We start from the raw sequence: 144179 nt of genomic DNA, 5'->3' as shown, positions 1-144179 counted from the left end.
AGTGCCTCACTGTAACCCAGAGGGATGAGTTGAAATAAATTTTTCTGGTAATAGGTATTATGCCACAAATGCTGCTGATTAAGCTTAACTTATATTGAACCCAGAATTTTCCTTTAAAACCCACTGGAAATTCCAGAGGGAACACAAGGCAAATTAGCCTTCCAGGTTGGCCTACAAACTAACATCATGACTGAATGTCTCTCTTTATTATAATGCTAAATGATCTAGTACAACTTAAAATAAACATATTTCTGGTTTGGTGTTGATGAAGAATGTGTTGACGTACATACAGTATAACATAAAAAAGGTTGAAAACGTTGTGGAGGATAGAACAGCTCGGCTCGGCTCAGCTCTGAATCATCTTCTGTTTCACTAGCAGGTCTGTGATCTCAGATATGGCGTTTCGCTCCAGTGACGACCTCAGCTTTCATCTTAAGGGCCAACCCATCACCTGTGGCTTCAGTTACCGTTATAGTGTCAGCTTCAAAAGAGCAAAGATGTGCTTCTCCATGTACAAAGATGGTTTTGAGAGGGAAATAAGGGCAGATGTTTTCGCACGATAAGCTGGTGGATCAATATCAGTTTAAGTTAAAATCACATTACTTGGGAATGTCACAATTCTTAGTATGATTTTACCTTTCAAAATATTCACGTCACTTATAGCTAAAATTTGACTAATATTGGGAAACTATCTATAAAACCTGAATATATATTGTTTTGATTAGTACATAAATGATAATGATGCTTCTACAGAGTGTTTATCATAGACCTGAATCACTAGTGATGTCAAATAAAATTTGAATTTACAATTTTCTTAATGCTGCTTGCTCGTGCAAAAACAACAACAACAACAACAAAAAAAAAAACATCACAATTCTGTATCAGAAATTATTTTCTATTTGGTTGCCAGCACATTGCTATGTGATTGCTTGTCATTACCCTTACTTAATTGAATTGTAGAAAGTTGGCTAATTTAATGTCTTTTTGCAAATTAATATCTTAATATACTAGTAGTTTTTAATCAACTTCATTAGGGAAGGTCATTAGGTCAACTCAACTCAATTTACTAAGGTTTATTTAATTCATTTTCCTATGTTGGACCAACATAATTTATTTTATTAATCATTAGTATACAGTATTCCAGGTGAGCAAGTGTAAAGACAGTAAAGTTGTTGCACTGTCAATTTAATAGCAACTGCTTGTAGAGCTGAGCAGCACTCAAATCAAGTATAACTTAAGGTGAAAGTCCTTCCTCAATCTAAGCACGAGCGCCATTTTTTATCTCAGTGGGATCCCCGAAATCTCCAGCATAACAGACAATCTTTTTAAATACCAATACAGCAGAACATCAAACATTAATAATATATTTCTAGTCGTATCTTGCTCAAAAATGCATAAAATTGCACAAAAACACTTTTGGAAATCCCATGCCCAGTTTCATCAATGCTACATCAACTCCACAAAAAGTATTCATGTAGTCCCAACTCAAAAGGATTAAGAAAACTTTCCTTTTATAAATTTAAATGGGTAGAACGCAATGAAATCAAGTTTTGACGAAATGTAATAGAATTGTGTTGCTTTAGTTCATTTTAATGACGATATCTTAGCATTGCCTTTTAGCATTTGCTATTTGAAAATCATAAGTTGTATGCACAAATGGTGCTTGGTTATGTGCCTAAGTTTAAAACTTCAGGTTAGGTGTTTGTTTGGAAGTATAGTAATGCTTGCTGTACTTAATCATTTAATTGATTTATTTTAGTGCATTGGTAATTAAATGGTATCCAGTTATCATGTTTTTTAATTGTTGAATTAATCTGAAAGACTTCTGTGGGTAAAATATGCAAATCTTGTATTTAGAAACAAAAGTGCAGTCTCTTTAATAATTACCTGCCTTTATCTTCATGACATTTTAATGGCCGTCTATTTAGTGTGCACCTTTTGCCTCTCATTAGCTATCCCTAAGGCTGTAAACAAACACAATTGCAGATGGAACACCCCCCAAATAACTGCTTCATTATGGGGGCAGTATAACGTTTTGTGTCTGAAGAATATCCTGTCATTGGGCGTATCAATTCTTCTCTTGTTTGGCCAGTCTTGAGCTATTGGAGTCTATTGTCCATCAAATGGTCAGTCACAGAGCTGAGCTTAGAGAAAGTTCCTCAGACTCATTAAATCAATCAAAGCCACTGTCAATGTGGCGTCCTCTCCGCTCGCTAGCCTGCAAAAGAGGACCACAGGGTCTTAACAGGGACAGATTAACCTGTGTTTGCACCAGACAACCTGTGAGTCTGACACATTATGCCTCAAAACACTGATCTGAGGTCAGATGTGATGTGCACTTCATCAAACTGAATTGTAATATACTAACTAAGGAAGATAAGTTAATATCTGCTTTTAAAATTAAAGAGTAGGTGGAGGTAGACAGGTAACTTCCTTGAATTGTGAGATCTGTTTGAGATACTGGCTCTATTTCAAAACCGAGTGAGCTGCCTACAGAGCGAGCATTTTTAGGGGTATTTATAACAAGAACTCTGTTCCAAAATGTAGGCAGGATAATTAAGCTACCTTCTAAGATATCTAATTTTGACCAATTATAAGGAAGCATTGCAGTATCCATTGTGAAGACAATCCCCAGTAAAAAATTATTAAAAAAATACATACAATTATAAATAGGTAATTTATGCATACGTAACATGTTCATTATCATTTTTTGTCACCATTTCTTAAATATGTATATTAAGTATCCTAATACGTTTTAGCACTTTTCACTTGTTCATTTTAAACAGTTTCAATCATTTAAATAGGTTAAATATTTTCCCCAGATGTATAAGGGAAAATGTACATGTTAGGCACTATGACTATAGTCACCATTTCTTTTATATAAATAAAACTCTCTCTATTTCATTTGTTATTTGTGAAAGCATAATAGTGGATTATTTTTTTCTTTTGATTTTGGAGCAGACGGCTATGCAAAAATTATAGCTGCTGTGGTCTCCCATTCACTGCTATACAAGTTATCCCTTACTTCCAGATTTAAACCCGGATGTGTGAAAAGGGTCCAAGTCGAGTATCCCGTGCGCTTCACGTGAGGGGTGCTACTTTTATGACGCACTGATTTGCTGCCTATGTAAAGCATTCAAAATTGGTAACTTATAAGGTTTTTTCTTTCTGTTAAGATGCTGCCTTGGAAGGCTGCTGCCTATGTAGGATATAGACAGCAAGGCAGCTTACTAGGTTTTGGGAAAGAGCCACTATCTGTGTCAGCCTGTTTAAATTTGTGAGAAAGAGCAAGAGAGAGAGACATAAGAGAAAAAGAGCAGACTAAAATTGAGAAATAGCTCGAGGTGTGATGTTATCTGATGTTAACTGAAGAATGACACCATAATGGAACAGCAAGGGTGTAATTATTCTCTTCTCTTTTCCTCTCCTCGGCTCTCCCTCGCTCCCTCCATCTCTCCTCCTCCATGCTCTGCCCTTTCTGACAAATGAAGATTAATGGCAGAGATAAGTGCTGGTTCCTGCTTGTCTCGGCTGCAGCTCCTCACAGATCCAGTATGTGAACAGGAATCCCCATTACAGATTAGTTCTCATTGCCATGATATAAATCCTGCTTCGGGTGCAAAGTTTATGATGTTTGATTATGAATATGAGTGTACTAAAACATTCATATGGATAAGGCATCAGCATCCTCTTGTCATATTTTATCTTTAAAGGTATAGAAAGTGTTTGTTTATGCTGCTGTGTAGAGATATGAGTGATAACTACTTCACCTAAAGGGATAGTACACCCAAAATTTTTTTTGATATCATCATTTACTCACCCTCATGTTGTTCCAAACCCATATGACTTTCTTCTGTGGAATGCAAAAGTTCTGTCTCAGTCACCATTCATGTTCACTGAATGTAAAAAAGATGCAATGAAAGTGAATGGTGACTGACTAACATTCCGCCTAACATCTTTTGGTTCCACATGTGGCAGAAAATTATGGGGATTTGGAACAACATTAGGGTTAGTAAATAATCAGAGAATGTTAATTTTTGGGTGAACCATCCCTATAGCTTAATTTAGGTTTGTTGAATAAATTAACTTGAAAAGATCAAGGAAAATGTGAAAATAATCAGGAGTTACAGAAATACTCAAACCAGCCCATCTGGCACCAACATTCATCCATGCGATTATCAAATTAGCCAGTTGCGTGACAGCAGTGCAGTGTATAAAATCATGCAAATACAGGTCAGGAGCTTCAGTTAATGCTCACATCAACCATCAGAATGGGGAAAAAATATGATCTCAGTGTTTTGGACCGTGGAATGATTGTTGGTGCCAATCGGACTGGTTTGAGTATTTCTGTAACAACTGTTTTCCTGGGATTTTCACACACAACAGTCTCTGGAATTTACTCCGATCAGGAGTTCTGTGGACGGAAATGCCTTGTTGAAGAGAGAGGTCAACAGAGAATGGCCAGACTGGTTTGAACTGACAAAGTCTACGGTAACTCAGATAACCGCTCTGTACAATTGTGGTGAGAAAAATATAATCTCTGAATGCTATTCTGAGATGTGGGTTGGTGCTGTTTTGGCAGCATGAGGGGGACCTACACAATGTTAGGCAGATGGTTTTAATGTTGTGGCTGATCGGCGCATATATATATATATATATATATATATATATATATACAGTATATATATATAATATACTGTATTCATATTTGTCTCCATAGTTTAAATAGTAGTTAAAAATGTCTCAATTCAGACATTCAAAAAATTTTCACCAGTTCCATAAATAAAACATTCAACAGAAATATAAAAGATAAAAAAAAAAGAAGGCTATTCCATGCACTAGCCTACCTCGCATACGCCATAATCACAATCATATTAATCATAATCAGTGTTGGGTAAGTTATCTCAAAATAGTAATCCACTAAAAATTACTAATTATTTCTCTAAAATTGTAATCAGATTACTTTGCTAATTATTTCGTTGAAAAAGTAATCACATTACTAATTTCTTTACTATCACTTTACTTTTCCACTCAACAAATTCAAAATAATGTCTATATTTCTGTCTTGTTAATTGTTACACTCAAGTCATACACTTAGCACCTCATATTTCTCCACAGTGACCCATCACAGGGCCATAATTCAAGTATTCTACATAAATAATATATTAGAAATAAGCAGGGGCGGTACTAGGGTCAGTGGACATTCGGGGCTTAGCCCAGATCTCTGTGGATATGGGGCCATCCTTTGATGAAATATCAGAATATAATACACTTTATAATAAAAATCTGAATACAACTATGATGTGTCATTTATATAGTAAACTAAAAAAGTCTCACCATCTTTTGTCTCAGATACGCTCGAAGATCAGAAATTGTATGCTTTTAACATCTATACTTTAAAACGTGATAAATAAAATAAAAAAAAAAAAAAAAACACTATTTGTCCCTTTCGGCTTTCCGTAGTTTGACACACATTGTGTACGGCTGTATACAGTTTTCATTGATTCGTCTGGTGCTTAAGTTAATTTACAAGAAAGCAGGTTGTAAACAAGCTAAATTGGTTCTAGAGATGAAAAATAATAGCTAGGTCTAAAGTTTATTGCATCGTGTCTTAATAAAGAGTTTTGCTTAACACGCAAAACAAGTCCTGGCTCTTGACTTTAAAGTTAGCAAATCCCTTGAATACATCTGTATATATTACTCCTTGTTTTCAGGGTTATATAGCTAAATATTTGGTACTTACTGCATCTGGATGGACCAACTCAACACAGTTTCCAAGACACACAGCCGCAATCGCATGCCGCAAACTCTCTTCTTTCATGCGCACACAAAAGCTGTGTCTCATTTCGAAGGCTGCACGCTAGGTAGGACGCGTCGTTTGAAGGCTGCAGTATATTGAACGTCCTACTTTAAACAAGCCTTGTTTAAACGAGATGGACTTCGTAGGACAAACGGAAACAGAACGTAACATGGCTGCTATGACAGCACGCCACTCTTTAACAAGAGCGAGCGCTTTGAGTGAGAGGAAAGTCCCTTTGGAAGGGAGTGTATGATGTAAATTTTAGGGGAGTTATAATGATGTAGAGAGAAAAGAAAATAGATTTTACAGGTGTACTTTTAGTATATAATACTTTATTTTAATTATATATTACTATAATTATACTTATTGTATACTCTGCACCCGTCTACTGAGGTACTTCAACTTGGGAATTAACATTACTTGCATTTGAACATCTTATTTACGGGCAAATTATTTATTTTTTTTAGTCAAATTATGTTAATTTCCGTTGAAGCAAAGAATTGTGGGTTGTGAGTGCCCACGAAGGATACACCTCATGCATCCTCCAAATTTCCATGAAAGAAGGTTGCATTCGAAGGCTGCATTCGGAGTGTCCTACTCGCTTTTCTGAAATAAGACAGCCTCGATGACATATGCAGCCGACAAATGCGACCTCCGGAGGACGCAGCCTTCGAAACGAGACACGGCCTATAGGCTATATGAGCGCTGTAAAGCAGCAGCCGACAAGACAGTTCATAGGTATTGAACTGAGTCTGTATTTGGTGTCGTCAATACCATAGAAAGACATGAATCATTCATTTATATACAGTAGGCCTATATTACCCTAACTTTAAAATGTAATGTTAAAATAATAAAATGTAATATGTTTTCAAATCAGCTTGATACCCAAGCACTGGTACTTATGGCATCACTACAAAAAGATGATCAAATCATTCGTGGCTTAAGCCCCGGTAGCCCAGCCCTGGAGCCGCCCATGGAAATAAGTATAAGTCTATAATGTACTTAAAAGCAATTAAAATAACTGAAAGTCAGTAACTGTAATCTGATAACAAGAATTTAAAATGTAATGCATTACACTACTTTTTTGACTAAAAGTAATTACACTACATTAAATAATTACTTTGTAATTGGATTACACCCAACACCGATCATAATCATGTCATGCAGTGATGACTAGAAAAGTTTTGAAAGTTCCAGTGGAGAGAGTTTTCTTCACTAGTTCAAGGAAAGGGTCTAATTAATTTATCTTCACCAAAGTCATACATAACTTGTTTCAAGTTGGATTGAAACGCTTATTAATTTAAATGATAATGGATTTACAGTACTGTGAAAAAGTCTTATGCATATACAGTAAGATGTTACACAAAAGCATTTGTCTTAAGATGGTTATTTATATCTTCAGCTTAAGTGTGTTAATAGGAAATATACATTTTAGACTCCCAAACATTCCTTGTTCAAATGGAATAGAATAGAAGAACAGGGAACCCTGCAACAAATGGCATGACCTCCACAGAGCCCCCCAATGAGCATCGAGTCAGTCTGGGATTACATAAAGAGACAGAAGCAATTGAGACAGACTAAATAGATAGAAGAACTGTGGCGAATTCTCCAAGAAGCTTGGAACATCCTATCTCCCAACAACCAAGAAAAATTGTGTCCAGGTGTATCTAGGAGAATTGGTGCTATTTAAAGGCAAAGGTGGTCAGACCAAATATTGATTTAGCTCTTTTTTTATGTTTACTGGTCTTTGTATGATATTAAGTGATAAATGAAAACTATTTATGTCATTATTTTTGAAGACATCCTCACTATGCAATATTTTTCACAAGTGCCTAAAACGTTCGCACAATACTGTATATTAGAATTAAAAAGGAATGTTGCCAACTATGAATCAGTTTTCAATGCAACCATAATCTAAAAACTATGTTTGAATTGCAAGAATTACACTATTTAAACAATTAAAAATTATTTCAGAAATGAAGACAGCAGCCACTCAAGTGATCTAGAGTCAGCTCTCCCCTTCTCACTAGTAATTAAGGTTTGAATTTGAGTTGGGAAAACTGATCCAAGACCAGCAGTTGCAAGCAGCATTATCCCAGAGTGGCAAATGGAATTCCCCATAGATACCTAAAGTATATTCCTCAATACATACATCATACCCATGGCCTCACACACACTCCACCAATGAACAGCACCAAAATGGTGTTCAGAAACTTGGCCCGTCCATTCACAGTGAGGTCATATGGAGAAAGTAGGATGGATACTTTTATTCCAAAACACCAGAAGAACTCATGATAAGAGTAAAATAAGGGAAAGTCCGCCTAACTTTGTGCTATTTCTGGCTGTGTGTAGCACCTGTAACTCTGCAGATCCTTCTGAAGGATCTTAACATTTAAAAGGAGCAGCTGAAGTAAAAGTTTTAACAGTCCCTGATTATTAAATCATGAATTCAGAATGTTTTGTTTATTTGCTACCTTTAGTTGGTTTGAGTGTGTGTGCGTGCGTGCGTGCGTGTGTGTGTGTGTGTGTGTGTGAGCTCTGTGATACAGGTTTATATTTTTAGAGGGGAATTGTGTTTCAGCATTACAGAGGGTCTTTTCCTAATCCTTTCACACCCTTCAAGTGACTTTGAGTTTAGGAGCCTGTGTGCTCAGAGAGACAGAGAGAGAGAGAAAGAAAGCTATAGAACAAAGGAAAGAAGATTTTCCTCCATTCCTGATATAATTCAAAAGTGTGTTTGCATACCAAATGCCCTCCTGAGAGATTCCCTTTGAAGTAGAGCATTTGAGAAGCATCACGTGTGAACGTCCACCTAATCCTCACAAAGATGCCCATATGTCACCTGATCTCTGATCAGTGTCATTTATGGGTCTTAATTATCTTTTCCCAACATTCTGCAACATTATATATATATATATATAGAGAGAGAGAGAGAGAGAGAGAGAGAGATTTTTTTTCTTTGATTTATTAAAAACAACTTGTGTTTAAAAAAAAGAAAATAAGAAAGTCAACTTGATCAATATTTACCCTGTTTTGCTTTCTTAATGTTAGTTCCTGGTGTTATCATGAAGGATTCATAATGCATGTCAGTCTAAAAACAATTTGTTTTGTCTTCATAATTAAACTATATTAACTTCCTCTTCCTCAGAAACAACTTTCCTTTGCCACGCAGGCTATCATATAATGTTATCCAGGCAAATGGCTTTTCAGGTGTGGCTCAGTTCTGATATGTAATGCCCACTTTTCATGTTCCAATCAATTCCAGATTGATAAAGTCCCTCTATATTTATTTTTTTTCTTATCCAATATCATGTTTTAATTGGAAATACGTCACATTACAGAAGTAAAATGTAAACGGCTTTTCACATTGACCATAAGACACATTGGAAACTTTACTGTGTCTCTAGTTCACTGAGATGCTTTAATCCTCGTATTCTGTTGAAACTGATTTTACTTTCTTAATTTTTGGTGTCTCAGATATCCCAGTGCTCTATGCGTAAAAATTATAATATTAATGTTGAAATAATCCTTGTTTTTAGCTGTTATTTCACCTTAAAATGTTTGGCATGCTCCCATAACCCAACAGATAGATATTTACATTTGTATATAATATCTACATATAATATATACCTATAAAACATATAATATCTTCATATTATTGAAGCTTAAACCCTCTTGTTCTCACAAAGTTTACATGCATTTTTCAGATATTGATTGTTATCCAATAATATTGCTTCTATTTGGGGTCAATTTGCCCCTCAAGAAAAAAAAGAAAAAGAAAACATCATAAAAGATCCAATAAAGCTAATCAAAATAAACAAGTGGCAGGATTGTGCTGCTACAGTGTGTATACAAAAATAAACTTAGCATGTTAAAATGTATTAAATACATTTATAATTTTTTTAAACACCTCAGATGGACTCCGAGACACCAAATTGAAATGTTGTATATATTCAGCTCTCATAACATAAGGAAAAGTCGTAAAGTTTACTGTAAACTTTTTACTTCAATGTAAAGTATGTATTTGACCTATTAAAACAGCCTGACAAAAAGTATAGAATAAAGATGATGCTGGAGTTGATGGGGGTGACAGCAGCTGATAGTTGTGTAAGATAGGTTACGTCAAAAAGTCTAATGTGGATGAGGTTATACATGTTGAATCAGGTTAAGTTCAGAGCTAGGCTGAGTTTGACTGCGGCGTCAGCTCAGATTTCTAATGATTTGGAGGAGGAGAGTTTAGTCAGAATTCCCTGAAATGCACTTTACATGTACAGTATTTGACTTTCTAAGAAGAGATATTATGTGCTATTATATTTCTAAGCGATCAGACTTTCTTAATAAAAGGAACAATTATCTGATACATCATTTATATGATTTTTAAGTTCTTGTAGAGAAGTTAAAAACAAATAAATGACATTTATAAAACATTATAAACATTTGGGAATGTTTTTCTTGAATACTGTTTTAAGTTCACCATACATGACTGTATTAATGTCATTCCATTTAATAAGAAAATATCAAACTAAGTTACATTTATTTTTGCCTGGTGGCAGTGTTATTATCGTTAACTAAAACAAAAACTAAATGAAAATATTTTCATTAACTGAAACAAATACAAAAACTGAAATGATTGGGGGAAAAAACTTAAACTAAACTAAAATATTTTTTCATAACTCCAAAACTAACTAAAATAACATAAATATGACACTGAATGTTTTTTAGGTTTTGATACACAGTAGGGTGAATATGGGCACAGTGGGACACTTTTGGATATGTTACATGTTGTGGCACTTTTAATTATGATCCAAATGCAACATTACCTGTCATCATACCTTTATACAAAGGGATGTCTCCTAGCTTAGTCAAAAACAAAAATAAAGAAATAGTCAATACTGGGAAGAAGAACCTCTGATGACCCCCTTTTGAACAAATACCAGATTTTTTTCTGGCAGTACTGGTAAAGTGGGACAGAGGAATATTGTTCCATAAATAAATAATTAAATAAATAAATGAATCTGTGCAGAAATAAACAAAACAAAAAATTAGTGACTGAGTACATCTGACAGCTTAATTGTCTGTTGTGATTGACCTTTGCCCTTTTGCTGAACTAATGCGAGTAAAACCTTGTATTGCACACAGAGGGCAGCAGTGAGCTGAATTTTTAGCAGAAATATAAACACACCCCTGGTGCTCCCTGCTGGCTGAAGCCCAGCACACGCCTTGGAAGTCTTATCTAATAATGACATCATAAATTCACCAAGCCCAGGGTCCAAAAGCTCAGCTCATGCTGTAAATTCTGGAAAATGACGTCACATTATGACTCACAATGACCTGTCAGCTCTTATTTCATAATTTATCCATGTAGTTTATTGATAGTTTAGATTTGATCAGTCAATTAATTTAATATTTCATGTTGTAGACCTTCCCAATTATTTCTAAAATACTTCAGAAACTTAAATAACACGCACACACACACACACACACACACACACACACACATATATATATATATATATATATATATACTGTAAACACACACACACACACACACACACACACACACATATATATATATATATATATATATATATATACTGTATACACACACACACACACACACACACACACACATATATATATATATATATATATACTGTAAACACACACACACACACACACACACACACATATATATATATATATATATATATATATATATATATATATATACTGTAAACACACACACACACACACACACACACACACATATATATATATATATATATATATATATATATACTGTATACACACACACACACACACACACACACACATTGGCATTCTAAAAGATTTATTATTGTAATAAATAATTAAGGCAATATTTACAAATTATTTGTAGCATGTACGAATTAACACAATTCAAATATATTTAACAGTTTATTATAAAAAACAGACATATATTTTCTGTTAATAAAAAAATTATGCATAAGCAGCAAGACTAAATATTTATGGCAAAAAAAGTCCAGAAGCATTAAGAGAAGGAACATGATATCTTAATAACCAGTTATGCATCATTTATATGATTTTAAGGTCTTATTAAAGACAGATAAATTATATTTATGAAGCATCTTTAAAAGAATTTGGAGCTTGTATATTCTCCACACAAGGTCTGCATGAGTGTCATTGCATTAGATAACAAAATATTTCACCAAGTAGTGTTTATCTTAAAGCAAAGCATTTCATTAAAAAAAAAAAAAAACAACTTTCTAAGGTTAAAGTTATAAAACAGTAGATATACTGTCCAAAATGAAGACAAAAATTCTTTGGACACTTTCTGGTCATCATATGTTAATGGAACATGTCCATCATGTAAACTTGAGGGGAAGTGACTTCATACATCCATTAAAAATAACCAGTTGTTTCAAAGTAAAAAAAAAAGAAAGTTCTAGCATTATTTGTTTGCAGCTGCCACTTGGTTTGATATTTCGTTATGTAATGCAATGACAGTCAGTGTGAGTTTAAGTGTCCAAATACTTTTTGGGGCCACTGAAACTACTACAACTCTGTGGCCATAGTTAAATTCTATTTCAGTTCAGATTATTGCTGCAAATCACTTTGCAGTTAATGTGGCAGTATCAAAATAATGAACTTAACTTGAAGTTGAGCAGGATTGGAATTGATGGCTGTGAGTTTGTGATGCAGTGTTAGAACATCATGATATCTTGCGGTGTATCCTCTGTGGGTTTCTCCTGCACTTTGCGGCGTGTCTGTGCGGTGTGGACGTACAGAAAGACCACCAGGATGGCGATCATGTTGGCGCAGATGTACGGTATCAGAAGGAAGAATCCCACCAGCAGTTCAGTCTTCTCTTGCCTTAACCTTACGTTTTCCGCTTTGGCAAACACAAGCGCCTGGAACATCTGAACCGGGTACACGTTCAGCACATACAGGATCAGTGCTAGGGTCGCCACACATGCTGGACATGGGAAGAGACAGATAGAGCAGGGGAGGGTACACAGTTCACTATGAAATAGATATATTATTGAAATAAAGAGGAGTGCAAAAGACCACACTGGAACTCTGACATTTTTTTTTTTTTTTTATTTAAATAGGGAAATAAACCAAGATTTTAGGATTTTTAAAAATGTAAATTTAAGGTTATTTAAGTTATGATGTAAAATAAAGAAGACGTGTAAGATATGTAAGATTCTGATCTATTTCTTGGTCAAATGTAAGCAAATTTGACCATGTTAACTCTTTTGTACAAAGCTTCATATTTCCTGGCTTTTATTGAAGCTCACAAGATGCTCTTTGGATCATCAGCAAATAGGGGACAGTTTTCTCAGAATTCATGTTAATTTTCAGTTGAACTTTTCACTCCAGTTTTTATGCTGATAATATCAGTTGTGATATTTGTTTTAAATGGCAACATATTGCTAAATATATTTTCAAAAGTGGTCTCAGACTTTTGGACTCCACCATATAATAGCAGAAGACTACAGTAAAATCTATGTGATTCAAATGTCTTATTATTGGGCTTTTCCACTGCACGGTACAGCTCGACTCGACTCGAATCTGCTCGCTTTTTTGGGGTTTTCCACTGTGGATAGTACCTGGTACCTGATACTTTTTTAGTACCACCTCGGTCATGGTTCCAAGCGAGCCGAGCCGATACTAAATGTGACGTCAAAACCCTGCAGATCACTGATTGGTCAAAGAGAATCGTCACTACCAGCGTCACTGGATATGGGACATCAACCCGCTAGTTTTAAAGTTAGCAACAGCGACAGCAATATCATTTGTTCACGCGACTTTCAAATTGTACAAAGAAATGGCTGTGTGCAAAACCACGGCGTGGTCAATAATCGAGGTGCAGACGTTCCTCTCGTTAGCGACTAATGAAATGACGCGAAACGAAAAAGTCTTTCAGGAAGTGTCTCAGCTGTTGGCCGCACACGGCTACCACCGGACTTACCAACAATGTAGGGAAAAGTTAAAAAAAACTTAAAAGTGACTACAGAACATCAAAGACCACAACAGCCGGAGTAGTTGAAACAGAAGAAAGTGGAAGTGGTTCGACCAAATGGATGCTATCTATGGCAATAGACTGGTGAGCAATGGGAGGGAGAGTGCCCTGGACTCGGCGTTGTTGGAGTTCACGATGAGGATAGTACGTTTTGTTACGTTAACTCTATATTCTGCTTGAAAGCTTCACTTTATTTAGTTGACCAGCTACTGGAAATCTTGCTTCTAAAACAACCAGGCCAATTTAACTGTTACACTTGTGTAAAATCACCATGCAACAACTGCTTAATGCAGCACAATGAGCTAGCAGCTAACAGCTAGCGGTGGTGTTATTGTTTATGGTCAGTAATGTTTGTGTCGCGTTTAAGATGATGTCACGGCAGTACAGGTGGCGCAACTGTGACGATCAGCCTATAATCCCACCCACGTTGAGTCGACACTAAAGCAAGCTCAGAAAAGTAAAGCGAGCAGAGTCGAGTCGAGTCGAACCGTAACGTGCAGTGGAAAAATGCCATTAGTTCCTGATGTGTGTGTGATTGTCAGGCTTATTATAGTTTTAAAAATGTTATTTTGTCAAATTATTATTATTATTGTTATTATTTTTCAATTTAGTTTAGTTTTCTTTGGTTTCCACTTTATAGTTTAGTTTTAGTTTTTTTCAGTGTTTTCTAATTTCATTTTATTTCTTATTCTAGTTTCAGGATTTTTAGCGGGTCAAAGTTATTGTATTACTGTAACATTTATTTATTTTGTTACATTTGATAATGGATTTCCATAAGGCCCAAAAAAATTTACTTGGGGAGGAGGAGGGTCCCCTGGTGTTTTCTGAAGGAATTTACAGACAGTAGATCCTCATTTTTACCTCTCAGTAATGGCAAGATATAACTCTTCTTTGATTTATGATTGTTGGTACACCTAAATTACTAACATAAAATCATCTTCAATCTTAGAACTAAACCATTGCTAGAGGTTAAGTAATATGCACATGGTTAATATGCAGGTTGTTTTGCCGGTATTTATCTAACACTACATGTTAGAAGTGGAAGTCGTCATAGTTAAATAAATGTGAATGGTGGTGAATGGGGGACCACAGCAAATAAAACATTTGCTTACCCCTTTGCCCCAACAGCAAAAGAAAAAATCAACGTTTGCACTTTCACAGCTTTGCAAAAGAAGGTAAAAATAGCGCTGGATAACAGCAGTAAGAAGAGAGAAAAAGGCCAAATTTTGGGTCGGTGTAAGGGGACCCCCCCAAGAGCTCTAACTCAATTTGAACACTGGTTAGGAAATGGGGTTAAGTTATGAAAATTTATTTTAGTTCAGTTTCATTTTTTTTCCAATTATGTTTTTATTTTTATTCAACAACGTTTCAATTTAGTTATTGTCATTGACAATTATAACACACGCGTGTGTGTGTGTGTGTGTGTGTGTGTGCATGTGTGCTCAGGTTTGGCTATATTTTTGCAAGGCCCAACCTCACAAGTTTATGATTTATCAAAAATGACCGCATTGACATAGTAAACCTCACTAGTAAAAAATGGCTCATTATTCAGCCTAATCATGTTTATCTTTAAATAATGTGCTTAAATTCCTGTGAAGGTCAGGTTTACGGTTAGGGGATAGAAAATATCACTTGCCAGCCATGAAATCAATGGAGTCTATCAATATAGCGAAACAAACGTGGGTGTGTGTGTATGCGTGTGTGTCTGTTTTCTTACCACTGAGTCCACTGCATGCGTACAGCCCTATTGGTCCCATATAGGTCTGATATGGATTACTGAAGCTGTTATACAGAGTGACAAGAATACTGCCTGCAGACCCCAAAAGAGCCACTACCAACAGGGCCACAACCAGACCATGCAGGATAATTGGAGCTCCACCTACTGATATGAGACGCTGAAACACTAAGAACCAGAGAGAGAGAGAGAGAGAGAGAGAGAGAGAGAGAGAGAGAGAGAATAGGCATGTATTGTGACAGATGAGTAAAAAGTGCACATTTGCATAACCCATGACAATTCCAGCAACATAATTTCTTGTGTGATTTTGACTGAATGGCAGCCCAAGTTCCTGAAAAAGGTCACCGTAAGTTGACCATTTTCAGCTTGTTAGCTATTTCAGTGGCTATTTCATTACCTTTTATTGTGCTTATTGGTGTTAATTTTGTATACGGTGTCCTCAAAATGTATTTGAACATTTAAGCAACACTTAAACATGTCTGACTGTCACTGCACAAGAAAACAAAATATCAAGCCATAAGTGGCATGTGCAAACAAATGCTGCTAGAGCTTTTCTCAGAAATAACTTCTCTTTTCTGAGCCATTTTTGCAATGACTTTTAATCAACTGATCTCAACAGGGATTTTAGTAGATACACTAAAATAAAAAAATATATTTATCAATTTAATTTTGTAAAACATTGCACAGTTCAATTTGATGGAATTTAATGAAATTGAATGCGTAAATCTTAAAAATAGGCTAAAATACGTTTTTGAGTGTATATGTTGTCAGTTCACCTTAAGTTCACACAGGTGTACTAGCAGAGTAACCACACATGGGAAAATCGATGTTGTTTCCAAGAGTTCCGGTACCCTAGGATCTGATTTTTGCATTGGCTCCAGCATGTTAACCTTCCCCTGTGGTGCGACCGGAATGTGTTGTGTGAGCTGGGTTTGGATCTCGTGTTAAAACCAGGAAGTGTGTTTGCATAATCAGTGACGAGCATGATGCAGAAGTTGCATTTTTCCTTTTCAACATTACTGTACATTTTTACTCCACTGATGGTTATGTTTAGGTTTGGGGTTTGGGATGGGGGGGTTCAGTTTTTAAAATACGCATTCCTCTTCACTGTGTTACAGCCTGTACAGCTGAAAACAACTCGTTTGACAACTCGCTTTTGGTGCCCCCCTGTGGACTTTAAACACGGAAAATGGAGCTCACACACACCCATAAGCCCAACAACGCTTACCACTTTGGCCACTGGTGGCAGTGTTTCGAATTTCGGTAAGCACAGACCGATTTTAGCTAAAGAAAAGTCAACCCACTGTTTTCAGTTTCACTGTGAGATCAGTCTGGTCATTCAATACATTATCTATGAACATGTGCCACTAACATTTGACAACCATAAAGTGTGCAAATGCCATTTGTTTTCCTTTTGAACAGTATATCTATTATTTGATCATTTAAAACAATATAACATTTTGCAGTGCAAACTTCATTTTCTGAAATATTTTGCATTTAAAATGTGCTCACGTTAGCTTTTTTCTTTCTTTCTTTTTTTACTGCCACTTGACAGAATACTGTATCTGTTGTTGTATCATTGCAAACAGACCATTTTTAGGGGGTAATGCCACTATTTTGTTTTCTAATGCAACGACATTCATACATTTTTAAGTGTGGCTTACGTATTTAAATCGTTTTTAGGGCCACTGTTTACATAATTCATTGAAATCTACAGTAAATCCAAAAATGCCTTTGACGTTTTAAACTTGAATTTAAATTATTGTAATTTGTCTGATATGATTCCTGAGAGACCACAGCATGAATTCACAGTTTAAGATGTAAAACTGCACAATCCAGCATGACAAAAATCGAAATGATTTTATCTGAAGCCAAACATATACAACTTACCTTGAACAGATTCTCCAAATTGATCAAACCTCGGGCAGGAATTTTTTTCCTCAGTGCCATTAAAAAGACGGATTTTGAGCTTGGCAGTCCCATTGAATAAATCACTTGTAATGGGTGAGCAGCTGAGAGTGGATTCAGCCCAATTTGTAGACATCCCATAACCCAAAACAGCCACACCGGCTGCACTTACAAATGCACTTGACAAGAAATGCAGTAGCTTTTCTGTGGACGGCATTGTCTCTGTATAACTGGGGGTTTTAGGTTCTTTGCTGTGAAGTTTTCCAAAATATTTTCCACACAAAATGATCTTCAGCTCGTCACACAGAACAACACATGTGATTCCAAATGTTTGCGGCTGGGAAAAGGAAGAACTTGCGATGGGGTGAAGGGTTGGTGGGTGGTAGAGTAATAAATGATGCTGATATAGGTTGCACTTTGTTACTGATCTAAAGCCAGTTTCAGTTGTACTCCTGTAAAGGCAAAGGTTTGTAGTTGGGTGGGGGAAACTGATCACAGATGAGCTCATATAATGACACTCATCACCAGGAGGGCAGTAAAGTCATAAAGCAATAATCTCTGCAGTCACGGACAGCTGCTCATGTTGTCATGGCATTTATATTAGAGTCCAAAATATCAAATGTGAACGACGTGTATTTGATCAGCAAGAAATCAACCAGTGACAGCAGAGAGCTCTGGTTTTACTGTTTGATAAAGTTAGGGAATAACATTTATGAGCTTTAGAGTAATTAATATGACAATACCAATTCTAATGTTCATATCTAAGTCCACATTTTACAACAATAGTAAAGTCATTAAAACTATGAAATATAAACTATGATGGGAATTATGTAGACACCAAAAATATTAAACAAATCAGTAACAATTTACAGTAAAGTTCTATTTGTTATCATTAGTTAGTGCATTAGGTACCATGAACTTATCAAAGGAATATTCCAGGTTCAATCCAAGTTAAGCTCAATCGACAGCATTTGTGGCATCATGTTGATTACCACAAAAATAATAAATAAAAAAATAAAAAAGAAGCAAACATCAAGGTTATGGTGAGGCACTTACAATGGAAGTGAATGGGGCCAATTTTTGGAAAGTTAAAACACAGAAATGTGAAGCTTATTATTTTATAAAAGCACTTACATGAATTCTTCTGTTAAAACTTCTGCATTATTTGATCTGTAAAATTGCTTAAATCGTCATTTTTACAGTCGTTTTAGGGTTTAAGTGTTTACAGCATTATGCCATCATGGCAGCGAAGCGGTAAAATTGGATATAACTTTACACAGACAATGTTAGCAAGCGATTTTATCAGACTAAAATCAAGTTAACATGCATATTGTACATGTACATCATGATGGCGCCCCGGATGGCTGCCTCGGTGTGGAGCGCTCCTATTGTTTTGTTGTTTTTGTTTGTTTGTCCTGTGTTTAGTAATCTTTTTCCAGTCAGAGACGAACTACTGAACATTCGACAGCTTATACCAGACAGTCTTTTTCCGGTTTTTGAATATTCAGACATTTTGCTAGACATTTTAGTTGGAGGCGCAGCTTTGTTGTTCAGGAGATGCAGGCGAGGAAGACGAGCCAGTGTGCTGGTCAAACTCCGTCTGCGGGGCTTTTGAACAACACTGCCGAGCATTCATCTAGTGAATCTCCGCTCTCTTCCTAACAAAAAGGACGAACAACATCTCCTCACCCGCACAAACAAGGACTTTTCAACCTCTGCTTCCTTGTGCTTCCTTGTGCTTCACAGACACCTGGCTGAGTGAAGCCATTCCGGACAGCGCGTTACATCTGCCGGGCTTTCAGCTGTTCAGAGCGGATCGCATCGCGGAGTTAATGGGGAAAACGAGAGGCGGTGGAACATGCTTTTACATCAATGAAAGTTGGTGTACAGATGTAACAACGTTAAAGAGGATGTGCTAAATTGGAAGCGATCTTTATTAACTGTAAGCTGTTCTACTTGCCGCGGGAGTTTTCCTAGTTTATTCTGGTGAGTGTGTATATCGCGCCAAACACGTGTTTGAATGCGGCGCTGCAACAGCTGGCTGATCAAATCAGACACAGAACAACAATACCCGGACTCAATTATTATTATTCTTGGGGATTTTAAAAAAGAAAATATCACACGTGAACTGCCCAAATACAAACAGCACATTACATGCCCCCACCAGAGATAGGAACATACTGGATCATTGCTACACAACAATAAAGGATGCATATCGCTCTGTCCCTAGAGCAGCTTTGGGACTCTCTGATCACTGTCTGGTTCATCTTCTTCCAACCTACAGGCAGAAATTAAAATCAACCAAGCCAGTAGTAAGGACTGTAAAGAGATGGACCAATGAAGCAGAGGGGGAACTACAAGCCTGCTTCGATTGCACAGATTGGAGTGTTTTTGAGGCTGCAGCCACAGACCTGGACGAGCTCACATATACTGTTACATCATATATCAGTTTATGTGAGGATATGTGCATTCCTACTAGGACTTATTTAAAGTTCAACAATGACAAACCGTGGTTTACAGCAGAGCACAGGCAGCTTCGTCAGGCCAAAGAGGATGCTTACAGGGATTGGGATAAAGTCTTGTACAATCAGGCCAGGAACACACTGAACAAGGAAATCAGAGTGGCTAAAAGAAGATACTCCGAGAAGCTGAAAAACAAGTTTTCACCTAACGACCCTGCATCAGTGTGGAGTGGCATGAAACAACTTACGAATTACAGGACTCCTGCCCCCAACCCTGTGGTGGACCAACAACTGGCTGACAACCTGAATGTGTTCTACTGCAGATTTGAAAGGCCCAATCTCACACCCCACACCCACTCTGACCTTCACTTCACACAAACACCAACACCTCCTGCAACCCCCCCTCCTCCCCCCTCCTGCTACTCAACCTGCACTTAAGATCTGTGAAGATGATGTGAGCCGCGTCTTTCGGAAATAAAAGACGAGGAAAGCTTCAGGCCCAGATGGCGTCTCACCAGCATGTCTTCGATCCTGTGCTAACCATCTGGCCCCCATCTTCACACAGATCTTCAATAGATCACTGGAGCAGTGTGAAGTCCCATGCTGCTTCAAACGCTCATTAAAAATCATTATTCCTGTCCTAAAGAAACCAAAAATCACAGGACTTAATGACTACAGACCTGTCACCCTGATGTCTGTGGTCATGAAATAATTTGAGAGACTGGTGTTGGCCCACCTGAAGAACATCACTGGACCCTTACTAGATCCCCTTCAATTTGCTTATCGAGCAAACAGGTCTGTGGATGATGCAGTCAACATGGGATTGCATCATATCCTACAACATCTGGACAGACCAGAGACATATGCAAGGATCCTTTTTGTGGACTTCAGTTCGGCTTTCAACACCATCATCCCAGCTATACTCCAGAATAAATTACACCAGCTCTCTGTTCCCACGTCTATCTGTCAGTGGATTACCAGCTTTCTGACAGACAGGCAGCAGCTTGTGAGACAGGGGAACTCACTTCCAGCACCTGTACAATCAGCACTGGTGTCCCCCAGGGATAGGGGCTCTCCCCACTACTCTTCTCCCTCTACACCAATGACTGCATCGCCAAGGGCCCCTCTGTCAAGCTCCTGAAGTTTGCAGATGACGCCACTGTCATCGGCCTCATCCGAGATGACGATGAGTCTGCATACAGAAGGGAGGTTGAACAGCTGGCTGTCTGGTGCAGTCAAAACAACCTTGAGCTGAACATGCTCAAAACGGTGGAGATGATTGTGGACTTTAGGAGGAACACCCCAACACTGACCCCCCTCACCATTCTAAACAGCACTGTGGCAGCAGTGGAGTCAATCAGGTTCCTGGGCACTACCATCTCACATGACCTGAAGTGGGAGACACACATTGACTCCATTGTGAAAAAGGCCCAGCAGAGGTTGTACTTCCTTCGACAGCTGAGGAAATTCAACCTGCCACAGGCACTGCTGATACAGTTTTACTCAGCGGTCACTGAGTCTGTCCTCTGCACTTCAATAACTGTCTGGTTTGGTTCAGCTACAAAATCAGACATCAGAAGACTACAAAGGACAGTTCGGAATGCTGAGAGGATTATTGGTTGCCCCTTGCCCCCCCCCCCCTTCAAAAATTATACACTTCCAGAGTGAGGAAAAAGGCTGGAAAAATCACTCTGGACCCCACTCACCCTGCCCATTACCTTTTTGAACTGTTGCCTTTTGGCTGACGCTTCAGAGCACTGATCACCAGAACCGTCAGGCACAGGAACAGTTTTTTCCCTCAGGCTATCCATGAACAGTTAAATTGCCCCATTGAGCAATAACTATGTGCAATACATAGTTTATTCTTTTTTTATATTTATCCAACACATCCAACCTCTTCTGCCATTTCATTCCTCTGAAAAAAAAAACAAAAAAAACATTTGCACTGTACATAACAGATTTGTATTTGCACTGTACATAACAGATAACAGATTTGTATTAGATTGCACTACGTATGTGTATGTGTGTATGTATGTATGTGTGTGTCTGTGTGTGTATGTACGTATGTGTATAACTATTTTTTATTTTTTATTATTATCTATGTCTTGCTGCTGTTTTTGTATTGTTGTACACTGGAAGCTCCTGACACCAAGACAAATTCCTTGTATGTGTAAGCATACTTGGCAATAAAGCTGATACTGATTCTGATTCTGATATTGTTTACTTTTGAAAAAGTGAGAATTTTAACATTTAAGGATTGCCCCCATTCACTTCCATTGTAAGTGCCTCACTGTAACCCAGATTTGAAAGAAAATGACGGACGAGTCGAAATAAATTTTTGTGGTAATCAATATTATGCCACAAATGCTTTCGATTGAGCTTAACTTGTACTGAACCCAGAATATTCCTGTATCAATATTTTTGTACAGCATTTATTAATCTTGTTTAATGCTAATTTAAGAAAATACAGTTGTTTATTGTTAGTTCATGTTAGCTCATGTTAACATATACAACTTTTAATTAAAACATTTTGGAATTTATTAAACAACATTAATAAGTGCTGTGAAAGTATTGTTCATTGATTGTTCTTGTTAAGTAATGTTGTTACCTAATGTTAACGAATAAAAAGTTATTGTAAAGTGTTACCAACAAATCAAATCTGTCTGATATTATTGCTTCTTCAAAGTATCTACCTTTTGTCAAAGTCAAAGTCTTCTTTATATGTCACACACGTACAGTATACACACAGGCATAGGCAGTGAAATTATTTTTCTGCAGGTCAGCTCCAGTTTAATAGAATTGTGCATAGAAATGTGTTCACAAAAAGAGAGCATTTAAAGAATAGATAAGACACACATACACACACACACATTTATATATATATATATATATATATATATATATATATACAGGTGCATCTCAATAAATTAGAATGTCTTGGAAAAGTTAATTTATTTCAGTAATTCAACTCAAATTGTGAAACTCGTGTATTAAATAAATTCAATGCACACAGACTGAACTAGTTTAAGTATTTGGTTCTTTTAATTGTGATGAGTTTGGCTCACATTTAACAAAAACCCACCAATTCACTATCTCAAAAAATTAGAATATGGTGACATGCCAATCAGCTAATCAACTCAAAACACCTGCAAAGGTTTCCTGAGCCTTCAAAATGGTCTCTCAGTTTGCTTCACTAGGCTACACAATCATGGGGAAGACTGCTGATCTGACAGTTGTCCAGAAGACAATCATTGACACCCTTCACAAGGAGGGTAAGCCACAAATATTCATTGCCAAAGAAGCTGGCTGTTCACAGAGTGCTGTATCCAAGCATGTTAACAGAAAGTTGAATGGAAGGAAAAAGTGTGGAAGAAAAAGATGCACAACCAACCGAGAGAACCGCAGCCTTGAGGATTGTCAAGCAAAATCGATTCAAGAATTTGGGTGAACTTCACATGGAATGGACTGAGGCTGGGGTCAAGGCATCAAGAGCCACCACACACAGACGTGTCAAGGAATTTGGCTACAGTTGTCGTATTCCTCTTGTTAAGCCACTCCTGAACCACAGGCAACATCAGAGGCGTCTTACCTGGGCTAAGGAGAAGAAGAACTGGACTGTTGCCCAGTGGTCCAAAGTCCTCTTTTCAGATGAGAGCAAGTTTTGTATTTCATTTGGAAACCAAGGTCCTAGAGTCTGGAGGAAGGGTGGAGAAGCTCATAGCCCAAGTTGCTTGAAGTCCAGTGTTAAGTTTCCACAGTCTGTGATGATTTGGGTTGCAATGTCATCTGCTGGTGTTGGTCCATTGTGTTTTTTGAAAACCAAAGTCACTGCACCCGTTTACCAAGACATTTTGGAGCACTTCATGCTTCCTTCTGCTGACCAGCTTTTTAAAGATGCTGATTTCATTTTCCAGCAGGATTTGGCACCTGCCCACACTGCCAAAAGCACCAAAAGTTGGTTAAATGACCATGGTGTTGGTGTGCTTGACTGGCCAGCAAACTCACCAGACCTGAAACCCATAGAGAATCTATGGGGTATTGTCAAGAGGAAAATGAGAAACAAGAAACCAAAAAATGCAGATGAGCTGAAGGCCACTGTCAAAGAAACCTGGGCTTCCATACCACCTCAGCAGTGCCACAAACTGATCACCTCCATGCCACGCTGAATTGAGGCAGTAATTAAAGCAAAAGGAGCCCCTACCAAGTACTGAGTACATATACAGTAAATGAACATACTTTCCAGAAGGCCAACAATTCACTAAAAATATTTTTTTTATTGGTCTTATGATGTATTCTAATTTTTTGAGATAGTGAATTGGTGGGTTTTTGTTAAATGTGAGCCAAACTCATCACAATTAAAAGAACCAAAGACTTAAACTACTTCAGTCTGTGTGCATTGAATTTATTTAATACACGAGTTTCACAATTTGAGTTGAATTACTGAAATAAATGAACTTTTCCACGACATTGTAATTTATTGAGATGCACCTGTATATATATATATATATATATATATATATATATATACACACACACATACTGTACATACAAACACAAATATACCCATATACAGTATATAGAGTACATATTCCTACACATACTGTGCATACATACTCACATGTATGTACATGCATGCTATAATATGTATTAAATAAATAACAATATACAGTAAGTAAACAACAGGCTCCAGCACTATCCGCGACCCTACATAGGACAAGTGGCTTTAGAAGATTGATGGATGGAATAAGTTAACAAATGTGCAAACGTTTTGGTGTTGAGTAGCAAAGTGTCATAGTGTATGAGGAAGTACTGTAAATGGTAGTGTTCAAAGTAGTACTGAGAATGCATTTGGTGTATATACAGTATGTATAGTCAGGAATATACGTAGATGCCATGGAGTTTTATGGGTTTCAGACGATGTTTAGTGCTGTCCCCTGGCAATTTCTTCATTAAGGATCCAAATTGCTTGAGGAAAGTAGCTCATCCTGAGTCTCTCTGTGCTGGCCTTGAGACTGCGGTAGTGCCGTCCTGTCCGAATTAGTGTGAATAGGTCATTATTGGGGTGACTGGGATCTTTAACTATTTTGATGGCCTCGGTCCTGCACTTTCTGATGCATATTTTCTCTAGTTTGGGAAGAGCACATCGGCTGATTCGCTCAGCTGTCATTAATACCACTCTCTGCAGGGATTCTCATTTCTGAAGGGTGCAAATGCCATACCAGGCAATAATACACCCCGACACGGTGTTCTGGGTGTGAAGGCCTAACCTCCTTAGGCATCTAGGTAGTAAAGGCGTTGGTGGGCTTTCTTGACTTGCTGGTTTATGTGTGATATCCATGTCAAATCCTCTGAGATAAAAACACCCATTTATTTGAAGTTGCTCACACTCTCCACGGGGGCCCTGTTGATCCTAAAAGGAGTGTTGCACCTCGTCTGTTTCTTAATGAGGTACACTATCAGCTTAGTTTTTCTGATGTTCAAAGGTAAGGAGTTTTCCTCACACCAGCGCATCAGATTCTCCACCTCTTCAGTGTAGGCCTTTTCGTTGTTGTCAGTGATTAGACCTACCACTGCTGTGTCGTCAGCAGACTTTATGATGTAGCTGGAGTTGAAAGTGACAACACGGTCTTGAGTGTACAAGAAGTACATAGGAGACTTAAGACACAGTCCTGAGGTGAAGCAATGTTCAAAGCGATGGACTCAGACATTCTGTTGCCCACTCTCACCACCTGGGGTTTCCCCGTCAGGAAGTCTAATACCCACTGAAAGAGAGGGGAGCTCATGCCCCAATCCTTGAGCTGATTTTTATGAATGTTTGCCATGTTGGATGCGATTCTGAATTTGTCAACAAAACCAATTTGAAGCATCAAAGCAGAAGTCTGTAGATCAAATGATTTTTAAGATCATGAGAAACAGTGTAGGTACATATACTGTATATACACCGATGAGCCAAAACATTATGGCCTAATATGCTGTTGGTCCTCCGTGTGCCGCCAAAAAGCGCCGACCTGCCGAGACATTAACTCTTCAAGGTGTCCTTTGGTATCTGGCACCAAGACATTAGCAGCAGATCCTTCAAGTCCTGTAAGTTGAGAGGTGGAGCCGCTGTGGATCGGACTTGTTGGTCTAGCACATCCCACAAATGCTTAATCAGTTTGAGATCTGGGTAATTTGGAGGCCAGGGCAACACCCTGATCTCTTCATTATGTTCCTCAAACCGTTCCTGAACAAGGTGTGCAGTGTCCTGCTGAAGAAGCCACTGGCATCAGGATATACCATTGCCACGTAGGGGTGTACATGGTCTGCAACAACGTCTAGGTAGGTGGAACTTGTCAAATTGACGTCCACATGAATGGCCGGACCCAGGTTTTCCCAGCAGAACATTGCCCAGAGCATCACACTATCTCCACCGGCTTATCATCCTCCCACAGTGCACCCTGGTGCCATCACTTCCCCAGGTAAATGGCACACACGTACACAGCCATCCACGTGAAGTAAAAAGAAAACGGGACCTTCTTCCATTGTAGGCGCTTTCAACGGTGGACAGGGGTCATCGTGGGCACTCTGACCGGTCTGCAGCTACACACCCCCATACCCAGCAGGGTGAGATGCACTGTGTGTTGTGACACATTCCTCTTGAACCATCATTAAAATTTTACATGCCACAGTAGACCTTCTGTCGGTTTGGACCAGATGGAATAGCCTTCATTGTTTGTGGATTGTGCCTCCTCTGACCACTGTCAATAGGTACTCACCACTGCTGACCGGAAGCACTCCACAAGCCTTGCCATTTCAGAGATGCTCTGACCCAGTCATCTGGTCATAACAATCTGTCCATTGTCAAAGTCGCTCAGGTCTTTACTTCTGCCCATTTCTCCTACATTCAAAACATTGACTTCAAGAACTGATTGTTTGCATACCATCTTATCTATCCAGACTTTGACATGTGGAGAGATTTAAGGATGTTAGGATATTTCCAACAGTATTCACTTCGCCTGAGATTGATCAAAATGTTTTGGCTCATCAGTGTATATATATATATATATATATATATATATATATATATATATATATATATATATATATATATAGACACATGTGGACAATTGAAAGGACATCTATAATTGGCTTCAAGACATCAGCAACCTCAACACAGGTCAAGATATGTTTTTAATAACATAAATGTTGGTGTGTATTTCCTGGATGCTATATTTAGATTTGCTTTCATGCTTTATAAGATGTCCAAAGTCCATTCTCCAGTGATAACATACAGTATCACCATTGAGATCACACACACACACACACATGTTGGTGCAGCTATCCTTGTGAGGACTCTCCATAGGCATAATGATTTTTATACTGTACAAACTATAGATTCTATCCCCTAATCTTACCCCTAAACCTAACCCTCATAAAAAACATTCTGCATTTTTACATTTTCAAAAAAAAAACATCATTTTAGTATGTTTTTTTTAAGCGATTTGAATTATGGGGACACTAGAAATGTCCTCATAAACCATATTTATAGCATAATACCCTTGTGATTACCAGTTTATAACCTAAAAAGAATTCCTGGTAAACCACCCAAACCCGCACGCACACACACACACACACACACACACACACACACACACACACAGATAATTATGAAACAGTATTGTAAAGTGTGACTAGATCAGACTGTGTGTGGATTGCAGATAGATATACAGGAGTATTTAAAATACTTCTGGAGCTACATGAATGACAAAACTCAAATCACCTAAACCGAATAAAAATTGAACAAAACATAAAATATAATAAACATATTTTTTATTATTATTTTTTTTAGCTGTCATTACACTTCTAAACAGCAGATTGTGCCTGTTGCTTTTCAATCAAACTGATGAGTTCAGTTGTGTTCTGATGTGAAAATTTTAATGTTAGAAATTAAATTATAGATTTTTAAGGATTTTCCTGCTGTTTGTTCTGTGAGTTATTTTGTAGTTCTTTGCTGACAACACTTTAATTGCATTTAATAATCAGGAAAAGTTCTGTTTAACCCCTTTGATGAACAGACGTTGTAAACTCATAGAAATAGAATAAGTGGATAAAATCGTAATTAGCATAAATTAGATAGTGTAGAAATGGGTGGTGCTGAGTGGCCCGAAAGTTGTCATTAATTGGTCTGTTGTGATGAGTCTAAATAATAATTCTTCTGTTTTAACTGTGTAGTTATTCAATGACCATTAAAGCCTCTCAATGTCATTGTTAAGAGGTCAATTATTGTCCAGAATGCTGCTAAAGCAACACAAAGCCAGTGTTGAACACGTGGTAACTGTTACTTTTCTTAGCGCTGCTCAAGATGAACCAATCACAGTCATTTGTGATTATTAGATTTGGATTTTCAGTTAAATCATTAAAAAACAAACAACAACAAAAAAACTTAGTGGTAATTTTTCAGGTTGTATATCAAATATAAATCCTTGCCATTAATATAGATTTAAAAGATTACACTTTTTACCGTACAAATGCGTCCAACAAGACAAAAACGTGCTGGGATTTGAATACAAGTCAATGGTTTATACGTCTTTAAGAGCCACCGATCGCCCCCTAGAGGAAAACAACTTTATTTGTCACAACAAATCGTAACAGTGACTGAGCAACGTTTGGCGTTCATACTCATCCGTACAATTTCAGAAATGGTCGCCAGGCGGCTCCCAGTCCACGGAGAGCCTCGGAGAACCGGGAGAGCCGCTGATAGGGGAGTGAATGTGCAGATCAACACAAATTTTCCTCCTTCCCCTAGTAGTAGTGTGATCAGCTCTCTCCCAAGCCGCGCATACTGCGCTCTCGGATCATAAACATCCGAAAACTGCGTTGATGTTGGAGTTTACGGTAAGGAGATGCTCATTACTGCATTTAAACTGAACCATATGGCTTTTAACACCAGTATTAAATATCGCACATGTGCAGGAATGTGTTGTTTTCAATGCGAAGGAGCGCGTAAAAGAACTGGCGTGGTCTGATCCGTGCGCTCCCGGTGCGTTTTACACACCCAGATATACTCCTATAAAGGAAATGCTTTGTGGCTTTGCTTTCTCTAACGTTTTCTTACCCATTCTCATAGCAGTATTTGCATGTCTGGTCCATGCAACTCATAATAAACATTTTGTGTCTTGATGGAGCGCATTGGCTGTGTTTGTAACCTGGAGTGACTTTTGGATCTGTCGGTTTTCGCGTAATGTGGGTTAGTGGAGCAAGCGTTAGGGAGAAAATGACATGGGATTTTTAGGAAAGGCTGGGAATCTCAGTGTAGTCTGATCCCTGCAGATGTGCCAAAGGAAAACGCGGAGGAGAGGAATGCCATGAATGCGGTCCCCAGGAGGCGTAGGTGTGTTTGACAGACCCAGAACCAGAGCTAGAGACCAACATAAATACAGCCAGGGCAAGATAAAGAATCAGATACAGAACCAGAAAACAGGGCTACTAACAGAACTGAAACCAGAACCAAAACCAAACTAGAAAAAGAAGCAAAATCAGAATTCAGAACCAGGGCTTGAGACCAACTTAGAACCCAGAGAAAATGCCCCCAAAATGTATGACACAACTGTGTTCAGATGAGCACATAGCTCATGTATACAACAAACAATTTTTGAACGTGGTTTAAAAGCAGACACATTGTCTGCCATGAATCACTTACATTTATATCAGTCATTTATTTGTAAGTCATAAATGAGTGCATGCTTTTCGGGTGGGAAATTAAAAGTGTGCTCAATAATGATAGGCCCATGATGTTTCTGAGCAGTTGACAGAACTGCCACTTTCCCAATTGGACCAGTGCTGTGTTGTCAAGACATCTTACATTTGATCAACATTTGGTTTTGTGTGATTTTATTGATTTTTGTCGTGAATTTTGCTGATTTAAAAGTTATCTAGCTGACTGAATAGTGGTTTCGTTGAAATTGCTAAAATTACTTGTGAAAGTCTTGGAAGCATTAAACACATCCGTACTGTTTACGCCATATGCCTTGATTATTTTCATGGTCAAAGTATAGTATCATTTCCAGCTATAATTGCAAATTATAAATCTAGTATATATATAGTATACAAAAATCATAAAGTCTAATGAAAAGTATTAAAATATTTTTGTAATGTAAAAAATACTTGTCGCTTTTTTTGTGGTGGTGCAAGTACAAATGAGAACTACTGCAGCAGAAAGAAAATCTTTATTGTTGAGCCCTGCAAAGTGTGGCACAAAGTTAAATTTTGTTAAACTTTTGCAGTGTAGTTTGCATGGTTAACCGAGGTGTTTTAGTAGTTCTCCATGAATCAAAAGTCTAGTATCCCAAAGGACATCTCTGGGGCAAACATACAAAGATGGCCCCATAGACATCCATTGTAAGTGCATTTCTGCCAACATGTTATTTTCCTACTTTTTTCAACCTGAGGGAAGTCAAAATTATTTCCAGTTGTTACCAACAGCTTGATTCTGTCCATTGAATGAAATAATAATAATAATAATAATAATAATAATGATTCCAGTTCTGATTCCGTAACAGTTCCATTATTGAATAAGGAAGCAATAGGCATAATAAGAAATGTGATTCATAATGGATTAATGCCCTCAGTCTGTTACCAAATGATGAGATCATTTAAATTTTTAACAGAACAGATTCTTGCAAAAATTGTGTTCATACAGACTTTTTAATTAAAATATTTTATTCATTTTTTGAGTTTTATAAAACACCACAAATTACAAGAAAACTCACTCATAATGTGAATTTTTACCTACACATTGTCCTACTTAAACATACAGTAATTACTCATAATTCTTGGTTCATTTCAAGTCAGACATGACTAAATGAATGACTTGTGGTTCAATAAGTTATTGATTCACTAGTGCAGTAGGAAGCATTGTATGTTTCGCAGTGTAGATTCAAATGAATGGGCTTATAAGTGTCATTCGTTCGTGGGATTGTACTACACTGGTCATGTTGTATGTTTCGCACCATAGATTCAAAAGAACCAACTCAAATGAGTCATTTGTTCGGGAATTAGGCTACACTGGTCATGTGGTATGCTTCGTGATGTAGATTGAAACGAAACAGCTTAAAAGAGTCATTCATTCGGGAATCAAACTACACTTGTCGCACTGTATGTTTCGCGCTGAAGATTCAAAAGACCCGACTCATATGAGTCATTAATTTGGGAATAGGACTACACTTGTCACATTGTTTGTTTCGTGCTTTAGATTCAAAAGAACCGACTCATAACAGTTATTTGTTCGGGAATCGGGCTACACTGGTCATGCTGTATGTTTCGAGCTGTAGATTCAACAGAACCGGCTTACAAGAGTCATTAATTCAAGAATCAGACTACACTTGTTGCACTGTATGTTTCGCGTTAAAGATTCAAAAGAACTGGCTTAAAAGAGTAATTAGTTCGGTAATTGGACTACACTTTTTGTTCTGTATGTTTTGCGCTTTAGATTCAAAAGAACCGACTTATATGAGTCATTTGTTTGGGAATCAGGCTACACTAGTCGCACTGTATGTTTCGTGCTGTAGATTCTAAAGAAGTGACTCGTATGAGTCATTCGTTCGGTAATCGGACTACACTTTTCATGCTGTATGTTTTTGCACTTCAGATTCAAAAGAACCTACTCATATGAGTCATTTGTTTGGGCATCGGGCTACACTGGTCGCACTGTATGTTTTGTGATGTAGATTCTAAAGAACCGACTCATATGAGTCATTAGTTCGGTAATCAGACCACTGGTTGCAGTTTGGTTCACGCTTTTATCCTGGAATATTCCTTTAATTCATTCAGATTTCACATTGAATGATGATCTACATGTCACTTCTTTCAGAATGAATGTTCGCTGAGTTACTTTGTGTAAAACAAATGCATATGGCATTTACAAAGTTGCGCTGTATTTGCTTTCTTTATAACACAGCTTCCAGAATCTGTTTTTGGAGTCTTGGGATTGTTTGTGTTTGTGTAGCTCCATGTTCACTCTAGACTCCTGCTGTGTTGTGCGTTCTCATAGGTGTTACTGCTTTTAACTTTGTCTTTGAAGTATTTTTTTGTTTTGTTTTGTTTGTTTTATGGGTAACAGGGGGAGCTAATTGGTCCACAGCTGTTGTACGCTTAAGGGTTGAAACTGATTTTTGTTGGGAGCTTGTGAGATCTGTCAGAGTTAATACAAAGGCCTAGTGCTTTGTGGAAAGAGTGCACAGCAAAACGAGAGAGAGAGAAAGAGAGAGAGAGAGACTCATTAACAGGTATGAGGTTTGTTTGCATCCGGACGTGTGAGAATTAAGATGCCTGGCATGTGTTTAAGTGAACAGGAAACAGTGGTCTGTATTACGCGTAAGGCTTCTTACACCCTAATACCTTATTTAATAATTTATATATTCAGTTTAAAAACCATCTAACCATTTTAACTCCATTCATGACAGCATCTCCAATCTGAAATGTGTCCTAAATTTGATTGCTCTACATACTTTGTGTTTGTATCCTAAAGCCCACAAAGCAGACAGATTCAGGACATTGTTTGGCCATGTGTTCATCAGAGCTTTACTGGAACTTGCGCTATTCCTGTATGTTCAAACACAATAAAATACAGACTTGCAACTTCCTGTAGGAAAACCAGAACCTCTTTCGTAATCTTTCTCTTTCTCTCTCACATTTTCTCACCTCATCTTCCTCTCTGTTGTTTCATCCTGCCATTTTACTTAATTTATTTAAAATGATTAAAAAGTAAGTTGTGACCTATGTGGGTCCAGTGCTGTAATGAATTTATGGAGGAGGCTAAACACTGTGTGTTTGACAGGGCGTGGTACCATCTGGTGAACAGCCCCAAAGTTGCGTTCAACACGTGGTTGCCTCCAGAAACTCAGCTGTGCAAACACAACCTCATGGCTTTACCTGCCACATGTGTGTGTTCACTCCACACGTCTCACACTCCGAGACCTGCACTCTGAGCGTGCCCTGACTTGTCTGGACGGGAGATAACGTGCACGGACGCGCCCACAGATGTGCAGCAAACCTGAGGACATGCAGATTCTTGGAATATTTGAGCTGCTGAATCAACTGTGATTTAAGCGGTTAGTGGGTCACTGTGTAAATGTTGCTAAAGCAATATGAAAAAAACATTGTTGAGTGGATTGTTTTGTTTTTCTACTGTTATGACTGGAGCTTGCAGCCTGTGTTGTCCATAGACTGAGAAAATTGCATGATTGGCTTTAATAGCAGACATAACGTCTTAGAAGAACATTCTGTTGCTCTTTCATGGCTCAGTTAAAGGCGGTGCCCAAGCAATGACCTTTTAAATGTTGTGTTAAGGTCAAGTGTGTAATTGTTTCTTTTTTTTTTTTTTTTCTCACTTTTTCTCCCCTATTTGGAATGTCCAATTCCCAATGCACACTAAGTCCTCGTGGTGGCGTAATGACTCAATCCGGGTGGCGGAGGAGCACGTGTGGAGGCTTCACGCTGTTCTCCGCGGCATCCATATACAACTCGCCACGCACCCCACCGAGAGCGAAAACCACATTGTAGCGACCATGAGGAGGTTACCCCATGTGACTCTACCCTCCCTAGCAACTGGGCCAATTTGGTTGCTTAGGAGACCTGGCTGGAGTCACTCAGCATGCCCTGGAACTCACGACTCCAGGGGTGGTAGTCAGCGTATTTACTCGCTGAGCTACCCAGGCCCCCAAAATGTTTCTGCAAATCTTAATGTGCAGAGACAACTATAGTTAAGCCAATCGTAGGTTGGTTTCTTTTTGGCAACTTAATGGAGTTTTATATATGCTATGGAGTTTCTCAGTTATGTTTCTCGTAAAGAGCAAAAAATAATCAAATAATTTTGTCTTTCCTATTGAAATATCAGATTTTTGAGTGAAGACTTTGGTAATTTTAGTTACTTTTGGTGAAATTTTGGTGACTTAATGGAGTTTTATTTATGGTTCATACATGGAGTTTCAAATAATGTACTACTTGCACTGAGCCTCATGAAATATTTTCCGCTTTGAAATACGTTTCCGGTATGTGTTTACAATGGGCCGTAGTTGCCTACTTCCCGAAACTCCCCTTAAAATGAGTGTTTGGAATAAGATATTCTGAATATCACTGTGTACAGCACTTCAAAATTCAGTGGAAATTTTTTTTAAAGCCCAAGCTGATCTGAGAAAGCATTGGCCAACACACTCTCACTGCGAAATCATCAGGATTCGTATGACTTTTCTAAATTTGGCTAATTCGTATGATATTGTGCGACTGCACTCATTTGAATTCCTACTACTTTCACTACAATCAATGATGTTGCTGGACATTGTTTCCATCTAATATGTGACAATTACCTGCTTCTGTCACACACAACAGCTTCCTATCATGTTTACACACTCTACTGATCGGTTAGGTTTAGAAAAGGGGTTTGGGTAAGGGCATCATATTAATAAGCATGTCCTTAACGCCTCTTGTGCAGAACTTGCGCTTACTTCCGCATTAGACATCTGGGAATTTGCACGTGATGAAGTCGTACGAGTTTATGCGAACAACATCGTGCGAGACCATATGAAATAGCCAACTCGTAAATGATGTACAAATTTTCATGAGATCGGGTTGCATTGGCTGGTAAACATTCAGCACCTTTCACTGTTTCTCCTCAATTGGTGGTCTAGACCTTAAATGACTGTTCGAACAGATCAGCTTGAACCGAATCGAGGCACCAAATTACTTTCCCAGACTTTCGGCTTCACTGTACCCCAATGGTGGAACGACCTTCCCAACTCCATTCGTGAAGCTGACTCCCTCTTGGTCTTCAAAAAACGGCTTTTTCGTGAGTAACTAAAATGACCAAAGTCTTTGGATATAAGCGTCTGCTAAATGAATAAATGTAAATAACCGCAAGTGACAGAAGGTAAAAGGAGACTAGTAAAGGGTGTCAGAACCAGCGTTCTTTGAATGAAACAATTACACACTTCAAACACTGCAATGCACCATGTGTGAGGGAGGAGAGAGAGACCAGATGAATGCATGCATCACCCTGTTTTTATTTAATGTATGTTATAATCTCTATTTTGTGTCATTGTTCAGTATATCAATAAACTGCATGTTGAAAGGTAAACCGTTAAGTAGAAAAGCTGCCAAAGATGAATTATAACGTTTGAAATGGATTAAATATGTGTAGTGCCCTTAAATATATTGTAGTGCAGTGAATTTATTTAATTTGACATTAAAACTGCTTCATTCTGTTCTGAGTGATTTTTAAAGCCTGTAAGAGTAAGAGAATGACTAATGTATTTATAAATCAATCTATCTGAATTGATCTGAATAACGCCTGAGCCACACTACGTAGAACACGGAAGCTGTTGTGCAAGTAGACCATTCTGCAAACAGGCTTGGGAAGGTTACTTTTAAAAAGTATTCTGCTAAAGATAACAGAATACATGCTGTAAAATGTAATTTGTAACGTATTCTGTTAGATTACTCTAAGTCAGTAATGCAGTCTAATTATTTTGGATTACTTCTTTAGCACTGGAAAAAATTTTCACTTGTTCTGACTATAAACAAGTTAATAAAGTAAGAAAATTCACTTATATATATATATATATATACACACACACACACACACATATACATACATACATACATATATATATATATATATATATATAATATGTGTGTGTATATGTATATATGTGTGTGTATATATATATATATATATATATATATATATATATATATATGTATACACACACACACACACATATATATATATATATATATATATATATATATATATATATATATAAAGCCTCTATCTTATGCAGTTTTGCATGAGATTCACATGACAATTTACACAAGGTTAACTATATTTGCTGCTCCAAACTTCAAAACCCCACAGAGTGTCCACTACGACATCCTTTTCTGATCATATGTGGATTCTGTTCATAGAACGAGGCAGAAAATATATTATTTGTAGCTTTCTATACAAAATTAAAGGCTACATTGATTAGCATTTTTTGTAAAAATACCCTAACTGCATATAAAAATTTGACAAGGCATGTAATCGTGTATTTATTGGATTTATGTTTCATCTGTCAAAGTGTTTCTAACTGTTTTGTTGTTAAGCTGTAGAAACACAATGTAGCTCCTCTAAGCTCCCAAGGGAAATTTCCTCAATGATGTCATATCCACATTTTAACTCCCAACATTATGAACTTGTGTAAATGTAACACATCATAAGAAAGTGTTCCACTGCTGTTCAAACACTCCTCGGATCACATAATTTATACGGATAAATATTTTCCAACTGAATAGTCTAAACATTAAATGAAACAAATTATATTGAAATGCAAAGTAATCTCATAAGTAATCAAAATAAAGTGCAACGATATTTTTTATTTATTTTTTTTTTTTTTTTGTGACTGGTTAAGTGCTCATGGGAAAGATGTGTTTTTAGCCGTTTTTTGAAGACAGAGAGTGAGTCAGCTTCACGGATGGAGTTGGGAAGGTCATTCCACCAACGTGGTACGACGAAGCCGAAAGTCCAGGAAAGTGTCTTAGTGCCTCTTTGGCTATGTTCAGACTGCCACTAAAAATCTGAAAAAAAAATTCCATATCCAGATTGTATCCAGATGAGTTTTGATAGTCTGGACAGCAAAAAACCACATGAAATCAGATTTTTCCGAATCTGATTAAAACCACATCGGGAGGTGGTTTCAAATGCAATTTAAATCAGATTTTTTCAGATGCGTCTCAGTCCGGACGCTCTGGCTGCTCAAATCGGATTTCAAATGGTCTTTTGCGTCACTCTTAACGCGACACACAATGACATCAAAAATCGGTGATGGAAATGCCGGAAGTATTCATAAGCCGAACGTGACTGCAGCACGGAACATCACAGTATTTACCAGGAGTTCTGCACCACGACTGGGCAGGGCGCTTATTTGGAGAGTGAGATGATGCACCTCCATTTTTCCTGCATCTGTTTCGAAAGCATCGTCACATGGGTACGCCTACGTCATTACCAAAACAACCCATGCAGATAGGTTGGTTACGTCTGAACGCGCAAATCTGATTTTATCACTTGCAATTAATAGTGCGGACAGTCTGCCTGAAAAGATCTGATTTGAGAAAAAATCAGATTTGCCTGTAGTCTGAACATAACCTTTGTGTTGGTACAACAAGGTGATGTTCTTTAGCCGACCGCAGGCTTCTGGTGGGAATGTAGCTCTGCAGAAATGATTATAGGTATGCTGGAGCAGACCCGGTGACTGTTCTGTATGCCAGTATCAGAGCCTTGAATTTGATATGTGCAGTAACTGGCAGTCAAGGAGTGGTGTAACGTGCTGTCTTTGGTTCATTAAAGACCAGACGTGCTGCTGCATTCTGGATCATTTGCAGGGGTCTAATTGCACATGCAGGGAGGCCTGCAATGAGAGCGTTACTAGTCCAGTCTAGTTATGACAAGTGACTAAACAAGAAGTTGTGTGGCATGTTCAGAGAGGAAGGGTCTTATCTTCCTGATATTGTAGAGTGTAAATCTACATGATGGTACTGTCTTTGAGATATGGTCTGTGAAATGTAGTTGGTTATCGATGGTTACCCCTAGATTTCTGACCGTTTTGGAAGGCGTTACTGTAGTCGAACCCAACTGCACGATGATGTTGTGTTCGACAGCAGGGTTGGCTGGAAAGATAAGGAGTTCGGTCTTGGCTGGGTTAAGTTGTAGGTGGTGTTCCTTCATCAAGGCCGATATGTCTGCCAAACAGGCAGAGATTCGAGCAGTCACTTTGGTGTCGTTGGGCTGGAAAGACAAGTAGAGCTGTGTGTTATCGGCATAGCAGTGGTAAGAGAAATCATGTGCCTGAATGATGGGTCCCAGTGATGTTGTGTATATAGAGAAGAGAAATGACCCAAGCACTGAACCCTGAGGTACCCCAGTAAGTAGCTGGTGTGACTTGGACACCTCACCTAAATTACTAAATACGTAATCCCGTTACAAGTATTATGTTACTCCCCAACCCTGATGATAAATATATATGATATAAATATATAATAAAATAACAATAATTATAATCAGATAATTTGATCTTTAGTCATTTTGAAAAAAGATGATGAGAAAAGTATATGAACATTTTTGACTTCTGATTGCAAAGTTTAGTATCTTGGCAAATCTAAGAACTAAGCTGCGAATTTCATTCATGCGAAAAAACATAATATCGCAAAGACAGTGTGCGAATAAAGACACGTTTTCTTTCCATGTGTTCAAAAGAACAAAATTGTCACTTCTTGAGAAATTCTAGTCACTGTGACACTTTGATTACTAAAATACTAATGGTTTAGAGCATGCAGACAAAACATTAGAACAACTTGTCTCTGGAGCGTAAGTGCGTCGCACAGTTCTAGGAGCACTATGTGTGTGCGTTCCTCCTTCCTTATGTCTTTGCCATGCAGATCTATAATATATTTTTTTAGGTTTCAATAAGCCTGATCTGTGGCACAGTTTAAGTTTGTATTCGACTTATTTGCTCTGTGTTTCTGTCAAGCAGTTCTTATGTGATATCCGAAAATGTGCATAAAAATACGTGGATGGAAACCCAGCTACTGTTGAGATCTCTTTTGAAAATCCAGAGGAGACACATGTAGGATTACTGGTGTCTTTTTCTCAGCAGAAAAAAACTGAGAAGCAGGAAAGTCTTTATTTGTTCTCCATTTAATCTAATTTCTGTCTAGGAAACAATTGAAATATTGATGAGATCTAATTTGTGATTCATTCCTAATAGCTTTTAAACAGCATTTTTTTTTTCAGATTGGAACAGGAAGAGTTATGTGTGATTCTGTTAGGTTGCTTCTGAATGGACAGGAAGGAGATCCGGAATGAATTTGAGCTGGCAGGGCAAGAGCTGATGATGTCATGTCATTACCAGCTGTCCAGAAATATTAAGGGCAATATGGATTTCCAGTACATGCCTTTATCCATCCATTTTGGTCTTATTCAATTACTTTGTGCACCACAACAAAAAAGCTTGAGTTGATTGTAGGGCTTTTAACATCTGAGCATGACCTGAAAATGGATCATACATCAGTCTTATGTTTTTCTGTTGTTTTTCGAGGCTGCATCTTCAGGGTAAGATGTCTTGATGAATTTGAGCAGGAAACAGTATATTAGGCCTGGGTCAGAAATGTAACATCTGTTTGTGAGTAGACAGACTCACTGTGAAAATCAACACAGCCGTCCTGACCTCTGTCTGAAACCAGAGAGACTGATCAAGAAAAAGAGAGAGTGAGCTGCAGGTTTGTTCACCTTTGAATTATGATCGCAGCCTGATCTGACTTTTCTAAAGATGCGTCTACTTTATCTGTGTGTCTGTATGTCCAACCTGGTGTCATAATCACTATACTTACATATTTGCAAAATAATTTTAGCATAATCAGAAATATAATATCACATATATTGTTATTATTTTTAGATTCATTAGATCCAACTTAAAGGGTACGTCTCAGTCAGCTCCTTTGTTCAGTAGTCAGGGCACTTATCAGTGATTTGAAAGGAACAAATCACTGTCTAGCTGTTTGAAAGGAAGAACTGACCTGGTGTGTGTGCTTTCTCCAGAGTGTTGAAAAACTGAATTTCAAATGAAGTGAAAAGTCACTTCACACATTATCAGTATTGATCATCTGAAGATTGAAAACTGAAGATTTCATACAAAGGTGTACACTACAGTCTTCAAAGACAAAGGACAACTGGCTCTAACAAGGACAGAAGAGATGTGGAAGGCCAGATGTACAACTAAACAAGAGGATAAGTACATCAGAGTCTCTAGTTTGAGAAATAGACACCTCACATGTCCTCAGCTGACAGCTTCATTGAATTCTACCCGCTCAACACCAGTTTCATGTACAACAGTAAAGAGAAGACTCAGGGGTGCAGGCCTTATGGGAAGAATTGCAAAGAAAAAGCCACTTTTGATACAGAAAAACAAAAAGAAAAGGTTGGAGTGGGCAAAGAAACACAGACATTGGACAACAGATAATTGGAAAAGAGTGTTCTGGATCTTAACCCCATTGAGCTTTTGTGGGATCAGCTAGACTGTAAGATGCGTGAGAAGTGCCCAACAAGACGAAGCGTGGGGTGAAATGTCACCTGAGTGTCTGGACAAACTGACAGTTTACGGGTCACGGTTTTGGTACGGTTCAGTATTTGCTTTGTTTAAAAAAACGAATAAAAATATTACTGTCAAATTCAACGAATAAACTATTTGGTAAACACTTCAACAGGTTTGCCCTTAAATAACAAACATTGTTTTACAACAGTAACCATAGTTTAACCATGGCATTTGTAGTAAAATTATAGTAACCACAATATAAACATGGTTACTGTCATGGTTACAATATATAGTAAAATCATGGTTACTATATAGAAACTACAGTATTACTGTAGTAACACCATGGTTAATTGTATCAACACCATTATTTCTGCTCAGAAAACCATGGTGACAGCAGTCATGTTACTACAATATTACTCTAGTAAAACCATGGTTAATTTTTGTCAGGGTCCTTAACTAAAAAAAATTAATCCATGCGATTATCTAATCAGCCAATCGTGTGGCTGCAGTGCATAAAATCATGCAGATACGGGTCATGAGCTTCAGTTAATGTTCACATCAACCATCAGAATGGGGAAAAATGTGATCTGAGTGATTTGGACCGAGACATGATTGTTGGTGCCAGATGGGCCGGTATGAATATTTCTGTAACTGCTGATCTCCTGGGATTTTCACACACAACAGTCTCTAGAATTTTCTCTGAATGGTGCCAAAAACAAAAGTTCTGTGGATGGAAATGTCTTGTTGATGAGAAAGGTCAACAGAGAATGGCCAGACTGGTTTGAACTGACAAAGTCTACAGTAACTCAGATAACCGCTCTGTACTTTTGTGGTGAAAAGAATATCATCTCTGAATGCTATTCTGTGATGCGGGTTGGCGCTGTTTTGGCAGCACAAGGGGGACCTACACAATATTAGGCAGGTGCTTTTAATGTTGTAGCTGATCGATGTGTGTGTGTATGGATAAGGATATATATATATATATTACAGCTTAAGAAAACAAATAATGTTTGTTTTACAGTGCTGGCTAAACATATTTGCCTCTGTGAGTATTTGGAATGAAGACTGGGTGTGTGTGTGTGTGTGTGTGTGTGTGTGTGTGTGTGAAGGGTGGAGTGCATTATGTCATCATCTCTCTGGTTATGATTTTCTGTCCTGATGTAGCAGAACTGAAAGCAAATGTTTCACACCCCTGCCAGATTTAGACTGATGTTTCTGTGTTCACAACCACAGTTCATATATATATATATATATATATAGTTCTTTTTCAGTAAGGGTCTATGAAAGGATGTGCTTAACCTTCAGAAAATGTTTGTTCACCTCAGGAAGTCAAAGATTAGTCAGAAATAGTGATATAAGATGCTTTATTTTCTGTTTATTTTTTTCTGTTTGCAATGCTTGCAACACGGGGGCTGTTCAAACCCCCAATTTGTGTGTAATTATGCAATTAAAAGCAAAAATGAAATAAAAATATGTCAGAATGGTTAACAGGGTTGCAGATTTAGCTTAAATGAAGCTGTCACTCAGTAGGAACATTGTTTTTTTTTAACATATTTCCATGGTTTTATAAAAGTGATAAGTCACTGGAGGGAATGCATTACTGCAATTTTTCCATGGTATGACTGTTCTCAATGTCTGTTAACCCCCACAAATGCATATATTTAATCTTTACTTTTTGTAAATCCACCAGGAAAAATTCACTGTTCCTATAAGGTGATCCATTTGATCCAGAGTCTTTGATTTGACGCTGTCAGTAAATTCTGGATTAATCCGCTCATGCTGCTGAAATCGTCCTCCCACTCTGCCTCCAAGCCACAAAGTTGACACTTTGTCAGCAGTGCATAACATAAAGATTTGATGTGTTATTTTAAATCATTCACATGTGGGATATTTTGATGTCATACTTGGGTGTGATTTTGTTGCACTTTAACATCTAGATGCATTAAAGCTGTATGTGCTTGATATGAATTTTACAGTAGTGGTTCTGCTTTTCCCAGGCTTAAAAAGCCACAACTTAAATTAGAGCATGCTTTGTGTTCTTGCAGATTAGAATTGTACATCAAAATTAAATTCTCCACTCCCGGTGGTCCATCTAAAATTGCCAAGAAAAAACGAACTGAATTGTGAACAAAAATCTTGGAAAATCATGGCAGACGATAGAGCAAAAATCAACAATGGCGATGCACTACAAAACTGTTGACTTTATGTCATATATATATAAGTTTAACTGTATGAAAGTTCAAATTGAAAGTTTATAATTTACAGTACATGTGTGCATACATTCAGCTAGGTCATTTCCTGATGGTAAAGCATCTATTTTGTAGATATTCATAGTATTTTTATGTGTTTGACATGCACATTTTGATTACTGATGCATAAATAAGCACATTACAAAGTGTGTTGTTCCTGCATAGTTTTTTTTTTTTTAAGTTTATCATCGTAAATTATTTTAATTTCTGTAACTTTTAGCATTTACGTGATCTAGCTAATTCTATGAAGTGGTTTTAGTGTTAATTCAAATGTCAATATGACAATAATAACAGATTAACATTGCAGAGTGTATTATTCCTTGGAATGACTGGCAAATATTAAAGGGATAGTTAATCCAAAAATGAAATTCTGTAATTTACTCATTTTTACTTTCTATCTTCACTCAATCTTTTTTTTTTTTTTTTGCCTATTTAAGATTTACGCGTTTCAGTTTCATAACAAATCTGCTTCAAATTGAATTGAGTCATTTTTAACCTAATTAAATTAACACAACTTAAATATATTTAATTATAAAATAATAATAACAAAACTTGATGGAAATTTGTTATGAAATTAAAATGCATAAATATTAAAAATAGGCTAAACATTTTTTCCCGCTGTTTATAACGTCTTAATTTTGGACTGTTCACCCCACAGAGTTATCATATGTCTTCAGAAGACTTAGAATATAATGCAAAAGTAATTTGGACCACTTTTTTAATATTTTTATGCTGCTTTATTTATTTTTATTTTTTTATTTTTTTGGAGCTTGACAGCCCTAGTTCTTATTCACTTTCATTGTATGAACAAAAAAATGGCCTGGATGTTCTTCAAAATTTCACCTTTTTCTGTTTTATGAAAGCAATTCATACAGGTTTGGAACAACCTTGAAACATGAGGGTGAGTAAATGATGACAGAATTTTCATTTTGGGATGAACTTCTTTTATCAGATTAAAGAATTACATTATTTGAATTATTTGTTTTATTTTTATTGTGATTTGGGGTGGGGTGGGGGGTGTTGCTATGAAATTGGTCCTTGGTTTATGAAAGGTAGACGAATTAGAGAAATCTTGCCACAGACGTCAAGATGCTCAGAGTGACAGAAGGTCTCCTGTGCTGTTAATTCCAGTCTTCTTGGTCAAAAATGCTCTTAGAAGCAGCGGGTTTTAAGCGCTGCCGCGGCTCTAGCGTGTTATCACACAAACACTAAGATTGTGAACCGCTGTAGCTTTCAGAGCAATACAAAGAGGTTTTGTTCTATTGAGGGGTACGCTCAGCGAGGTCCTTGCAAAGACTCCAGTTTTTGTTTGACTGCATTTTCTGAGTTTGTTCAGCCAATTGAAGAAAGAGAGAGGGAGATGAAATGCCATGTATCCTTAATACTTCCAGATCGTTAACGGTTGCCCTAAGGCAGTTTTAATGTGATGTATTACAACGACTGTATTTAGATCTACTCTAATAACTTGCAGTTGAAACGATAACTTTTTCAGCATTCCGCCCTGTCAAAAGAGCTGAGAGGCCTTCTTGCTTATCTCATGACAAGCAAAATGCATCACATGTATTTAAAAGAGATGTCTTTTTTTTATTTGTTAAAATACTTTCTCTTCTCCCAGCTTAATAAGCCAAGACAACTTTAAGTAAACCATTCAGGTCCAAGTGTAAACACTCTGGTGCTATCAATACATTGCTCTGTTTCTTTGAGCATCACAATCAGCCCAACGCAGCAACATTGGCTCCACCAATGGCATGAGATTGGGGTGAGATTATCTGTTTGTCCAACCAATGATGTGACTAGTTTTGTGATCCTAGTGGTGGAAAATGTATTATTCAGTTTCATTTGGAAATATTTCTTATTACTGAAGTAAAATGGTTTGCGAATGCTTTTTAATGTTGACTTTGATCTCTAGTGTTTTAACATGCATTTATTAAGCACAGTCTGAACGCACAAGCTATAATCATAATAATTGTGTCATACACAAGTTGTTTTCTCATAACTCAGTGTGTTCAGAAAAAATAGACATGTATCTATACACCGATCAGCCACAACATTAAAACCTCCTCGTGCCGTCTTTTTGGTACCATTCGGTGTAAATTCTAGAGACTGTTGTGTGTGAAAATCCCAGGAGATCAGAGTTACAGAAATACTCAAACCAGCCCGACTGGCACCAACAATCATCCATGCGATTATCTAATCAGCCGATCGTGTGGCAGCAGTGCAGTGCATATCATCATGTTATCTATGTGACCTCAGTGATTTTGACCGTGGCATGATTGTTGGTGCCAGACGGGTTTGAGTATTTCTGTAACTGCTGATCTCCTGGGATTTTCACACACAACAGTCTCTAGAATTTTCTCCGAATGGTGCCAAAAACAAAAAACATCCAGTGAGCGGCAGTTCTGCGGATGGAAATGTCTTGTTGATGAGAGAGGTCAACAGAGAATGGCCAGACTGGTTTGAACTGACAACGTCTACGGTAACTCAGATAACCGCTCTGTACAATTGTGGTGAGAAGAAGATCATCTCAGAATGCTATTCTGAGATGCAGGTTGGCACTGTTTTGGCAGCACGAGGGGGACCTACACAGTATTAGGCAGTTGGTTTTAATGTTGTGGTTGATCGGTTTATGTAAAATGTCTGAGCGATAGCAGGACTCACATTGACTAGAACAGCTTACATTTTCAAACTGTCTATGAAATCAAGCTGTGTGCATTCTGGCGTGCCATTACACGCTTTAAACTCTCTCTCTCTCATTTTAATGTTTGATATTAGCAACTCTGTGTCCCCTTTCAAGTGCTATTTATCTTTTCTATAGGCCTAGTGCCGCTCATTATCATAATGGTTTCATGGTTTGAAAAACAACTTGTTTTTAACTCGTAAAATGGCTATTTGTTGATTGTGGCGTTGAATGATGATCAGCTCATTATGGTAATTAATGCAGGCATTTCAGATGTCTCGCAGAAGGCATGCTTATGCAAGAATCACTATTAATATCGCTCTTACTTGGGGATAGTGATTTTTTTCGAAATCCTTAGCCCTAAGTATTAAACTATGTAACTCGTCCCAAACCGTTTGTGCCATGGAAATGAAAGATACTTAAAATAATTTGGCTTGTTGAGGAAAGGTGTGTATTTTTGTTTTTTTGTTTTTTTGAAGCTATCTAATGATTTTTGCCTCACTGATGATACAATGGGCAAAAAAATCCTAAAGACATTTGGAAGAATGCATCTGTCTGAATGTTTACAGCTTGATAAACCATCCATCCATTACAATTTATCATGCAGAAATGTTTTTACAATTTGTGGAAGTATGTCTAGTATGCCTATTGAAACTGTAGCTAGCAAGATATTTCAAAAAGCTTGTAACTGAATCCTTCCGTTGCTTATAGCTGAAATCTCTGAAAATCTAAATATAAACATTTGTACTGTAAACTTGATACCTCCCTTGGAATGCTAATGACGTGATTTTTCTTTGGTCTTTTTCCCCTTGCAGTTCTGGTTTACCCAGTAAGATGGTGTTTCAGGCTTCAGTTTGTCTAGCTTAGCATCAGAAGCTGTGGGTCACTACACATTCAGTGAACTTCATGTGGAAGTGGTCTATATTTAATCCGGCACCCATATTAATGGGTTACAGCAATCACACCGTGCATGCTTTGTAGCAGAATCATAGCTGCATGTACAATTTTGGCACTTGGGATAGGCATTTTAAAATAATTTGTAGTTGAGTACTTTAACCCACAAAAACGAGTTAACGATTACTCATAAATGAATATAACAAGTATGACACGTGTGAAATTTATATTTTGTGTTTTTTTCACAGAAGTAACCAAGAATGGTTTCAAAATAAGATAACTTCAACCAACTATTAGGCTTGGGATCGATGCCTTTTTCACGCATCGATAATAGGAAGACTTTCCCGATGATTATCGATATATATCAGGATTTTTTTTTTTGTTTTTCAGATATACAGTAAATTGGGTTGCTTGTTGCACAATAGTCTTTATCTTTTAGATAAAAAATTCTCAACACAACATTGGTAAAGTGTGAGCGGTAGGGGAAAATTTAAGGGGGCCACCCTTTCGTGTCTGGTGGACGACATGGCACGTTCTAAAATGTGAAAAAAATATTTTCTACATAGGAATGCACACACCGCCAATGGTCAGAGTCAAAATTCTACAGTGACACGGAGCGCAAATCGTATAGTTTTCCATCAAATTTGACCCAAATCATTATCATAGGACAAATATTATTTACTATATCCATAGCTGGATTATCTATTGTGAACATGTGTCTTTCATATAGCCTACACAGTGTATTTTCAGTTACAAGTATGTCGTTGTGTGATGTGACAGCTTGAATGAAAGACCTATTCAAGGTTACATAGTGAGAAATTGCATAATAAACGTGGCTATTTCTATTCGTTCAGTTTGCACAGTTACACCAGTTTCATACACTAACCTGCAAACTCATCAACAAAACTTTGTTCATTCTTGAAGTACAAAAACCTTCGTAAATTTGGACTGTCATATGCTGTGCCGCTTCAGCTCGCCCTGTGTGTGTGTGTGTTTGATAGCTTTCCTGACCATCGACCGGCTTCAGTAAATGTTATATGATCCTCTTGTCTTGGTCTCTCAATGCTATTACGCCAGACTGAGTGAACTGAAAAGCACGCAAATTAGGCTTTGAATATATGCTTCAAAAATATATCAATAAAATAACGCGGCGATCAATAATTGATATATCAATATTTTAAGACATCCCTACTAACTATGCTTTTCTTTTAAGACGTTTTTTATACAATTGTGCTCAAAAGTTTGCATACCCTGGCAGAAATTGTGACATTTTGGAAGCCATTTATTATCACATAGTTGTTTGGCTCCTTTTTAAATCATAATGATAACAAAAATCACCCAAATGGCCCTGATCAAAAGTTTACATACCCTTGCATGTTTGGCCTCGTTACAGACACACAAGGAGACACACACAGGTTTAAATGGCAATTAAAGGTTAATTTCCCACACCTATGGCTTTTTAAATTGCAGTTAGTGTCTGTGTATAAATAGTCAGTGAGCAGGCTAGATACTGAGCCATGGGGAGCAGAAAAGAACTGTCAAAAGACCTGCATAACAAGGTAATGGAACTTTATAAAGATGGAAAAGGATATAAAAAGAAAACCAAAGCCTTGAAAATGGCCAGTCAGTACTGTTCAATCACTTATTAAGAAGTGGAAAATTCGGGGATCTCTTGATACCAAGCCAAGGTCAGGTAGACCAAGAAAGATGTCAGCCACAACTGCCAGAAGAATTGTTCGGGATACAAAGAAAAACCCACAGGTAACCTCAGGAAAAATACAGGCTGCTCCGGAAAAAGACGGTGTGGTTGTTTCAAGGAGCACAATATGACGATACTTGAACAAAAATGAGCTGCATGGTTGAGTTGCTAGAAAGAAGCCTTTACAGCGCCAATGCCACAAAAAAGCCCGGTTATAATATGCTCGACAACACCTTGACACGCCTCACAGCTTCTGGCACACTGTAATTTGGACTGACGAGACCAAAATAGAGCTTTATGGTCACAACCATAAGCTCTATGTTTGGAGAGGGGTCAACAAGGCCTATAGTGAAAAGAATACCATCCCCACTGTGAAGCATGGTGGTGGCTTACTGATGTTTTGGGGGTGTGTGAGCTCTAAAGGCACAGGGAATCTTGTGAAAATTGATGGCAAGATGAATGCAGCATGTTATCAGAAAATACTGGCAGACAATTTACATTCTTCTGCACGAAAGCTGCGCATGGGACGCTCTTGGACTTTCCAGCATGACAATGACCCTAAGCACAAGGCCAAGTTGACCCTCCAGTGGTTACAGCAGAAAAAGGTGAAGGTTCTGTAGTGGCCATCACAGTCTCCTGACCTTAATATCATCGAGACACTCTGGGGAGATCTCAAACGTGCGGTTCATGCAAGACGACCAAAGACTTTGCATGACCTGGAGGCATTTTGCCAAGACGAATGGGCAGCTATACCACCTGCAAGAATTTGGGGCCTCATAGACAACTATTACAAAAGACTGCACGCTGTCATTGATGCTAAAGGGGGCAATACACAGTATTAAGAACTAAGGGTATGCAAACTTTGGAGCACAACTGTATGCATTAATAAAAATGTTTTTTTTTTTTTTTTTTTTTTTTTAAATAACAGTAAAAAACATTTGCACTCACCCGGAGCTTACATAGATACCAAAACTGATGGCATTTGTGTAATGCATGTACTGTATATAAACTCTTGAGTATACATAAAGGCTATCACATTGGCAGCATTTCACATACTGTATAAAATGTGCGCTGCCCGTTTAACGCACATACTCACAAACTGGTCTGATAAGCTATCTCGAGTTTGTCGTACCGCTTCGCATTTTCTTTCCACCTTAAAAGTAGATCCATGTCAGTTGGTTTGCATGACTCCAACAAGAACTGAATACCAATAGAGTCAAATTCAACAAGAATCAAAATATTACAAGTATTGTCACTCTTGGCTTCGCTCGAAAGCACTGACACCATTATATCTCCTTCTCTCTCATCCAACACCTTGATGACACACATCCACAGTGCCCCCTAGTGGACTCAATTGTTGCTGCGAGATTTGGTGAGATATTCAGAGGGAAAGTATTGAATTTTTTCAGGGTTATAGTTCAGTGAAATATGCAAAGGAAAGTTCAGTTGCGATATTCATAGTAGTGTTTTTAATACTCATCAAGCTGGTGCAGTAATCTATTACTCCCTCACATTCCTATTTGGCACTGAGCCTATTTTGGCTGCACATAGCATGCTGAAGTCAGCATAAAAACATTTAAAATGAACTGAAGACCTATTTATCAACATAATGTTTTGCAATATAGGATTTTATGAACTAACATAAAATAATGGATTAAACTACACACCAGCTGTTTGGAAAAAGACATCTGACAGGCTTGATGCAAGTTTCACACGCAGTGAAAGACACACAAGCACTTACTTTTCAGTTAATCTGGCTGATTCCAGACAGTTAAGGAGTTTATAGTCTGCACTTGGGGTGTGGGTTTTGTTTTATGTCGATTAATTACAATTTGGATATAAATGTGATCCCCTCAAAATGAAGTGTTCCTGCAACTCAGCTGGTAGAGCTTGGCATTAACAATGCCAAAGGTTGTGGGTTTAATTCCCAGGGAGCACACATACTGATAAAATGTGTACCTTTACTGCACTGTATGTCACTTCTGATAAAAGTGTTTTTCAATTATATTTTATATCTAAATCAAGTTTGTAATAGTTCTCAATGGACCACTCGTTATAATTTAAAGTTGTTGTCAAAGGAAATATTCAATGTAGTAACTAAGAGAACCAAAATGTTGTATTATAGAAACGCTGTCAGTATGAAGTCTCTACGGATAAACTGCTCCCTAAATATAGACCACAATATCAGCTATATTAACTTTGAACAAGGATGTAATGAGTAAACTGACTTCAGACCAGCTGGAAGAGTTCACTTGTTCCTGGAGAGCATCTTTTGTTCAGCTTGACTCCGCTTTATTACTCATTATCAAGTTGGGTTTGAGTCTAGACTTCGTTTGGGGCTAGACACAACAGTGGGCCAGTTAGCACTATCAAATACAGCTACTGTCAGCCAAGGCCAGGGATGGCAGCAGGGGGTAACAAGCTTTTAGCTGTCACATTTCCACGAATCCACCACTTTACTGTCACATTTAGCAGCTGCAGCTCAGCGGGGGGTTCGCTCGCCTCTTAGTCACATATAAACTTCCTCCTCTTCATGGAAAAAATCTATTTTGGAAAAAGCTGACATTCATTATTGTTATTGTCCTGCTGTTTTTCTGTAGTTACCGGGTCTTATTTTACTAAAAATGTGTGTTCTTTCTTGAGTGTGCATAAAAGGCTCTTTACAATTTCTGCCAGACTCTCAACAGATGAATCCAGATTATTTTAAATGAGAAAGTGTGTGTTTGCAATTAGTAAGTAGCATAATACTGTACACGACCAAACCATCTCCATATAAGGACTTGCACAACCTCTCCTGTACAGCCGTTTGTCACTCTCGGCAAACAGATCATTAAATGTGATTGGCTAGATTTGAATGCAGGAGCTATCCGAAATCAGTCTGTAACTCATATCATTTGTGTTTCATAAGACTTCTTGTAGGGTCACTTAGTTATTTAATTTCTAAAAATAAAAGCCTGTTTATTAAAACACATTACAGTTTATCACATTCCATGCCTCTAAGGCCACCATAGTCTTATTTTTACATAGATGGTTCTGCATCTAACGATTATTTTGATAATGGATTCATCTTCGATTGTTTAATCAGATAAAAAAATAAATAAAAAAACAATGGGCTAAAAATCCTTATTTTATTTCCTGCATTTTATTAATTATAAATTATTTACTAAACATAAATGATTGTTTGCTGTAGCCTATATTGTGTACAAAAGGTTTTAAAATATAAATGTCACAATATTAATTGCATGTATTTAATAAAACTATTTAAAAGCATGCAGCTTTTTTAAAAATGTACACATTTCACAATCTATTCCATTTCACCAAACCCCTGCATAGACGCTGTAGGAGCCTATTTGTTAATTTTTTTATTCAGTATTTTAGTTTATTTGCATAATTTGTATTATTTACAAATATTTACATTGAGGTTGCATTGACTTAAACACTGAAAAAGTATGTGGTAAAGTAAAAATAGCAGAAAAGATTAAGTACTTTCTACAGTGGATAAGTAAGTTTAAGCATAAACTTGAAAATATGAATTAAATTATACATATTTACTTAATTCAAACATGTACAAATTTATGCTCTAGCTTATAAGTAAATATTATTTATGATTGTTTGTTATCTTAACAATGTGTTAACAATGACGTGATGTGTTTAATCCTAAAGTAGAAAACCCGTTGTTTTTTCGTATGTCGTGTCATGTGGTCGCCTAAATGATTAAATGTGTACTCACTAACTTTAATATTATGTCATGAAGTTAAGTAGATATTACTTGATTTTATACAGTTAAAATTTACTTAGACTTTGTGCAACACCTTGCAAATTTCCAAATTCCAAATGTTACTAGTCATTTTTTGTCAGTGTATATAAAAGTGCTAATATGGTACTGTCTCTTTAAGAATGCCGGCAGTTCAGGGAGCGTCTGACAGAAGTGTTTCGATTGTGCACACATTTATGAGGTTTCCTTACGGACACGGGGTCAAAAAAGTAGGCCTGTACTTTGAAAAGCTGAGTGCTCAACAAAAAAATGAAGTATACCCTGTCCTTCAATGAGGAATCATGATTTCTGTGTGAAAATGTTTGCATACAGGTTTTCACACAAATACGTGCATATGCACAGGTTGTGAATGAGATTCATTGTGCTTTAGCTAAGCGGTAGCAGGTGTGTGGTCACTCCACCATCAATACTCGAGGGCTTTTCTGTTGCTTTTGGTGAAGTTTGTTGTTAAACCTGAAACTGTTATTTCCTGAAGCAAAAAGTCTGGGAAAACCATTGGGTGTGTCTCTTCCAGATCCCCCCTGAAATACCCACCGTTGCTTTTAAAACAGTATGGGGCATAATTTTTAGCTCACTACGAGCCAAACAAAATGAGCCCACACAATCAGAGCTCTTTGTGCTAACTGTTTTATTGACGCACAGTTGAACTGTAGGAGATTTTGTTAATTTCAGCCCAATCTTGTTCCCCAGCAAATCCACCACAAGGGAAATTGAAATGTAGGGGTGCGGCTGGCAGATCATATCACACGATGAAGATGAATTTATTGGGTGTGTTCCATTTATGTAGGCTCAATAAGGCATGTTTCCTACCCTGAAGTTGAGCATGTAAGACTTACAAGAAAAAACTTGAGGCGGCCCAGTATTTCAAAGATGAGATATGAATGGTTTGAATATGAGAACATTACAACCAAACCCACAAGTAGAAATTTATATTGGACATCCTCATTGCCTTGGTTGCCATGGAAAGATTCCCAAAACATTAACACAACTGCACAACTTTGAAGCATTAACACAAATATGAGTCTCTATAAAGAGGAATCTAAGTTCAGACTCAGTACAGTTTTGTTTCTTCTAGATCCAAACTGGGAAAAGGAATTGAAACCTCATATCAGACAGGTACTGAAAGTGATTACGATGCTATTCAGGTTGTAGTCCAAAAACCCGGAAGATAATTTGCCATGGGTTCCCTCTGAATTTTCATATGGGTTTTTATTATGGCAGTTTTGGAATATGAGTAAAATAAGATATGTGTTAAACATTACCTTAAGATTTGTGGACATTTTGTTCTACAACATAAATGACACAATATCATACTTTAAACGTGAATTTTGAAGCCGCATTGAAGCAATATACCAAAGCATATGGAAAAAGCTCAGGAAAAGCACTTTATAAATGAAACTTATTATTATTATTATTATTATTATTATTATTATTATGCAGGAATTCCTGCTGTCTTTTATTCTCTTCAACATGTAGCTGAAAATTTGTAAACCAATCCATTCAGATGAACAAATCAATCTTCAATCTTCGAATCATACTGTAATTCCAGAATCTGCACAAGTAAATCAGCTCTACTCTCCCCCTCCATTTCTCTTTCTTGTGCAGCTGTCAGCAGTTCATTAAACGCTTGAGTTCAGTGAGAGCATGCACAATGAGGAAGTGCATATTTACTGAACTTTAGTTGTTACAGATGTGTAAACCTTCATAAACCTGTTAATTCAACATGCAGATGGTGTTAGAGTTTGATTTGCCTTTTCCTTGTGCAAAGTGAAAATATGCATAGTTAAGCTGTGGTTTGAGAAAACACCTCAGTTGTTCCACTCTAGTGGAGCTTTTTTAAAAACCATTTCATACTGATTTTAATCCTCTGCACTCATGTTAACTGGACAAGTTCAAAATCAGTGATGCATTTAGCCTGACTTCATAAACCCAAACTGCTAAACCATGGTACATTTAGTTTTTAACTTTAAAGTTTCATGCAGGAAGTTTCAGAAGTGTGATCACAAGTTTAACTGGCTCAGAGAATGGACAATTCTTGCACTGTAGTTTGACTGTAATCATGTGTTTTGTAAGCATGAGTCAGCTAGTACAAAATCTAGGAGTAGACTTAAAGAAATATTCTGTGTTCAGTTCAAGTTAAACTAAATCGACAGCATTTGTGGCATAATATTGATTATCACTGTTACGTCCCTATGTATTATTTTGTGTGTGTTGGTGGTAATTGCCATTTCGTTGGCCTAGGGTTGTGTTAGTAACATGTCTATGTGAGGCAGTGTTATAGTGTGGATTGTGGTTAACAGTGATGGCTCTGTTCAATTTACAAAGCTTTATTAGTAGTCCCTCTGAAGAACAGATCGATCTGTGTAGGAAGCAGGATCTGTTGTTGATAGCAGAACACTCTCACATTCAGGTTTGGAAGGCAGTCTCTTAAGAAAGGCATCAAGAGCATAATTCTGCAGTGGTTAGTAGTGCTTAATGTTCTCTCTTTATCTGGAGATAGTGGTGAGGAGACTGGCAGAGATGTAGAGCTACCTGGACAAACGGGAGGATAGAGCAGGTGCCGAGGCTGATGCCAAGGCCAGCTTACTGCCCTTTGAACCTTTTTCTCCTATTTCCACTGGGTCATGAGAGGGGGCGCGACTGAAAGTCTGTCTTGCTCGTTTACAGTTTGAGGCACAGGAAAAAACTCAGATGTGCCAGGCCAAATTAGAGCTACGTTTAGAGATACGCAGGCTCGAGATTGAAGCTGATAAGCGAGTCAAGCTGCAACAGCTCGAGTTAGAGGCAGAGAAGGTTGTTGCTGGCTAGGTTGTGCAGCCTAGCCGGGTTCAGGTCTCTAATGTGCCTCCGTTAGGTGATTTGTCTTCTGTCACCTTTGATGTTAGCAAACATATTGCATTGGTGCCACAATTTAGAGAATCAGAGGTAGATTCATATTTTAGTGCGTTTGAGCTCATTGCTTCAGCTCTTCATTGGTCTCTTTTGCTACAGTCCAAATTAATAGGAAAAGCTCAAGAAGTATGTACTACTCTCTCTTTGGAGGAGAGTTTGAAATATGAGTCAGTGAAATCCACTATTCTCCGTGCTTATGAGCTGGTTCCTGAGGCATACCGACAGAGGTTTAGAAGTCATAAAAAAATACTAACCAGACTTATGTGGAGTTCGCAAGGGAGAAATGGATTTTATTTGATAAATGGTGTACCTCAAGTAAAGTTGATGGCTATGAGTCGAAAAGGGAGTTAGTATTGCTTGAAGAATTTAAAGGGTGTTTGCCTGAGCGTGTGGTGGTTTATCTTAATGAGCAAAAGGTAACCTCGTTGTCACAAGCAGCAGTATTATCTGATGAGTTTGTGTTAACACATAAAAATGTTTTCACATCGACACGTACAGAGAAGTCTCTAGCTGTTTCTTCTCAGTCACAGTTCACTCATCCCAAGTCCAGTGTTCCCTGTCCTAAAGAAGTTTGGGAATGTTTCTATTGTCATAAACAGGGACATGTCATCACGGATTGTTCTACTTTAAAATGCAAACACCAACCGCAAAGCAAAAGCGTTGGGTTAGTAAAAACTCTTAAAAAGGTTAGTACGATAGACAGCGAGGTAATTCCTGATGCTAGTTATCGTCCTTTTCTTCTGAAAGGTTTAATCTCATTAACTGGAAAACGGGAAGATCAAAAAGAGGTCCAGATGCTTAGAGACACGGGCGTGGCACAGTCATTCATCGCTGCTGATGTGTTACCTTTGTCTAATGAAACTTCCTGTGGTTCTAGTGTAATAGTGCAAGGAATTTAAATGGGGCTCATAAAGGTGCCGTTGCATTGTATACATCTGCAAAGTGAACTAGTAACTGGATTTGTGAAAGTTGCTGTAAGGCCAGCACTTCCTGTAAAGGGGATAGATTTCATTTTTGGGAATGACCTGGCAGGTGGAAAAGTGATGCTGTTGTTAGAAGTCCTTGACAAACCAGAGACGTTTTGTGATTCAACAGAACTGTCTAGCACATATCCTGATGTTTTTTCTGCATGCGCGGTCAAACACGTGCTCAGTCACGGAAAATGGGTGATGTGGTAAATTTGTCTGATTCAATATTTTCTCATGATTTTGCTAATAACACTCTCTCGGGAAGTGTTGTTTCACTTCTGAATTCACACTCAGAAAAATCAGACACTGACTCCCTGAAGCTATCAGTTACTTGTGCACAGATTATTGCTGCTCAGAAAGAAGATTTGTCTCTTACGAAATCCTTTTCTTCTGTGGCCTCTCCAGATGTTGCTAGAGTTAAGTAAACTGCTTTCTTTATTGAAAATGACTTGCTGATGAGAAAGTGGTGTGCCAACACTGATCAAGAGTTGGACTGGAATGTTGTATACCAAATTGTTGTTCCTTCCTCTTATCATCAACATGTGTTGTGTTTTGCCCATGATCATCAGCTGTCTTGTTATTTGGGAGTTACAAAGACCTACTATAGGATATTGAGGCAATTCTTTTGACCAGGGTTGAAAAAAGATGTGGCCCAGTACTGTCTTACCTGTCATACCCGTCAATTCGTAGGGAAGCCGAATCAGGGAATTCCCTCTGCGCCACTCTCTCCCATTCCGTTGATTGGAGAACCTTTTGAACAGATAATAGTGGACTGTGTTGGTCCGTTGCCTAAGACCAGATTGGGAAATCAATTTTTGCTTACTATGATGTGTGTGGCTACTAGGTTTCCTGAGGTAATTCCTTTACGAAAAATCACTGCATCTGTTATTATTAAAGCACTGGTTAAGTTCTATAGACTATACAGACAGATCAAGGTACACATTTGTTGTCAAAAGTGTTTGTACAAGGAATGAATTCTCTCACCATAAATCATCGAGTTGCCAGTGTGTACCATCCCGAAAGTCAGGGCGCACTGGAACGCTTTCATCAGACTCTGAAATCGATGTTGCGTAAATACTACCTGGAGACAGGTAGGGATTGGGATGAGGGAGTTCCCCTGGTTCTGTTTGCCATGCGCTAAACAGTACAAGAATCTTTGGGATTTAGTCCAGCAGAACTTGTGTTTGGTCACAATGTTAGAGGACCTTTAAAACTCCTAACAGAACAGATGTTAGAGGTGGATTCGAAACCAGAAACTAATGTATTGGAGTATGTTAGTAAGTTTCGAGACTGATTACATACTGCCTGTTCTCTTGCTAAAAGTCTCTAGCTGCAACGCAGACCGGAATGAAAGCTCAGTTTAATTGGAAAGTGGTTGCTCGATCTTTTCTGCCTGGTGATAAAGTGCTTGTGCTGTTGCCTGTATTTTTTGACGTTTTTGGAATCAGGTAGAATAGTTTAGATATTGGTGTTTCCAATGCTGGAGACCTGTTTTATTTCTTTATTGTGGTTTTGTTTGAACTGACAATTTAATGAGATTAGAGGGTTAAAAATGAGAATTGTTTTGTTTTGATTCTTTCTTTTCTTTGGTCCCACTCATGTCCCTTTTCCCTCTGGCGTACTTATTAGTATATACTTTGTATTAAATGTAAATACTCTTTACTCGTTTATCATTGACTTTTTCATTACGGTGATATACAAAATAAATTGCTTTTGCACCGTATACTTACCTGGTTACTTGTGCACAACAAAATCCATTCATAATTAAAATGTTAATTTTATGAAAATGAAATACATTTTTGTGGTAATCGACATTATGCCACAAATGCTGTCGATTGAGCTTAACTTGCATTTAATCGGAATATTCCTTTAATGGCTTTCACCCTCTGTATTATACACATGGATGAGGAAGAATAAACTAGTAATAGACTGATATATCGACATGGGCTGCGTTTCACAATAACAATGTTTCTTAGCTCTGAAGAGCATTTTCTACAAATCCCTTGTCATTGTAACTTCATTAAAGATTTTGCATAACTTTATACTGTAAATACTTGAAATTTACCGTTCGAATGAAATGTGCATGATGTTTTTCTTAAATATTCAGCCTTTTTATCTATATAATTGATTGATTATATAGAATGATTTATTACAGTACGTTTAGACAATTACTTTTTACACATCACTTTCATTCATCTGATACAATATAATATAATGTAAATCTATCCGATATTAAAGTCAAAGTTTTATTATCATTGCAGCATTAACTGTATTAAGTTTAGGTATAATTTTGTTCAGGTGGTTGGCCTGCAGGTGACTACAATAGTCTGTCTCATCACAATCTAGTTAGGTACTTTACGTTTACTCTAGAGCACTTGTAGATCTCCGATTTCCAAGTACTAAAGTAACAATGCTTTTGGGAAAAGGTCTGTAATTCTAAGATAATTTGAATGCTAATTTCTCTACTTATAGGCTTACAGTGTTTTAGGGAAACGCAACCCAAGCAGATTAATTGACTGATATTTGGCTATTTTGAAATTATATTTCGGCTGATAACCAATGGCCATAGCGGTAAGTGTTGTTGAGCGTATTTTCCTGGTGTAATGTCCACAGAGGGGCGCCAAAAGCGAGATGTAAAGCGAGCTGTCCAGGCTGCAAAACAGTGAAGAGGAATGCTTATTTTATGAACTGAACCCCCCCAAACCAAACCCCAAACCTAAACATAACCATCAGTGGAGAGTTTAACATTTGTTATTTTTTTCAAATTCAAATTTGTTTTGTTAATTTCATGAAAAACAAGATAATTAATTTCCTTTTTGAAATTATGCACACATTTTGCTGTCATTAAATTCAACCTCTAGAATAAACTTAGATGGGACAGGGACACACAGTATAAATCCTTCAGAGTATGTTAATTAGATGACTACATGCCAAGCTTCTGTCCTGTACAATCAATATGTCGTTAGAAAGTGCTGAACTGTGTTGTATGACCTTTTTTAACACCTCAGCACAAATGATGACCCGATGATGCATTTCATCACCTTGTCCTAGTCCTTTTGCCAGTGAACTTGCAAGCCGGTCAAGTTGCACACATAATCAAATCAGCCAGCAGTGACTTTTGACCTTGATTTGCATTATATTTCACTGCATTTCCAATACTTCTGATCCGGGTTGTGATGGATTCTGCTTTTTGAATTTGGCATTTAAAGGGATAGTTCACCCAAAAATGAAAAACCGTATGACTTTCTTCCAAGGAATACAAAAGGAGATGATTTTTGGGTCAACAATCCCTTTAAAAATGCAGTGTTGTCTTTATTTTTCTCTTTTGCAGCATTGTCTTTGGATGAGAAGGTATATCGATAGTTTAATCAATACATTGGTGGGATGTGAAATCTGAGCGGACCATTTACCAATCAATATTATATCATGAGACACCAGTGAAACTGTACGTGACTGGTCGATTATCACCGTTTATCGAACGATAAATAACATCCCTTTGGCAAAGGAGGTGAAAAAGTACCAGTCTGTTATTCCCTTGACCTCTAAATCTTAAATCGTCTGTAAATCCTCATGAACTCCTCGCCTCGCAGACTCCAGATAGAGGAGAGATTTTCCAGTCGGTGCCTTTTGTAGAATTCACTCACAGCTGCTGGAAAGACATTCAACTTGTGACCTTTTCAAGCTCGTTGGATTCAAAATGATTTTCTGTCATCTCGGTGCAGTAGATCAGTCCGCCCGCGGGAACAGAAGCAGTCGCTCTGCCTTACCCTGCCTCTTAAACGCACACAAGCGAACCCATACAAAATAACAGCTCGGCTGTGTGTGTCACTATATATTTACATCTGGAATTTGGCATAGGAAAAGAATGCAGTCCAAAAAGGGTGGTTCCAATTACTATGCTTACTATCACGTTACATCACAGTCTGTTTCAGATAAGACAACCGTCCGCCTCTTGCCCGGGTCATCGTAGAAGATAACGGTTTTCAAACGTGATTGCCGGCTGGGTTGTTTAGTGCTTGTGTTTTCATTTCATTGGAGTCTTATCATGTTTACAGGCTGGGCCTTGTTAAATGACTTACAGTTATTGTGATTATCCAAATGATATTTTACTTGTGTGTGCTAAATTGATTCCTTTTAACAAGCCTTAAATTGAATTAAACATGTTTGTGTAATTCCTAATGACATTACTTTATTTGACTGTGGCACAATAATAAAGTAGTTGCAGGCTGCAGTTGTCCAATGCTTTGGTGGATGACTCTTTATTGGATGAAAGATTTATGTAAGATTTATTCAAGCTCGTCTATACAAGATGACGTATGAAGTGAAATACATGCTGACTACACATTAAATATGTCTATATTTCATTGATATACAGTACTGTGCAAAAGGCTTAGGCACATACGATGTTTCACAAAAACATTTGTCTTAAGATGGTTATTTATATCTTCAGCTTTAGTGTGTCAATAGGAAATATGAATTTAGACTGAAATTGCAAATAGAAAAGAGAAAAGAATAGAAGAACAGGGAGCCTTGCAACAGATGCCATGGCCCCCACAGAGCACCCCACTGAACATCGGGTCAGTCTGAGATTACATAAAGAGACAGAAGCAATTGAGACTAAATGTATTGAAGAACTGTGGCGAATTCTCCAAGAAGCTTGGAACATCCTATCTCCCAACAACCAAGAAAAACTGTGTCCAGGTGTACCTAGGAGAATTGGTGCTGTTTTAAAGGCAAACCAAATATCACACCAAATATTGATTTAGCTTTTTTATGTTTACTGGACTTTGTATGATGTTAATTGATAAATGAAAACTTTTTATGCCATTATTTTTGAAGACATCCATTCTGTGCACACAAAAAGAAACGATCAATGAAATTACAAGATGTTATTCTCTCCCCCAGGTCTGTAAGCATCTAGTTACTCGATTTCCAGAGGACAAACTTAAACAGTGGCGCATTTGACTCAGAAACACTGGATTTAACATGTCTCTGAGATTCAGACAAACAACATAGTGGGACACATTCCTTTAATAGGCTATTCAGATTAGTGGTTGATGGATATGGGTTTTTCAGTGGTCTATTCTTAAAACTATTAAAATTAAAATGTTAATAAAATATTCAAAACAATGTATTATTGTTTTTTAAATTGCATAGCAGGAAATAAAGTCATTTTTCTGTGGTGGTTGGGGCAAATGCCTACAAGGGTTTTGAAGTACTTTTATTTATTTTGTGATGAATATTTATAGTAATACAAATATATCAAATATTTAATTAAAAGTATGACATTCTACCAAAATTGTGTTAAGGGTAGGGATTTAATAAATAAGTGACGTCATTACATGGAGCCCAACAACAATCAGAACAGCGGAAAGAATTCAACATTTCCGGGAGTACAGTGGGAAAAGCAGCTACACTATAAACTATACCCATTTAATGACTTAAGAATGAGGTTGTTAAATTTCATAATAAATGATATGCATACATTTTAAATGTCTTGTTATTTATTATATACATGAGGGAGCTGAGTATAATCATATGGGAACAAAACACCATTATTATGCTGAGTTTGAATGCATCAGGGTAGCACAATCCACGACAAACCTCACAGTTGATCTGATTAACAAGTAACGATAAAATGGAGAAGTTATGAAATCAAAGTTGAGTTAATTGCATGTTGTGTTTCAGGGCATAATAACAGACAGAATAACAGTGTGTGCCTTGTAAGAGTATCTGATGTTAATGCTGGGAGGAGAAAACACAATTAAAATTCCCTGCTAATAAAACATATTTTCGCAGTATATGGCACATTTTAATTGGCTGTTATGCAGTGTTGGTAATTTAGGTCTATACAACTCTCAAAATAAGATTGCAAATGAAGACCATCAGCACACTGGCTATGTTCAGAGAATCCTACTACACGCTAGAATATACTTTGCATATGTATATGGCATACTATTTCTGCAGTATTTATACAGATAGTTTACAATATAGCCATATACACTGATGAGCCAAAACATTATGACCACTCACAGATGAAGCAAATAACGTTGATCATCTCCTAACAAGGCCACATGTCAAGGTCTGGGTAGATTAGATGGTGAACAATCAGTTCTCCTAGTCAGCATGATGAATGCAGGAGAAATTGGCACGAGTAAAGACCTGAGCGAATTTGACAAGGGCCAAATTGTTTTGGCCAGACTACTGGGTCAGAGCATCTTTGAAATGGCAAGGCTTGTGGGGTGCTTCCGGTCAGCAGTGTTGAGTACCTACCGACAGTGGTCCGAGGAGGGACAAATCAGCGACCGGGTGTTGGCTCATCGATGCACCAAGGCCAAGGCTCATCGATGCAGGAGGGTAACGAAGGCTATCCCGTCTGGTCTGAACCGACAGAAGGTCTACTGTGGCACAGAAAATGTTAATGATGGTTATGGGAGGAATGTGTCACAACACACAGTGCATCGCACCCTGCTGCGTATGGGGGTGCGTAGCCGCAGACCGTTCAGAGTGCCCATAATGACCCACATCCACGGTCGAAAGCGCTTACAATGGGCACGTGAGCATAGGAATTAGACCTTGGAGAAGTGGAAGAAGGTCACCTGGTCTGATGAGTACTGTATTTTTACATAACGTGCCGTGTGCCTGTGCTACATTTTCCTGGGGAAGTGATAGCACCAGGATGCACTGTGGGAAGATGACAATCCTGTTGGAGGGAGTGTGATGCTCTGGGCAATGTTCTGCTGGAAAACCCTGGGTCCGGCCATTCATGTGGCCATCAATTTGACACATGCCACCTACCTAAACATCGTTGCAGACCAGGTACACCTCTTCATGGCAATGGTATTCCCTGATGACAGTGGCCTCTTTCAGCAGGATAATGCGCCCTGCCACACTGCACATTGTTTGGGAATGGTTTGAAGAACATGATGAAGAGTTCAAGGTGTTGCCCTGGCTTCCAAATTCCCCAGATCTCAATCCGACTGAGCATCTATAGCATGTGCTGGACCAACAAGTCCGATCCATGGCGGCTCCACCTCACAACTTACAGGACTTGAATGCTGTGCTGGCAGATATGACAGGACACCTTCAGGGGTCTTGCAGAGTTAATGCCTCGGCAGGTCGGCGCTGTTTTGGCGGCACGCAGAGGACCAACAGCATATTATGCAGGTGGTCATAATGTTTTGGCTCATCTGTGTATATGGCAAAAAGGTCTAGTAACCACATGGGAATAAAACTGGGTTTATTTCTGAATGGGAAATGCCATAGGGCCTTTTATTGACATTATTCAGTGTCTGAAAAACTTGTTTCATTTTGCAAATGCACAACACACATATAGATAAAAAGCGACCACGCCAGAGACGAAAGGAGAGAGAGAGCTACCAGACATAAAAAGACTGATTTGAATTATGACTGCTGAAAAGCAAGCCTGTTCTGTGATCTTCTGAGTATTGTGCTGAAAAGCCATTTTAAATTTGTTTAATTAAAGTCTTACCTTTGAGTTGAAATCCCAAGTTTCCCGTTTCCTCTCTTCCCACCCAACGAACCTCTCACACGAAGATTTTTAGATGAATATTTCAGCTCTGTAGGTCCTTACAAAGCAAATGAATGGTGACCAGAACTTTGAAGCTCCAAAAAGCACATAAAGTAGCATATAGGTAATCCATGTGACTCCAGTGGTTTAATCCATGTCTTCTGAAGCAATACACTGTAACACTGTAACAATAGTTTTGTAACCCTTAAATCAAATAAAAGAAGGCTGAACCTGTGGATTGTAATGAAGATAAATGTCATTAGACTGAATTTACCTGCCTCAGGGTCAGACATTGTGAGGCACACGTGTGTTTGTGGGTGTCGTGTGCATCAGTTGTATAGTTTTACAGTAGGGGTTTATTGCTGAATAATTTTCCTCTTAAACTGTGTAGTAAATGTTTGCTCTTAGTTAAGCACAGACTATTATGATCTCTTAATATCCATTTATGTACAGCAAAACACCTCTAGTTATGATATAATTCCAAATAAATCAAACATATTTATTATAATTTGTTATTATTATTATCGTTATGATAATAATAGTCAGACTTAGAATATGATTAGGGTAAATCTCATGAAATATTTCACGTTCAGGTCTTCTTTCCCCCCAAAATCAAAGGTAATAAATTAGAAATTATATTTTGCATAAAGAAAATGAAGTTTATTTTAAGTACCTTTAAGATCTTATTTGTCATAAGAATGATCTTATGACAAATCTTAATGGTACTAAAAAAAGGATTTATTTTGTATGTAAAATGTAATTTTGTTTTTAATATTTTTATGTAATATTTATATTATATTTATATACATTTATAAATATTTTTTTCAATATATAAAATATATTTTTTATATTTACATTTAAATTTTTATTAATTTCATATTTTTTATTTATTTAGATATACAGTATATACTGTGTGTGTGTGTGTGTGTGTGTGTGTGTGTGTGTAATATATATATATATATATATATAAGTTATTTTTATTTTATTGTTATTTTGGGGTGAAATGTGACCTGGACAGGTTATTGTGAGATTCACCCATTATATTTTTGTTCAAACAATTTATTTACACCAAACACCTCCCAGTTATGATTTGGTGAGCTTTCTCAAACATTTTGGGCATTTTGTTGGCATTTCTCAATCAGCTGATGGTGATGTCATAATCTACAATATTCCATGTGATTTGTTGGGATTGGATGATAAATGGTCTCTCCGTGCCTCGCCTGCTTGTCCTCTAATCTCTGCTGATCCTGTCAGAAATGAGAGCTCTATTGTTTGTGGCTGCTCCTGTCAGTGCAAAGCAACAAAATCATCAGTCGTCACATAGCTGATCAGGATTTTAATAATCCTGCTCCTGAATTGATGAACACCTAATCCATTTCTGACCCACACAAGAGAAGTAGACCTGTTTTATTTATTGCAGGCTTCCTCTAGGAAAGCTGACAGCTTGACGCAGTCTCAGATAATATTATGTAGTTTGACACTGCAAAAAATAATTATCTTAATCAGTATTTTTTCTTGTTTTTCTGTAATAAATGTAAACAATCCTTTAAAAGTAAAACTGTGTATAATAAGATAATAAGACTTGTTTTCGGATATATTGAATTAAGTTTATGTCTATCAGCCCGTTGGGAAATTATCTTTTCTTGTTTTAAGCATAAACCTAATAAAAGATTTATGCTTAAAGGTAAAATGTGTAAACAAACCTCACTAAAATGTTTTAAATATATGCTTAAAACAAGAAAAATCTATATTCAGAGATATGTTAGTCTTAAAACTGTATGCAATTTCTAATCCAAAATCTTACGTAAATATATCTTTTAATGATGTTTAGATATTTTTACTGGAAAACAAGACAGAAAATACAGATTTTTTTTTTTTGCATGTTTTATTTTTTTATTTTTTTGCAGTGATTATTTTTTGCGGTGATTATTCCAGGCTTTCTTTTAATTTTTGTTTGACGTTTACATCTGTAAATTCAGCAGGTGTAAGTAAAACGTTTTTACTCCAAATAGTGCCCAGAGTTACGGGGACATCCTGTGAATTTGTGAGAGCATTTCTGTTACAGCACTCTCCCTTTGCAGTTAGTGTGACTGTTGTCCGGGGCAACAGACACAGTATTGAAGAGCAGGAGTGTTTGCATGTTTGCACAACATGGATGCTGAACTATGATCTTTCTCAGACACACACAGATGCACATTGGCTGCATTTATAAAGGTAAATGCAGTCATAAATGGATAAAAAAAAATATGACCTAACATTAAGTTTAAGTATTGCTTTCTGAAACTGTTTGTGCTTATGATAGGGTGAATCTTACAAAACCTGGCAAGAAAATGTAAACTGTAAAGTATTTTCATTGGTAATATTTGGTGTACTGCATTCATGCTATATGACATGATATTAATAAAATAAATCATTTTGTCTGTACAGGATTATTTTTTGTTACTGTGGTATATTACAGTAAAAAGAGTCTAATGAGAATGAACACTATTGAATAATGACAAATACAAACAAACTTCAGCGTAAAACATCCAGGCACATAACATATACATATATATATATATATATATATATATATATATATATATATATATATATATATATATATATATATATATATATAATACAATTGTATAATAATTAAATAAAATAATAATTCAATAAAAAAAAAAAAAAAAAGCCCTTGTTTGTATTATAATTGTACAATATTATATATAACTTAATGGGTTATTTCAATATTTATTTAATGATTTAATTTTGGTTTATTTGGCCCTCCATGATTGTCAGAAATTAACTTGTTTGTTAAGGGACAATATTTGCCCCTGGATTTTAAGGGGTGTTTTTAACCTTTTATGAAAGCATTTTAATTCTAACCATTTATAGAAAATTGTGTCTAATCCGTTGTTTATCAATTCATTCATACAAATTCTCAAGATTTTATTACCTCTTACCCTAAAAAAAATTCAGTCAACATCAGCTCATATTTAATGGCATAATATGTATATCTAGGACTATAATGAAATTTAAAAAAAAAAGAACTATATCAGATGTTATACATAAAAAATAAATAAATAAAAATGATAAAAAAGTAAAAAAAAAATTATGTGCATTTTTTTTTTTTTTCATTTTTGGTGTCATTTTTGCTCTGAGCCCCCATCAATTTCTGACCCTTCCCCCATATTTAACATGTTTTCGTGGGACTTACCTGATAATATCAGTCTTTGTGCAATAATGACTTTGTTTACAGCTTACTTAATCAGAGCTTACTGGCATCAATACTTGTGATATACTTACAATCATGAATCCTAAACCCTTTTTAAGACTTTTTCCACAAGAGAAAGACAGAGAGAGACTGATTGACCAACCCCTGATCCCACATGTAAATTGCTTTCGTGGGACAATCCCGTAAAACATTGCAAACCGCACAACAGATCTTAGTACTTCAGTATGCTGTACTAGCTCTCAAGGTTTACTAGAGTTAATGGAAACGTGCAGCACAGTCACATCAAGCAAATATTTCGAGCATGTAATAAACATACAGATGAGCTGCTGAAGAATGCAATTACCTCATGTTTCGATTGACTGCATGCATTTGCATGTAAGGGTTGCTTTACTGTGCACGGCTGCAGTTCACATCACTTGTTTCAGCAGAGGTACTGAAGAGAACTTTATCAACACGGTCAGATAAAGTTTGTGCAAGATCCAACTGAGGAAGTGTATTTCCAGGATAGAGGAAATGTAAACTCAACCCCCACCCCCCCCAAGAGAACAAAATGTTGAGGATTAACCTATGTCCCCTTAGCTTTAAAAATAATATAAAATCTGTCTTGTTGTTTGCAAAAATGGGTCACTGGTTACATTACATGAGGTTTATATTTTTCTTTGCTTAGTCCTTGAAATCCTTGTTAGTGGTGCTTTTTAAGGCAACCAGACTATTACTATTCTTCATAAATTCATACGGAGGGTTAAGGATTTGAAAAAAAAACTTGTAACACTAAGGATTAACCTTAAAACAAGAAATAAAGAAGCTTGTTGAGGAGAGATGTGCTATTACTTTTCTAAGTGATTTGACGAACGATTTTCACTTGGCAGAATATAAAACAGGAGAAAAAAATCCCATAGACTTGCATTGAAGGAGGGACCGGAACCATTTTTAGAGACTACATAGAAACATGCTTAAAACACTCATAACACTTCAGCAACTGAGCTAAATAGTGTATAATGAACTATTTAGAAGTTCTTCTGTAGTGAATTCCTCACATTTCGACAGTTTATTGCATTATTTATTGTGATTTTGCATTACGTGTATCACATTCTGACTAGCAACTAACTTAGTTCAATTTCAGTCTGTTCATTATCTTTATTGTCTGTGCAAATGTAAGTTGTAATATTATGAATAGATTGTGGATATAACTGATTAATGTCACATATAATATATAGGATGCGTTGTATATAGGAATATCAACCTGATTTCATGAAAATTACGTGTCCATGGCCACATTTTTGCAAACCAAAATTATGTGCTGTATTTGACGTTTGGCTGCAGTTTTCCAGTGAAATATCCAGTGAGGGGCGCCAAAAGTGAGTGAAATGGTGTTGTAATCTGAGGTTTTAAAGGTGATTTTTAGATGGAGGCTTTAATGAGTTAAACATACCTCCCTAATCTATAACTTTAACCTAAACCTAACCAATAGTGTCCTAAAAGCACGTTGTTATAATGTTAAAAATTATAATAATAATAACAAAAAAGCAGTGTTAGTGCATTGTTAAAATAATATTTTCTTTCTTTGTCAACAAACATCTTCGCCAGTAATTTTAACACTGCACATCAGTTTTTGCTGCTCTCTTTTTTTTTGCTGGACCGCAATGCAACATTAACGTGACACTGACAATGTGTCCGCTGCAACCTGCTAAAGTTCAAGTGCTCAAGATTTGGCAATAGCAAAGCAGGTATCAGGCTATCAGTACATGTTCTTTGTTGCAACGCACCTCGTATGCGGAAATGACACATCACACACATGCAAATGGGTTAAAATTTGTTGTCGTATATTACCAGCCTGATCTCATGAAATTTATGTGACCATTCAACGTTTTTACAAAATGGAAATTACGGTCCAGCGGGGGGCGCCAAAACTGAGCGAAATGAGATTGTAATCAGACAATGTTTTTTAGGTGAATTTAAGATAGAGATTATAATGAGTTTAACGTACTTCCCTAACCTAAAACTTCACCCAAAACCTAACCAATAGTGATTGAAAAGATAAATGAGCATTTAAGAAAACAGATATAGGCCTACTTATACTTAACCAACACCTAACCCTAACCGATAGTGTAAAATGCTATTATACATTTTCTGATGCAACAATGTAATTTCTCGTCACTTCTATGCCAATTTCACTTTCGTGCGTCTTTGGCTGGACTCGAACTATGGTTGACGAGTCCAAAGTCCAACACTCTTTCAGGTGAGCTACCACAGAAGTTAATCACACTGGAATAAGTGTGTATATGTAGGTGGGTCTGTAATACAAGCAATGCAATTTATCGTTTTTCAAATCATGCGCTAACGTAAAAGTGTTTTGATATTATAACATAGCGGGGGTGAGTAAAAGAGTGAAAAATAAGTGTTTATATTATGATTAATTCATAATCAGCAATTGTAGGCCTACTTGTTTTTTTGTTTGACAATGAATAAAACGCACAGTTGTTGTAGCGCCTCTACTGTTAATTTCACCAGGAAATTGTAGCGAAACATAGAAAGTGGCACGTATTAGTCAGTTTGCAAAGATGTATATAGAGTAACATTAATTCTATGAGACCAGATTTCATATTACAATTTTCAGTTGCGAATGCATGCAAAACATTCGCATTGCCCTGCTTCAGAGTCTAGTTTTGAGTTTGTCATTAGAAAATATTTTTTCCCCAAAAATAAGTGCAAAAGAAAGAAATGGAGGGATTATGCAGTGTTACGGCCTGACATTTGTGTTGCTATGCTGCAAAAAAACACGCCAGGGTCAGGACCCGCACAGAGAAATATATACAGGTCTGTTCCCAACGGGAGACTGTCTCCATGCCAACCATCTGACCAGAGATTAATGCTGTACAGTCACAGACTCTGATCAGAGGAGCTGATAAAGACGTATAAGCTTGGAGAGAGTGAGAGAGATTGGTAAAGATGATAATGAAACACAAACAAGCTGATGTGACGTGGATGGTTGAGTTGTGGCATGATTTGTCGATGTGTGCGAGAGATGTGTGTGTACACGCAAACTTCTGCATGTGTCTTAGAGTACTCATTAAAGCTACACTATGTAAGATTATTTGTAAGAAATAAACACAATTTCATTCATGAAAGTACACCAACAATCCATCTTCCAAACCATGTTTTTGCCTTACCCCGATTCACTATGGTAAGCGTATAATAATGATTTATATTTTAGAGCTTTCGGAATGGATTTGGCGTGAAATTTCACACTTCCGTCATTCGTCCGTGCATGTTTACGCCATGTCCGTAAATAAAAAAAAAAGATCCAGCTATTACAGCGCATGTATATGTGCAGTGATAGGTGTGGTAGTAGTTTGAAGCTGAAAGCTTGTAGCCACAACAACTGAGCAACATTGGATTGTTGACCATGGATAATTCAAAAAGGGAACCCTCTGGGGAATCTCCCGTTTTCAAAATAAAGAAACCTTGAACCAAGAAGAGTCTGCAAGCAAAAAGGGAAAGCGATAGAGCCCGCAATAAAACAAGAAACAACATCAGATTGACCTTTCAGAGGTGGTGACAACTCTGAGATCTTAAAGGATTTAAAACTGATCCAGAGATGGAGTATTTCTTGCTCAACAGCAGGTAAGATATTTTATTGGACTGATAGTTAGCCAGGTAGCTCTCTTAGCCACTGTGTTATAATTATAATTAATAATAATTGTATTTATTTATCACACATTATACATTTGCACATATACAGTGAAATTCTTTTTTTTTCACATATCCCAGCTAAGCTGGGGTCAGAGTGCAGGGTCAGCCATGTTATGGCGCCCCTGGAGCAGATAGGGTCAAGGGCCTTGCTCAAGGGCCCAACAGTGGCATCTCAGCAGTGCTGGGGCTTGAACCCCCGACCTTCTGATCAGTAACCCAGAGCCTTAACCACTGAGCCACCACTGCCATACATTTAGGCACATATCCAGTGAAATTCTTTTTTTCACATATCCCAGCTAAGCTGGGGTCAGAGTGCAGGGTCAGGCTGTTTTTAGGCTGTTGTCTGTTGTTTTGGAAAGTTGGATTCTCTCTTCTCTTCTCTTGCTCTCTCCTGGCAGATTACACATCCAGCTGCACCAGAAAAAAACAGGGAACAAAACTGTGCTTGTTATTTTCAGCTCTCATCTCCACGCTTCTGTATTAGCATTCAAGCTGAAGATGTGGCAATTTCACTTTCATAGTGACAAATGCTATGGTGTAAATTTATATAAATCTATATAAACAGCACACAGTTTATGTTTGAGGTTACTCTCTAAGGGTAAAAAATGCAGAGAAGCCAGGGCATTCTGCAAAATATCTAATTTTGTGTTTCACCGAGAAAGAAAGCCATAGCCTCTCTGCACATATTGGTTGATTACAGCAGATCATAGTAGATTTTTCATTTTAGGATGAACTACCCCTTTAAAAACTTTATTATGCATGCTGTTTTTTTGTTTTTTGTTTTTTTTTGACCTCATATTAATTAAGAGACTACATAGAATATGTGTACTTAAAAAAATATATATCATTTGTCACATAGCATGACCATTAGAAATTACCAAGTGAAGGCAAAAATATTTAAAGCAGAAAACGAAACACTACCACATAATAGTTTGAAAAAGTATGCGAGTATAGTTTTTTAAATTTTATATTCTCTTCTGTTTGACCACAAACACTAGTTTGCTCACAGGAAGTGATATCTGTCTTCCTTCCGTTTTTGAGCTTGGAGGATTCTGAGTCAGCTTTAAACAATTAATTTGTGTGAACAGACTGGAAACTAGAGGGGGTACCTCTGGCCTGCTGACATGAGCTAAGGTTTTCACACTCCCCTGTTATGTTTAGAGTTTTAAGGTTGTAGTGGCAGGGACTACTGTACTGTCTAGGCAACTGCCTTTTTAAGGGGCAGTTCACATAGGACGTATCCTAGTCTAAAATAAATAAATAAATAAATAAACAGTTAGACAAAGCGCAACATAATTGATCACAAGGCGCATTTATAGTAACTCCCATACACAATTATTACAGAAATACTCAATATGCTTCCCATATGTAAATGCTGTATGTTTAGCCCACCCCCCAGATTCATTTAATTGGTCCATTGTTTTAAAACTGACATTGATTCAGTGCACCCAAGGGGTTAATGTTTGGCTGGATAAAATTAAATTAAATTAAAAAAACATAAATAAAATAAAATACACACAATATTTTATTGTGGAATCAGTGGAAATAAATATGAAGTGTTGTGTTGACATTCAGCTGTCAGTTGATAGTCAGTTGCCAGTGTGTTATTAAGAGAAGTATAAAAGTCCAGTCTGAGGCTAATAAAGTGTGGTGCTGATATGTATCGTGAGCGATCAAGAGTTCAAAAGTCTGATTGCTTGGAGGAAGAAGCTGTCATGAAGTTGGCTGGTGCGGGTCCTGATGCTTTGATACCGCCTGCCTGATGGTAGCAGTGAGAGCAGCCCATGGCTCGGGTGGCTGGAGTCTCTGATGATCCTCCGAGCTTTTTTTCGCACACCGCCTTGTATAGATGTCCTGGAGGGAGGGAAGCTCACCTCCGATGATGTGTACAGGGAGTACAGGAGTGGGCTGAGAACACAGCCCTGCAGGGCTCCAGTGTTGAGTGTCAGTGATGAGGAGATGTTGCTGCCTATTCTAACCACCTGGCATCTGCTTGACAGGAAGTCCAGAATCCAGCTGCACAGCGAGCTGTCTAAGCCCAGAGCCCGGAGTTTCTCATCAAGCTTGGAGGGTACTATGGTGTTGAATGCTGAGCTGTAGTCTACAAACAGCATTCTCACATAAGTGTTCCTTTGTGCATGTAGATGCAATGGCATCATCAGTGGAGCGGTTGTTGCGGTAAGCAAACTGCAGTGGGTCCAGTGATAGAGGCAGCACAGAGCAGATGTAATCTCTGATTAGCCTCTCAAAGCATTTGATGATGATGGGGGTCAGAGCAACAGGACGCCAGTCATTTCAGCAAGTGATTTTGGATTGCTTTGGTACAAGCACAATGGTGGATGTTTTAAAGCATTTACATTTACATTTATTCATTTGGCAGACGCTTTTGTCCAAAGCGACTTACATGTGGGGACTACAGACAAGGAGAGGGAAAGGTTGAAAATATCCGTAAAAACACCAGCCAGTTGGTTCGCACATGCTCTGATGACGCAGCCTGGAATGCCATCAGGACCCACGGCTTTACGGATATTAACCCGTCAGAAGGATCGGGTTATGTCCGCTACAGAGAAGGAGAGTGAACTAACCTCTGTAGCTTTGGCCATAAAAATATTAAGCTCATCCGAGAGGGAGGCAGTGGTGTTCACAGTGGAATTTTTATTCCCTTTGAAGTCTGTGATGATATTAATTCCCTGCCACAGGGAATTAATCAACAACATGTCACAGGTGTCTATAGATATTAAAGTGATCTTATAAGGAATCACTTTTTTCTTGATCTACTGAAACAATAGTTTCTTTTATTATGAAAAAGATTGTAATTGGGGAAAAATACTGTAAACAATCACAATGTAATTTAGGCTTTGCAGAGAGGCTGATAGTGAAGGATAGAGCAGTTAAAAACCATATTGCACCCAACAGCAAACCCGCAGCTCGCGTGTGAACACTCTTGTTACTCATTTCACACAAAGAGGACATTTATATAAAAGTCTTAAAGGTACAGTAGCAAAAAACAACCCATCTAATTATTAGGGTCTGAGAGGGTGTAAAATAATCATGAAAAACTAAATTATAATAGCTTTTGACATTAACTAACATTAAAAGCTAACATTGAAAATGGACTTCAGAAAAAAAAAATAAATAAATAAATAAATAAATAAATATATATATATATATATATATATGCATAGGTTGTGTTCTTGTTAGGGTCCATCCGTGGTTGAGGAAGCTTTTCATTCTGAATTTTTATATTGTTCTGCGTGTCTCAAAATACCTCAGCATCAGGTTTGTTCTCTGATAACATCTTTTTAAGTGTTCTCTAGTAAAGTCTTATTGTTGTCCCTCTTCCTTACTGATAACAGCAGGCATCTTTCTCTTAAAAATTTGTATCAGATTATCATGTGGAAACCCAGTCAGCAATTGTGTGAGAGCTTGCAGCTGCTGACAAAAACCCTAGACAAATACTTCAGCCTGAGCATGTGTGACATGACTGAACAGGATTTACTAATAATGGCAGAGAACCAAGGGGGGATGTGGTGTGTGGAGGGAAGGGAGAAAACGAGAGGTATCAACTCAGTTTTTTTTGTGTTTTCCTGTTCTGTGGTTTATGACAAACACATAAAGCGTAAGACATACAGTACTATGTCTTTCAGATGCACACGTCTACACTGAAAATCAGGTGTTCAAAATCTAATCTAAAAGGATTTAAAATCGAATCCCGTTTCATGGGACACCATACCGTCACTTATATTAGCATATATGGGCTGCCCTGTGAACGCACACAGGCAGTAACAAAGGATCTGACCGCGGCCCTCAGACATCTTTTGTTTCATAAAAAAGTCAATAATGAAAATTATATCACTTACAGCACATTTAACTTTGCAGCAAAAAAGACTCCTTTGCTTTAATTTAATTATATAAATGCAAAACAAAAGCATTTTGGACAGGTTGACTTTTGAACGGCACTGTACATAAAGCATAAGACACATACTGTATGCAGAATTTCACGAAAACAGGTGTACATCACATACACGCAAATGCACAGATGGGTCATTATTTCCATGACTGGATTTGTAGCAGTGCAGAAAGTTTGAACTGCAGTACTCTAATCTCATTGGCTCATCCTTTGAGATATCTACTTGACTGGCGTGTATGCAAGCTGGATGTAAAAGTTTTTATTTATGGTCCTTTTTCCCTTATTTGTAGGACAGTCGAGAGAAGGGATGTACCAATACTGGTATCAGAATTGGGTCAGATACTGCACTCATGTACTTGTGCTCATTCTCATAAAAATGCTCCGATACCATAAACCAGTACCATCTGACGTATGATTGTCATCACGTAAACATTCAGCGCACAATCATGTTATGTCCTAGTGAGATTATTTAACCTTTGATTATCTGCATGTTTGGTGCACTTCAAATCTGAGCACTTGTGAATGTGTGGAGACAGTGTTGTGCCGACGCCGGCTGCACATACCTTTTAAAGCTTCTCCTTGGTTCGTACAGTGAAAACACCGTCATGAACATCGAGCGCTCTGTTTGTAGCAGATGAACAGATCACAAATTCACGTTGCAGCACAAGGCACATACAGATTACATACTTATTAAATTAAATAGCAGCCTTTGGCAGTTTGACAATCATAGTGACAGGCTTTTCTGGACTGAAAAGCTACAATCATAACACAGAAACACTTCAAAATAAAAGCTCTGTCAAAATAAAAGTTCAATTTAAATGAAAAAAAGAAGAAAAAAGTTTGACAGAAATATGGGGGTTTGGCACCATTCTGAGTAAATTCTAGAAACTGTTGTGCGTGAAAATCCCAGAAGATCAGCAGTTACAGAAATACTCAAACCGGCCCATCTGGCACCAACAATCATGGCACAGTCCAAATCACTGAGATCACATTTTTCCCCATTCTGATGGTTGATGTGAACATTAACTGAAGCTCATGACCCGTATCTGCATGATTTTATGCACTGCTGTCACACGATTGGCTGATTAGATAATCTCATGGATGATTGTTGGTGCCAGACGGGTTGGTTTGAGTATTTCTGTAAATGCTGATCTGCTGTATGACATCACAATGCGGAGTAAGTAGAGAATGAGTTGTTTTTGCAGCTTGGGTTCAACAAATAATATATACTCTCTCTCTCTCTCTCTCTCTCTCTCTCTCTCTCTCTCTCTCTCTCTCTCTCTCTCTCTCTCTCTCTATATATATATATATATATTTATTTATTTTTTTGCAGTAAGGAGAAAGTTTTGATATCTGAAACTTACAGTATGTTTTTTTTTTTTATATATATAGTACAATGACCTCATGTCAAAATATCAAGGACAATTTGATTCATATCATGGCCCCTTTAAAGAGAAAAATAAATGATCATATGTGACCTACTCCATCATTCTTTTTTTTTTTTTTTTTTTTTTTTGCACTGTAGTAAAAAAGGACATTTCTGCTTTCTAATCATATACTTGTTTCTACTACAAACCATTGTTGAATGATTTTTTTCTTTAGTTGACCATTTGAATCTCTTTAATTTGATTCGCTCACAATTTGTAACGATGTGCGCTGGCAATGACGAACACAGTGACGTAAAGAGAACCCAAGTGCAGTTTATTTACAAGGTGCAGTATCCAAATGTGAGTATAAAAGAAAACATAAACATAAACGACTTGACTATGAAGCACAAAACACATCCACATTCAACAATAATTGACAATGGACTATGGAAAACATGAGGGTTAAATTCATGACATGGGAGAACGTAAACCAATGAACAAACAGGACTCTAAACAAGATAATTAAACAATATATCAATGAAAACAAGACACAAGAACATAGAGGGAAAACAGGACATCACATGACTAGGGAACAGGAACTAGAATTTCAAAATAAAAGACATGAAAAACATGGATCAACAAAATACACGACACAATTATTGCACCAGATTAAAATAAACGCAATGCTCTCTATCATACTTGCATTGTAATTTAAAATATGCATTATTTTAGTCCAAAAAAAAAAAAAAAAAGGTACAAGCCAGCTGGTCAATTTGTATTCACATTTGGTGCTTTGCGAGTCTTAATTTTGGACTCTGTAGGTTTTTTTGAGAAAGAAAGTGTGAACCTGTGTGTCAGTTGCAAAATGAATCACAGGTGACAGGTGTGTGTGTGTGTGTGTTTGCCAAGGATATCTATTTTTAGCATCACCTAAAATACAAAAATGTGCTCGACAGAAGGCAGGCGGCAGAGTGCAGGTGATTAATGAGCACGCTGTGTTTTTACCTCAGTACATACTGCAGCAAAGCCGAGAGATGCATCACTGACTATGCAGACGGACATCCGAATCACTAGCTATGTGAACACAAAGTGAAAATTTAAAGGAAGAATTTAGTTTGCATTCAAATGAAATTTCTGTAAACATTTACTCGCCCTCATGCCGTTTCAGACAGCCTTGGAGTGCCATAAGAGTAAATAATGACAGATGTTTCATTTTTGGATGAACTATTCCTTTAAACAGAAACCATCCTTGCTTTTGGAACAGATGTGGGATGGTCTCTCGTAGAGAATCAGCCTTTACTGGCGATCTGACTCAGAGATTGGACCGTACCCAGAGTCCAAAACCCCCACGCGGTCCACGCTAGCCCAGGTGCAGTAGACACAATGCAGGCCTTTCTTCCACTGGGGCTGTTTATGTGCAGCAAGAGGAAGAGAGGAAGAAAGAGAGCAGAGGAAAAGAGGGATCACTTGTAAACCAGGGACAAGAAGTGAACTGAAGTGTTCAGGGCTCGTTGGGACTTCGGAGTGGATTGTAGTATTGACCAGCTGTAGATGAACGTGACGGAAGGTTTTTAAAGCAGTAGTCAACACATACAGGGCAATAATATGCTTACGTAACTGGTGACATTTTTTCAAAATGACGGTTCATTACATGTATGGCGGCAGTTCTGAGGTGAAATGTCCACTGTTTGGCGCTAAAAGCAAGTTAAATCTTCTCCCAAACAGATGGGGTTTTATGGTTAATGCTCTATTGAGTTTTAAATCAACAAAACTGACCTCCTTAAACCTAAACCTATCAATAATATAATAAAAAGCTAATGTGTGATGAAAAGCGAAATTGCTGAAGCAACCACGTCATTTTGGCTCACGTGTCAGGAATTGTACTCTGGTCCTTTTGTAAAGCAAGTGCAATGCTCTATCGCAGGCAAACAAGCTTATAAATATAGTTGGAAATTTTAAAATCACCTTACAAGTCATGCACTACAGTAAAAATGTTTAGTTGTCTTAAGATAGCATTGTGAGGAATAAGGCGAAAAGTAAGTGTTTATGAACTGATAATCTGCCGTTTACTCGTGATTTGTGAAAGTGAATAAAAGTCACTGCCGCGATACGTACAACGAGCCACATAAAATTAATTTTGCAAAAATGGTGATAATGTGTTTCTATGAGACCAGGTTGTTTTCAAAATGAAAGAAGTGTGTAATTTCAGCCCTTTTGGCACTACTAGTGTCAACAAATGCAACTGCAAAAATAATTACTGTTTTCAAACTTGCTTCTCGAACACTCCTGCTGTCTTCCATTGGTCAGGTTGTACCGCATCCAACTCATGCATGTACGTATTAACAGGTTAACATTACAGTATGTTCCAAAGTAAACAAACATTTATGCATTCTGAGGTCATGTCCATACTAATATGTTTTAACAGTGTTTTTCTCCACCGAAAGAGTTTCAGTGATGAGACTTCTGAAAACACTCTCTAGTATGTCATACTTTGGAAAACGATGATGTTAGCATTGGTTCTTGCTGTCACATGAAACCATGTAAACCAGTATTATTATAATTTTTATTTTTTTCTTGTTTTTTTTTTTAAAACAAAAACATTTAAACTAGTGCTGTCAGTCCATATTTTTTTTCTATTGTGATTAATCCTATTTTTTTTGTTATTTATTTTTTTTTATCGCGATTAATCGCAGATTTTGAAAATGCTGAAATTTAACACTGTATAAACTTACTTTCCTGTCAAAATGCATTTATTTCCATCTTAGGAAAGAAAACAAAACAATATGTAACAATATAATGCTTTCTTAACATTTTCCAAACAAAGCCTTCCACAGTATAAAGATAGAAATGCACTAAAATATCACCAATTCAAATAACATTAAACGTTTCCCAATGTCTAAGTGGGAGTTTGACTAAATTAAAGAACTAGTCCCGACATAGGTTGCATATTCATTGCAGTGGGCATTTGATCTCCAGTCTTTCATGCTCCACAATATTAATCTGCCTTTAGAATGTGGCTATCTGCTTTGCTACAGCAATCGTGAAGCTGCATTCATGATTCGTGTCAGAGCGTCAACGCCAGCGTCAAATGCCGCTTTGAACTACATGCTTGCAGACAGAAATGTCTCATTCTGCATTTTGGTGATAGTTAAGACTTGGCTTGCTTCTGTGGTCATTAAAATGCACCTTACATAGGTCCCATCTGGGCTTGTTTTGTACATCAAATAACGCTGAGAGGTCATTTCTCCATCAATTTATCACTGGAGCACTCTTGTTTGTGTGCTTGTGGTGTGTCCATCAGTGTAACGACTCCGGGTGGACACATTACAAAGGTTCCGCCCTCCCAACAAGTGTTTATACTGGTTTGTTGTATAAATGGTAAATGTGTGAATCGCGATTAAGACAAATTAACATGTAAAACTTTTGTAATTATTCGCATGCATTAGCGCGTTAATTCTGACAGCTCTAGTTCAACCGTATAAGTGTGGACGTGGCATGATTCTTTGCAACTGAGTCATTATGTCAATGTAATTAATTAATTAATACAAATTCATTAGATTGAGAATTTTTTTTTACTTCTTACCCTAAGAATGTAATCAACATCAACCCGTATTTTATTCCATTATGTATAACAAGAACTATAATACTAAAAACTAAATCAGATGTTGCGGTTTTTGTTCCCACTTTTTGAATTTCTGATGCATTGTCATTTTTGGTGGCATTTTTGTCCTGAGCCCCTCTTTTGACCCTAGTCCACACCTAGTTTTACTTAGTTTACGCCTCGTTTACGGCGTTTTCCTCCTCTGAATACAGAGCATTTTGAAAACGCTCTCCATTACCGTATACTTTGGAAAACGATGACGTTAGGAAACTGAAAACTGAGTTTTCAAACAAAAAGAGGATTAGTGTGAATGAGGCCTTAATCTCTGTTTTAGTATGAAGTTCCAGTTGGAGCTAAATGAAAATTCTGTTTGATCAAGGAACGATTTTCAGGATTGATTTGTTAAGCGGACTTCATGGCTCATCTAGTATCAGACCAGTGTTGTCTCTTTCCCATCTGTCTCTCTAACAGAAATTCTATGTTGCCAAATATCATTCCTGTGACACATAATATTCACTAATCCTCCCGGTAGTCACCACTGAATCCCAGTTTTGTCTTTCCTGCTGTCTGCTATCTATGATACATGATCAGAACACAGGCATATCATCAACACATGCAGCGGTCCAGAGATGTGCTTTTATAACCTGATATTTCACTGACAGGAAACAGATGCCCACTCAGGGAGGAAAACAGTCACCAGGGAAAGAAAACAAGTGAACGGCCCTGCAGTTTGGGCTGGATGATATAATGAATATTCATGGAATATGGCTGGTAATATAAAAATAAAGGGATAATTCACCAAAAATGAAAATTCTGTCATCATTTGCTCACCTTCCTGTTGTTCCAAATTTATATGACATTCTTTCTTTCTTGGTACACAAAATGAGATATTAGGTAGAATGTTAACCTCAGTCACCATTCACTTTCATTGCATCTTTTGCCTTATGTGTTTAACAGAATTAAGAAAGTCATAGGTTTCGAACAACTTGAATATCACAAAGATTTAAATGCACTTTTTATTCGCCTGTTAAGTTTCCTAAAGAATGTGTCAGATTAGTTTCGCAATCTCTCACTCACTTGTCTTGTGGTTCGCATTTATTATAGCGTTAAGTCGCTCTTAATTGTTTTTATTGCGTCTCTGATTTAAACTTCAGAAGCAAAAACGCCATTAGAGTTGAAAAGTTTGATTCATTTGCGTGAATCAGTTCAAAACTGATTCACTGATCCATTGCATCATCGTAATGATTTAAAATGCTCATCTATTAAAATGTTTTAGTGCAAATACTGTATGCGTAGGTGAATATTGCTTTTTTTTTCTTTTTTTTTTTTTTTTTTTTAACTGTGTATTGTTATATTTGTGCATATAAATGCAAATAAACCTTTATCTTCCTGGTGTTCATTTAGTAAAAAAAAAAAACTTACTTCTAGCATTAAACTTTTTGTCTTTTTTTGTTTTACGGCTGGTTGAAATGATGATTTCTCTGATTGCCATTTAAGAACAAATGCATAAATATTGAGCTACATGTTGAATATAGTCACAATGCAGGAAAATATCAAGATTTTATTGGTAACACTTTACAATAATGTTCCATTCGTTAACAATAGTTAATGTATTAGGTATCTTGATCAAACAATGAATATATATATTTTTTACAGCATTTATTCATCTTAGTTAATTTAAGTTAAAACAAAATTGTTCATTGTTAGTTCATAGTGCATTTACTATTGTTAACTAATACAACTTTTGTTTAAAAAAAAAAAATATTAGTATATGTTGAAACTAACATTAGTTAGTAAATGCTGTAAAAGTATTGTTCATTTTTAGTTCATGTTAACTAATGTTGTTAACTATTGTTACCAAATGGAACCTTATTTTAAAGTGTTACCATTTTATGTAGTTATTCCCCCAGTCCTACCAGCTATAGGGTAAAGAGAGGGAAAGACAGATAGTTACTGTTTTGTTTCCACATATATATATATATTTTTTTTCATCTTGATTTGGGTGTCAGCACTTTGGTTTGCAATGTTTATTCTGCTTTTTTTTTTTTTTTTTTTTTTTTGGTTATCAGATATGCATATTGTTTAAAGTGGAATTTCAGGCTATTAATGATTCAAATATTGCCCTCATTTGTGTGACAGTTTAAAAATCAGGGCACTGAATCCAGGCCATCATCAGCTTCTATAGGGCAGGAAATGACATGTGATTAGAAGCGATATTTCGAGCGCTCCGACAGGGAACTGATCTGCCTCGATGTTGGCAGCTTCCTGCCTGCTGCGCTGGGCATTGACAATATTTCAGCAGTTTGAATTGCCACAGTTCCCCTTAGTGAACACAACTCTGGTACAGGAAAGGAGTTTGGAGGAATGCACTAACAATGGATGTCTATGGGGCAAAGGGGGGTTACAAGCCGAAATGTGCAACTTTTATGTTTGATAAAGTGCTTATATTAATTATTCAGGATAAAAACATGTTTTCTGAGCTTTAAAGTTGTCTAAATAGTCCTTTTGAAGAGGGACTTCTTTTTTAGGTGGATTAACTGGTAATGTAAATGTTAACAGTACTTTGTGGATAGTCGTGTCACATCTCGCTCTGGTTTCCTAACGTGTTTTGTGCACAAGTAACTGGGTTTAATGGCTTTGCATGGTCATGACAGGAGGTGAAATATTGGATATAACTTTACACAGATAAGACTGGTAAGTGATCACACCAATCTCATGTTAACACAGTGTTTTTATGTCTATACTTTCCACGTATTTATTTTAATGTCAAAGCTTGGCCCATAGACTTAGAAGTTGATAAATAACATGCTATTGTTTTTTTAAAAATGTTTATTTATTTATTTATATATATATATATATATATATATTTTTTTTTGCAATCAAGATTTTAGGTTACATTTTTCTTATATGTATAAAAGAAAGTTGATATCTTAAAGGAATATTCTGGGTTCAATACAAGCATTTGTGGCATAATGTTGATTACCACAAAAATTATTTTGACTCTGTCCTTTTCTTTATAAAAAGCAGAAATCAAGGTTACAGTGAGGCACTTACGATGGAAGTGAATGGAGCCAATTTTTGGAGGTTTTAAAGGCAGAAATGTGAAGCTTATAATTTTATAAAATCACATTAGTTAAAACTCATGTATTGTTTGAGCTGTGAAGTTGTTTAATCGTCATTTTTACAGTCCTTCTAGGGTTTTAATGTTTGTTGACATTACATCATTGTTGTAGTAAGCGATAAAGGGTAGTAAGTGATTTTATCACACTAAAATTGTGTTAACACAAATATTGTTTAGCCACAAATTCTGTCGATTGCACTTAACTTGTATTGAACCTGGAATATTCCTTTAAGTCTTGAAACAGGTCTCCATTTCTTATAAGTTTTTATTCCCCATTCAAAAATCTGATATATGGGAAAACATGTAAAACACATACTGTATATAATATGTATGTTCATGTATGGCTTTCACTGATATAAAAAATTTCACATACTTGTATATATATATATACTGTATATAGATTACTGTGCAAAAGTCTTAGGCACATAAGATGTTTCACAAAAGCATTTGTCTTAAGATGGTTAGTTATATCTTCAGCTTTAGTGTGTCAATAGGAAATATAAATGTTAGACTCTCAAACATTACTTTTGCAAATAGAAAAGATTAGAATAGAAGAACAGGGAGCCCCGCAACAGATGTCATGGTCCCCACAGTGCCCCCCACTGAACATCGAGTCAGTATGAAATTACATAAAGAGACAGAAGCAATTGAGACAGACTAAATGGATTGAAGAACTGTGGCGAATTCTCCAAGAAGCTTGGAACATCCTATCTGCCAACAACCAAGAAAAACTGTGTCCAGGTATACCTAGGAGAATTTGTGCTGTTTTAAAGGCAAAGGTGGTCAGACCAAATATTGATTTAACTTGTTTACTAGACTTTGTATGACATTAATTGCTAAATGAAAACTATTTATTTCATTATTTTTGAAGATGTCCTCACTATGCAACATTTTTCACAAGTGCCTAAAACTTTTGCACAGTACTGTGTGTGTGTGTATATATATATATATATTAGGGCTGGGTATCGGCAGCCACCTCACGATATGATACATATTGCGATACACATATCATGATTCGATATTTTGTGATACATCACAAGATCATGGTTCGATTTTGCAGGGGACCTTCTAACTGATTAAATTACAGACATATCAATTTTACAAATTTTATTTTATCATTCGTTTTTCATAATTTTGGTGACATTTTAACTTTTTTTTAAAATGTTATCCATGTATTACATCAATAAATGTGGTGTATTGAAATTGCATAGATTATATTGCATATATATATACAGTATATTGTTACATGTTTGTTGTTTACATGCCTAATTTGTGTAACGGGAGCCAGCAGGTACATGATAGCTGTGTGGACTAGCGATTGATGCTAGAGGCTGTAGCCTTTAGCCTCCTCGTTAGCATGGCCACTTTCCATGCTGGAGATGCCGGTTCAAATCCTGCTCGGAGCGGGTCAAGCAGGAACAGTTACAGTGGTGCCGTGACCTGGATGGGAGTGCAGTTTAGGGGGGTGAGTGTAAAAGGAGCCAGCAGGTACTTGATAGATGTGCGGTATGTGTAAACCTCACTCCCCTGGCCTCAAGAGGCGCATTACCGACTGATGCTAGAGGCTGTGCCTCCTCGTTAGCGTGCCTGCCTCCCATGCCGGAGATATCAGTTCGAATCCCTCTCGGAGTGGGTCGAGTAGGACCGGTTACATTTGTACTATTTACAAGTATTTACTTGGATATGTAGAACAAGTGCTAAAATGGTACTGTCTTTTAAGACCTTGTTTGGTCTTAACAGCATCCATGCTATGTGTGATTAGAATGTTTCTTTTGTTGTTTTTGATAAATAACTGACTGTAAAGAACAGAATTGATATTAAAAGAGACATTATTAAACAGCAAATGGTTTGCTTGGATTTAGTCTTTGGACTCACATTACACAGAAAGTGTCAAAAATTGAAAGAGCGATCTTGGCATTTTTAAGAATCGACATTCGGATCGTACAAATTAAGATTCTAGAAAGCCAAAAATCCAAACGCATGAGAGAGGACCAGCATGTCCGTGAGAGGAACTGTGATCCTGCAAAATCAGTTTGTCTCTTTCGTGCCTCATAGAAGCATCTCTGACTGCACTGAAAATATCACAATATATCACAATACATGGATCTAAGTATCGATACAATATTGTGAGAAAAAGTATCACGATATATCGATATTTGATTGTACTGACACAGCCCTAATAAATATATATATATATATATATATATATATATATATATATATATATATATATATATATATATATATGTATATACTGTATATATATATATATATATATATATATGTATATATATATATATATATATATATATATATATATATATATATATGTATATACTGTATATATATATATATATATATATATATGTATATATATATATATGTATATACTGTATATATATATATATTAATGTTTATATATGCACGTCAGATTTATGTATGGGTCGCCATGTTAATCACCATTTTGCCTTACTTAAATTTGCTCTACAGTAGTTTTAAATGAATTATAGCACCTGAGTGCATCACTGTAAAAAAAAAAAAAAAGTGTTTGTTTTTGCAAACAGAGTGAGGAAACAGCTTATTATATATGCTGTCCATAGAGCTTAACTTGTATTAAATCGAGAACATTACTTGAAGCAATTTAGAGTTGCATAAGGCGTGGCGACTATTGATAAATCCATTCTGAATCACTGTTAATGTACAGGCAGATGACCAAACTTTGATTCAAAGAGGCTTTGTTGAGTGTTTACAGGGCTGTTCTGCTATAACCCTGGTAAATTAAAGTCCCGGTTTGTCCAGATACGCTTCATGCTAATGGAGGTTTTAAATATAAACCTCTATTCAGTGCTTGAGGACTGTCTACTGTTTCAGCCAGTGCTGCTAATTAGCTGGGTTGCCCAGGGACACACATGGCACGTTTATAGCTCCAAGCTCCAGATAAGGATGTGATTTTGGTTTGTTGAGCACTAAGTAGCACGTAACAGACTGATCTTACTGTTAATTTGGCAACAGTAGGTCGAAAGGTTTGCTGTTCAAACCAGTATGTGCTATTGAAATTCAAAACCACTGCTCCCAGTGGCCGAATCTGGAAGTGTTGTTGAACATGTGGACATGACATACTAACAGAATGTGTTCACTTTACCCATGATTGGACATTGGTTAAACTTGGTAACCCGCATTAGTCTGGTTGCTAGACTAGCTGGTCACAATAACAACAGCTTTCAATGCACAAGTGTGGGGATTCAGTACCCTCGCAGCTTTTCCGAGGTAGATAAATTGTACTTTGTCACCCCTGCCATTCCTCTTCCTCTAGATCAAGCCTTTCCTTTCTCTCTCTTCATCCACTTCCTCCTCCCACTCTCATGTGTGGTTTCCCCTCGAAGGGTTGCTGGGATTATATTACACATAGAAGACATCTCTGCGTTCAGGCACCGGGCTGCGGACGTTCCAATGTGTGGTGATGCCGAGAGCTGTTTAAATGTTAAAAACGGCATCTGCATTAGATGGACTGGTGGCTGGTTAATTTGAATTAAATCATTACTAGATTGTAACTGTGTCAAGAGCTGTATAAATACCAGCAGAGAGCACAATACAAATGAAGCATGACCTTGGATTACCTGTGTGATTTAAGTGTCTGTTTGAAATAGCAGTGTTTTACAGGACTTGTTTGGCTGGTTCTGTAGTTAGTGATGTTTGCTAAGCCAACTGTCAATATTAATATTGCTCATACTTAAGTGCGTGTTTCTTCAACTTCGGGCATTTTCATGTCCCAGGGGTTGATTTTTGTTAAAACTAACAGATTTCAACCTTTTCTATTTGTTAAATTACAGTCTTACTAAAACTGACCAGGCCTTCGTCATTTATTCTTTATACTTTTCAAATGTTTTTTTTATTTATATGTTTTATTGTTTTAGCATATCATGATTCGATATATTGTGATACATCACAATATCATGGTTCGATTTCGCAGGGGACCTTTTAATATTTAATATTGTTTTATTGTTTTATTACATGTTTACAATACTGATAATCTAAACAAAGAGTGAAATAAACATAAACCATTTCATGTTAGAAAATTATTTATATATTGTCATGGTTTTATGTGTTTTTTGTTCATGTTTTGTGTTAATGTCTTTTATTTTGGATGTTTAGTTCCTGTTTTATTGTCATGTGTTCCATGTCATGTTATTTCTTGTTTCCCTACCAGGTCATGCGGTCCCCTGGTCATGTGATTTCATGTTTCACTCCATGTTAATGTATCTTGCTTTCATTGGTTTATTGTCTTGTTACCTTGTTATCAGTTCTGTCTTGTCATTGGTTATCATTGTCAAGTTTCTCCCTTGTCCATGTATTTAAGCCTCATGTTTGCCATTGTCAGGTACTGTAAGTGTAACATTGCTGGGTTAGTGAAGTGAAGTGAAGTGAAGTGAAGTGAAGTGAAGTGAAGTGAAGAAGTCAAGTCAAGGTTTATGTTTTGTTCCATGTTTGGATTTACGGTTGTTGGATTTCACTTATGTAAATAAACTGCACCTGGGTTCTAACTTCATCATCGTCTTCATCAGCCGGTCTTTGCCAACAACGTTTTTATATATATATCTATATATATATATATATATATATATATATATATATATATATATATATATATATATATATATATAATTTATATTATTATTTATTTATTTTATTTATTTTTTTTTTTCAAAAATTATGACTGTCCCACTGTTGTGGCGTCATTTCCACAACAACAAACAATTTTTCTGCTAATAAAGTTATTAAGGGGCATCAATTCCAATCTAGCTGTAATTTTTTAAAATATGCAAAATGTGTGAAAATATTATTTAAAAGTGTGTATTAAGGATACATAAAATGTTAGCTATAAAAATTCTCAATACAGAGGAGTCATCTATTTTAATTACAAAAAAAAAAAACTTTTAAAATGTAATTTCCATAACCCTCATTTCCACCACAAATTTATTTTAGACACAATCCAGAATTTGAGATGTGCTAATGATACTGTGGTGGGAAGTTTCTTGACTTTCAGTAAAAAAAAAAAAAAATATTTTACAGATCTCCTGACATGCATGCACATACACTGTTGGGCATTGTTAGTAGATTAAAAAAAAAAAAATTGAAAAATTGAAAAATGTTTTAATGAGACTTTACTTTCATGAAGTACTAAACTATGGGACATACTGTAACTTAACTTGCAGTGTTTGTGCCATGTGAACCCTTACAAGTGCCCAAATTCATGTTGCCCAAATATGCTGATGTCGCACTCTTTTTCTTCTTGCATAATTAAATAAAGCATCGCACCAGGAATGAAAACCTGTCTGGTTTTAATTGCGATAATGACTGGATGACTGTACATTGTTCCTTACTTAATTTGCACAACAAACATCTAAACTGAGTCTCTGTCTGTCTCTCTCTCTCTCTCTCTCTCTCTCTCTCTCTCTCTCTCTCTCTCTCTCTCTAAATATATATATAGGTATCAGAATTGAAGTGTCTAGGTCCGTGTTTCCTGTGACACCTTTTACTTCTCAAATCTGCTTGGTGGAGGATAAATATAGAGAGAGGCTTGAAGGAGCAATGAGACGGTTGGATTACTCCTTCCTCTGGGATTCTCTGGCTATGATGGACCACCAAACCAGACACTGAATCAGCTCTGCTCAAGGTATGTACCACGCTGTAAAAAAAAAAAACAAAAAACAAAAAAAAAAATCCTCAGTAAAAATGCAAGAAAGATTACAGTTATAATGTAACAAATGTAATCTGACAGAGACCTAATCCACCTATCTGATACTGCTCTGATACAGACGTTTTAAAAAAAATATTTTTTAATTTACAGTTTCTTAATTGGCTACACATTTTATGAAATAATGTGCAGTTAGAGGTTTGCATTTCTTTGCACGTAAAAGAGTGCTGCCAGTCAGTTCCTCACAGTGAGGTATAGATATTCCAAACTGATTAAGAAAGAAAACATCACTGGTATTGGATCGGGATCCGTATCCTTATGTATCCCTACTCTATTAAACATTTTACAACATTTTTAACTTTATCTAGTACTGTATGTCTTATTGTATATTTTATTTGTTATAAAATCTATAATATATATATAAAATAAAAAGAAAGGATACTTTATTTTATTTTTTACATATTAGAGTATCTTTGTTTTATGTAGTATTTGTTATTAATTATTGTATTTTTATAAAATAATTTGGTAACACTTTACAATAAGATTTCATTTGTAAACTTTAGTTAATGCATTAAGGTATCATGAACAATTAACAATATATTTTTACAGCATTTATTAATCTTTGTTAATGTCATTTAAATAAAATACAGTTGTTCATTGTTAGTTCATGTTAGTTCATAGTGCATTAACTAATGTTAACAAATACGACTTCTGATTTTAAAAATGTATTAGTATATGTTGTAACCAATGTTAACCAAGATTAATAAATGCTGTAAAAGTATTGTTCATGTTAGTTCATGTTAACTAATATTGTTATCTAATGTTAACAAATGAAACCTTATTGTAAAGTGTTACCAATAATTTATAATAAAATTAAATATTAAAAGAAAGTTATTATCATTTAATAAAATATACATTTGTATTTTTTATTACTTTTTAATTGCATTTCTAAAAGTGATCATTTATAAATTGTATTAATACAATTATTCTGTAAAATGCAATAATAGCAATAATAATAATATAAGAGAATAATTTGATTAATAATAAGTTTAATAATAATAAGTGTATTTCACTGGCAACAATTTTTTTTTGAATGTTTTATATACATATATAAATATATGTATGTGTTTACACACGCACAATGCGCAGATAATTTTTTTTAATGCACATTGAGAATTTTTCTCATGCACAGATTTTTAATGCACAGAAATCTTTTTTGATGCAGGGGGGATTTTTCTTAGGCACAGAGAACTTTTCTCATGCACAGGAAGGATGATTTTTTTTATCTAGAACAGTGTTTTATCCTAGGCTTTGGTCTGTTCTTATTACCTCTAGCCTTTGTGATTGTTAAGTGGGAAATTGCTGTTTGGTCATTTCAGATCTTTTTTATGTAGACTCTCTTGGCCCTTTTTTGCCTGTGGTCTTCTGGGACTTCACTGCATGTCCCAGGGGTCGCAGAATTCCCAGTCCATGGGTTCCTCCTCGTCTATAATAATTTGGAGTACCTGACTGCTTGTCCCAGCTATGGACTCATACCTTTCTTCAATCCTCTGTTTTTTTGGTGGAGGTTCTTCTGTTTTTGTTCTTCCACCTCCCACAACATCAGCGTATGGCTTTTTTCTACTAGTTTTCACCTCTTCAGGTTCCAAAATCCTTCTCTTTGGCTGCGGTTCATCCTCCTCTTTTCTATCATATCCCATAACCTCATCATAAGACCTCTTTTGGGCCCTTCCAGGTTCCCGAACTCTTTTCTTGGTCTGAGGTCCATTGTCCTTCCCATTGCGACGCAATAACTTGAAACATCTGTTCTTTTCTTGCCATGGTGCCATCTTCAGTTGCAGAAGAGATCTGAGGGTTTCCAGCAGAGCACCTGTATTTATAGCAAATCAGTAGTGATGTCATAAAGAAGATTGTGATGTCATGGAATACTTAATTTGTTTTCCTTTGATTTTGTGTTCTTTTGAATCTGTGCTCAGAACACTACATCACTGTAGTGGTAGTGATGTCACTGCTATTCTGTTGTGTGGGTAGGCTCTTTTGACTCAGGCCAACAAGCTGCTAAAGTAGCTGTTGCCCAGCAACACCTTTGTTACTGGCCAGCACACTATAGAAACATTTTAGCCATAATGCCCAGCCATTTTTTTTTCTCTAAAATCTAAAATGTTTTGTGAGACTATACACATATGCAAGAATAAACATAATACAATACACAGAATATATAGAATTAACAACTACAAAAGTTATTAATTTAATTTTTGATTTCTGTTCAAATTTCTAAGAGTAAGTTAGTCTATGAATAATAGGAGGAGGGGACATTTTATTTTGTAATTTAGTTTTTACTTGTGGTGTATTACATTAGCAGGTGATGGTTTTCAAGTTAAGAAATTATGGCAGAAATATGTTACTATTGTATAGAACAACTCCAATATTTCATAATAATTAATAATAATAATAATAATAATGTATTATTATTATAATAATAATATATTATAAGATAATTATTATTATTATTTTAATAATAATAATTATTAAAATTATAGATATATTAAATTTAGCCGATATTTAAATTAATTTGCATGCTTTCCAATTCACTCAGTTGGCCTTCTGTTTAACAGTCTGACGTAATAGCGTTGGGAGACCACAAGAGGTTGAAATAACATTTACTGAAACTGGTCACACACAGGTGGCAGTCCAAACTAAGTTGTGCAAATTAGTCATCACCATACACACAGAAGTTACAAAGGTTTTTTTTTTTTACTTCATCAGGAATTAACAAAATGACGTTGATGAGTGCCATGTCGTCTGCCAGATGTGTCCGGTGTGCGAACCCCTTTAATTAACCCTGCCACTCACACTTTATCAAAGTTGAGTTGAGAAATATATTTGAAAAGACTATTGTGCAACAAGCACCACAATTTATATTTGAATTTGATATATTTTAATGGTCACTGGGAAAATCTGATTATCGATACTTGGAAAAGGCATTGATCCCAAGTCTAATGATTAGCCACTGGCTGGTAAATGTTCAGATTTCACTCACCAGTGACTGAGTAGTATAGTGGTGAAGAAGTTATTAGCACTGAGATCTCTATATAAGGTAAAACTTATTGTAGGGTCACTTAGGCCACATCCACACTATTCCGTTTAAGTTTGAAAAATCTGTTTCTTGATGTCATCGTTTTTTGGTTGCGGTTATGGATTATTTGGCTATGAGAGCGTTTTCGAAAATCTCAGTTTTCAGTGCCAGATACCTAGAGTTGCTAGGTTGTGATATTGTCTCCATTCAGCCCCTATTTCTCTCTTATCCACATTCATAAACACCCATACATGCTCATTAGAACCATTAGAATGTTTATGTGTTTATGTGTTTCAGTCTGTCCCTTCCAAATGTCAAGCAGAATGGTATGAAGTGCTGGACATCTATCAGGCTGGAGATGATGTTCTGATTGGCCTTCCTCTCTCTCTATCTTATTAATCGCACTGTGACATTTACAAAAGTGTTACCTCTCTCTGCTTTCAGAGCGCACCTTCGTATACACATATAGGAGAGACCAGGGCTAGTTGTCACCGGGGTTTTACTGCATTTGAGTAATTATGATGTTTTGAGCTGGCCAACATAGAATCTGTGCCAGCAGAATGATGTTAGCTAACTAGCGACATTTTTGCTAAATTATATTCAATGACTTCCTACACGTGTCGCGGCAGTTCCGAGGTGAAGTGTCCACTGTGTGGTGCTAAAAGCGAGTAAAATTTTAAGGTAGATTTTAACCAGAAAAGTTTAAATATGTTTTCAGAACAAGACAGTTTTTTGTATTAAGGTCAGGTCAGGGAAAGTTGTCACGGGTTTTATATGTTGTCAGTTTTTATAGTTTGCTAATTATAATGTTCTCACACAAAAACAATGGTTTGATATTTTTAGATATTACCTTTTATTAGCTCGATTATAACTGTACACTTAAACATACTAAAGTGTCAATAAACAGCAGGAACCCTGTTGTTCTCATTATGGTTAATGTGTGCTAAAAACAAAAACTATATGTTTTTTTTTCTTTTTTTCTGGGAAATAGTGTTGGAGGTGTTCAATGGTTTTTGCTAAGACTTTGAATTATGTCCCCATTCAGAAATGTACTTTCTAAAATAAATCTACCCTAAAAACTGTGACAACAAGCCCCAGTCTCCCCTAGAGTGTTTTAACCTGATTATTCTAGCCAGACAGCACTTCAGCATCATTTTAAGATAGACTCGAGATGTCTCGTCCCCTCGCTTTAATTTATCTCTTCGATCGTTTAAGTCGTCTCATTTCCTGCTCTGTCTGGGCTGAGTACCAATCAAAGCTAGGATTGCACTCCCCAGGTTTCCTGCATGGATTTCATGTCTCATTCATGAAATGCCAGCACACACATTTAAACACGCACACACAAACACACTTTCTCTCTCACAATGGGCCATCTGATTCAGCAGTGCATGTCATAATGTCATGACTTCCTCCGGCTAACATCTCCGTGTGTGATTTTCCCCAGATTGCCTTGTGCTTTATGGAATCCTGAATGGATTTTAAATCAGTCACAGTCTTGAAGGCGAGCTTATAGTAAAAGCTGGACTCTTGATTGGTTATTAATTAATTTATTTATTTATTTATTTATTTATTTGTCTCTCTACTTCAAAAACACCCAAATGTTAATTGTTGTATTTTAAAATAGTTTATCGTATCCCAGCTTAATATGCAGAGACTACTAGAAGTAAACCATATGATTGATTGCCCCGAGAAGTGTTAATTTTGAGACTAAACTGTATGTCAAAACATTGCTATGCGTGTTTGAGAATCCTGACTCGGCAACATTGGCTCAACCAATGGCGCGAGTTTGTGCTGGGACTGTCTTTTGACTAAAAGCAGAGGGGGATGTGTTTGGGAAACCTGTTTGAAAACAATCATTATTTTTATAATTTCATTTGGTGACACTAGTGATGCAGAAGTTAGACACTTAAACTTTAAGAGATATTTGTCAACATGAAATAAAAAAAGTCAGTATTTAGAGACTTAAAGAAATAGTTCACCCAGAAATGAAAATTCTCCCATCATTTACTCACCCTCATGCCATCCCAGACTTTCTTTCTTCTGCAGAACACAAACAGAGATTTTTAGAAGAACATATCAGCCAACAGGGTCCAAAACGTTGAAGCTCAAAAAAGCACATAAAGGCAGCATAAAAGTAACCCATATGACTCCATAAATTCTCCTCTCTGCCCAGTAGGTGGCGATATGCATGAAGAATTTGAATCACCAAAAGAAGAAGAACTCTTGGGTTAGAAGTGCGCTTAGGAGGGCTGTTTGAAAGTGGAGATTTATAGTAAAAAATGACTTAAATATTGATCTGTTTCTTATCTGTTTCTTATGAAGACATGGATTATAACACTGGAGTCATATGGATTACTTTTATGAAGCCTTTATGTGCTTTTTTTAACTTCAAAGCTTTGGACCCTGTTGACTTGTATTGTATGGACCTACAGAGCTGATATATTCTTATCTGGGATGGCATGAGGGTGAGTAAATGATGATTTTTAAAATATATATTTTTTTTTGGACGAACTATCCCTTTAAATCCATTTCGGCTAACTTCATCAAGCCCTTTTTTTTATTGAATGTTGCAGGTTTGTGTAATTTGAGGTGCCAGAGTAACAGCTTATTTGTGATCAAATGCATTTTTTCTCTGATCTATCAGACCAGTATCGAGTTGGCAGTACCCACCGCCCTATGGTGCCACCCTACATGTGCCCCGGCATGCAGAGAGTGAAACAGAGACACTCAGCATGAATGAGCTGAGATCAGTGGCCTCTTGTTGGGAGTGTGTGTGCGTGTATAAACTGGCTTTGCACCAGCACAATAACACTCAGTGTAAATCCAGTGCACTCTTTGAGCGGCCCACACTTCTATAGTTGTTTCTCACAAGCCAATCCGAGCGAGAAACAGACTCATGCAACCTTAATCAAAAACACGGCACTGGAGCACAGCCTGCTGCTAGTCTGTCAGGTTGAGAGTCAGGCATCTGTGAAAACTATCTCAATTGAATTTTGTTCACATGCTGTGACGTAGCAACAGTGAGAATGATCCCATTGAACCTGTGGTGTTAATGTCAAAGTTAAAGTTTAAGCAATGTCAGAAATGGAGATTTAGAAGGTTTAGATGGAGAATACACTCTTTTTGATCATATTAATAATTAAATAATTGAATTAGTTATGCTACCTGTAGAAGCACCAATATAGAAACTTTGGCCGATTCCAATATAGCAGATAATCATTTTCTCGTTTTGTCTGATAACTGATAATATGGCCGATAGCATACATACGCACTGCAATAAATAATTTTCTTACTGAATAGTTTTGTCTTATTTTCTGGTAAAAATATCTAACCATCCTTAAAACAAAATTACATAAAGCAGAATGAGGAGAAATTAATATCTTGTTTTCAGGGAAATATAACAATATATTTACTGTGGTCTGTGCTTCAATACAAGTTAAGCTCAGTCGACAGCATTTTTGGCATAATGCTAATAACCACAAAAAAATTATTTTGACTCGTCAAAATTGCAGTTACAGTAAGGCACTGACAATGGAAGTGAATGTGGCCAGCCCATAAACAATAAAATACACACTGTTTAAAAAGTATAGCCACAAGACTTTAACATTATACGTGTTAACATGATTTTAGTGTAACAAAAGTTCTTACTAACCTTATCTATGTAAAGTTATATCCAATATTACAACTTTGTTGTCGTGATTACACAGGTAAACCTGCAATCTCTTAAAAGCCGATGAATTCCTAATTTATCACACTAAAATAATATTAACACTTTATAATATATAAGGTTTATGTCTTATGACTTTTGAAATGGTGTATATTTTAACATTTATGGACTGGCCCCATTCACTTACTGATCCTGTGAAAATAATCACACGGCGATAATCACTATTTTTATTTAATTTTTTTTAATAGTGCTCATATCATCTGTGCAGATTTTTATAAAATGTGTCTGACTCACCTCGAGCCTAAAACCCAGAATTAATCTGCTAATGCTGATTTTATGTTCAGTATAAATCTGTTATGGGAAACTGGCACTCACCCATTTCATGTGAAATACAGGTTGCATTTGCTGTGAAGCTGTTGAATTGTTTATTGTAAAAGCTCTTTTGGCATGTCGTTAGATGTACTGTATATCACTGTCTGTCAACTCACACAAACACACTGAGACAGTAGGGATAGATGTTTTTATGCAGTCAGCTGTGAACTATTAATCGTCCTCAAATTGTGCAGCTTGTTAAGGAGACTACCTAGAATCATGTTACTATGCCTGCAGTACATTTTTCAAAACGATCCTTGCCGTGGCTCGTTGTACGTATCGTTGCAGTTTCCTGGTGAAATGAACACTAGAGGCGCTAAAACAACAAGTTTTATTCACTTTCACACGAATCACCAGTAAAACGGCAGATTATCAGTTCATAAACACTTACTTTTCACCATGTACCTCACACAGTGCTATCTTATGACATCTAAAGAATCGTACTATGTAAGATGATACATTTTGACATTTGCATTGCATAGCCAATTAAATTTACAAGCTTGTTAGGGCATGTTAAAATTGCGCCATAGCTCAACAGATAGAGCGTTGCACTTGTGATGTAAAGGACCGGGATACGAGTCCTGAAGAGCACGCGAGTCGACGTCTGTGCAGAAAGTGTCACAGAAGCACCATAAAATGACATGGTTGATTTAGCAATTGTGTTTTCCATCTCACATTTGCTTTTACCACACTATAGTTTTCAGTATTATGCCAGTTTTAAAGCTTTAGTTGGGTCTGTGTTGAACTGGATGTCTGAAATACATTTTTGTGTTAATCTTTACTCGTTCAAGAAACAGAGCTATAGGTTTCCTGGAGCTCAGCTGATAGAGCAGGGTGCTAGTAATGCCAAAGTCATAGGTACTGGTGAAATAGTGGAAGTTGTTTTGGATAAAAGCATCTGCCAATTGCATAAATGGTGTAATTGAGGAATGTTTCTGGACTAAAAATAAATGTTGGTAACTCTGTCAACCAACAGAAAAATTGTGGTCAGTGTGCTCAAACTAGTGTCACACTATGATGTTTAAAAATGTATCTGGCCCAGAAATGGTTTTGTTTTCACTGTTGCCTACAAACAGATGTATTGTTGTTTCCTCCTTTTTTAGGAAGTGCTGGGTTTTCTATATCAGTGGTTCTTAACTGATTGATTGCAAGCCATAAATGGGTCTCAGGCCTCTGCTGATAGTCTCAGGGAAAACAATGCTAAATGGGTACAATGGAACTAAAGGCCCCTCTTTAGGAAAATAATAAACAAATTATAGTAATACAGATACATTATAGGGACAAAAGCTATAGGGCAAATTTGATCAACTTATGCAAATACCTTTGAGACAACAAGATGCTTTTTGAGTTACAAATTAAGTTGATGCTTTTTTTAAATACCCGCTGCAGAAAAGGGTGCACGATTTCCTGTTAATTTCAGTCACATTTGGTAATATATAACATACAAGTATAGTACAAACAAATAAATCTCCATTGTGATTAGAGCAGTCAGTTTGAGCCCACTGTAAACATTCTTTATGACCAATTGATTATTTTTTTATGGGGGGCCTTTAGCCCCTGCAGGGGGCTTTTTTACACCAAGTACTATCATTTAACTTATTGAACAGTTATTGGAAAAACTAAACAATTAAAGGAATATTCTGGGTTCAATACCATTTGAGCTCAATCAGCAGCATTTGTGGCATAATATTGATTACCACAAAAATGTATTTCAACTTGTCCCTCCTTTTCTTAAAAAAAAAAAAAAAAAAAAAAAAAGCAAAAATCTAGGTTACAGTGAGGCACTTACAATGTAAGTGATTGGGGCCAATCTGTAAACATTAAAATACTCAGTTTTAAAAGTATAGCCACAATATGCTCGTTAACGTGATTTGAGTGTGATAAAATTGGTTACTAACCTTTTCTCTGTAAAGTTGTAGCCAATTTTACAACTTCGTTGCCATGATGATGTAACCCTGTAAACCCTAAATCCCTAAAATGACCATAAAATTATGATTTAAGCAACTTTACAGCTCAAATAATACATGAGTTTTAACAGAAGAATTAATGTAAGTGCTTTTATAAAATATTAAGCTTCAAATTTCTGCTTGTTAACCCTCCAAAAATTGGCCCCATTCACTTCCATTGTAAGTGCCTCACTGTAACCTCACTGTAAAGGCTATGATGCTAGCTTTTGCTGTTGTTTTTAAACAGAATGTACACAAAGTCAATTTTCCTATTCTGTCAGGTTAATCATTTAGCATATTTACAGGCCTGTCCAGGTCATGAGGTCAAAAAAATGGGGAAAAACAAAATTAGTAGCTTGAAAGCACTTTAATTTGGTTTGGATCAAAGTGTCTGCCGAATTTATAAATGTACTGTAAATAAACACTTTTGGTACCATGTCGGATTATCACTAATGTCCACTGTAAAATACAGAATGAGTCCTGAAGCAAAACCAGTTGAAAACAACTGCACTATAGTGCGGTATTTCTGTGTGTGCTTGTGTGTGTTGCTTATGCATAGCCCAAGGCCACAGTCTTAATTTGTCAAACCATGGCAGGTTGTCACGTTTCCATGGTAACTTTCAGGAAGGTGAGATGGCTGTCTGGTATCCCTCTGGCTGTTGGATATAAGATGTGACCTCCAATTCGTTGAGACCTGCATTAATGCAAGATTGCATTTCGTCACAAGCTAACATGCTGTTATTGGAACTTTTGTGCACTTTTGTGGTCACTATGGGTTTGTGTAATATGAGTGAGATATTGAGGCCTCTTTCTCTTAAATATGTCAGTCTGCAAGAACCACATAGCAGATGGACCATCCTGAGATGAGAGAAAGATAAAGAGAGACAACAGCCTTTAAATAAGAAAAAGGAACTAGCTATTAAAATGAAATGAAAAAAGATTGCTAGTAGGTAGAAGATCAGTCAAAGAGAAAAAAAAAATGAAAGAAAGAAACCCCCAAATCAAAATAAATAAATAATAAATAATATTTTGCTTAAATAAATTTTTGTAACTGCACTGTGACGTGTGCTAAAATAAAAGATGAATCATGACAAAAATCAAACTTTTTTTTTTTTCAAATACTGCAAAGATATTGAAAATGCACTAACACTGTTATTTATTTATTTATTTATTTATTTTGAAATAACTTGAATAATTCATAGTATGTTGGGGATATCCCCGCTTGAGCTGCATGAGCTGAAAGCTAAAAAACCTTTACAATGAACTTGTAATCAAATGCACTCAAATGCATCCTATGTGACATTATCCAGCTATATCCACAAGATAAACGTAATATTGCAACTTACATCTGCACTGACAATTAATGCCATTTCCTTAAAAACATGCTACTATTAATCGTCTAATACAACAGAGGAACAGAGGAGCATGAGTTAGGTAATTTCAAACAGCAATCCAGTGCTGGCCGGAAGCAACAATTTAAAGTAAAAAACGTTTTAATTATTGATTTGTTTCTTACACCAACCTATCCATTTGCTTCAGAAGACATTCATTAATCGACTGGAGTTGTGTGGATTACTTTTATGCTGCCTAAATATGACCTTTGGACCATCAAACAGCCAACAGCAACACACTCTCATGGTGAAATCGTCAGGATTCGTACGACTTTTCTAAATTTGGCTAATTCGTATGATATCGTGCGACTGCACTCGTTTGAATTCCTACGACTTTCACTGTCGCTGGACTTTGTTTCCATCTAATACGCAGGGTTGGTTGGGTTACTTTTGAAATGTATTCCACTACAGATTACAGAATACATGATGTAAAATGTAATTTGTAATGTATTCCGTTAGATTACTCAAGGTCAGTAACATATTCTAAATATTTTGGATTACTTCTTCAGCACTGCTAGATTTTTTCATTTGTTTTGACTATAAAAATTCTGCCAGTACAGTAACACAAAATACACATGTTAAAAATACATTCTCTGAAAAACCTAAATATCTTATGCAGTGTTGTTTCTAAACAAGATAAATCTTATTGATCTTGTTTTAAGGATTTTTAGTTATTTTTACAGGAAAACAATACAAAAATTATCATCAAGAATAAGATTTTTGCCCTAATATCAAAGTCTTACTAGAAAAAAAGAAATTATGATCCAATGTGAATTTTCTTGTTAAAAAAAACATGATCGTGCCTGGTAACGTGCATGTAAAATGGCTAGAAATAGCATTTTATCTTAGCGTAAAGCTGACAATTTACACAAGGTTTATTTCTGTTTCTTGTGCTCCAAACTTACTTCAAACTTACTTCTCTGTCTGCTCGTATTAATGTAGCACATCATAAGAAAGTGTTTCACCGCTGTTCAAATGCACTTTGGATCGCATCATTTATATGTATAAATGTTTTCCATCTGAAAGGACTAAATATTAAATGAAACAAATGACAATAAAATGCAAAGTAATCTCTTCAGTAATCTAAATACTTTTAGAATGTAACTGTATTCTAATTACCAATGATTTAAATTGTAACTGTAGTGGAATACAGTTACTTATATTTTGTATTTTAAATACGTAATCCCGTTACATGTATTTCGTTACTCGCCAAACCTGCTAATACATGACAATTACTTGCTTCTGTCACACACAACATCTTCCTATCATGTTTACACACTCTACTGATTGGTTAAGTTTAGATAAGGGGTTTGGGTAAGGGCATAATATTAATAAGTATGTCCTTAACGCCTCGTGTGCGGATCTCTCACTTCCACATTAGACATCCGGGAATTTGCACATGATGATTTCGTACAAGTTTATGCGAACAACATCGTGTGAGACATAGATGAAATAGCCAACTTGTAAATTATTTACGAATTTTCATGAGATCAGTTTGGCCTGCAGCGTCATGGCACCCATTCGCTTTCATTGTATGGACAAACAGAGCTGAAATGTGCTTATAAAAATCTTGGGTTCTGCTGAAGAAGGAAAGACATTCACATCTGGGATGGAAGTAAATCATGAGAGAATTTTCATTTTTGGGTGAACTGACCCTTTATGTATATTCATTATATGCTATTATTTTAGGAGTGCAGGTTTTCTGGACCTACAGAGCTGAAATATTCTTCTAAAAATCTTTGTTTGTGTTCAGCAGAAGAAAGAAAGTCATACACATCTGGGATGGCATGAGGGTGAGGAAATGATGAGATAATCTTCATTTTTGGGTGATCTATCCCTTTAATGGTCCTAAAATATGCTACATTTTCCTTAAGTATTTTCATTTGGGGATGAAATGTGACCGGGACATGTTTTTGTGAGATTCATCCATTTGTTTTTGTTTGGTGATGAAAGAACTTTATGTGTTTGCTCTCTGTGATTTATTCAGCTCTTTCAAAGTGACACGTTCCCTTCACACTTATCAGTCGTGTTTTAACAAGCTGTCTGTGTGCCAGAATCACTAATTAAGATGAAATGAGAATGACTGAAATGTGGGCTGTAAAATGTTAATCCTCACAGCATTAGGTGTGAGAAGAACAGTTTGTTTCTGTGGCTTTACTCAGGAACAAAAGAGGTTGGCGGATACATTTATGTGGTGAACACTTCTGAAAACACTTTGATCGTTTCCACAAAAGAGACGTTTTAATAAATTGTCAAAAGTGAGTATCGCTATCTGGCCAATGGTAGATGAGGGAGAAGTGTTCAGAAAACCTGTGTGATGCTGCCTGAGAAAGTAGGGTTTAGAAGAGTGCTTCTGTGCGTACTATTGTTTCAGGTGCGATGAGAATTTGGTAAGATACATTCAACCCACACAAGTATATTAACACACATTCAAACCTACACACTAGGCACATACTATGCTTTTGATATTGTGTACTTTCACTTCTTGCATTTGTAAGGAAATTATATCTTTCCTCATTTGTAAACACAGCAGTCGCTGGGAGCTTTCGTGTGGGCTGAAAAACCCCACTGCAGGGTCATTAATACATGGTTAGCAGACACTCACACACACACACTTTTTTTTTTTTTTTTTTTTTTTTTTTTTATCATATAGGGACTTTCCACTTAACTTTTATTGTTTTATTAAGCTAATGATATTTTACATCCCCTAACCCTACCCATAGACCTAACCCTTACACAAACCTTTATGCATTTTCATTAAGACGTTATTTAGTATGTTTACTAAGCCATGTATATATATATATATATATATATATATATATATATATATATATATGATAAGACCGAGGTAATTGTCACAAGGGCTATATCTCAGTAAAGATAAAATTTGTAGTCAAAAGTTTTTTTTTTTCTTTTTTCTTTCTTTTTTTTTTCTAGCAGATATTTTATATGTTGTTTCAAAAACCTAGTTCAAAACCCTGTTAAATTATAATTTATATGATGGTGTGCATACGTTTCCCAACACTCCACAATGTTCACATGAAACCTGGTTTTAATGACAGGTTCCATTGTGTCGACTTACCCCATATAGTGTGACAGCATGCCCCACTATTGGGGCACGTGGTCACAAAAGATCAATGTGTGTTCAGTGAACTCTATCCTTTAGTGTTTTGTTGTTGTTTGTTTGTTTGTTTGTTTGTTTGTTTTTGTTTTTTTTTTCATAGCCAAGACCTCAAGGTATGCACGTATACAGAAATAGACCTACCCTAATATAATACCTAATATTTTATTTTTCCAATGGAGGATGTCCCTAGATGTCCTGGATTTAGCTCACTTCCCCAAACTATAACACACACACACATAGCTAGACAACACACACACAGATACTCTCACTTACCATACAGCGAGTGCATCCAGGGATGTTTCCGGCACATGTTGGGAAGGGGGGATAATGCCTCACCCAAGGCTATGTGCAAATGTCTTTCATATAAAGGAGTCTGTCTACCAGCTTTACCTCATGACCTATTTACAATATTGACCCTTTAAGAACTGCCCCTCATGCTGGGGGCATAGAGAGCAACAGCAGACCACTCCTAAACGATGGCAAGCACAAAAGCATCACATGCTCACCGAGAGAAGGCATATCATTTTAATAGTTTGAAGAGTAAAAATGAGGGTTGCCAGTGTTGCTTTGTTTAAAGTATAAGTTGTTCCATATCAGTATTAGTTTCCTTCTTCTGTGAAACACAAAAGGAGTTGTATTGATGTTAACACTGGTATTTTCCATACATTTAAAGCATGCAGTATGGTGCTGTCCAGCTCCAAAAATGACAAAAAAGCACCATGAAATTGTCTCTATACAATGTGCACTATATTCCAAGTGTTCTGAATCCATACGATAGCTTTGTGTGAGGAACAGACTGAAATTTAATGTCAATCATGCATGCCAAACGGCTTTGGTTCTTGCGCATCTCATATCCAATGCATCAATTTTTAATCTTCAGTGAATAATGATTTAAATTTGGGTCTGTTCCTCACACAAAGCTTTCGTATGTCTTCAGATGACTTGAAATATAGTTTATGAGTCATGTGGACTATTTTTATTGTGCTTTATTGTCATATTTGGAGCTTGACAGTGTCTGTCCCCTTTCATTTTTATTATATGGAAAGCACCCCTGGGATCTCCACTTGCGTTCCACATAAGAGAAAATAAAATAGGGTTTGGAACAACATGGGTGTGAGTAAATGGTGACAGAATTTTCATTTTTGTGTAAACTATTCCTTTAAAGAAACAGGGCTTCAGAGGAAGCAGCCAAAACATATTGACACAAACATATTCAAATCTAAGAGACACAGATTTGCCAGACTCGTTTTGGAGTCTGTTCACAAGATTTATGTATGTCAGTGATTCGCCCCACTTACTGTCACAGTTCCCCACTGTGTCCTAGCAAAAACCCAGTGAAACATAGCAATGTTGTAGGTACTGTGTGTGTGTGTGTGTTTAAGAGTAGTGGCCCTTAGGGAACTCTGTTCCCGCTGTGCCCTTGAACAATGTAATTTACCCCAAAAAGTCTGCGTGCACTGCAAAAAAACGTTTTCTTAGTAATTTTTGTCTTGTTTTCCATTAAAAAATAACTAAGCATCCTTAAAACAAAACAATTAACAACAAAACAACAATCAGGGCGTAATCATGTTCACTTAATCCATGTTGAGCATGATTCGGAGGTTGCATTTTTTTGGTCTAAAATTACATTTTTACTCCACTGATGGTAAGGTTTAGGATTGGAGTTTGGGTTAAGGCTTCTGGCTATGTAAATATGCATTCCTGCTGACTGTAATACATCATTTCCAACTAAAAACTAACTCGCTTTTGGCGCCACTCTGTGGACATTTCATGAAGAAGGAGCTCACACATCCCTATATGTTTAACAACACTTCTAGCTTTGGCCACCGGGGGCAGTGATTTGAATTTTGGTAAGCACAGACTGATTTCAGCTGAAGACATTTCGACTTACTGCTGCCAAATTCACAGATTGATCAGTCTGGATGAAATGTAGCTTAAAATAAATCCAATATATATTCTCTGAAAACAAGGTTTAAGGATGTTTAGATGCTTTAATGGAAAACAAGACAATTTGCAGCATGGAGGAAAATATTTGGCCATATTACAAGACACCATTTATTTGCATGTAGGCTATTAAATTGTGTCCATGTGAGTGTTTTGGGATTGTATACAGTATTTATGCTTGTCCACATGTTTTGCCCTGGCTTGGGTATCGGTTTTCTTACCGCATGAAATGGGGAGTGTCATTTCTTCTCATTAAAATTCTCCCATTAGTCTTCCTGGTTGCTGCAGGCAGCTCTCAAATCTTTATAAATTGTTTTGGGATTCTGTATCGACTCAAATGTTGCTGCCACTGTCTGGGTTACAGTGTGCTTTGGGATACTATCGAAAAATGCAGCATCTGATCACTGTTTATCACAGTGGCTAAAACAGAAAGCACTTTATTTTAGAGACCGGCTGACGCATGATGCAGTCTGTGAGAAGGTTACCTGAGAGAAAGGCTGCTTTATGTGTAGTTATAGAAAAAATTTGACTTTTTTTTTTTTTTTACATTAAAATGTATACAGATGTATCCGAAAAAATCTATATTTTAGGTTTTGGTCAACCATTTTTAAACACCTTTTTGTGTTTTTGCAGTTTGCTTAAATAGTCCTGCAGTGTGACAAATTAAACCAGCCTGATCTCATGAAAATGACGTGACTGTGGCGACATTTTTGTTAAATGACATGACATGGTTCATTACATGTATTGCAGCAGTTCTGAGGTAAAATGTCAACTGAGTGGCACTAAAAGCGAGTTATAAGTTCTTCCAAACGGATGAGGTTTTTAACCTTAATACTCTATTGCAGCGCTCTTCAATTACTGTCTTGCCGGGGCCAGACTATCCAAATGAAAATTTGACGGGGGCCAGACATTGTTCCCTATTTAACATGTTAGCATAAAAACTAAACTAAACCATAAATACTGTGTGTTTTTTACATTAAAACAGTTGTGGGTATTCATTTAACAGTTTTTAAGGTTCGGCCTCAAGTTCCTTCTTAAGCAGGGCTGTTTCTAGGCATAGGCGAACTAGGCGGTCGCCTAGGGTGCCACCTGCTGGGAGGGCGCCAAAGAGGGGGCCTCTGCCGATGGGGGCACCAAAAGGGATCTCGCCTAGGGTGCCAGAATGGTCTGAAACAGTACTGTTCTCAAGATCTGGCCGAAGAAAAAGTATGACTTGATCACCTTAACTAACAAATTTTGATCAACTTTACTTTGAAAATAAAAACATGATGATCATTTTAACATATCAGGGCTGTTGTTTACAAACTATGAAAATTACGAGGAACATTAAGATCTGCTAAAGGCCATACCTTTTAAAATATGAACCCACCCAAGAAAACAATGGCCATCAAATATAGAACATTTTACATAAAAAAAAATGTAAAACTGAAAAAAAAAAAAAGAGAGAAAATGTCTATTCGTCCTCCATCTCTATTGTCCTTCCATTCAATGAGGGGCAAATTTGCCTTTCCTAATCTTGCAAATATTGTGCATTTTCACTAGGGCTGGTCGATATGGCTAAAAAAATTATATCTCAATATTGTTGAGCCTATTGACGATATTCAATGTATTTCTCGATATTTATGTATTTGCTCTGAAATTGCTCAAAAGTTGTTGTTTTTTTTAATCAGAGGACCCATAATTGTATCCAAACAGCCATTCTAGCCAAGTAGATTCAATTTATTAAAGTCGTTGTATAAAAATCTATTTTAAAATAATTAAGGCATGCTCCCTCAGTTGTTCACTAAATTAACACAAGGGAGAATGAGATCTAATAATTTAATTGAAATGCACATTTATATTTGATATACAATGATACATAGTAGCTTAATAAAACACATTATTTACCTTCATATATTTTTTACCTAAACATTTTTTTTTGTGACTGAAAAAAGGTGGAGCTTTTATTTTGACACGGAATGTGTTGTATATCATTCACAATGTTCCACATCTGGTGAAACAATTTCATTTCTGTTATACAGTGCCACCTTTATAGATTTGTATAATAACTTGTAGTAGATACTTATATTTGGAATTGCGAATGCTTAAATCACGCTGTACTTTTATTTCACAATGTATGTGAACTGCTCTAAAAGTGCTAAAAACACGAGTCCATGAGCTCAATGCGTACACAGAACATTGCGCCTTCTAAAGCGCACACAGACATGTTTATCTGTCTTTTACTGCAGCCATTTGCAGTTTAATTATCACATACGACCATAAAGCCATTTTGATGTTATTTTGATTAATTGTGCAGCCCTGAAGGATTGAGAAATTAGTCAACTGATGCTCTTTATGAAACTAAATGGCCAAATAGAAAGCATTTTAAAAACATTGCGAAATACACTGATCAGCCACAACATTAAAACCACTGACAGCCAGGTGAAGTGAAAAACATCAATTATCTCATTACAATGGCACCTGTCAAGGGGTGGGATATATTAGGCAGCAAGTGAACAGTCAGGTCTTGAATTTCATGTGTTGGAAGCAGGAAAAATGGGCAAACGTAAGGATCTGAGCGATGCTGACAAGGGCCAAATTGTGATGACTAGACGACTGGGTCAGAGCATCTCCAAAACGGCAGGTCTTGTGGGGTGTTCCCGGTATGCAGTAGTTAGTCCCTACCAAAAGTGGTCCAAGGAAGGACAACCGGTGAACCGGCGACAGGGTCATGGACGGCCAAGGCTCATTGATGCACGTGGGGAGTGAAGGTTAGCCCGTCTGGTCCGATCCCACAAAAGAGCTACTGTAGCACAGATGGCTGAAAAACGTAATGCTGGCCATGATAGAAAGGTGTCAGAACACACAGTGCATCACAGCTTGCTGCATATGGGGCTTCGTAGCCGCAGACCGGTCAGAGTGCCCATGCTGACCCCTGTCCACCACTAAAAGCGTCAGAACTGGACCATGGAGCACTGGATGAAGATGGCCTGGTCTGATGAATCATGTTTTCTTTTAGATCATGTGGATGACCAGGTGTGTGTGTGTCGTTAACCTGGGGAAGAGATGGCAGCAGGATGCACTATGGGAAGAAGGCAGTATGATGCTCTGGGCAATGATTTGCTGGGAATGTTTGGGTCCTGGCTTTCATGTGGATGTTACTTTGACACGTACCACCTACCTAAAGATTGTTGCAGACCACGTACACCCCTTTATTCAGGAATGGTTTGAGGAACATGACAAAAAGTTAAAGGTATTGACTTGGCCTACAAATTCCCCAGATCTCAATCCGATTGAGCATCTATGGGATGTGCTGGACCAACAATTCCAATCCATGGAAGTCTAACCTCACAACTTACAGGACTTAAAGGATCTGCTGCTAATGTCTTGGTGCCAGATACCACATGACACCTTCAGAGGTCTTGTGGAGTCAATGCCTCAACAGGTCAGAGCTGTTTTGGCGGCACAAGGGGGACCTACACAATATTAGGCAGGTGGTTTTAATGTTGTGGCTGATCGGTGTACACCATATTGCTTAATTTTATATCGTCAGCAAAATCATTGCGATTATATCGTTAATATTCGATATTTCGCCTAGCCTAATTTGCACGTGGGAGACAGATATTTGTGGAGATAATAATTGGTAAACAGAGAATAAACTGATATGATGATGTTCGGGATTAAGAATGCTGACACACCTCTGTATATAGAACCAAACACAATCAGGATATATTTGCATGCACGCAGGTTCAGTGACGCTTCACGTTATCACTTTTTACAAGCACTACAGACACTGAATACATGAAGACTAAATTGTATGTGCAGTTTATTTGAATGTTCGCTGTTCATCATCGATTTCTCTTTTGTTAATTTTGATTGTGCATATGAGCTGATACAGTGTAACAACTACTGTGATAATATATTTTTTTTTACGTCTATAGTATTGAACACACTCTGCATCACTACTAAGCAATTAGCATAAATGCATTTGATTGAATAAGACGTGCTCAAATATGCTCACCTGTGCTGGTTCATATTTTGGAAAGCAGTGTCACTTAACCATGGCAAGGAAAATGTAAACAAGCACATTCCGGTCCAAATCTGTGTTCTGATTGTTGTTAAACACATCATTGAGTGACTGTGTGCACGCTGCTGATTGTTGTTTAACTTACCGCTGAATGCCGGTGCGCACGATTGTTGTTAAATTCACCGCTTAGTTTTGCAAAGAGAGTGTTCTGATTATTAGACTTTTATCAAAATTAGATGGAGGGCCAGATGAAAAGGTTTGGCAGGCCACCAAAAATGAAATTAATGAAACAAGACATGCATAAAATCAAGTCCTATCCTACATTTTACTCGTTGAATATCCTGTTTAACTTGGTGAGTACATCACATTGCAGAAGTAAAATTTTGTGAATAGCATTTTGTGTTGAATTTAGGCTCAATTTTTATTTCATTTAATTTGAGGTCATTAATACTGTATATATAATTATACAAGAATTAGAAAAATATTATTTAAAATATGTTACACTGCTTCAACTGTTCAAAATTCACGTCAACTACCCACATATCATTTTTAAATAACCTTTTACAGTCTATGCATTTAAACTCATACAAAATTCTCTACTCACTCAATATTAAGTGGTTTACATTACAGGACTGCAGAGCACTGTCTATATTCGGTCTCTACTGCTGTCTGTTATATATACATTGTGCCGTTTTCGTGAATTACCAGGAGCACCCACTTCATTTTCTCAATGAAGCCCTTCAGTGGCTCTGCGTGGGTGTTTTGTGGAGTGTCTTATCTCTCATGAGCAGTGTCGATAGTCGAGCTGTCTCTGTCCTGGTGTAGAGAATACCATATGTCTGCCCTCCAGATATATTGAGGCCGGCCTACATTCACAAACACACACAATCTCTCTCTCTCTCTCTCATGCTTTTTCTATTTCTATATTTATGAGTGGGATTTGCTAAGAAAAGCATTACAATTGTTCATACTTGCGGTTAGGGATTTTAACAAACTTCTAACACAAGTATTAAACTGCAGTGTGTAACTCAACCCACATTGTTTGTGCTACATGAATTATAGCTCAAATTATGTGGGTTTCTTCAGAAAATCGAGAAAATGTTTCTCTCATGCCAGTGAGTGCAAATGGGTAAATAAGAGGGGAGGTGTAGACACTGTGATCTGAATAATGCATTTAACACATGTAAGTCCACAGATCTGCAGATTAATTCATTTGTTAGAATGATTAAACTGGTTTTAAACTCACTTGATAGTTTGTGTAACGGCATGTGAACCCAACCACCCCCCAAAACTAAACAAGATTAAAATAATCAGTGCTAATCGGTGAGAAAGTGGGGTTTATGAGTTTGTGTCTAGCTTTACATTTTAAACTTCAGACCATACATCCTCTCTGCTTTAAAGCGTTTCTACTGGAATTATTTTCCAATGGCTTTGGTGATATCTAGTGGAGCAGTAGCGCTATTGCATATTTCCCTTGTGATGAATGATAGTGGGCAGTAATGTGTACTTCTGCTGTGTTGACTTTGGTTGTCTCATCATCATATTTACGTAAAACAGTAATTCAAAATTATTATTTAACTATTTCTAAATAATTTACTGATAATATGCTCTTTCTCTCTCTCTCTTTTAGCAGACACAATGGTCCTTGTTATATTCCAGTTAGCAACTCAATCATCAGTTGCCAATTCAACAGAGAAAAATGGTAAGTTCTCATTATTATAAACTAAGAAAAAACATTGTTAAAATAAATAAAATGTGCTTCACACAATGTATTATTTAATTAATTAATTTCATTTCTGTGACTTCTTGTCTAATACAAATCGGAGTTTTGAAAAGAGGACATGTGGTTGAAATCTTCGAACTTTACAGAGGATAAATTCATAAATCAAATGAGCATAAAACTATGTTCTATATCCAATCATTCTAAATGCCATTCAAATGTCATTAGAGACATGGTGCATAACAATCGCATCCTGCAATACAACCGTTTCACTCAAGGAAGTGCTAGATGGTGTCAATGCTGAACTTATTTTATACTTTAAAACCTTTTGAACAAGATGGAGGTTTATTATTATCATGTGCAATTCAGACATTTGTTTCCTGTATCTGTATATTTATAGTACATTTGGTCTCAAATTCACACCAAATAATTAGATAATTAGAAAGATTGACCTTGATATGAAAATAATAAATGGTACTTCCATATTGAACATGTTTTAACAAACAAAACAAATCAAATATTTTTTTTTTAAATATTAAAAAAAGTCATGGAAAAGGAATGGAAATTATAAAATTGTTATAGTCATGGAAAAGACAAAGAAATATATATATATATATAAAGTAATGGAAATTATAAAATGTCTAAAAATTCATAGAGATTATATATTTTCCAAAGAAATGATAAAGTCAAGGAATTTATAAAATATTTAAAAAAATGTCATGGAAATTTTTAAATGTTAAAAGTAATGGAAATTTAAAAACAAATGTCTAAAAAGACATAGAAAAGTCACAAAAATTATTAAATGTCCTAAAAGTCATGAAAAAGTCATGGAAGTTATAAAAAGTCAAAAAAGTCATTTTAAATTGTAAAATGTCTAAAATTACAGAAACGTGATGGAAATGATTAATGTCTAAAAAGTCATAGAAGAGTCATGGAAATTATACAATGTTTATAAAATTAAGGAAAATTTATGGTAATTATAAAATGCCAAAAAAGTCACGAAAACAAATTTTGAAGTCATGGAAAAGTCAAAGACATTATAAAATCATTTATAAAAAAGTCATGGAAAGTATAAAATGTCCAAAAGTCATAGAAATTGTAAAATGATTAAAAAGTAATGAAAAAGTAATGGAAATTATAAAATGTTTAAAAATTGAATAAATTCTATAATTCTTTGTTTAACTCTAAAATATTTAATTGCCTTGAAATATCTGTGTGTGTGTAATTTATATATAATGACTTTATAAAAAAAAAAAACAGTACAGTATTCAAAGTATTGGAAAAGTCACTGAAATTGAGTAGTCAAAAGATGCTGGAACTCTGAAAAATATGTCCTTTTGATAACCAGCTTTTGAAGTTAGTTGGAGGTAGTTTTTATCAGCAAGACTGATTTTGAATCCTCTATGCTCACTGTCACAGTTTAAGCAATGCATAACTATCAGTGTGGTCATGTGGATTTGTGTTAAATCTGTGGTGGATTACACAGACGGTGATTTGGGCTGCAGTAAAGTGCTGATCGCAGGATTTAGTGTGTGACTCATGTCAAACCTGCTGTTAAATGAATGACCAATGCTTATCCCCGCAGTCAAAACAGCACAGAGAGGTCTATTAAATCACTAATAATGCCTTAGTTTGACTGGCTGCCATACCTCACTTAGTGTCTCCATTCCGGCTCCAGCGGCTCTGTTCGTGGGCCAGTTTCCTGTTCTTTTGTTCACTTTTAGTTTAACAGCCTCTCCTTCTTCCTTTAGAAAACTTGGGGCCATCCACAGCACATATCCTGCCCATACTACTGGGGGTCTCAGTCTTAGTGCTTTTTCTTGGGTTACTGACCTGGTTTTGCTACAGGTATGACACACAAACACACACCCTGTGAACTTTAAGATGTACTTTTCACTCTCTCACTAGATTATTTAAAAGGAAAGTCGTTCTGTCATTATGTACTCACCTTCGTGCCATTCCAAACCTGTGTATCTTTCTTTCCGCATGGAATAAAAAAGACGATGATGACAGGTGACAGAATGTTCAAGATGCTCTTTTTCATACAGTGAAAGTGAATGGTAGCCACGGAATTTGTAAAAGTATAAATAAGTCACTTTCACTCAATAAACTTTTAAAACTTGTTTGATTACTTCTCTTTGTTTATATATATATATATATATATATATATATATATATATATATATATATATATATATATATATATTTAAACAATATCACACGAGCAAGAGTGCTATATGGCTCTACATCTGCACTGCTGTGATTGGGCCGCAGGGCCATATAGCACAATTGCGAGTGTGATATTGCTTAAATACAAGAGTTCAATGAACAAATAAATAAAATAAAAAAAACAGGAAAAACTGAGTATGGTCATAAAAAACGCATTTGTGCATAGAACTAATTTCTTACTTCACGGATCAGAATCTGCAGTTGCTGGTTCAAAACAAATGATGCGTACAAGCCTCTTAAAAACATCACTTTAGAACTAGTATCATGGGATGGGCTGTTTCTAACATGCTATTGGAGATGTGTGTGTGTGTGTGTGAGAGAGAGAGAGAGAGAGAGAGAGAGAGAAAGAGATTTGGAGCATGTGCGGTTAGTCAGCTTTCTGAAGATAATGTCATTTTGGTGAAATTCATCCTATTATTCCATTATGTCCATATTATTTCATGGTAGCCGGTGTGCAAGAGTCTTTCACTATAGAAACCGCAATCTCCTCCACCATTTTGAACAGTATGTCATATCCAATGTGGAAACTCCGGTAAGAAGTAAGCGCCTTGAGTTTGTGTAATTAATAAACCTGTTGTGTCTCTGAACTGTGATGAGCCTTAATGCTGAAGTTGTTAGTTTAAATCCGTTTAAAGCTATTTCCTAGCTTTAGTAGTGTAGTAGTAATATGAGTGATCATGTAGTGCTGATGAATGAAAACACTGACTGATGCTGACTCACTTCACGTCACCTAACTGGCTCATATTACACACAAAAATGGTTGTAACAGGGTAAAGGATGGCAAGGAGGAGGCGAGAACCAGATAAACAGTCAACAAAAAGTTTAATGATAAAGCTCATCATAAAACAAACATGAACAAACGCAGACACACATGCAACGTGGCTGCATGTGTCTCTCACTCTCTTGAACTGGCGCCTCCCGCTCCCCTTTATCTCACCCTCCCGCTGATCAGCTGATTCAGTGCTGGCCATGCATCATCACGGCCCAGCCATGCCCTCCTCCTCATCACAATGGTCTTTTGCCTCCACCTTCTGGCTAAAATATGTAATGTCACAATATTAAATGTAAAGAGATAGCTCTTAACACATCTCCACTGATCTTACACTTTTGTTTAGAATGGCACAAACACAAGTGGAGTGATATATACAGTGAAGCATGTGAGACCATCAGTATTCGTGGAATGTCTCTCGTCCAATCAGATTTGAGGAATCTGTTGTGTGTGTGTGTGTGTGTGTGTGTGTGTGTGTGTGTGTGTGTGTGTGTGTGTATATATATATATATATATATATATATATATATTAGGGCTGCAAATAACGATTATTTTGATAATCTAACGATTATTCGACTATTTGGCGATTATTGCAAAGATTAATCATTAGCTCTTAACTGATTATTCAGCTTGTGCCCCAACTTAAAAGGTTGTATTAAATGTGCTTACTAACAGTAAAGAGGACAAAATAATTTTTTTAAATACCTCTAAATGACATTTACTGAATTAAAGGGAAAAAAATATTTGTATTTAGTTTAATTCAGTAAAGAAATTCACTGCAAAAAAATAAAAAATACTACTGTAATCAAGTGTTTTTGTCTTGTTTTCTATTTAAAATGGTCTAAAAATCCTTAAAACAAGATACATTTTCTTGAGAAGCAACATATAAGATATTTAGACTTGCTTTAAGAGAATGCATCTTAAGTGTATTTTGTATATAAGTGTATTTTTTCACTTGGTTATACTTCTGCGAATGCAGTAAAGACAAAATATACTTATATTCAAGATCTATTCTCTAAAAGCAAGTCTAAACATCTTATATGCTGCTTCTCAGGTGAATGCAACTTTTTTAAAGGATTTTTTTGATATTTTAAAATATTTGTATTTATAATATTATGTTCAGCATTCTCAGATAACAATTTTTCTTCTGCAGTTTAGCTGCTAACGAAAATGTACAATGTTTTAAAGGAGTTTTAGATATTTATGTTGGAAAACAAGACAAAACAAAAACATCAAAAATGTATTTTGTTGCCGTGTATAATGGGGCGAAGAATACCCTCTCTCACCTTTCTGTTCACTTCAATCCATCTTTAACTCACAAAAAAACGAACTCTCTCTTATTAATAGAGCTGCATATTGCCAATTTTCTTCACGATAAGAAATGCACAGTGACACATATATTATGATTCAATAAATCGCGAGCCATCACGTTATAAGCTAGCTGCATTAAGTGTGCGCGCTTGAGAGATGAGCGTTCCCGTGACAGAGTGTGCATCAACCAGATGCAGTTTCAGTCTCTTCCCCTTAGATCAGGATATTTGCGCAACTTATAGAAGAGGCGCTGACCGCACAGAGAAATAGCAGTTTCGGAGTTTGTAGTTATTTACATGATCTGCTTCCATATTATTTGAACTTTATTAAAGCTATAATGCAGCAAATATAACCGCATTAAAGATGTAATGCCGGGGTGTTTCCTTTAAAGATGCTCAGCATGCAAGTTTTGCTTTAGCAGAGTGGCAGCTCTGGCTCCACTTACTCCACAACGTGAGTGCTTCTGTATTTACTTATTTAGCATTTTGCATTATAATTCCCCTCATACTCGTACGATCTACATCACCTGAAGCTGTTAGGAAAGTTTAGAGTGCATCTGGACTGTGAGCTGTGTAATTCTTCCTCTGTCAGGCGCGAGCTGCAGTGCTGCTCTAGCGTGTCATCATTAGAGTTTAATGTGATCTCATGTTACATTAAATGACATCAAATGACTATTCAACAACAACAAAAATTTGTCGACAATTTTTTTTAAAATATCGTTTCAGCCCTAAAATATGTACACTACCGGTCAAAAGTTTTGAAACACTCATTCTTTATTATATATTTTTTTCTTCACATTTTAAAATAATTGTAAAGTCATTAAAACTATGGAATAACATAAATGGAACTATGGGAATTATGTTGTGACTAAACAAAATCCCAAATAAATATGTTATATTTTAGCATCTTCAAAGTAGTCACCCTTTGCCTAGAATTTGCAGACATGTACTCTTGACATTTTCTCAACCAACTGGGATTACACGAAGAGACAGACATAATTGAGACAGACTAAATAGATAGAAGAACTGTGGCGAATTCTCCAAGAAGCTTGGAACATCCTATCTGCCAACAACCAAGAAAAACTGTGTCCAGGTGTACCTAGGAGAATTGGGGCTGTTTTAAAGGCAAAAGTGTTCACACCAAATATTGATTTAGTTCTTTTTCTGTTTACTGGACTTTGTATGTATTTATTATAATTAATTTTTATATTATTTTATTTTACTTTATATTATATTTTTAAAGGATTTTCATATTTAAAATAGAATGTCTGGGTCTGTGAAAGAGTAAATTGTTAAGATCTATACATTAAAGACATAATAGAAGGTCAAAGATTAATGATGAAGGCATGGTAAAAGTTACCTAAAACCTGTTCATTTGAATAAAAATGAACCGCAGAGACAAAGTGCCCTTAGTTGAAGAACACACACACACACACACACACACACACACTGAAACTGTGTGTCTGTGATGCTTAGAAGCTCCTCCCATTTCTGATAGAGGGCAGGGAGGCCAGGAACTGAGACACATATATTATATACACATACACACACATTTATTCATATACCGCCTCACACAGAAGTAAAACCACAGGCTCGCACATTGATTTGCATGGTTCTCTGGGTAGCAAGCGGGTTGTGTAGTGCATGTTTGTGGAGAAACAGCTCTTCTGATGAAAAAGAGCTCGAGTTTTCGTTGGTAAGACAAACTTAAATCCAAAAACGGAATATATTTCCTTTAGAATACACACTTTGTCTCTTGTTGATGTCCTTACTGTTATAATTTTTTTATTTACATTTATTTTTTTATTTTTTTTTGTCTCGTAGGTTGAAAAACCAGAGGAAAGCTGTCATCACCTCCGTCGACAAGAAAGTACCAAATGGCATCCTGGAAGAGCAAGGTAATGAGTTGTTTTAGTTGCTCTAATCCTATTTTGCTCTTTAAAATAGGGTAAAAGTGGCATGTTGATGTTTTGTATTGTGAAGTTCGAAGCCACGTCTCGGCATGTTTCACTTTGTAAAATGTATTATACTCTGTTTCCTGTTGCTTGTGTTGTGTGAAGAGTACAGGACGTGAATGTTCTTGTGTAGTACACATGTGTCAAGAACTGCTCTGTGGATTTAGACAAGTTATTTAGTCGTTTGGTCATATTATGTTATGTTTAAGGTATGTGGTCATCTGTACACCCAATGCTTACAATGGAATACCAAACTATTGATTATAAAAAATAAATAAAAAATAATGTTTTTTTATTTTATTTTATTTTTGTATTTATTATGTTGGCTTCACATCGTTTTTTCAAAATCCTTAACCATTAACCTCTTATTCTTACTCAACACAGTTCGTTGTGATTCAGGTTGCTATGCCTTTTCTAACCGTCAGGACTTCTGATTTTCCCAGAGCGGACAATCTAATATCCCCAAAATCCCATAGACTTGCATTGAAAAATACTGCCTCTAATAATTCCTAGAACGTTTAAAGGAATATTACCGGTTCAATACGAGTTAAACTCAACCGACACCATTTGTGGCATAATGCTGATTACCACAAAAACTACGTTTGACTCGTCTTTCTTTTCTTTATAAACAAATTGAGGTTACAGTGAGGAACTTACACCGGAAGTGAATTGGGCCAGTAATCATCTCATCAATTCATAAAAGCACTTAAATTATTTCTTCTGTAAAATTGGATATAACTTTTCACAGAAAAGGTTAGTAAGAGATTTTATCACAATAAAATCATGTTAACACACATATTGTTTACATCTTGGGTCACACTTTATATTAGGTGGCCTTAACTACTATGTACTAACATTAAATACATACAAGACTATGTAATTACTGTGTAACTACACATTGTTCTGCAAAATTCCCACATGTGCTGCTACTGAGGTTGTGGTATGGGTAGGTTTAGGAGTAAGGGTAGGTTTAGGGTTAGGATTAGGGGTTAGAGTTAGGTTTTGGGGTAAGGTTCACAGTGTAACTACGAATGTAATTAAATGCAAGTACTTTAAATGTAATTACAATGCAACAACATGTATGTACATAATAAGTACATGGTATCAAAAGTACATAGTAGTTTTGTCACCTAATATAAAGTGGGTCCACATCTTGTAGCTATACTATACGTTTATGGATTGGAAAGAAGAGACAAGTTGAAATCAACATTATACTGTAACACAAAAGTAACACTTTTATTGAAGCTGGAATATTCCTTTAAGTTACATTCAGCAAACCAGAGTGATTTTTGTATGTTTTGTAGTATTTGAGCATTTTGTTTCTTGTAAGCAAAGAGTAAAGGGGTAATGTAATTCTTTTTATGGTTCCATTATGAAGATTTCCTCAGAATTATTGAAACATGACTAAAAACTTGTGAAAGAGGAACTTACCAGTTATATTTAAAACAGATGTTCCTGTTTGCCATGGTTACGCGTTGGAAAGAAAAAAAAAACTTTAATATCTCAATTGTTAATCTCAAGAAGAGATCTCAACAATGTCACAAACTGTGCTCTGACATATTGAAGTCAGAGATTCAATATGAAATCCAATATTTCTCACAAAATTCTTCCTTGACCAAATTATATGAGCTATGCATTGCACTGTATCCCAACAAATGTCTCAATTGTGTTTATTTTAATGTCTCCCATGTAACTTTAGGAGCAACATCTGAGACAACCTGTGTAGAGAATTTTCTTAATTACACTTAAATATATGAAGTCAACATGTCGCCATAGATTGTGTGTCTTGACATAGGTTCTAATATAGATTTATGTAATGGACTTCCTTTGCTTTTTTATCTTCGACTAACCTGATGGAAATCTGTTTTGTAAGGAATGTTCTGTGGGCCGAGACAAGAGATGACACTCTTCAAACATACAGGGAAATTTTCATGAAGTTCAGCTCTTAAATGACCTTGCTTAAAGGGTGACTTGCTGGTTAAAGCTAGTTAAGATGCATGGTGAATTGAACAATAGAGGCGCTACAACAACAATGACTTTTATTCACTTTCACACAAATCACAAGTAAAACACTGGATTATCAGTTCATAAACACGTACTTTTCACCCTATACAGGGCTCCAGACTGTGACTAAAATGGTCGCAAATGCGACCAGAAATAATTGATTACGACAACAATTTAAAATCTAGTCGCCACTGTCGACAGTCGGGCTGTGTGCGTTTATATTGTGAGTTACTGAATATATTTTTAGAACGCGCACAACCAGTGTGTCTGGCGCCACTTTTCACCCGTTCTGTTTCTGACGAGCTCGCTGCACCGCACGCAACAACAAACCCAGCGCGAGGGAGTTGTAATATATATATATTCAAGCTTTTGACACTCAGGACAATTGAGGGACTTGTACACTACTATTACACAAGGTGCAAGCATTCATTGATGCTCAAGAAGACAACAAACTACCGTATGCACACTATACTTTATGTAAATATCTGTAATGTAGATTCTGAAGAGCAGTACTAAATAAAAAATAAAAATCTCTTATATTTGTATAAATTATGAATGGGGTGTGAACATTATGAGACAAAAGGGAATGCAAACGTATCTTCTCAACTATATATACTGTTTATTAAACCTTCGATGAACGGGTTATCAGTTGACTTCCTTTTGTTTGGCTTTCTATCTTGTTTCTGAGCAGCAATCTAAATCGAGCAAATTTGTGATTTGGCGACTAAAAACAGCCATTTGGCTGCCAATGGCTCCTAAGTAATTGTTTTTTAGTCTGGAGAACTGCTATTCCCATATATTATGACATCTAAACACTTTACTATAGCACGATACATGTAAGGCGACACTATATTTTCAAACTTGTTCGAGTGCAATCAAATTGCGCTAAAGCCCAACTGATGGAGCTTAGGGCTGGAGTACGAGTCCTAAAGAGCATGGGAGTCGACACATCAGCCGAAAGCACCACAAAATGACGTTGTTACTTCAGCAGTTGCATTTTTCATCTCGCATTTGCTTTTTATGACACTATTAGTTAGGTTTAGGGTAGGGCAGTCGGTTTTGTTGATTTAAAACTTGACAGAGCATTAAACTAAGAAGCCTCATATGTTTGGGAGAAATTTTAACACTTTTTAAACTCCACTTACTGGACTTTTCACCTCGGAGCTGCTGTGATACATGTAATGAACCACATAATGTCATTTTGCTAAAATGGTGCCACAGTTACGACATTTTCATGAGATCACAATGTCCGCTTTTCAACAAGGGACATTGACTTTGAATCCAGTTGGCATGAACCTATAGATTTAGCTCTAGATTGTTTCAGTGTTTAGAAGTGAACAAAACACCTGTGTAGAGGATGTGGTTTACCAGACATTTTTTTTCCCACTTCTCTATTGCACACTTTTTATGTTTTTTGTTGTACAAGTCTATAAACATGCTGTTTTTTGTGTATTATTACAAAGAAAAACGCTGCTGTATCGTGGTTATTGATCGTACTTTGCATTAGGTAAGACTAAATATTAAACTTTGACACTTTTATTAAGTAATCAATGTCCAATTTACGCCTGGCAGATGTTAAAACAAGCAAACATATTCCATAGACATTGATGGAAAGTCCCAAGCAATAATTAGAGACCAGAATACCATTGGCTATTTTTATAACCACCTAACGATGACCAAAACACCCTAATAAGCACCTAACAATACCCGAGCATCCATCCAGAACTCTATAGCAACCGCATACTGCAACAACACTCTAAAAAACATTGTGACAATGACTTTTGCATGGACAAGCACCATTCAGTTTTTCTTAAGAAGTCTTTAACTTTGTAAGTCTGGAATTGTTTTGCTGTGAATTCAAGAACAGTACTTGCATAATAAAAAAAATAAAAAAATACAAATTGCCTTACTAGTGTAAACAGATATTTGAGTAACGCTGCTGTGTGAATGTGTGTTATAGATGTGTGTATAGAAGAATTTATAGATGTGGATATAGAGGATGATGATCTTGGCTGTACGTCAGAAGGTCAGTTATATGTAGTATTCTGTGAACAGGGGTTCTGCGGACGCTAGCATGGCTGTCTATACTATATATTGTCTCACTGTCTAACCTCTAACCCAATGGTTGTGGGTTTCGTCAAATGCTACTGGACTTTACTGTGGTGATTGGCTGTTTTCCGGGAGTTTTCTAAGTAAATATGTATATTCTGCATTAAATGTACCTGTATACTGTATATTTCCCAATGGTATGCCGATAGTCTTCCTCAAAAAACGTATGGTGTCAGCATGCTGGGGTTCTTTTTTTATGTTACTTTTACATGCTACTTTAAAAAAAAAAAGTAAACTAATCTGAATGTATAACTGGCAATATGCTTTTGTAATGATAGGCTAAGAGTAAAACCTTGTTGGTGTTTATAATGACAGCTGTATGAAGTGTCTCACCTAATATCAAACCCAATCAAATTGATTGATAATACAAACCAAATATATTTACACTCCTCACCTAGGAACGTTTAACACTCACCCAGTGTGAAATAATATCACATAGGAAGAGAAGTATCTATATTCTGTGCATATTTATATTATATCTGTCAAAAGTTTGGATATGAAAAATAAATTCATACTGTATATACAGTAGGTGTTTCTTTAAGCACTGTGGACTTCAAGAAAGTAAAGTCTTGTTAAAAAGTGTTCATACTCTCGCTAGTCAATTTAATTTGTCTGCTAACAATGTCCAAGAGTGAATGCGCATGCATCGCAGGAGATTTGTGTCATTTTTTTTTCTGAAAGTCATGAAAAATTCAAACACATCTCAGTTCTTTATTTATTGTGTTTAATAGAATTATGTTATAGAAATGACGGTGATGGAAATAAAAATGTTTATGTTTTATATATTTATATGTGTGTATATATATATACTTGAATTTTCTTCAAAGATCACGTCTCATATTTCATCTCAATCATGTTCTTTACTGAAACTATTGTCGACTTGGTTAACAAGTACACACACACACACACACACACACACACACACACACACACGCACAAAAAAACTTTATAAGGGGAAAAATTGTATGGTGTTTTGGAAACGTAAATGTTGTCAATTTTGAAGAAAAAAAAAAGCGATAATTTTCCCACAGTAAACCACACTCCGGGATTTGGAACATGGAAGTAAATGTTTGCAGGGTAAACTTTGACAGCTGTGAATGGGAGATCACAGCAAATATTATTTTCACTTGCCCATTTTCTGCAAGAGCAAAATAGAAAAAAAAAAAAAAAAAAAAAAATATATATATATATATATATATATATATATATATATATATATATATATTTTAATAATAATAATACACTATTACATGTGAATGATTTTCCAGAAGAAAAAATAAATAAATAAAATAGAGAGCGGTGGATTAAGACAGTCAGATGCCAAATTTACAAAACTAATTTCATACATTTAAGCATATGCCTTCAGATCAAAAGATTTTTAAGATCATGAGATACATGTGTGTGATAAAATTGCTTACTAACAGTTTGTGTAAAGATACATAAACTTTTACAACTTTGTTGCCATGACAACATAATGCCATAAACCCTAAAACCCCAAAATGGCTCAAGTGTTTCAAAACTTTGAATGGCAGTGTATATATGTATGTGGCTCGTGTCCGTTTCTTCATTGGTTAGGTCATTGTATTGAATTCTAGATTGTATTTTAAATTGTATTTTTTTATTTTTTTACTTTTTTTAAATATAAACTTACTGTACAAGTGTTAAACAGGTTTAAATCTCAGTGAAAAAAAATCACATCAAATGTTGCACCGCCCAATTTTGTCCGTACATACATTGTAACAGACAGTACATTCTTGCGTTCTTTCACAGAACAACAGACGGTGGTCTTACTGCCGAGATCTCCTTCTACTTCCAAAACATATGTCCCGATCCCTGTAGACCACCTGGAGGAAGAATATCGAATACGCTCGGCCGATGATGGGAAGCTTTTTAGAGAAGAGTACAACGTAAGTCTTATTACATATTTAAACATTATATTATTTAAAGATATTAGGCCTTTGAACAGATTGAATTGAAAGCAAGGATTTACATATTGTTTTTTGTTCTAACAATTTAACACAGACAGTTGCTTTGTGATCTTATTTGTGATCTATAAATTGTCAAAATAAAAGAAAAACCTCAATTAGATCACATTTGCAAACTCTGCAGTGTATTATAGTTTATTACATTACACAGATTACATCACTCAAGTCACTGAAAAGTCAGCAGTCGTTCTTGTTTTTCAGCGTGTTTAGTGGCAACACTCGGTCGAGACATTGTTATTTTGTTTGCAGCTTGTATAGAAGCTAACGGCACAGAGCTGTTAATTCAACATGATCACACGGGAAGTCGGCATGCGGTACCTTAGGATCGGCAACAGTATGCCGACTCACTGACATGCCCTATCTCCCATCGGACATATTTGGAATGGCTCAACACCAATTACTTTCCCTCGTGGCACGACTGGTCCCACGTTGCATGGGAGACCACAGTTCAATTCCCATTCAAACGAGGAAGTAATCATGCCTGTATAAACAATCACAAACATAATAAAGAGGTTGCATTTTATCCCTAACATTGCATTTTGTCTCTACTGATGTTTATGGTTAGATTTGGGTTTTGGTTGGGGGGTAGATTAAATAAAATAAGCATTTCTCTTCACTGTTTTACACACTGTTCAGCTGAAAACAATTCTATTTACAACTGGCTTCTGGTGATCTCTCCTGGATATAAATGGATGTCACACTTGTTTATATGCTCTGAGACACTTCTGGAGGCAGTGTTTTCAGATTCGGTCAACGTATACCGATTTTGGCTAAAGAAAAATCAGCACACACTTGTGTTTTTATGTGAGATCAGGCTGCTTATTAACCGGTACAAACAATCCAACATATTCGTGTGGATCAGCAAATATTCTTTCGCATTTTCTGACCACTCAACAGCTCTCAGTTCCCACTGAGCAGCATTACTGGAATTAAGATGTTTCAGGAGTCATTTGGCATTGACTAATTCGAGAATGTCCCTCGCTACTGCTTTTAGACACATGATTCAAGATTCGTTCCTCTCACAGGCTAATGATTCAGACACACACTGAATGAACCATGTGAATCTTCTGTCCCATGGAAACAATGTTTATGCTTAACAATCTTAATGGATTTAAGTGGGAATTGAAGTGGTTGTGCCGTTTAAACAATGGGCTATACATACAGGGACAAAGAATGAGTAATAGTGCTCGTTTTATAGCAATGGCGTGATGGCGTCTTTGGTGGGAATTTAAACAGCATGATCAGTTTTGCGCAAATATACAATTTTCTTAGAATCCGCTCAGTTTTAGGTAACAGTTCACTGATGTTATCGAGTTAACATGTTTTGTTTGTGTTGTTGCTAGACGTTACCGGGAGGTTCGACCCAAGGAACATGTGAAGAGGCTATTAAAGAGGAAAACAAGGAGAAGAACAGATATCCAAACATTTTACCATGTAAGTATATTCTATCACTCTTTCTATCTCTCTCTTCCTCTTTTCTCTTCTTAGTCCATCCGTTCAGTCAGAGGTGCAGTGATGCTGCAAGTTTGTGTGTGTGTGTGTGTGTGTGTGTGTGTGTGTGTGTGTGAATATATAAGTTGGTCAGGATTCATACATTCTTTGATGTTTCCTTGTCTGTTTCTCTTCGTGTCCGGTAGCTCGTAATTCAGTGTTTCCATCTGAGTTGATATCAAACTGATGTTGCTAGCACTGCTACCACCCTCGCATGTTTAATCACTACTTCTCTAAATGATCACTTTCAGTTCCTTGTGGCCACATTTGTGTCATTTCTCTGTTTTACTTTTCATTCCAGCTAAAAAAAGAAAAGAAAAAAAAAAAGAAAAGACAAACATTCTCTCTGCCTCCCATTGGTAGGACAAAAAGATAGTCCCACCCCAAACTCACCTCATTGGTTGAGCTAGTGTTGCTGCGTCAGGCTGTTCAGAATGCTCAAACAAACAGAGCAATGGTTTGATTGTTTTTAGTGTTTTAATTTTTTGGTGAAATCAACCTACAAATGGCTTTGTAGTTGTAGCTGCATATTATAATGGGAGAAAAGAGAAAGTATTTTAACATGAAGTAAAAAAATAAATAAAAATAAAAAAAATACTTAAAGGAATATTCTAGTGTTCGGTACAAGTTAAGCTCAATCGACAACATTTATGGCTAGGGCTGGGCAAAAAAAATTTTTTTTTTAATTAATTGTCACATTTAATTCTAATCAGGCATAGCACAGATTACATGAGTCTCTCTCGTTAATATGCGCTAATTTAATATGCAGAATTTCCTTAAAGAGACAGTTCTGATTTTAGCACGTGCTCAACAAATCAAAGTACATACCTGCAAAAAGAACAAATTATGCAATTAAACTATAAAAATGTAACAATATATAATAAATTCAACATAGTATCGTATTTATTGATTAAATACATTTATTTGTTCATTTTTTTAAAGCTCAAATGGGACCAAAATGATGAAAAACGGATAAAATATAATTAGTAAAATTAATATTGTAAGTAATTAGAAGGTCCACTGTAAAATTCTCACCATTAGCTGCGAGAGAATGTATTTCATACGTAAGAAAAAGGGACATTATAACTGAAATATACACACATGAATCGGAATCGAATCGAGAGCTAGTGAATCAGAATCGAATCGGTGTATGGATACCCAGCCCTATTTGTGGCATAATATTGATTTACCACAAAAAAATAAAAAAAATAAATAAATAAAAAAAAATAAATAAATAAAAATAATAGTAATAATTGTAATAATAGTAATATAATAATAATAATTATTAATAATAATAGTAATAATCCTTTAAAAAAAAAGACAAAAATCAAGGTTATAGTGAGGCACTCACAGTGGAAGTGAATGGGGCCAATTTTTTGAGTGTTTAAAGGCAGAAATGTGAAGCTTATTATATATATATATATATATATATATATATATATATATAAACAATTGCATTACTTCCTCTGTTAAAACGTGTGTATTATTTGAGCCATTTTGGGGTTTTAGGGTTTATGGCATTATGTTGTCATGGCAACAAAGTTGTAAAATTTTATGTAACTATACACAAACTGTTAGTAAGCAATTTTATCACACTAAAATCATGTTAACACACATATTTTTTACGTCTTATGGCTATACTTTTAATTTACTTTGTAATTACAGATTGGCCCCATTCACTTCCATTGTAAGTGCCTCACTGTAAACCAGATTTTTGCTCTTTTAAGAAAATGAGGGATGAGGCGAAGTTAATTTTTTTGATAATCAACATTATGCTACGAACTTGTATTGAGCCCAAAAAGTTCCTTTCAAGTATTATACATATTTTAGCAAAAATGTACACACTTCAGCTTTAAAGCATAGAAATGTTTCCATTGAGGTATGGGAAAAACAATCACATGTGTATGCTATATACTGTAACATTTTTATTTCTTTTGCAATATCTAGATGATCATTCCAGAGTGGTTCTAACACCAATCGATGGGGTCCCTTGTTCAGATTACATTAATGCATCATATATTGATGTGAGTGATTTGTTATTTGCATCAGTCTGATACAATAATGTACACATATAATAATGCATCATGTGTTTTATTTCTCATCCACAACAGAATTCTTAAGGCTATGAATGTAAAACCGTGTGTATTGTTTTTGTCAGTATTCCACCGTAGTATAAATTGTTCCTCAAGTTACATTTGTGTCAACACATTTTTATAATAATTGTATATTGTATCAAAATAATCGGATTGAATCAAACCAAACTAAATGGTGACCAAATGTCAGATTTCATGATGCATCACATCATTTAGCAAATAATCATAATTGTAGTCTAATCAAATAGAATTTAATTTGACATTTACAACTCTAGTCATTTGATGTCAGGTACATAAACAACAGGGGCAAAATTCTACTAAATTCTTCTAATAAAAATGTGTTTTTGGTAACGTTTAAATTATATTTTAATGTTTTATATTTCCGTTTTACACATGATCATAACTTTATACTTTCTTTCCAGGGTTATAAAGATAAGAATAAATTCATTGCAGCACAAGGTGAGCGAATCTAAATTTAAATATATGATCGTATCTTATGTGGTATCATGTGTGTGCTTTCAGTAGTTGTAATCAGACAAATTTAGACTCCATATCCTCATGAGATCAAACAACCTTTCTGTTTCAGGTCCGAAGCAGGACACGGTAGCAGATTTCTGGAGAATGATTTGGGAACAGAAATCAGCCACTATTGTAATGCTAACAAATCTAAAGGAGAGAAAAGAGGTGCTCAATTATTTTTATTAGTATTATTATTAATATTATTAATGACTGATGATCCTTGAAAGCTCGGTGTATATGATGTTTATAGATTTTCTATAAATGAAAGACATAAACATATGATTTCAGAGAGCCAAAATGCGGTTGTATCTTTGAAATTCCGGCATAAACAGTTCTAATAAAGCAATAAGCCTTGAAGGGCCATTTGTTACAGTGTTTTTACTTTGGGTAAGAGGTGTTTTTAAACACTTTATCTGTAAAATTGATGTAACGCTCAACCTGTCATGGCTAATTGCTTTTATACAGTAAATAGCGACAACAGCAATATGATCAAATACAATATTTACATGTTTAAACATGTTTAAACCAAATTGCCAAGCAATGTAGCAACTTGGTGCATTAATATAGAAATATCAGAATATAGTTCTATAGAATAAAACAAGCACTGCAGACTCCTACGGTTGAATAAATAATATTCACTTAACATATCGATGTGGGTGTCAGCTTCAGTAACGACCCACGAGTGTCTCCATTTCGATCGTCTCTCATGTTTAGATGTCAACGCTGCTCGGTAACAAAGCTGGCGAGCAACTTTTCTTTCTCCTCTGCATCACATCTGTAAGCATCTTTAGAAAGCTCAGAGACAAATCAATAAGACACAGAACGGAGGGGAGATTAAAATCAGCTGTGGATAGTGCTTGGAATCAATGCTTTTAATAATGGTTGATAAGGCTCTCTCTGGCTTTTACCTAATTAGTCAGCAAACACTCATTAGGTGAGATTTATCGTCCGCTCTCACGCTGGATAATTCTGATTGACAGACAGGCTGTATGAAGACCTCAGATTAACCTTGTGGTATCTTAAAAGTCACCTTTACTCTAATGCACTTACAACTGTTCAGTGCCAGATTTACTTTGCTGGATCAGTGTGTAATGCGTTTCTGTTTATCTACAGCATCAGTTTTGACCTTGTGTTGGGTTCTCTGTTTTGATAATTATTAGATTTGATTGCAAAAGCAATACTTTTATTTCACTATTTTCCAGTTAAACTAGAGTTGCATTATTTCCTTTGGTATTGTATTTGCAATTAATTTTGATTAATAGAAATCACTTTAAAATACTTATTTTGTGTGGTGCATCTGTATGCAGTATTTATTTATTTATTATGTACTGTAGGCTACACATCCTGCTTCTAAATTACTTTTATTGCTGTTTTATACATTGGTAAATCATGACAAAACAGTCAACAGTCATTAGGGATGCACCGAAGAGAGTTCAGGAATCGTATCGGATCAGGAGAGAATTTTTTATTTTTTTTTATCAGTGCATCCCTACTTAACATTGGCCCTCTAACTGTTATTCAGATGGTTACAATTCTCATCCACCGCAAATGGAATGCTATAATTGACACTTTTCACGATTAGTTAATTGTGGCAGCTGCAATGGTAATCTCTACCATTTTTATTTATTTATTTATTTATTTTTAATCAATTGTGGAGCTCTTAGTCACACTTTACAAACATTTTCATTAATAATATGAATGAATATTGCATTGCATAATACCAGAGATTATTTAGCAGAGATGGGCTACTTCTATTAAAATGAAAAGGAGAAATTGGAATGCTCAACCAAGAAACTCTGAGCACAACAACAGTCAACAGATATAGAAAGGAAGTCCCGCCATACAGTTAAAAAAGCCTTTTACCCCTTTTTCACCCAATTTGGAATGCCCAATGTGCTTTTTTAAGTCCTTGTGGTCGCATAGTGATTTGCCTCAATCTGGGTGGCGGAGGACGAATCCCAGCTGCCTCCACGCTCAACTCACCACGCGCCCCACTGAGAACAAACCACACCATAGCGACCACGAGGAGGTTACCCCATGTGACTCTACCCTCCTTAGCAACAAGGACAATTTGGTTGCTTAGGAGACCTGGCTGGAGTCACTCAGCACGCCCTGGGATTCGAACTAGTGGACTAGCGAACTCCAGGGGGTAGCTTTTACCACTGAGCTACCCAGGCCCCCTCCAATCACCTTTTAGATACAGACATTACTTGTCAATCAACTCTATAACGTACATGCGCATATACAAGCCGGAAAAATTGTGTGTTTTAGCGTAATATGAGGTAAAGACTCATAATTTATTATACCAGTATTGTCAGATTGTATTGCTGATTTTAAATATGTTCTCTGATCATAATCTTGACCAACCGTTTTGGAGATTTTGGACTTTCTCCATTCAAGTAGGTAGGAGCTGCACTGGCATCCCTAGAGCATTCCAGAGATGGCCGACAGTGGACTGACTTGCTAGAAAGACTTTGAAAATACTTAACCAATCATAAGTTAATGCACATTCGCATAGTTTATAATGTAATGAAATTTAGATTCAAACATTTTCATTTTTAATGTACATGATATATATACATATTAGGGCTGTCAATTTCATGTCCCCAACTCCCTGGACCGTAATAAGGAAAATTTCTTCCAAATAAGCAATTACAGAATGGAGTACCACCTGTTTTCTCCAGGGTGCAGAGAAACTCGCTGTATAGGCAACGTGCAGCTTACAGAGAACAAACCAGACTTACCAAGGGCAGACAATCACGTTCTTGCGTACAAACACAGCTTGGTGGAGTGCAGATCTGAAGGCAGGGATCTCAAGACGTGTTTTTCTAAGTTTCAAACTTCGTTTAAATTGACAAAGCGACCTAAAAACTGTATGTTCATGACGCACCGCAACTGAGACACTCCAAAAGCGTACATTGACGCAGGTGTACATTGATGCAGCCTTAGACAAGCCCTTATAATAAATATCGAACTGATTGACGAATTCCATTTCAGAATGGATTGCTGTGAACTGTAGACCAATGAAAGTGAAAGCTTATGTTCAATAATATGGAAATAAACAATATATTGCATTCTAAAGACTTTTTGTATTGTCTTTTTTAATGCTTAACTTATGTGTCTAAATAACGTAATGCATTTAAATTATTTGTATTAATATTATATATATATATATATATATATACACATACACACACACCGATCAGCCACAACATTAAAACCTCCTGCCTAATATTGTGTAGGTCCCCCTCGTGCCGCCAAAACAGCACCAATTCCACATCTCAGAATAGCAGTCTGAGATGATGTTCTTCTCACCACAATTGTACAGAGTGGTTATCTGTAGACTGTAGACTTTGTCAGTTCAAACCAGTCTGACCATTCTCTGTTGACCTCTCTCATCAACAAGGCGTTTCCAGAAGCAGTTACAGAAATGCTCAAACCAGCCCATCAGGCACCAACAATCATCCATGCGATTATCTAATCAGTCAGTCGTGTGGCAGCAGTGCATAAAATCATGCAGATATGGGTCAGGAGCTTCAGATAACCGTTCTGTACAATTGTGGTGAGAAGAATATCATCTCAGAATGCTGTTCTGAGATGCGGGTTGGCGCTATTTTGGCGGCACGAGGGGGGCCTATACAATATATATATATATATATATATATATATATATATATATATATATATATATATATATATATATATATATATATAATTATTATTAGTATTTCTAATTTTATAAATATTACTATTTATAATTATTTAATCATTATATATTGAATTATTGTTATTTGAGGGGCAAATATTTATGTATGCTATTAATTTGATTAATTAATCGGCATACCATATAATTAATTTGATTAAAAATGTGCATCGATTGACAGTGTGTGTGTATATATCTATACACATAGTACACACACACACACACACACACACACACACATACTGTAATTATTTTTAGAAAGAAAGAATGAATTAATTTTTTCTTCTTTTATTTTTTAAAAAAAAAATTTCTGTAGGATAAGTGTTATCAGTATTGGCCTGATCAGGGATGCTGGACGTATGGTAACGTGCGTGTTGCTGTGGAAGATTTCACCATACTAGTGGACTACACAATACGCAAATTCTGTGTGCAATATGTAAGTCTGAAAACGCTGAAGTCCTGTTTTTACAGATTGTCTTTTTCTATGTGTTCCTGGGACCAAAAATAAAAAAGATCTTTTCATGTGTCCAAAATGAGTTCACAAAAAGAACTTTAAGTTTCAAATGATCAAATAATAGATACCGTACATTAGCATGAACATGACCATGTGCTAAACTACTCCTGTGGTAACTCAGCTTGAACACCTGTTTGAGCTTGTCTTGAGGGGAACTGACTTCATACATTCACTAAAAGTCTGCTTGACAACATTTTCCCCTTAGTTGTTCTTGATCTAAATTGTGTGTTTGTGGGTTATCAACAGTTCTGCGTGTATGCGGTTTGTTTAAGTGTTTGGGTGTGTGTGTGTGTGTGAACATGTTCCTTCCTGTTTCACCTCACTTTCGTCTCACTCTGTGTCCACCGCAGCAAGCCAGTGATGGCTCAAAAACGCCCCGTCTGGTCACGCAGCTCCACTTCACCAGCTGGCCTGACTTCGGCGTTCCCTTCTCCCCCATCGGTATGCTCAAGTTCCTGAAGAAAGTGAAGCATGTTAATCCCTCGTACGCCGGGCCCATCGTGGTGCACTGCAGGTAGGACGGCTTTCAGCCTGAATGAAATGAAAGTTGTACTTTTAACTGAGACTTGTATTGCTGTAACCATAACAACAAGTGTGAAGACGTATCGTGTACTTGTGAAGTGCGAGCAGTTCCTTTTGCAAATTTGAAAGCGAAGATAATAATGTTAGTTCGACAACATATTTGACATTATAGTATCATTTAATTATCATTACACCCCCTCAGGAGCCCACATTTCTGGATCTAAAGTGCCAAACTTTTTCACTTTCACAAGAGCAATAACTCTTACATTAAAATGTAAAATTTTCAGAAAAAGGAAAAATTTTACATAACTTCCGTCCCATTATTTTAGCAACCTCACTGACCCTTTACGTGAGTCTGAAGGTGTCTGTCACGCATGCATAATTAATTTTATTATTGAGAATGATTAGCATGTGATTTGAATTAGGTGAGCTGGGGTCTTTTCTCGCTGCTTATTGGTCAGATACATCATTTGAATTTCTGTAGGTCAATGCCTGGGTTTCATAAGACAAAATGGCCCGTCTGTTCCCCACGTCATTAGTGTATGTGTCATAGTCTTGACCTTCAACCCTCTTCTTATGTCCTAAAAAAAGCAAATCCAGCATAAGCAATACTGAACACTTCAATTCAAGTGAAAAGTCTTTTTGAGTGTGTGTAGAGAATGTAATGTACATTTGGCTTGTTGACCGCTTGCGCCCTCTAGTGTTCAGACAGGAGTGAGACATGTAAAAGCATTTGCATGAGAAAGATTTTATGCAGAAATAAACAAAGTGTTTACAAAAGTTCTTCACTTATGTTATGGTCATAATGTCACAAAAACTAAAAAAGAAAAAAAAAAAATATATATAATCACACACACATTCACGGATGGTCTAAACGTGTCAGAAAGGATTTCCCCACAAATTTGTTTGTGTTACAACCCATAGCATACAGTCCAGCTTGTTTAATCATTTCTTTTTGGAGAATGGACAGTTAATGAGTGGAATAACATGAAATGATGTTTGCAACCCATTTTACTTCTGTTACTTTATGTCCGAGTGAAACAGGATATTATGAGGGGAAAGAAATTTAGGAAGAGACTAACTGATGGAGTTATCCATCAAAATGTAAAAATAAGAGGGTTTGGTCATGTCAGCTATCAAGTCATTTTTGCTTTATTATATTTTGACGAAAGATTATGAAGAAACACTGTTTTCGTGCACAATAAGATCAGGAACATGCATTACGAAAATAGAGTGAATTTTCATTCAGTTTTTGTGTGTAAAAAATATTTTCTTGCAGTTGTTGTGAAAAAAATCATAACATTTAATTCTGGTCTATACAGGCCCGGCACTTATATCTTTTAAAAATGGATGTACAAAATGCCCAGATAGTGTACAATTTTCTACATATTTTCAAGACAACTAGAAAATAATAAAATAACATGAATAATGATGTTTTTATTTTTCATAAACTAAAGAGATAATGCAACAAATCAGGACAAATCAAGAACAGGATTCATTATTTTCACACTGAAAAACACGTCAAACACATATTGAGTTACATATAACACATAATCTACGCATGTGTAATGTACACTACCGGTCAAAAGTTTTGAAGCACTTATTCTTTATTATAATTTTTTTTTCACATTTTACATAGATGCACACTTACATTATTTCAGAAGTACACCCAAATGACAATAGTCATATCATACTTTTCATGTGTTGTACTTGCTATAAGTCAGTTAGCAATGCCAAATGTAAATCAAATCAATCGCTTAATCAACAGCACCAAAAATATAATGTATAATATGTATGTGTACACGCATGTGGAATACTGATAATTCACCATTGTTGATAATTCATTGTTGCACAGAAAATCAATGTGATATAGTGTTTATTTGTATGAATATAGTGCTCATTTGTCTTGTAATAAACAAGAAATAGATATTCTGTGGTTGTAAACTTAAATAGATGTGAACATTTTATAAAAAATATAATTTGTGGATGTGCGAAAAAAGAAAAAAACACACACACACACTCTTACGTACCTCGGGTCTCTAAAGACCCTGTGTACTTTGGGTACTTAAACCATTATAATAAATAAATAAATAAATAAAAACAATTGCTGCAAATTTTGAAATTTTATTTTGTGTTACACTATTTATAAGAGATAGATGGAGGAATACTAAAGAGGATTGGGCACAACTGAGGTATGTGTTTGAGGGCTAAGAAAAAAGGGTGAATTGATACTTTTTGTGTTAAATTGTATTTTTTTTTAATAAATAAATCTTCACTTGCAATTGTTGTGCATTTATTCAGAGAAAATGAGTTTATAGACACTAAAATACTTTTTGAAAGCTGTTTTATTCTGTTATGTTCATAATTTAAAAAAAATAAATAAAAAAAAACACTTTTTTTGACACATATTAAGGAGTGGTCAAAACTATGTCCAACAGGATTTACAACCAATAACATAGATTAATTTTTGTTTAATAATGTATTTTCTATTAATAGCACAATTTATCTTACTGCAAATACAGTGTCTTTTTAATAGCGATTTACAATTAAAACTGAAATGAAAATACTATTTTTCCAAGAATGACTATTAATAACTGTAATTGTTTTAAAGTCAATTTGAAACGGCGTACACAACCCATTTTTTCTTGATTTAATACATTATGAATTGATCATAATGAGGTGAAAAATGGTCTCTATATGACAGGTGGTTTAAAAATAAATGAGGCTATTCAGAGGCGTAATTGTATTTTGATATAACATTACAAAGACAAACTTTTTTTGTTATTTATTTTTTTTTTTTTTTTTATCGGAACAATGTCAACAATTAATTTTGCACAGTAATACCAAGAAATGTGCGTTACGTAAATAGTGTCAATTTTGATTTCATGCTAAATATGAATTATATTATGAATAAGTGTGTTTGTGCTGTCTTTCTGTCAGTGCTGGGGTGGGCAGGACAGGAACTTTTATCGTCATCGATGCTATGATCGACATGACGCACACAGAACAGAAGGTGGACGTGTTCGGTTTTGTATCACGGATACGAGAGCAAAGATCACAGCTCATTCAGACAGACGTGAGTACAATGAGATACAATGACAGCATACAGTGACAAGGTGCTGTTGAGCTCCAAAAAGGACAAAAAAATAAATAAAAGTATCACAGAATTAATCCATACGACATGTCCTGTATTCCAAGTCTTCTGAAGTCATACTCAGCAGATTTAGCGCCCCCTTGTGTCTATTCAATAGTCTACCGACAATCTTATCAGTCTTGTCAATAATGTCAATCTGCCATTAAAAATTCCATGAGGGTCGCTCTTTAGTCACAATCTATAGTATAGTGGGGTGTGTCTTTACACAAAGCTGTCTTTTGACTGAAATAGTTATTTCATAATTATACTCGTTCTTAAAATACACTGACTATATGAGGATGGTTTATAACCCTATCAATGTGCGTGTGTGTGTCTCGCAGTTGCAGTACTCATTCATCTATCAAGCTCTGCTGGAGTACTTTCTGTACGGAGACACAGAGCTGGATGTTTCTTCTCTAGAGGGACATCTGGATAAACTGCACAACACCTGTGCTCCACTAGACCGTGTGGGCCTGGAGGAGGAGTTTAAAGTGAGAGAAGAGATTTACTTACACTAATATCACATAAATTCATTAATAACATGGATGCTTGTTTGTTATACTACTGCATCATCATTGTCATCTTTAACGCTGGTGTTAATGCAGAAACTGACGAACATGCGCATCATGAAGGAAAACATGAGGATGGGCAACCTGCCAGCCAACATGAAGAAAAACAGAGTGCTTCAGATTATTCCATGTGAGTTTAACATCATCTGTATTCATCAAGGTCAAAGACTCTAGTTCAAACAGTTCAGAAGAAATGCTATGTAATTCAAAATAATATACATACAGTATGTGCATAGTGACTAATCAAAATGGGATGAGCTTAAAAAAAAACAAAAAAAAAACATTATCATAATTTCCAAAGTGATGTTAATGTAGTACTGGCTACAAAACAGATATTTTAATTGATATTTTGGAAGATTTGAAAACCTACGAATTGAACTTGCAGTTGCACTTTTACTGTATAACAAAACATTGTATATATATATATATATATATATATATATATATATATATATATATATATATATATATATATATATATATATATATATATATATATACACACACACACACACACACTGGCAGCCAAAAGTTTGGAATAATGTACAGATTTTGATGTTTCAGAAGGAAATTGGTACTTCAATTCACCAAAGTGGCATTCAACTGATCATAAAGTATAGTCAGGACATTACTGATGTAAAAAACAGCACCATCACTATTTGAAAAAAGTCATTTTTGATCAAATCTTGGCAGGCCCCATTTCCAGCAGCAATCAATCCAACACCTTATCCTTGAGTAATCATGCTAAATTGATCATTTGGTACAAGAAAATCATCTGCCATTATATCAAACACAGCTGAAAGCTATTTGGTTCGTGAAATGAAGCTTAACATTGTCTTTGTGTTTGTTTTTGAGTTGCCACAGTATGCAATAGACTGGCATGTCTTCAGCTCAATATTAGGTCAGAAATGGCAAAAAAGAAACAGCTTTCTGTAGAAACTCATCAGTCAATCATTGTTTTGAGGAATGAATGCTATACAATACTTGAAATTGCCAAAAAACTGAAGATTTCATACAAAGGTGTACACTGCAGTCTTCAAAGACAAAGGATAACTGGCTCTAACAAGGACAGAAGAGATGTGGAAGACCAGATGTACAACTAAACAAGAGGATAAGTACATCAGAGTCTCTAGTTTGAGAAATAGACGCCTCACATGTCCTCAGCTGACAGCTTCATTGAATTCTACCCGCTCAACACCAGTTTCATGTACAACAGTAAAGAGAAGACTCAGGGGTGCAGGCCTTATGGGAAGAATTGCAAGGAAAAAGCCACTTTTGAAACAGAAAAACAAAAAGAAAAGGTTAGAGTGGGCAAAGAAACACAGACATTGGACAACAGATAATTGGAAAAGAGTGTTCTGGATCTTAACCCCATTGAGCTTTTGTGGGATCAGCTAGACTGTAAGGTGCGTGAGAAGTGCCCGACAAGACAGCCACATCTATGGCAAGTGCTACAGGAAGTGTGGGGTGAAATGTCACCTGAGTATCTGGACAAACTGACAGCTAGAATAACAAGGATCTGCAAAACTGTCGTTGCTGCACGTGGAGGATTTTTTGATAAAAACTCTTTGAAGTAGTTTAAGAAGTTCTGAACATTTTTTTTTTCCAAATTGTAACAGTAATGTTTCATGTTATTAATGTCCTGAATATACATTGTGATCACTTTGGTGAATAAAAGTACCAATTTCTTTCCATAAGAGCAAAATATATACATTATTCCAAACTTTTGGCCACCAGTATGTATGTATGTATGTATATATATCAGACACACATTAAACCAATCAGACACACATTAAAAGCACCTGCCTAAAATTGTGTAGGTCCCCCTCGTGCCACCAAAACAGTGCCAACCCGCATCACAGAACAGCATTCAGAGATGATATTCTTCTCACCACGATTGTACAAAGCGGTTATCTGAGTTACCGTAGACTTTATTAGTTCAAACCAGTCTGGCCATTCTCACCTTTTTGTGCAAATAACTTTAAAAAATGTGATATATATATATATTCAATTATTTATCCACACATTTTTTTTTTTTGTTTTACAATTTAAATTAGTAATTTATTTGTACAGTCTTTTATGGATAGTTTAGAAAACTCTGTCATGTTTACTCACCCTCATGTTGTTCCAAACCCGTATGACTGTAGCACAAAAGGAGATGTTATGCAGAATGTTCAGTCTCAGTCACCACTCACTTTCATTGTACGGTAGAAAAGAAAGTCACAGGTTTGGAATAACATGAGGGTTAGTAAATAATGACATTTTGGGGTGAACTATTCCTTTCAGAGCAGTGAATTTACTTCCTTTTTTGTCTATGCTGTTGCACTGCATGGCTTTGTTTACATGGAAGTTAATCAGAAATCTCTCTTCCTTTTCCTCTTCTGCTTGTGTGTACTTGTACTCATGAGACATGCCATAGAAAACACCAGAGGTTTATGTTCAGGGGCTCACAGCAGGGACAGATTGGATAATTTACATTTCTAATTATGTCTTTTTCATTTATTTTTAGATGACTTTAACAGAGTAATACTATCTATGAAAAGAGGTCAAGAGTTCACGGATTATATCAACGCATCTTTCATTGATGTAAGTGTTTATGCCTGTTTTGACAGTTTTTTTTGTTTCATAGTGTTTAATGATAACACATTCAACAAATGTGAATGTTAAAGACAACATGAAATGGTATTCATAGCACTTTTAGCTTTCTTGATGTAACATTTTACATTGAATCTGATTATTCTGTTGGAAATTATGTAGGATGGCATGATATTTTTGGTTAATATTATTTTCTCCCTTCCACACTGCGTAGGTTATATGGAGCTGAGAAAGTTATTACATATGGATGAAAGATTATGAATACAAACTTTGTTTTTTTGTTTTTTCGCAGAATAATGTGCACCAATGAATTATGTAAATGAAGGCATTTATTAAGGAAGTATGTCAATGATGACTTTAAATGTGTGTGTAAGTTTACTTAGATGTACTTTGGGGACACAATTGTCTCCAGAAGTTAGCTAAATCTCACAAAACCTCCTTTTGGTATATCTTTATTTACTTTATTTATGAATCATTTTAGCTTTAATGTTTTTTAAGTGTTCATTATAATCACCTTCAGATAAAAACAATAGAAGTTTATGGGATGTTTTCCAGGGGTACCGGCAGAAGGACTATTTCATCGCCACACAGGGTCCTCTGTCACACACAGTGGAAGATTTTTGGAGGATGGTGTGGGAATGGAAGTGTCACTCAATCGTCATGCTGACAGAACTGCAGGAGAGAGATCAGGTACACACACACATGCTTTACAAATCCATTTGTACACACACTCTTGCACAACTTATCCTGTCATTTTGTAATTTTTTTTATTGGATATTTGTGTTGCAGGACAAGTGTTTTCAGTACTGGCCTAATGAAGATTCTGTGACATACGGGGAGTTCACCGTGGAGATTAAAGCCGACACACTGTGTGACACGTTCAGTCTCAGAGATCTAGTGATCACATACAGCGTGGTGAGTTTGTGTGTGTATGAGTGTGCAGTATGATTGCATTGGTGCTGTGTTCTACTTATAAAGGATGTAAAAAAAAAAAAAAACTCCAATTAAAAATGTAAATAATTGGATTATAAGTGAGTGCAAGTGTCCTTGGGGAATTTGCATGTAGAAAAATAGGAAAAATATACTAATGTTAATGCTCCAAATTTTATTAAACAACTGCAATGGATGGTCAAAACCTAGTAGATGTTGAATAATATTTGAAGCATTAACATTATTGTGTGGACATGTGTTGTTTAAATTACTCAAAAAAATTTAATCCACTACAAATTATTAATTACTACGGAGCCCCATAGAGGACAGGGCGGGCATTTTTTTTTTTCTGAAATAGTTTTGCATGCCATCGCAATAAGTTTTGTGTTCCCTCGCAATTAATATACCATGGTTTTACTACAGTAACCCTATTTTAACCTTGATATTCGTAGTGAAACCATAGTAATAATACAGGGAACTGAAAACTATGTTAATAAAAATCATAATTGTGTGGTTATTATGGTTAGTAAAACCATAGTAACCACAAGATTAACCATTGTGAATCTACAGTAAAACTATGGATACTATATTGATACAGAATACTATAGTAAAACCATGATTTCAGCCAGAAATGACGGTTACTACAGTTTACAATATTACTATAGTAAAACCATAGTTATACTATGGTATTTGTATTGTAAAGCCATAATAACCAAAAATTATGATTTTTATTACCATAGTTTTAATTTTCCTATATTATCACTATGGTTTCACTATTTTATATCATGGTTAAAATATGATTACTGTAGTAAAACCATGGTAAATTTATTGCGAGGTAACGCAAAACTTATTTCGAAGGAACACAAAACATATTGTGGGGAAACGCAAACTATTGCGAAGGAACACAAAACATATTGTGGGGAAACGCAAACTATTGCGAAGGAACACAAAACATATTGTGGGGAAACGCAAACTATTGCGAAGGAACACAAAACTTATTGTGGGGAAACGCAAACTATTGCGAAGGAACACAAAACATATTGTGGGGAAACGCAAACTATTGCGAAGGAACACAAAACTTATTGTGGGGAAACGCAAACTATTGCGAAGGAACACAAAACTTATTGTGGGGAAACGCAAACTTTTGCGAAGGAACAAAACATATTGTGGGGAAACGCAAACTATTGCGAAGGAACACAAAACTTATTGTGGGGAAACGCAAACTTTTGCGAAGGAACAAAACATATTGTGGGGAAACGCAAACTTTTGCGAAGGAACACAAAACATATTGTGGGGAAACGCAAACTATTGCGAAGGAACGCAAAACATATTGCGAAGGAATGCAAACTATTGCAAGGGAATGCAAACTATTGCAAGGAAACAAACTTTCATGAGGGAACGCCAAAATAATCGAGAGGGAACGTAAACTATTGCGCAGGAACGCAAACTATTACTAGAGAACGCAAAACATATTGTGGGGGAACGCAAACTATTGCAAGGGAATGCAAAATCTTGCAAGGAAACAAACTTTTGCGAGGGAACGTAAACTATTGTGCGGGAAAGCAAACTATTTCTAGAGAACGCAAAACGTATTGTGGGGAAATGTACTATTGCAAGGGAACACAAACTATTGCGAGAGAATGCAAACTATTGTGAGGAAACAAACTTTTGTGAGGGATCGCAAAAATGTTTGTGAGGGAACGTAAACTATTGCGAGGAAACAAACCTTTGAGAGGGAACACAAAACATATTGCGAGGGAACGCAAACTATTGCAAGGGAATGCAAACTATTGCAAGGAAACAAACTTTCATGAGGGAACGCCAAAATAATCGAGAGGGAACGTAAACTATTGTGCAGGAATACAAACTATTACTAGAGAACGCAAAACATATTGTGGGGGAACGCAAACTGTTGTGAGGAAACACATACTTATTGCGAGGGCACGCAAAACTATTTCTGAAAAAAAAAACTCCTGCCCTGTCCTCTAAGGGGCTCTGTAAATTACTTTTCTCAAATGTAATCAGATTACTAATTACTAAGTTTAAAAAGTAATCACATTAGTTGCGAGGGAATGTAAACTATGTGCGGGAACGCAAACTATTGCTAGAGAACGCAAAACTTATTGTGGGGGAACGCAAACTATTGCGTGGAAACGCAAAACATATTGTGGGGGAATGCAAAATATTGCAAGGGAATGCAAACAATTGCCAGGAAACACAAACTTTTGTGAGGGAACGCAAAAATGATTGCGAGGGAACGTAAATTACTGAGAGGAAACAAACTTTTGAGAGGGAACACAAAACTTATTGCGAGGGAACGCAAAACATATTGCGGGGGAACGCAAACTGTTGCAAGGGAACGTAAACTATTACTAGAGAACTATTACTAAGGGGCTCTGTAAATTGCTTTTCTCAGATGTAATCAGATTACATTACTAATTACTTAATTGAAAGAGTAATCACATTAGTTATTATTTCTAAGTTATTTTTCCAAAGAACAAATTTTAAATAATGTTTCTGTATAATGCATTATACAGACGACATTATTTAATGTAATTTATGTTTTGAATGCATTCTGCATTATGAATTTAAATAATATGTGTAACACAAGTAATGCAATTAAAATTAATTAACTTAGTAATTGATTACAAGTCTTTATAATACAATGCGTTAAACTACTTATTTGACGAAAAATGTAATTCGATTACAGTAACTAATTACTTTGTAATCTGATTCCGCCCAGCACTGCTCTTTACTCAATTTTTCTAGTTTCCATCAAGCCATGTGTGTTTTTGCGTGTTAAACAGGATAAGCAGACACGTTTAGTTCGGCACTTTCATTTCCATGGCTGGCCAGAAATCGGGATCCCGGCTGAAGGTAAAGGAATGATTGACATCATCGCGTCAGTACAGAAACAACAGCAACAGTCGGGCAACCACCCCATAGTCGTGCATTGCAGGTAACTTACAAACACGCAAGCTCAATCTGTTACGTTTTTGTTTTGGATTACATTCTTGGTATTGTGCTCAACCAATGACTAAAGTTATTTCTTTGTGTGTGTGTTTTGCAGTGCGGGAGCGGGTCGGACCGGTACGTTTGTCGCCCTCAGTAATATTCTGGAGCGAGTGAAAGCCGAGGGTTTGCTGGACGTGTTTCAGACAGTGAAAAGTTTACGAATGCAGCGGCCACACATGGTGCAGACAGTGGTCAGTTCACTCAACCTTCTTTATTACAAATATTAATCCATTTACATACAGAATAAAACAAGATGTCCTTTTAAAACATTCACCATGGTAATCCATAGTTTCTGCCAGAATATGAAAGTTACTATAGTTATTGTACTTGTTGTATAGTTAACTAGAGTAAATCTGTGATAACTGCAGTAGGCACCATTGTCATTCAACAAGAAATGATGTAATATCACAGACATATTCTGAAAATGATGATGATTAATGACATTTATAAATGGTTAATATGTACAGTATATGATGATTAGTTTATAAAAATAATGATTTGAAATGATTTTACAGCAGCAACAATATTTCTTTCTTTCTGCAGGAACAGTATGATTTCTGCTACAGAGTGGTACAGGACTTTGTCGACATTTTCTCAGACTATGCCAATTTTAAATGATCTAATCTGCCTTAAATGTTTGAGTTGTTGGATGCTTTTTTACACACCAGTCGATCAGGATTTTACACCGCGACTGGAAGATAATTACGCTCTATTTTGCTATGCACTTCTCCTCAGTGTTACTAAAAGACCATATCTATCTGTAATATACTGTATTAAGGCTACTAAAGTTTTAAAAAACTGTAAAATGTTCTATCTCCTTTATAACATATTTAAATGGGTTGTTTTCTTTTGGTCTTAAATTGTCTCTCTTACGATGGATCATTCCAATTTCTGTTATTATTGTTAAGTAGTGTTTGTCTTTGTTTGTTCAGCTAATTATTTGTATTATTTTTTTAAAAGCAACTCATGGAGAGTTTGTAAAGCTGTAGGTGTTATGTATTTATGCACAGTTGCAGACAGGACATCTTGCTAGATAAAGTGTTTATGTGAATGTTTCATGCGATTTTATTTATTCAGAGTTATAGTCTTACATTTTATGAGATATAATTGTGTCAAAAAGTTATGTTTGCTCCTGTCTTTAACATTGAGCTCATCAGTCATTTCAAATGTGAACATTTTTGACTTTTTGGTTTCTGAGCAGCAAGTATACCCATCAAATGAAGAGAGTAAAAGAGATTATTTTAATTCTATTCAAGTATTTGGCAAACGTATCGTTAGTGAGAAAGGCACAAAAACATTTACATGTAACATCAGCAAGGCTTTATATTAGAGGAGATCTTGCACATTACAAAAGAAGAACCGTATGAGTCTCATGACCTTTGACCTTAAACTTCCAGCCTCTGTTTCCCTGAGAATATTACTGAAAATCAGCACAGGTTTTGAAAGCACATATCACTGATTGTTGCTTTGCTCAAAGCCAAGGATTTACAAATAAATGAACAAATTCATTATGAAATCACATCTTTGTTATGTGTCTTGCTTCAGGTGTGCTTTTAATGGTGAATAAAAGATTTAGTCAGCTTTCAGATTGGATAATAATAATACAAATAATAAAAAAAAAAAAACGATAAAAAGAATTGAATTGAATTAAATATCATTTAAAAAATGCTAAATAATATGGGCCAAATTACTCTAAATTAACATCAAAATATTTTAACGTAAATTTAAACATAATTAAATTTGAAAAATTTAACTATAAAACATAAATTAATCATTAAATCAGTAAATAAATCAATAAACGTCTCTTGCATTTCAACAATGAAGAGCCTAATTACTCCAAATTAAGTTATCTAAATATTTAAATATATGATTAAATACATAAATCACTAAAAACTATAAAATCCCTACATTAATAATTAAATCATTAAATGTCCCTTGCATTTCATTTTAGTAGTAGTTTGCATTCATTTTCCTCTCATTCATATCTTTGGGTTGTTTTTTCATTTTCAGGGTTAAATATACTGGCACGTCAGTCAGTGGGGGTCACCTTTAAAAATATATTTCTTTAGACCTTCTGGTAAGTGAGTTTAGGCTTGCTTTTTTTCACACTGCAACTATTACAATAAGAGATTTTTTGTAAACATTTTCAGATAAAGTTGCCAACCAAAATATTTACAATCACTTATGTAACTCAAATAGAAAATGTAAGGGAAATGTTGGCCGAAATAAGTTCTTTTCATAAATCAGTCAGAAACATTTGGACAGTTCACTCACACAGAATCATCTGGAGCTGTTTCTCACTGTGTAAAACAGTAACGGGAGTTCTTAACGTGTGTACCAAATGACGTGCTATACACTATGCACTCAATTTCAGTTTCAAAGTGTAGTATCGTCCCAAATGGAACACTTAACAGTTTTTTATTACAAAGAAGAATTCGCCATTTACCAGCTGACAGAAGTGACGTTTCAAACATGCGATGTGTTGCCGCTAGCTTTAATGCGTTAGCCAACCTCAGTTCATCTTATATGACACACACTATGCGCTACATTTCAGTTTCAAATTGTAGTATCGTCCCAAATGGAACACTTGACAGTTTTTTACTACAAAGAAGAATTCGCCATTTACCAGCTGACAGAAGTGACATTTCAAACATGCGATGTGTTGCCGCTAGCTTTAGTGCGTTAGCCAACCTCAGTTCATCTTATACGACACACACTATGCGCTACATTTCAGTTTCAAAGTGTACTGTAGTATTGTCCCAAATGGAACACTTGACAGTTTTTTACTACAAAGAAGAATTCGCCATTTACCAGCTGACAGAAGTGATGTTTCAAACATGCGATGTGTTGCCGCTAGCTTTAGTGCGTTAGCCAACCTCAGTTCATCTTAAACGACACACACTATGTGCTACATTTCAGTTTCAAATTGTAGTATCGTCCCAAATGGAACACTTGACAGTTTTTTACTACATAGAAGCATTCTCTATTTACCAGCTGACAGAAGTGACGTTTCAAACATGCGACGTGTTGCCGCTAGCTTTAATGCGTTAGCCAACCTCGGTTCATCTTATACGACACACACTATGCGCTACATTTCAGTTTCAAAGTGTACTGTAGTATCGTCCCAAATGGAACACTTGACAGTTTTTTACTACATAGAAGCATTCGCCATTTACCAGCTGACAGAAGTGACGTTTGAAACATGTGATGTCTTGCCGCTAGCTTTAGCGTGTTAGCCAAACTCAGTTCATCTCAAACGACACACACTACGCACTACATTTCAGTTTCAAAGTGTAGTGTCGTCCCAAATGGAACTACTTGACAGTTTTTTACAACAAAGAAGCATTCGCCATTTACCAGCTGACAGAAGTGACGTTTGAAACATGTGATGTCTTGCTGCTAGCTTTGGTGCATTAGCCAACCTCAGTTCATCCCAAACGACACACACTATGCACTCAGCCATGCTATATATGAATTTTCAAAGTGTAATATAGTCCCAAATGGAACACTTAACATTTTTATACTACACAGAAGCATTTTCCATTTAACATCTGGTGGAAGTGATGTTTCAAGCGCACGTGATGTTTTGCTGCTAGCTTTACAATTGTATCTTAAACAACGTAAATTTTCACACAGCTTGGGGTGATGGTAAAGTATTCAACTCACATTTGTAAGGTGCTGTATCCACTGAACAGTTTTGACAGACCAGCAGCGAGCGCAGCCAGGTAACTCCACCCCTTCCGCTATGTATGGCAAGCCGCGTGCGTTGAATGAATAAAGTGTCCAACCTTCCACACTCCGATGGTTGAAAAGTGCATCATCTGTGTACTTAATATACACAGATTTTTGCTGAATGTTTTTTTTTTTTTTTTTTTTTTTTTGGAATGACCAGTTCCCAATGTGCTTTTTAAGTCCTTGTGGTCGTGTAGTGATTCGCCAGTGATTCGCCTCAATCCAGAGGACAAATCCCAGCTGCCTCCCGGTCTTTATTCACTGAGACCATCGACCCATGCATCTTATCACATGGCTTGTTGAGTACGTGCCACGGAGACAAAGCACGTGTGGAGGCTTCACGCCATCCACCACGGCATCCACACTCAACTCACCACGCGCCCCACCGAGAACGAACCACATTATAGCGACCACGAGGAGGTTACCCCATGTGACTC

The 144179-nt window shown here is 36.2% G+C and overlaps 2 protein-coding genes across 6 annotated transcripts; one reads left to right on the top strand and one right to left on the bottom strand.

The window, feature by feature from the left end:
• Nucleotides 1-11826: 11826 nt before the first annotated feature.
• LOC127423325 (clarin-3-like) lies at nt 11827-17790 on the bottom strand. Its single transcript, XM_051667523.1, has 3 exons — nt 17452-17790; nt 15544-15729; nt 11827-12776 (listed from the first exon to the last, which is right to left on the bottom strand). Exons 1-3 carry the CDS (start codon nt 17684-17686, stop codon nt 12505-12507), a joined length of 693 nt encoding a protein of 230 aa, XP_051523483.1. The 5' UTR covers nt 17687-17790; the 3' UTR covers nt 11827-12504.
• Nucleotides 17791-28678: 10888 nt separating this feature from the next.
• On the top strand, nt 28679-141529 carry LOC127423638 (receptor-type tyrosine-protein phosphatase epsilon-like). Of its 5 annotated transcripts, none has more exons than XM_051668122.1 (22): nt 28679-28805; nt 87113-87298; nt 108476-108547; nt 110317-110413; nt 114698-114771; nt 118793-118858; nt 120712-120848; nt 122270-122360; nt 124365-124441; nt 124933-124969; nt 125097-125194; nt 129049-129168; nt 129597-129760; nt 132709-132844; nt 133243-133392; nt 133507-133600; nt 135980-136056; nt 136621-136755; nt 136855-136980; nt 139803-139954; nt 140066-140201; nt 140554-141529. In XM_051668122.1, the coding sequence occupies exons 3-22, from the start codon at nt 108484-108486 to the stop codon at nt 140626-140628; spliced, it is 2106 nt and encodes a 701-aa protein (XP_051524082.1). In that variant the 5' UTR covers nt 28679-28805; nt 87113-87298; nt 108476-108483; the 3' UTR covers nt 140629-141529. The 5 variants fall into 5 exon arrangements, with proteins under 5 accessions (XP_051524082.1, XP_051524081.1, XP_051524083.1 ...); XM_051668121.1 differs by lacking the exon at nt 28679-28805 and adding an exon at nt 80840-81197; XM_051668123.1 differs by lacking the exons at nt 28679-28805; nt 118793-118858 and adding an exon at nt 80841-81197.
• Nucleotides 141530-144179: the final 2650 nt, after the last annotated feature.

This window comes from Myxocyprinus asiaticus, chromosome 32 (assembly GCF_019703515.2).
Source record: "Myxocyprinus asiaticus isolate MX2 ecotype Aquarium Trade chromosome 32, UBuf_Myxa_2, whole genome shotgun sequence".
Classification (NCBI taxonomy): domain Eukaryota; kingdom Metazoa; phylum Chordata; class Actinopteri; order Cypriniformes; family Catostomidae; genus Myxocyprinus; species Myxocyprinus asiaticus.
Note: the sequence above shows the minus strand (reverse complement) of the source record. Positions and strands in the feature narration are given on the sequence as shown.

What these genes read in the sequence shown, in the direction of transcription:
- LOC127423325 (XM_051667523.1), bottom strand. Translation starts at nt 17,686, where the DNA reads ATGCCGTCCACAGAAAAGCTACTGCATTTCTTGTCAAGTGCATTTGTA. An exon ending in ATTTGGAGAATCTGTTCAAG is followed by an intron (nt 15,730 to 17,451) that starts GTAAGTTGTATA and finishes TCTGGTTCTTAG; the next exon opens with TGTTTCAGCGTCTCATATCA. An exon ending in CGCATGCAGTGGACTCAGTG is followed by an intron (nt 12,777 to 15,543) that starts GTAAGAAAACAG and finishes TCCCATGTCCAG; the next exon opens with CATGTGTGGCGACCCTAGCA.
- LOC127423638 (XM_051668122.1), top strand. Translation starts at nt 108,484, where the DNA reads ATGGTCCTTGTTATATTCCAGTTAGCAACTCAATCATCAGTTGCCAAT. An exon ending in TCTTGGCTGTACGTCAGAAG is followed by an intron (nt 118,859 to 120,711) that starts GTCAGTTATATG and finishes GTTCTTTCACAG; the next exon opens with AACAACAGACGGTGGTCTTA. An exon ending in CCCATCGTGGTGCACTGCAG is followed by an intron (nt 129,761 to 132,708) that starts GTAGGACGGCTT and finishes TCTTTCTGTCAG; the next exon opens with TGCTGGGGTGGGCAGGACAG.